Source organism: Arachis ipaensis, chromosome B2 (assembly GCF_059453495.1).
Source record: "Arachis ipaensis isolate K30076 ecotype BB chromosome B2, ASM5945349v1, whole genome shotgun sequence".
Taxonomy (NCBI): domain Eukaryota; kingdom Viridiplantae; phylum Streptophyta; class Magnoliopsida; order Fabales; family Fabaceae; genus Arachis; species Arachis ipaensis.
The window spans coordinates 121,755,670-121,896,827 of NC_142437.1; the positions used below are offsets into that span (position 1 = coordinate 121,755,670).

Below are 141,158 nucleotides of genomic sequence, written 5' to 3' on the forward strand. Positions count from 1 at the left end.
TCTTTCAAGAGCACACTGCTCGGATGGGTGTCAATATTTGTGATGCCTTGGTTTAGTGGGAGTTTATTTTATGCTATATGTCCTATGACAGATATTGAGTTATTTTTCTACAGAATTAAGTTGATGGTTTATTTCATGTTATGTGAAATGTTCATTTTACAATATTTGTATTGTATTTGATCTCAATAAAGTTGGACCAGCTGGAAATAGACATGCATGAGATCACTTGGCATGTAATTTCCATATTACTCATCCAAAATTGATCTATGTCGTTGAGTATATTAGGATGGTGATTGGCGTGGTTTAGTCACGGCATTTAATGTGATAAAAGCTGCGGTAGTTCCATATCTAATGTATGAGACGGACCAGATTGTTAAAGTAATGAGAGAAATAGCAATCAGATGCGCGCATAAAGTTTATAAAGATGTGATTATGTCAAGAAATAATATATGTATAGCCCAAGTGGGAGATTGTTAGGAAATTATTTGATTTCCTAACTTATTTGTGGGCAATACATATATTAATTATAATCACAAATTATGCTATTTCAAATTAAATGACTTATATAATGATGATCTCATTTATTGTTATAAATGCTAAATTGAATAAGTCATTATTACTTTTGATTTGGAATTAAATGAGAATAAAACCGGATATTATCTTTTGTTCATTAGATAATTATCTTTTTGGATTTTAGATATATTATCTTTTGGGCTTTAGATACTATTTTATTTGGGCTTAAGGGTTTAATGGGTGCCATGCTCAAATATAAATAGACCTTCAGGGTTTCGGTCCCCAATATACCAAAGCCGCCTTTGTTGCTCTTTCCCCGTCAAAAGAGTTGCACTTCAGCCTCCTAGGAATACAGAAGACTTTGGTTGAGGAAGATCGAAAGAACCACAAGATCCAAACTCTTCCGATCGTATGATTCATGTTTATGAATTCAGGTACGCTTCCGCATTATGATATGTTATATTTTTGATGATTCAATATGGATGATCTGGAATATTGAAATTAATTTATTCCAACAAATTAAATTATTTTTTTTTACAAATAATCAACTAACAAAATAATAGATTTACAAAGATTAAGAAATTTGAATTGTTATTATAGAAAAGAATTCTTCATTTTCTTTTTTAACTCTCCACCATAGCATGCACAGTACACATGGATCTTTTAAGTCGCTATATCGTAGGGGTCGCGACAGATACTCGGTTGCCACGGTTGCCAAATGATAAGCTACACTCCATAATGTTGTCTTCGTCCTCTACTTGTGCCAATGAATCCTTGACACCTGGCGCCGATTACTTTTTTTCTTTTGCATTATTTTCTTTTTTTTTTTTTGGTTTCCCACGGTATCCCCCAGCCCGACAGGCCAAAGACTAATCCGTCGCGGTACTGAGCTCCATTTAAGGGTTTGCCGCTGGCCAATGAGTTGCTGCATGCACAAGGCGGGATTCGAACCCCCGACACTTGCTTAAGCGGACTAGTGAGCTAACCACTAGACCAACCCAACTTGGTTTCTTTTGCATTATTTTCTTTTCCTATAACAATTCCACAGTCCTTGTTTTTTTTTTTTGGTCAAGGTCCAGGCCAATAGAAAAGCCCAAACCACAACAAACCAAAACGAATTATCCGACCCGGCGATGGGAGAGCTCTCCTTCAGCAACCAGCAGCTGTAGCTCCTTATGTCTTCCCTTTTGTCCCATTCCCTGTTGATTACAAGTAGTGATTTCTTTTAATATTAAGACAAGACAGCCTTTGAATTATTCGACTATAACCAGCGTAGTGGCAATCATATGATAATTGGATCTTTATATATCTTTATGTGTGGTCATCGGCGCGATCCATTAGAAAGGGAAGACGATGCTGAATCCGCAGGTGAGGCACATCACGGAAGAATGCAGACCCACTGCCTCAGATCAATCGTAGTCAGGGATGGAATAAGGCTCCACTGGTAGAGAAGAGCAACCACCCGAAACAAGGAAACCTCGAAGACCCAATCTGTCCAACAACGAAGAACAGGACACAAACCCTACATGATTCCTCAATTTCATCAATGAAAAGCTCCAACCTGATATCTGACAAGAAAGAGTACTGAACAGGATCCGTCAAGCCGTTGGTTGCTCTTTCGAACGGCGCCGTTCCCTCCCCTGAACAGTCCTTGTTTGCGGTTGGCTGAGTGTGTGCATAGCTTTTAATTCACATTCGGTCCTTATAAATACGGCCCACATTACCAAATAAACGAGTGTTCTAAAAACTCTTAAATTGCTCAACAACGCAGCAACGCTTATGGGCCACCTCATTAAATTCTAGATGATCCAGATGGCCCATCAATCTATTTTCAAATCTCAAATGTGTCCTCTTATTTTGTTCATTAAGGATGAAAATTTACTAATTTAGAAATGAAAAAAGAAATAATAATTATAATACAAAGATCTCCCTTGTTTTCACCTCCATTTTCCATCCGAGTGTGGTTAGCGTTAAACACAATGGGCCTATGATATTAATGTGTTGGGTATTAAATGGGAAGCCATTAGTTGTTGGAACAGTTGTTGCTTTCTTAGTGCACGTTTTTAATTATTTTTTGCTTGTTTGTGTATGTTTTGTTCATGGGGTCCGAAATTCCAATACATGTGGGATACAATTATACATTTATACCACTTACGAGGCATACAATTATATCACGACATGTCGGTTCCAATGTTGTTTTCACTCGTGTTATTGTATCTATATCTATACACCACATATTTCTATAGAACTAAGGAAACTACACATAACAAAGCCCAAATTCATAGTGATTATGTGGGTCCAGAGCTCCCTATCTTTTGCATGCCCCCGGCCCCCACATCTCCTTATCTTTTGCCAAAGAATTGAAGTGGTAATTAGTGATCAATTGAGTTGCTGGTCCCATTAAAATACATTGTCGTTGGATTGAATATTTTCGCAGTGAGCATGTGTTGGCTTGGGACTCCCGGCGGCAGTCGCATAGATGAAAATATGGCTAGCAAGTAGAACACGACTCAACAAATTGATCAAAACCCCACATAAAATAATTTTATATAATATAATAGTTAAATAATTTAGTTATATATATATATATATATATATATATATATTAAATTATTTAACGGTTTTTATTCTATATAAAAATATTTTTATTTGAGAAGTCATCCGAATTATGAATAAACATTAGTTTTTAATAAGATTTCAACTAACATAAGAAGAGTTGTCTGTCTAACATGTGGATTGAGGAAGTTCTATTTGTTGAGGAGGCAATTAATTAATTAATTATCATATAGAATATCATGGTGGTGTGACCTAAGCTAAAGGATTGTGCCACGTGGAGGGTCCAGATGTGGCGATGATGTGGTCCGCAAAAAGGAAAGGAAAAATTGTGGGAGGGAGATTGCGATGTGTGTGGGAGTGTCGTTGTTAACTTGTTTTGTGCTGTGCGACAAGGGAATAAGCGTCCGTCCCCCATTGCAAAAAAATCGCGTTTAAAGCCAAAACAGAAAGTTCGCATACGTTTCCCCGAAATTTCTCAGATTCCGTACTTTTCATCCTTTCGCACTTCTTTTTCTCTTTCTCTCACCCCTCTCATTCTTTTGCACCGTCGGCACGGTCTATTTGGCTGCTGAGAAAACCAAGCAAAATTATCACAAACTGCAGATTTTTTCCTTTTCGTTACGCACTCTCTTTTCTTTTTCTTTGTTCTTTTCCGCATCTTTCTTTTGGCTTCACTGAGTTTGCGAGATCAAACTCAACTGCTGAGTGCTGAGTTTTACGTGGCTGTGAAAATCTACTGCCTGCTGCGTGCTGTTTGTTATTATTTTCTTTCACCTTCTCACAGGGAGGTTAACGTTCGGTTTGAGGAATTGGAACAATGCACGGCAGAGAGAAGCGGTGTTTGGATTCGGCTTCAGCTGACGAAGGACAACCTGATCGGAAGCGACCTGCTTTGGCTAGGTATTACTGACTTCGTTTTCTGACATTTTTCACTACTCTTCAGCTTCGCTGAGCTGGATTGGTTTTCTTCTTCGAAATTATTGTTATTCACTTGCAATGTTTGCATGCAAATGATAGAGAAATTTGTACACTGTATGTTTGTCACCTTATCTGCTTTCAATTTTATATCATACTGCTTTTCTGTTAATGAAAAAAGAAGTTGATGGAAAAAACGGTTGTTTATGCGAGAATATCAAAATTTATTTGAAATATGCTTCTAAAGAGCTAAAACGAAGACTGAGAGCAGAAAAAAAAAAAAATATTGAATAAAGTAGCCTTGAGTCACACTATCTTCATCTGTTAACCTTAATTTGTCTTACACTGACCGATGAATGCATTTATCTTCATTTGCAGTGTAATTGTTGAAGCTCTGAAGGTTGACAGTCTGCAGAAGCTTTGTTCATCACTGGAGCCTATTCTTCGCAGAGTTGTAAGAAAATTCACTTCACTGTAACTGTGGTATTAACTCAATATTAGAATCTGACAACTCTGATATTTTACTTTTTTTTTTTAAGGACAAGATTGAAATTTTTTATTTTTAGTTTTATTATTTTTTTTTAGGACAAGACTGAGTTACATCTCTCTCTCTCTCTCTCTCTCTCTCTCTCTCTCTCTCTCTCTCTCTCTCTCTCTCTCTCTCTCTCTAAATATGTCTTAATGTTGTTAAATAAGATTTCATAGAACTCTGTAAATGAACTGAATTCTGCTCCTTGGCTTAAAAATTGTTTGACCAAGGCTCTCTCTCTGATAAGTAAAGTAAACGTGTCTTCTTATTTTTCTTGCTTGTTGCTTATTAGGTTAGTGAAGAAGTTGAGCGTGCTTTGGCAAAACTAGGCCCTGCCAAGCTTACTGGAAGGTACTTTTTTGTTCCTCAGCTTGTTATTATAGAATGATTTTATTAGGTGCATTTGCATAATAGATTTTATTGTGTAAACTAATCATGCATGACCATTTTAAATTTAACCCTTTTATTTTCTTTCACTGCTTTCATGGCAAGAAATCCTACAACATTATTGCTATAGAATGATTATATTAGACACATTATGCCATTGTAGATCCAAACATAAAATTCAAAATTTAGTGACCCTTATTTTCATGATGATTTCATTGATTTGTATGTTTGTCAAGGTTGACTGAAATATGTCTGATATTTATACTTTGGTTCTCCCTAATAAATTCAGGTCTTCTCCAAAGCGCATTGAAGGCCGAGATGGCAAAAATTTACAGTTGCACTTCAAAACTAGGTTATCCCTTCCTCTCTTTACTGGTGGAAAAGTGGAGGGCGAGCAAGGGTCTGCCGCCATACATATTGTTTTAATTGATGCAAACACAGGCCAGATTGTCACATCAGGCCCAGAGTCATGTGCCAAACTAGATGTTATTGTGCTTGAAGGTGATTTCAATAATGAGGATGATGATAATTGGACTGAAGAAGACTTTGAGAGTCATGTTGTGAAAGAGAGGGAAGGAAAAAGGCCTCTTCTTGCTGGCGATCTGCAAGTTACACTGAAGGATGGTATAGGAACACTGGGTGAGCTCTCATTTACAGATAATTCTAGCTGGATAAGAAGTAGGAAATTCAGGCTGGGGCTGAAAGTTGCCTCCGGTTGCTGCGAGAGGATGCGTATTCGTGAAGCCAAAACTGAAGCTTTCACTGTTAAGGATCATCGTGGGGAATGTAAGTCCGTAATGCCCTTATATTAATTATATCTTCCTCTATTCTCATAGTAATTAAACGTCTGTGAAATTACAGTATACAAGAAACACTACCCTCCCGCCTTGACTGATGAGGTATGGAGACTGGAGAAGATTGGCAAGGATGGTTCCTTTCACAAAAGGCTAAATAAAGCTGGAATATACACCGTTGAAGACTTCCTAAGACTTGTGGTCAGGGACCCTCAGAGATTACGCAATGTAAGGATAAGACTTTTGTCCATTTAGTTTGTTGCCTAGTACTGCAACCTTTTGATTGAATGTTGAGATCCTTTGAATTTGTGTTAATTCAATGATTTATAATTATCTGTCAAATTTTTCTGTTGGTTGATTATCCTTCTTTTTGTAGATTCTTGGGAGTGGCATGTCAAATAAGATGTGGGATATTCTTGTTGAGCATGCAAAGACTTGTGTTCTCAGTGGAAATCTTTATGTATACTATCCTGACGAAGCAAGAAATGTGGGTGTTGTTTTCAATAACATCTATGAGCTAAGTGGCTTAATTGCCAATGACCAATATTATCCAGCTGATTCTCTTTCGGAGAGCCAAAAGGTAAATAAATCTCCATGGAAAATTTTGCATTTATTGTTCACTATGGACCACTCCTTGTGGGGTTTCTTTCATGATTTAATGGTCCTTGATGCCATACAATAAAAGCTCGGTTTTTCTTTGGAACTTTGTGTTAATATAAACTCCTTACTCAAGCATAGCATCTATAATTAATGTTTCTGCATGTCTGAATAAAACAGGTACATGTTTGGCTTAATACAACTCTTATATGTAGCATGTATATAGACTTTTATTGTGACAAAACAAGATTTTTTTGGGGAAAAAAAATGCGGCCCCTTTATATCATTTTTTATAAAAAAACCAAAAAATGGAAAATTAAGAATTTAAAAATAAACATTGTGAGGAAATAATATGATCAAATTTCTGAAAATACTGGTGGTCTATGTAGGTCTATGTTGACACATTGGTGAAGAGGGCATACGAAAATTGGATGCATGTTATTGAGTATGACGGGAAGTCTCTGCTAAATTACAACCATAATAAGAGTTTGGACACATCTCATCCTCAAGCTCAAATAAGCTCTCATGAATATTCAAACTCCTTCCAACAGATTTCAGTCCCAAGTTTACCAGTTCCAGTAAACACAGGGCAGCCTTCAGTGGATTCAGGAGTAACAGTTGGAGGTATTTATTTGTTATCTCCCTCTTTTTATCCATCATGCATTTTTCAGTTCTGTTTTGTTCTATTAGGCTGCATTTGATAAGACAAGACACTGAAAACAAGACACAAAAGACAGAAACATAAAATTTTGTGTTCTTATATTCTGTTTGGTGATAAACTAGAACATATTATAAAAATATAATTTATTCTCATTTTTTTTCATCCAAAAAATTTGAGAAGAAAAATATAATAGTAAAAATATATAATTATAAAAAATTAACAAGAATAATGAAAGAAAAAATAAAAAATAAGTGGTGTCTTTTGTTAGTGTCTTTGTGTCCTTCCTGTCAGGATGGACACAAAATACACTAATTCAGTGTCTCTAGATACAATGTCTCTATTCATGTCTTATCTATCAAACACGATTTTGTATCTCTGTTCTCGATCTCAGTGTTCCGTCCCTGTAAACAAACGTAGCCTTATGGAAAAAATTATTTACTTTTGTCATATAAGGTACACCAATCTCTCCATATTTCTCTGTCAAAACCAACTTAAGGTGAACAGATTCTAGCCTTTCCCTCCCAACTTTCTTCTCCCATCATTCAACCAATGAAGTAAGCAAACAATGTTTAGACTAGATTGTTGGGCATCAAATAGATATTATAGCTTTCGTAGTGTCTTGCACAGCAAAAACTACAACCCACGTGGTGAATGATTCTGTTTAAGAACCAAATGACCTATTTAGCAAGCTTCTTTTATTCTTCAGTGTAGGCTTTTTTACTCCTGATATGTTTTACCTTTGAAACAAATGGGGAATCCTTAAGAATCTTTTGGTTGCTGACTCGTGAATATTTCCAGGTTATCATGACGGTACAGCTACCAGATTTCCGATACATACGCAAAATGTTAATTCTTGTGTTCAATTTGATAATAATGCATGCCCGCTACAAAATCAGTTGAATGCTTCACACCAAGATCAACTTCATAGAGATGACAGTATGGTGACACATGGTCTGTTACAATCAGCCACTCACGGCTTTCAGGCTGCCAGCAGTTCAAATCCTAGTAGAGGAATTGAGGAATTGTTTCCAGAGGAAGAGATTCGTATTAGAAGTCATGAGATGCTGGAAAATGAAGATATGCAGCATCTGCTCCGTATCTTTAATATGGGAGGCCAAACTCATGGTTCCCTTAATGCCCATGAAGATGGTTTTTCATATTCATCTGCATACATGGCCGCAAACCCAATGAGCTACAATTGTGATGATGAGCGAGGCTGTTCTTCTGGAAAAGCTGTTGTTGGCTGGCTCAAGCTTAAGGCAGCTTTGAGATGGGGCATTTTTGTTAGGAAGAAGGCTGCTGAGAGACGGGCACAGCTTGTTGAGTTGGATGACTCATAGAATATGCTGTTGGAGGCATACATATTTCACCTGTTATGATCTACTAAACTATTCTGGCTTTAGCGTCTAAGAGTGTGTTTGTGAGTTGAAAGGAAAGGGATGGAAGAAAAGGATTTGAAGAAAAAAATATTCTCCATTTTACCCTTCAAGCTCTTCACTTCCATAACCCCAACTCATAAACACACCCAAGTCTTTGTTGCTAACATGCAGAGTTGCCATCGTGCTGAAGTTTCGTAGCATGACCGAAGGCATGTTACTATTTGGTGCAGGGTTAATTTAAAAGCTTCCACTTTGCCTCAATCGATAAAATTCTCTGCCTTTGTAGGAATGTTGGTCTGCAAAGTCTGCAACTACTCTCATGTAACTGTTTTACTTGTGATGTTTTCCACTCAACATTCCTTCCTGCAAGTTGCGCAGAGACGACAGTTTCGTGCCGACTGCGGAATCTAAGGAAAGTAGGATTTACCAGAATGTATTAAATTCTGTGCAGTAACTTAGATGTTGTGTAGTTGGCCCCCTGGCCTCGTAGTTGGAATCAATTTGTACTTGTAGCTTGAGTGTTTCAGCAGTTGTATGTGTCAGCGTAACTTGTCGGGAGGTAATAGCATTGTAATGATGCTGATAATCATATGTAGTGAGAGAAAGATGCTTCATCCGACTTTTGTATAGTGGATGTACTTATAGATAAATAAATCAATAATTTTAGCTGCGGAATTAAATAATACTGTTAGTCTGTTACATGGAAGAATTTCCTTCATGGGGTTGGTCATGTTTTCTTTCTTTAATATTGGTTTTGTTCATCCGGAAAAAAAAGGAGAAAAGAGAAACTCAGTTTTCATAATCACAAAGCACTAGGAAAAAAAACATTTATTTTCGAGCTTTAAGTTTAACACATTATCTATTTTAAATATCTCATATCATCTAATAAAATTATCAATTTTAAAATCTCATAAGAGTAATATAAGTTGAGTAAAAATTCACCTACAATAGTCTTCATGTAAAATTGATATTTAAAAACTTAGATAATTTGACAAATTGACTAAATCATCATTTAAAGATTCTCAACTATTAATTGTATATAAAATAGAAATGACTTTAAAATTTTAAATTACATTAATAAATATATTAAGATGTGACACGTAGTACGGTAGTACCATACTTGGACAGTTGTACTTCATCCTGAGAATGAGAATTCAATTAGATATTATTCTGCATCTGAGACTTCATCCTCATCTTCCTCCAAAATGTAGACCAGGGCACGCTTTCTCGCAGCAAATACACAAGCCACGCCTCTTGATGCTGCCAGCAAGACATATCAACGAACAGGGAACAGTTACCCACATTAACACACCATAACCAGCTTGAGTATAGGAAAATTCAACTATAAGGAGGGAAAGAGAACATATGTTTTCAAGGGCCTGACTATTATTAGAAATACGTTGTATGCTTCCTACATTTAAATTCTTGTGACCTAAACATGAATATATTTCACAGGTTGATTGTTCTCGCATGAATTCTAATGCATTTAAGTCACACATACACAAAGAAGAGAGTACTCACCACTAACTGCCAAGGGAGCAGTTACAGAATGCGGAATGGTGCGGGCTTTCTCGTCCCCTATGTTCAAGTGGGCCACAGAATCCTAGGTGCACACAATTACAAAAAAGGGTTGGTGGAATTTGGAAGTTAGAAGAAACTAAAAGTTGAGAGCAACTCATGGTACTTTCATTATATACATGTATTTGTTAGTACAGAGATCATTAATTTACGTTATCAATCGTGAAGACAATGGGCATGGTGTGACTTACCTTCAATTCTTGCAATGTCCAGTTGTCTGTACAAGCAGATCTTGATATAGAGACATATGGTAGATCACTTGCGTGCATAATCATCATACAGCCACCTACAGCGCTTTCTGATCTCTTTGTAGCTCTGTTTAGTAGCATGACAATTTGACTATCCTGTTTCAAACATCACATTTAGATTAAAAAGTCTGGAAAAAATAAAAGAAACCGAGTATAGAAAGTTGTATGAAATATTTATAATTTTATCGTTGTTACCTTATACAAAGACAGATCCACACATTGATAATCAGCAGGAATATATAACAGCACAGCTTCCAAAGAACTATAGCCGTTCTTTAGACGGTGTGAGTCGTACATAAATCCTCTGACAATGCATACACAATTTGCAATATCTGAGAAAGACTCGTTCGGTACTTGGAGAGATACATAATCAATATATTGCTTTTGACAGGTGTAATGTGACAAAGAAGCTTTAGAGGAATCCTACAGAACGAAAACAAGTAATGAAGATAAGAATACAGCACTTCTGTCAAATTAGAGAACTGAGATGAAATTCAAATACAAATACAAATATAACATAAAAAGCCCCAACAATTGGGACTGATGTATTGAAGATTAGATAAATACCTCATAATATGATACTGAAGTGGGAATTCTCATGGATGAAGGTGCTTTTGATAGAGAAGGAAGAGGACACAACGGCATAAAATCCTCGCATAATATTTTTCTTGAGACCGTAATAAAAGGCATTTCAAAAGCCTCTCTGAAGCTGTAATAGTCACAATGAGAATCTATAAAATCCACCGAAATAATTGGAACTGTGAAGAATATTTATGGATTAGAGGACATGACTTGATTCTCTGCAGAGAAATTATTGACATTTATTTTTTTTTTTATTTTTAAGTGAAGGCAATTTCTAAACAAGAAGCTGCACCTTCCTCACTAGTGCTATTTTCAGGTGCGATCCATTCAAGCTCAGCATGTAAATTGGATCAAACAATGATACTCAAATGGCAATTCTCCACGTCATACAACTAAGAATAAATTCACAATGGTTTCATTCTGGTGGAAGCATAATTACACAGAGAAAGAAAGCAGATAGTTTTGTTCACATTTTCTCAGCATTTTTGTTATCTTGTTCACCACATCATCAAAGAATGAAAACAAGAAGAGGGCAAAGCAACTTATCCAAACTGGTGGCTTGAACGGAAGAAGATAATACCTTATTTCCATCTGCTGGAATTCTTTTGCCAATGTTCTTCTTAGATATTCAGTGTCAGAAAATCCTCCAAACTGAACTAATTCCCGACTTCTTTGCATTGTTTCCCTGAAAAGTTTTATTCTATTAAATCTAAAATGCAACTAACATCAGGAAGTCATGTCAACTTAAACTATTATAAAAACAAGGACACTCAAGACCATCTAATATCTTACTATTTACATTGCTCACTGAAAATTTGTGTACATACTATCAGACAAAGGCATTTCTCCTCACTTTATTATAGTTTATGTGGTGCTCAGCTTTCAGCTTTGACTTATTAAATTTAATTTCATTTTTTCTGACCAGAAATGACAAAAAGATTGGCAAGCTTCCGTTCATTTGCAAAGCTCTTTCGCATGTCAAATGACATTATTTATTTACTAAGGGGGGGGGGGGGTTGTAGGAAGGGCTGAAAATCATTCTTCTCGAAAAAAAATGTTCTTGTAACTGAAATTTTCTTTAAAACATATACAATTTCAAGAAAAATTTCAATTGCCAAGTATCAATTACATTCAAAGTCCCATAATACGTTAATAACTGTACAAGCCATAGTTGAGCCAAAAGGATAAATAAATATGTAATATCACGCACAGTGGAAATTTACATCTAATAGATTTGAAAAAAAAAACCCCGAGTATGGGGTAGATAACAAACTTACACATCAATTTCGATATCATAGTCTGCATCTGATATTTCCAACAATTGTTTAACTGGATCTTGTTCATATAAAAACTTCAGGAATATAACAATAAGTTCGCTGCCAACACCAAAAGAAAAATCAGATAAATAACATCTTTAAGCCCAAAGCATTGGATGCTGGAGACATAAGCATGAAAATGCAAAACTAAAATTAATTAAGCACATTGTACAAATAATCCATTGTCTCCCTAGCGGGATCTTCATGCTTATGTTTTGCATTTTCATGTTTATATATCAATATTCTGGATATGTGATCCTCTAAAAATTTATGTCTAATGCACCAAAATTTATGTGTTGTATACTAAACTTTATGTGTTGTACGTATTTTGTTGGTTGAGTGAAAATATTTTAAACACGTGGTCCTTCAAATACTTTATTGTTGGCACCAAAATTTTTGTGTTATGCATCAAAATTTATGTGTTATGCATCAAAATTTGTGTAATATACGTATTTTATTGGTTGGATGTCAATATTTTAGTTATGTATTTTTAAAATTTTTTATGTTATATAATTCTGACATCACATAATATTCTAAGTTTATTGGTTATATTATGAACAAAATATTTTTTCTTATAACATTTCTTAATTTGATAAGTTAAGAATTAATTTGTTATAAATTTAAATTTTGTTTAATAATTTATCATTAATAAATAGGTTGTTATATACATAAAAAAATATTCAAATCGCCAATAATTATTTAATTGGACGAACGAGATAACTATTCGACGAAGTGAAGTTGGTTGAACGAAATATATTGTTGTATGTTTGTTGTTTGAATAGGTGCTTTTCTAGTAAGGATGGGCAAAAACTTTGAAGTATGGCAAGAGAGAAATAAAGCATGAGGGAAAGAGCACAAGGCCAAAGTTCAAGAAAGTTATTAGCAAGCAGGAAGCTACAGTAGTATAAATATCATTCTCAATTTAGATTCAATCTATTCCTAGAAATTAGAATAGTATTGGCTCCAATAAAATGTCCAATATGTTTTGTATAATAATATATTCGGTAGAATCAAGAAATGGTAGTAGAACGGCTACAGTTTAAAGCCTGCATGTGCCACATCAAGTATGAACTATGAAGTATGCTACCAATTATTAACAACATTATATTATAAGATAAGAAGAAGCAGCCGGCTATAGTAACTTACCTCCAGAACTATACTTGTCCTATGCATACAAGGCTCCTGATATAAATAACCTAATAACCCCCGATATCTAATAAAACCACAACTCATCAAAACATTCAAGGAGATAAATATATATTCCAACAGAGAATATAATTAAGAAAAGAGGAGGTTTGAATTGAAGAGGGAGAATGGCTAAGATTAACAGCAGCATTAGCTCCATTCTGATTTCCTCTTTTCTTCTCATGATGCTGCTTACACCAATGGTGGCAGGTCAACCAACACCATCTCCACGTACGTAATATCAATTATTATAACCTTAGCTTGCATGCATTTACCTTAATTACATTATTATTGGTGTTGATTGATATTAATATTGCAGGAGTGCCATTATGCAAGGTTATTCATGGCGTTCAACAAGGGGAAACATGCGCTAGCCTCACCCAAGACTTCAGCATAGACATGCCCCATTTCCTTCAAATTAACCCTAATATCAACTGTAATACTATCTTTGTGGGTCAGTGGGTCTGCGTCAACGGTAAACTGGTTTAATTTGAGTTCTGTGCAATAATGCACGCATGCTCTAATAAGAATCCAACTACTACATCCAAGTTTACAATAAAAAATGTACGAATAAACATGGAGAAAACTAACAACATAAATGTTTCTTCATAATTAGTATTATTTCATAAATATTTGATTATTGGAATGTATGCACAGATTTTGCGAGAGAAGCTAAGTTAATTTTCTTCTCCTATACATGTTGAAATAATACAAATCTGCTTCACTTAACTCTGCGTGGTCAAAGCTTGAGGCTAATAGTAGCTAGCTACTTTAAGATCTTTTAATTCATTCTTTTAAACAAACACAAACGTGCAATGGACAAATTACATTTCTCTGAAATCAACTCCAATATCATCAGCCTCGCTCACACATATTCAGCCATGCATTACAATATACTCGAAATTGTGGATATACAATTCATTCCTCCATATAAAAAATACATACTTTTACAATTACGATATTTCCTCGATGCACACACCAGACAGTGAATATGGATTTTAATAAAAAAAATTAAAACTCAACCAAATTTTCATCATGTACTTTGGTGAAGTTTATTTTTAAAATAAATATGCCATGTACTTTGATTCGATCGAGTTTGTGGAGATGTAATCACTTCACAAGAAGATAAATTCTAACTCCTTAGACTTAGAAGATTTTTTGAATGTTTTTTAGAGGAAAATCACACCTATAAAAGAGACTTGTAATCGTTGGACAGTTTCAATTCAACTGAACTATTTTAGTGTCATTTAGATTTACGCCATGTAAAAATTAAATAAAAAATCCCTACTTAACGTTATTTTTATAAAATTGTTATATTAGGTAGCGTTTGGTGGAGAGACAGAGACAGAAAGACTGAGAGACTGAGACTAAGAGACAGAGATTGAAAAAAATCCCAGTATTCTGTTTGGTGCAAAGTGGGAGACAGAAATTGAAACAAGAATGAAACTCTAATTTAATTTGTACAAAGGGTAAGATTGGAATTAACTAATTGAAATGGGGATATTTTACGTATAAAATGTTATTAAAGTTTCAGTCTCCATCTCTAAAAATTTTAGTCCCTGTGTCCCTACTTTTTGGAGGTACTGAAATACTGAAATTTTAGGGACAGAGACAGAAATTTTAGTACCAGTCTCTGAACCAACAAACATGATACTGAATCTCAGTCTCTCAGTCTCTGTCTTAGTATCTCAAAACAAACGCTACCTAAAATTTTATCCTAACTCTAAATTCTCAAATAAAACCCTAATTTTAATAAAATTAAACTATAACCCCACCTAATCTAACCTAACCACCGCCACTCCCTAACCCAAACTTAGCTCCATCCCTTCAGAGGAAAAAAAAAGAGAAAGAAAGAAAGAAAGAAAGAAACGAAGGAAAGAAAAAGGGAAATGGGGAAGGGAAAATCAGAGAGGAAGAGAGCGCCGGAGAGGAGCCGCCGCCGCACTACTGTCGCGCTGCTCAGGATCGTGTCCCGCTCGCTGTCGCGCCGCGCTCAGTGTCGTCCTTGCCGTCGCATCCGTGTCGTCGTCACGCACAAGAGAAGGAGAAGGGGAGCGACGGGGATAAAAGGAAGGGATGACGCCGTGACTGGGCTCGCCGCCGTTGCGTCGCAGGAGCTTCCAGTTTTGTTGCCGCCGTTCACGCTGTCACCTCCAGCCCGCGCCGTCGCCGTTCGCGAAGAGGGAAAGAGAGAGAGAGAGAGAGAGAGCTCGGCGTGCTCAGCCACCGCCGAGAAGCTCCGCTGCCGCCACTGAGATTCACCATCGGTAAGGATTTTTGAATTTGGTTTACCTTCGTTTGAGATTCCGAAAATCTTATTGTCTCTGCGTGTTGGTTTTAGTCACCGTCGAAGAAGCTTCAGCTGCCGCCGTCGATTGTTACTGGGGAACAACCGCCGTGCCTCTGGTCGCCGGAATCACGGACTGGAGAGAAGGGGGCTGCCTCTCCTATTGCTGCTGCTTCGTTCTTTCATCGTAAGCGGTCTCCGTTTCCAGTTCCATTGAATTCATTTCTGTTTTCGATTCCATTGAGTTTGAATTCTCTATTTTGCTGTAACCATAGTCACTGTTGCTGGAATTACGAACGCCGCCCTCGGTGCTGATTGGATTAACCACCATAGCTATTCTGCATCACCTTCACTTTTCATTATTTTTGTCAGGTCCCGTTCTTGCCGGTGTTGGCCATTGGATTTGCAACAGCTCCAACTTTTATTTCCCTCTTGATTCGATGAGTTTTTCTTGTTTTGGAACTCTAGTCGTTAGCGATTCGTTATAGTTTATTGAGGATTTTGCAATGTTATTTGCTATTTGATTGAGTTTCGGTTATTTCTTATTGCGATTAGAGTAATTATGGTTGCTGCAAAAGTGGTTTGGAACTGCGGTTGTGGTTGCCGCTGTGATGAGCCGGGGGGAAAAAGGGATTCAATGCATTTAATTATGCAGATTGCGAATAATTGAGGTATGATTTTTCTTAAAATCTATTTTATATTACAGAGTTGTGATAAATAGATATTGATGTAAAAAGATATACTTCTGTGATTATATTTGTCTTGTGGATGTGATGGTTTGTTGGACTGGTTTAGTGGGTACTTGATTGCGTGAGTGGCGTATGGTTGTTGATAAAAACCGGTTTGAAATGTTATTTACTTGATTATTATGAAAGGTGGATTTTCGTGATTTTGGAGGTTACTTGGTAATATAAATGAATCGATTTTGGGAATAATTTGAGATATGAAAATAAATTGATTTTGGGAGCGGTTTGATTTTAAGTTGGTCTGAGTTTATAAATAATTTAATATTTGAGTTGGTTTGATTTTAAAAAGAGTTTTATTGTTAGAATTGGTTTGATTTGAAAATAATTTGATATTGGAACTGGTTCAATTCTGAAAAATGTTTGAGATTTGAAAATGGTTGGGAAAAGATTTGAGAAATATTTAGATGGGACCCGAAAAGGGTGGCAGTGTCCGAGTTTTAGAGATGTTGCCAAAATTTTATAAAATTGGAAGTTTTATTTGAAGTAATTAATTAAAAAGATTTGTTTTTAAACATGATATGTTTTAAGATTGATTTATTTATCAAAGAAAGAATTATGTTTTGAATTGGGATTGTTAATGAATGGAATGGAAAGAGGATGATGAGCATTTTCTTTGAAATATGGTTTTTGAATGAATTTGGAAATGAGATTTGGATTGATGAATGATTATGATGTTGAGAATGTTAAGAAATGTTGAGATATGAACTTTGAATTATTCATATGGCTTATGAATTTAAATTATCTGAGATACGAGGTTTCCTGGGTAAAGTACCATGGCTTGCCACCACGTGTACCAGGTTGAAAACTCGATACTCTGTTGACCCTATGACGTAAGTGTGACCGGGTACTATATAAATTCCTGGAAATGTTACCCCCATTGAGCAATATTGATTATTTGAGAAAAAGTTATGCATAGACTCTTGGGGATGCACGTCGGGGGATAGTCTAAGGACAATTCAGACTTGTCGGGCTGGCTGGATAACCGACAGATGAGCCTCATCAGCCATAGGACAGGCATGCATCATATGCATTTGTATGCTTTGCTTGGGTTTGAACTTGTTTTGGTTTGCCTAATTGCTAAACTGTTCTTAACCGCTACTTAAACTATTTGCTGTAACTGCTACCTACTTGTGCCTTCCTTGTCTGTCTTGCCTGTGTTTGTCTTGGCGTGCTACATTTGAGAATGAACTTTGGTGCTGAATTAATGATTGTGTTGTTTGATTGCGTGGTTGGTTTCTGATTAATATTTTCTTATAAGAAAGGAAAGGTTTCGGATTTCGGAAAGATTAAACATTATTTTTTTGAAAAGGTTTTGAACGATTACCTACTGGTTTTTAAAGGATTCATAAAGCAATGATAATCACTGAGTTTGAAAATAATTTTCTTATTAAATATCTTCTTATGACAACTTTGAAATTCTGTGGTGAGACCATGTGGTTAGGTTCTCACCCCCTACAGCTTTACCTTTTCAGGAACTGGATGAAGAAGTATTATGGAGAGTTATAATGCATTTGGTTTATATACGTTGTTGTATTAATTAGATTATTTTCTTCCCTCACCTTTGTTATCACAAGTTTATAAGAGGGATAGGAGTCGTATGTTTTATATGTATATTATATTATGAGTTATTATGTAAGGAGTCTTATATATGAATCTATGCCTACTTGTATTTTTTTTAAGATAAAGTATTTATTTCTGGTTTTCAAAGAAATCAGCGATACAGTGTCGAGTCACAGGCTCCTATTTTAGTATTTAGTATGTAAAGTAGTCGTAATACTTCTTGCTATCAGAGTGGCACAGCCGGAAGCGTGACTTCTGATAGTGAGGGTGTTACATTTTTTTATTTTAATAAATAAAATAATTATAATAATTATTGAAATAAATAATTTAAAAAATATTTACTAAAATAAATGTAAACGAGATAATTTTATATGTAAACGAGATATATATAATTTTTCAATTTTCGTATATCTCGTTTACATGTATTTGTAAATATAAAAATATATTTTATGAAAATAATAAAAAATATTAATAATATTAATAATCCAAATTTTTAGCATATAATTAGTACTTAAAAAGGTTGGTAAAAGAGATTAAAATGGATATATTTGATCAATTAGTACTAAAAAAGATTATATAACAAATTTTAGATTAAATTATAGATCAAATTGGATTGATTTAAATTTGAAAAATAAAAAATTCGTACTATGTTCAAGTTTCATGATGAGAATAAATACGGTAATTGTGCTCACTTCTACAAATTGAAAGATGGGAAGCGTGAAGTTGATGGATAAATAAAATAGAGAATGAATGAGAGATAATCGTTTTAATTGTGTGTTAGGGAGATAAAAAAAACAGAGGAATAGTGGGAGAGATAACCGTTTGCCAATGGTTAGGAGAGTTTGATAAGGATAAATAAAACAGAGAAGTTTGCCATATGAGAGTTTGATAGGAATAAATAAAACAGAGAGGTTTGCCAATTGTCAGGAGAAGTTGATAGAAATAAATAAAATAGAGAAAGAGTGGGAGATAACTGTTTCAATTCTCCTATCAATTTTTTTTTCTGTTTTATTTATCCTGCATCAACTTCCAATCTTTTAAATATATTCCTATGCAATAAATGAAATTTAAATATATTTCAAATTTTTATATACTCTCGTACAACAAATAAAATTTAAAATATAATTATATTTAAATTATATTTCAAATTTCTACGTACAACAAACAAAATTTAAAATATATATAATTTGAATTTAAAAATTAATATTCAAGAGAGTAGGTGAAAAATTTAAAATTTTTTGTATCAATAGTAGGTAATTTAATAATGCACTTATGGGCTTTCACGTAAATGTGTTGATGTGTTTATTTTTAATAGAGAGTTCATCTTCTTTCCTATCATTTAAAATAGATGGTTTATATTCTTTATTATTTAAAATCGTTCATCTTCTTTATTATTTGAAACGTTCTATTTTTAAGAATTTTATCCAATTTAAATTATTAATATTTTTTATTATTTTAAAAAATGATAACATATCTTGTTTACAGAAAAATATTTTTTAAATTATTTATTTCAATAATTATTATAATTATTTTATTTATTAAAATAATTATTTTGCCTGAGGTGGATTCCCATTTTCCACAAGTCTCAGGTTTTCAAAGGGAATCTTATTAAATAATGTTTGAAAATGATGCCATGTGTTTGCCTATAAATAAGAACTTGATATGAAGTATTCGTACAGGAAAAAAAAAGTAGTAAACAAATCACCTCTCTTTCTCTTCTTACGAATACTTCTCTTTTATGTTGCAATCAAATACTCTTCTCTTTATATTTCTACTACAATTCTTTCTCTTCTTTTATTTTATAAGTATTTTAAATTCTATTTTCTATTACTCTTTACATATAATATTAATAGCATTATTAATTATCTTTATTATATTGAGATTGTAACAATAAACAAATGCGATTCTCCCTCTCTTTATTTTTAATACTTCTTTCTATCTTTGTATAAATATACACAATACAACATATAATTTTATTATATATATATAAATTATTATTGAGCTAATTATTTTATACTAGAGTCTTTTACTTATACATCTTTATTATATATATATATCTTTTATTTTACAACACGTTATCAGCACGAGACTCTGATCAAATTTTTAGAAAGACTCAGGTAACAAATTTTCATTATGTCGAAACTCTCTCATCTTGAATTCAATGCTCTTGATATATCTGGAAACAATTATTTATCATGGATATTAGATGCTGAAATCCATCTTGATTCAATGGATCTTGGAGATACCATTAAGACTGAAAATAATGCATCCCAGAAGGATAAAGCTAAAGCCATGATTTTTCTCCGTCGTCACCTTGACGAGGGATTGAAAAATGAATATCTCACATTAAAAGATCCTGCAGATCTTTGGAAAGACCTTGAAGAAAGGTACAATCATCAGAAAACGGTGATACTTCCTCAAGCCCGGTATGAATGGACGCATTTGCGTTTACAAGATTTTAAATCTATAAACGAATATAATTCTGCAATGTTTCGAATCACCTCATGAATGAAATTGTGTGGGGAAAAAATAACTGATCATGATATGTTGAAGAAAACTTTCTCAACCTTCCATGCCTCGAATGTGCTCCTGCAGCAGCAGTATCGAAAGAAAGGGTTTAAAAAATATTCTGAGTTAATTTCTTGCCTTCTTGTTGCCGAACGCAACAATGAGTTGTTATTAAAAAATCATGAAGCGCGCCCAGCTGGCGCCGCCCCATTTCCTGAAGTAAATGCGGCAAATCATTACCCCAGAAGAGGTAAATGGCAAGCTTTTAATAACAAGAAAAATTATGGAAGGAAAAAGAATTATGTTCAAAAGAGAGGATCTCACCAGAAGTGGGACAAAGAAAGGAATATCGGGCAGAATAAATCAACCGAGGAGAAGTGTTTCCGCTGTGGTGGAAAGGGCCATTGGTCACGTACCTGTCGTACCCCAAGGCATCTAGTCGATCTTTACCAGGCATCTTTGAAAAAGAACGACAAAGGAAAGGAAACAAATTTTGTTTCAAATGATGTTGAGAACTCCACCACTCATTATGATGTATCTGATTTCTTTGAGGATCCTGAAGGAAATATTGGTCATTTGATCAATGATGGAATAGTTTAATATGTGGGATGGTGAAGTATATATGTAAATAAATAATGTAAAGAACTTATTGTTAAGTTGTATTTTCTATGTATTTAAGTTTCAAATGTGATGTACATAAATAATGAAATATTAATATTTATGAATTTTGAAATTATTAATTGTGTCAAATTTTAAAATAAAATTTCAGTATATGACATTATTTTATGTACAGTGTTTCTTAGAAAAATAATTCTGATCAAGTATTTAATTTAACTGTGCATACTATTCATTTAATTATTATTTGTTTTTGAAGAGAATGGCAAGGATATGTAATGAAGATGTATGCCTTGCGGATAGTGCAAGTTCGCACACTATTCTCAAAAGTGATATATATTTTACCCATCTTGTGCCAAAAGAGGAATATGTTAACACTATTATTAGCTCAGGCAATGTGATAGAAGGCTCCGGAAGAGCTATAATTTTGTTTCCTGGAGGAATAAAATTTATAATAAATAATGCACTGTTATCTACCAAGTCTCGAAGAAACTTGTTGAGCTTTAAAGATATTCGCCGAAATGGATATCATATTGAGACTATGAATGAGGAAAATCATGAGTATTTATGTATTACAACTCATGATTCAAATAAGAAAATTATATTAGAAAAATTACCCTCTCTTTCATCTGGGTTGTATTATACTAAGATTAGTGCAATTGAATCACATGCCACTGTAAACCAGAAGTTTACTAGCCCAAATGAATTCATAACTTGGCACGACCGTTTGGGTCATCCGGGAACAACCATGATGAGGAGAATTATTGAAAACTCTCATGGACATTCACTAAAGAACCAGAAGATTCTTAAATCTAGTGAATTTTGTTGTGCTGCATGTTCTCAAGGGAAGTTAATTTTAAGGCCATCACCGGTAAAGATTGGATTTGAGTCCCCTGAATTCCTAGAAAGGATTCAAGGTGATATATGTGGACCTATTCATCCACCATGTGGATCTTTTAGATATTTTATGGTCCTAATAGACGTATCTTCAAGATGGTCACATGTGTGCTTATTATCTTCTCGCAACCTGGCGTTTGCGAGATTACTGGCTCAAATTATTCGATTAAAAGCACAATTTCCAAAAAATCTAATTAAAGCAATTCGTCTTGATAATGCTGGTGAATTTACTTCCCAAGCTTTTGATGCTTATTGTATGGCTAATGGAATAAGTGTTGAACATCCAGTAGCTTATGTTCACACACAGAATGGGTTAGCAGAATCACTTATTAAGCGTCTCCAATTAATTGCTAGACCCTTGCTTATGAGAACAAATCTCCCAACCTCGGTTTGGGGGCATGCAGTTTTACATGCTGCAGCACTTATTCGTTTGAGGCCAACGAGTTACCATCAGTTCTCTCCTATGCAATTAGCTTTTGGCCAGCAGCCAAATGTTTCCCATTTAAGAATATTTGGGTGTGCGATATATGTTCCCATTGCGCCACCTAATCGCACCAAAATGGGACCCCAAAGAAAATTGGGGATATATGTTGGATATGATTCTCCCTCTATAGTGAGGTATCTTGAGATACAAACTGGTGATGTGTTTAAAGCCCGGTTTGCAGATTGTCATTTTGATGAATCAAAATTTCCAACATTAGGGGGAGAGAATAAGTTTCCTGAAAAGAAACTTAATTGGAATGCATCATCGTTGATGCATTTAGATCCTCGATCAGCGCAATGTGAATTAGAAGTTCAAAAGATTATACATTTGCAAAGAATAGCAAATGAATTGCCTGATGCATTTTCCGATACAAAGAGGATAACCAAATCTTATATACCAGCGGAAAATGCCCCAATTCGAATTGATGTCCCAGTAGGACAAGTAGCTACTGAAGCGAATTCACGCCAGAAGCGTGGCAGGGCGGAAAATGTCCCAATTCGAATTGATGTCCCAGTTGGACAAACTGCCACTGAAGCAAATACACGCCAGAAGCGTGGCAGGCCTGTCGGTTCCAAAGATAAAAATCCTCGAAAGAGAAAAGAGGTAAATACGATTCCTGTTGAAAAAGACATAGTAAAGACACCTGCAGTTGTCCAAAATTCTGATATAACGCCAGAAGACGTTCAGGTACCTGAAAATTGTGAAAATGACGAGATCTCGATAAATTATGTCTTTACAGGAGAGAAATGGGACCGAAATAAGACAATTGTCAATGAAATATTTGCATATAATGTGGCGTTAAATATCATGCATGAAAGTAAGGATCTTGAGCCAGGATCAGTCGAAGAATGTCGACAAAGGAATGATTGGCCAAAATGGGAAGCAACCATGAAGGCTGAATTAGACTCACTTGCAAAACGTGAAGTCTTTGGACCTGTAGTCCGTACACCAGAAGATGTAAAACCTGTTGGATATAAGTGGGTATTTGTGAGAAAACGAAATGAGAAAAATGAAGTTGTGCGCTATAAAGCCCGACTTGTGGCACAAGGTTTTTCACAAAGGCCCGACATAGATTATGAAGAAACGTATTCCCCTGTAGTGGATGCGATAACATTGCGTTATTTGGTCAGTTTATCTGCATATCATAAACTGCATATGCATTTAATGGATGTGGTAACAGCCTATTTGTACGGCTCATTAGATCGGGATATCTATATGAAAGTCCCTGAAGGACTAAAGATATCCAAACCATCCAATGAATATTCGCAAGGGTTATACTCAGTCAAATTACAAAGATCTTTATATGGTCTAAAGCAATCTGGACGAATGTGGTATAATCGTCTTACTGAGTATCTGGCCAAAAACAGATTCAAGAATGATGATATCTGCCCGTGTGTTTTCATAAAGAAATCTGTATCTGGATTCATTATAATTGCTGTGTACGTTGATGATTTAAATATTATTGGGACTCCTGAAGAGATTCCAACAATTATAAAAACTCTAAAAGAAGAGTTTGAGATGAAAGATCTTGGAAAGACTAAGTTTTGTCTCGGCCTGCAGATCGAGCATATAAAAGGTGGGATCTTTATTCATCAAACAACATACACAGAAAGGATCTTGAAAAGATTTTATATGGATAAGTCACATCCATTAAGTACACCAATGATCGTAAGATCCTTGGATATGAAAAAGGATCAATTTCGTCCTAAAGAAGAAAATGAAGATATCCTTGGTCCTGAAGTACCATATCTTAGTGCCATTGGAGCGCTAATGTATCTTGCTAATAATACGCGACCTGACATATCATTCGCGGTGAATTTACTAGCAAGGTATAGTTCCTCTCCAACCAGAAGACATTGGAGTGGAATCAAACAAATTTTTCGATATCTTCATGGAACGGTTGATATGGGATTGTTTTATCCCTATGGATCCAAGTCACAACTAGTTGGCTATGCAGATGCCGGATACTTGTTTGATCCACATAAAGGGAGATCTCAAACAGGATACCTGTTCACATATGGTGGTACAGCTATATCTTGGAGGTCCACGAAACAGACGATTGCTGCAACATCCTCTAATCATGCTGAAATACTAGCGATTCATGAAGCTAGTCGCGAGTGTTTTTGGCTGAGGAGTCTGATTCAATATATTCTATCATCATGTGGACTGATTGATCATAAGATAGCTCCAACTGTCCTGTTTGAAGATAATGCAGCATGCATTGCTCAACTTAAGGGTGGATACATCAAAGGTGATAGAACAAAGCATATTTCTCCCAAATTCTTCTTCACTCATGACCTTCAAAATCAAGGGACAATTGATGTCCAACAGATCCGTTCAAGTGACAATCTGGCAGATTTATTTACAAAGTCACTCCCAAAATCCTCCTTTGAAAGATTGGTACATGAGATTGGAATGCGCCGATTTCGAGACATTAAATGATGTCGGCAAGAGGGGGAGACTGTACTCTTTTTCCCTTGGTCAGGTTTTTTTTCCCATTGGGTTTTTCTTGACAAGGTTTTTAATGAGGCAGTCCCCATCACTAAAGGATATTGTACTCTTTTTCCTTCACTAAGGTTTTTTTTCCCACTGGGTTTTTCTTTAGTAAGGTTTTAACGAGGCAATAATCCTAAATGGTCATCCAAGGGGGAGTGTTGTGATAAGATTGCCTGAGGTGGATTCCCATTTTCCACAAGTCTCAGGTTTTCAAAGGGAATCTTATTAAATAATGTTTGAAAATGATGCCATGTGTTTGCCTATAAATAAGAACTTGATATGAAGTATTCGTACAGGAAAAAAAAAAGTAGTAGACAAATCACCTCTCTTTCTCTTCTTATGAATACTTCTCTTTTATGTTGCAATCAAATACTCTTCTCTTTATATTTCTACTACAATTCTTTCTCTTCTTTTATTTTATAAGTATTTTAAATTCTATTTTCTATTACTCTTTACATATAATATTAATAGTATTATTAATCATCTTTATTATATTGAGATTGTAACAATAAACAAATGCGATTCTCCCTCTCTTTATTTTTAATACTTCTTTCTATCTTTGTATATATATACACAATACAACATATAATTTTATTATATATATATAAATTATTATTGAGCTAATTATTTTATACTAGAGTCTTCTACTTATACATCTTTATTATATATATATATCTTTTATGGGAAATTATAAGGTACAGATATTAATGTACAGATATTCTATTTTAATCATAAATATAAGGACACGTAATTTTTCTTTAGTGCAATGAGAAGTAGTTTGACAAAGTATTAAATGGCTCAAAGTTTTACACGAGCCAATTATCATTGCTAGCTTGTAGACTTACACATAACATAATAATCATAGTACTTAAATAACATTAAATAGTACTTGAGAGCCAACAAATCATTGCCATGCTATTTGTTATATTAAAATTTTTTGCTTTGATATAACTTAAATAATTGTTTTAAAGATTATTTTTGAGGAAAAAAAATATTTGTTTTATCTCAGGATTTAACAAAAAATTTAGTTTTTTATCTTCATAAGATAAATAAATTCAAATATTCAATTTTAATTTAAATATTTTAAATAATTTTAATTTTCTTATTTAAATATGCATAGCATATTTTTGTCATACATTTAACAAATACTAAATTTATGTCATGGTAAAAAAAATTACAAAAAAGTATGAGTTTTTATGCCAATAGTGATAATAAAAAATTAATTAAAATTATAATCTATATCTAGAGATGAAAACACAAAAATCAATGTTATAATTTTTAAGTGATATTTGAATGTATAATTTTATTTGGCACAAAATTATTAATTAAATATTTATTATGAAAATAATAATTTTTTTGAAATAATATGGCTTCATTTTGTAATGATCAATTATGTTTATATTTTTTAATAGTTGAATTGCTCCTTTAGTATTAATCAATATTAAAGGAGATAAATATTTTTTGGTTGAAACTTATAGTTAACAGTGCATTGTAAATGATATTTTTTTATAAAATAGTGTTACAAAATGTTATTTTTTCAAGTATTCTCAAACTAAATAATTATTCAAATCACTAAAAGATTTAAGAATATTAGATATTATTATTGCGTCAAGTCTTCTCAAACTAAGCTTGATCACTAAAATTGGTTTGTTTACAAAGACAGAACATAGAAACAGGGACACAGAGACATAAAATTATATTTGACAGATAAGATATGGACAGAAGTAATGTGTCTAAAGATAATGAATTAGTGTATTTTGTGTTCATCCTAACAGAAAAAACACGAAGACACTTACAATGGACACAACTTATTTTTTATTTTTTTTATTATTTTTATTAATTTTTTATAATTATATTTTTTATTATTATATTTTTTGTCTCAAAATTTTTTTAATAAAAAAAATGAGAATAAATTAAATTTTATAATTTGTTATAGTTTATCATCAAATAGAATACAACACAAAAATTTGTGTTTCTGTCATTTATGTCTTATTCTCAATATCTTGTATTATCCTATTTTTAGAAACAAATGCAGCCTAATAGACCAGGTATAAAAATTCAATAATTTTATCTATGAACTACACATACAAAATCCAAAATTTAACTTCAAGACATTATCAAATGTAACAATTTATAAAAATTGTGTTTAGTAATCAAAAGAATTCAAAAAAATCATAAAAGTGTGTTGTTCAAAAAATATTCTAATTAAATATTTATCATTTTAGTTCTAATATTTTATTCTTTATTTTATAAAATCTCTTCTAATTTCATAAGAGAATTTTCTTAGTTATTTTAAAAATATTTCAATTTGTGATTCTTTTGACTAAAATAATTGACATGGTATTTTAGTGTTTTAAAACTTCAATTCAAATTTCTAATTTATAATTCAATAAAAAATCATGATATTTTTGTCTTTTTAAATTAAAATTTAATACACTGATAGTGTAAAATATTTTATATAGTCGTTCAATTACATTCTTTCTTTTTAATGACCATTCATACTATTAATATGAAACGTAGTTATTTTATTTGGCATATCATTATATAATTGGATACATGTGTAAAATTATTTTATAATGACAGTATCAAAATAAAATTATTTAAATTTATGCTAAATGACGTTTTAATCTCCTAAAACAAACTCTATCTTTATTTTAGTATTCTTAAAAGTTGAATTTTATAATTTCTAATATAATTAAATAACCTTAATTTTAAAAGGTTAATTTTAATGTTTGTAAGATTAATCTTAAAATATTATTTTACTTATTTTAGAATTAAATAAAAAGTTATTTTAATATTTTTAAAGTTAAATTTAAATTCATAATTGCTAATATAATAAATCAACCTCAGTTAATTATATAAGGATTATTTAGTATTTTTTAAATTAATGCTTAAAAGGATATCTTAGTCCTTTAAAAATAAACTAAAAGGTATTTTAGTTTTTTAAAATCAATCTTCAAAAATTGTTTTGTTCTTTTAAAAATTAATTATAAAATTATTTTAATCTTTTTAAAAATTAAAATTTAAAATTTTTATAGATATATTTTTGAAATAATGTGTTTGATGTATGTGGTATTTTCATATTGTCTGTTTCTTGTATTAATTTTTCAACTAATTTTTTTCTATTTTCATTTAAATCTTATATAAGAGAAAACAAAATTTTTACAATTTTAACTTGTATTTGCAATTAAATATATTCTAAAAAGTGAAAAAAATTAATTATTTTTAACATATTCTTTTATCTTTTTTTTTTCCTAGTTTAATAAACTTGCTTTACATTATTATTGTTTTCTGCTTCTAATCCAACTTTATATTTTTTTTCCATTTTCTTAATAAAATCTAAAATTTATACCCCGAATCCAAGGGCCACTTGCTATATACCTATATTGGAGCCAAATCAAATAGATGCTAACTCAAAGAGCTAGATGAAGAATAGCCAAGCCAGCCAAAAAACATTCAATACATATGTAATAAAATAAGATTAAAAAGTGGGTTAATACTCAAATTAGTCCCTGAAAGATCACTCGATCTTCATTTTCGTCCCCGAATGTTTTTTTTAATCAAATTAATCCCCGAAAGATTTAAATGGAAACCACGTTCGTCCTTCCATTAGGTCACTGACGTCGCCGTTAGAAACTGCTGACGTGGAGTGTGACTTGGCTGCCCACCCTAACACCTGGCATGGTGTGTGTATTGCTGACCAGATATGTTTAGTGTGTTGCATCAATTTGGTCCCCAAGTGTGAGATTAAAAAACCCTAATTCCCAACCTTCGAAGAACATGGTTCCGTTGATTGAGCGTTGTCGCAGACCCAGGTGTTGTGCTTGCAGGAGGAAGTTGGTCTCGGCGCCATGATGGGAAGCGGAAGTGGAGGGGCCGGTCGTGGGTTTCCATCGCCGTCACAGAGTAGTTATACATCGAGCTCGTCCATGCGAAGAAGAAGACAAAACCATGAAGAAACCTGTTTCTGCGGTTTGAAAACCTTGATTAAGAAATCAGGGACATCAAAGAACCCAGACCGGTTGTTCCATACCTGTGCAAGATATCGGGTGAGTTTAATTTTGTATGAATCATAGCATGATGTTGGCTTCTACTCTTGTTCTGGGCTTTACACTGTTGTTCAATTTTTCCAGAAAGGGAACCATTGCAATTTTTTTAAATGGGTGGAAGAAAATGAAGATGTAGCTGTTGCAGAGGGTTCCAGGGGTGTCCCAGAAATGGAAGGAGAACTGGACATTGACTATGAAGATTGGAAGATTAAGTTAGCATGGAGAATAGGTAGTTTAGAAGCAGAAGTTAGAGCACACAGAATGTTATTGTGCTTCATGTTCACTATTGTGATGCTAGTCATCTTAGTAGGAGTGTTAGTTTGCATCTCAGATATGTACAAGTAGGGCTGGTTTTGTTGTTTCCAGTACCCTTGCTAAAGTATTGTAATCTGAAACCAGAGTTTATCAATGGCTATTTGGTTTTTGGATAACCTGTGGTGAAAAGATAAAATGTAAAGAAGCAAATGGCAAACCAGACACATAACAAGATAATAAAGTTTCTTAAATTTCTTAATATGAAGTTTCATAACAAAAGGTAGTAGAATTCCTAAAAGTGATTCAACAGAAACACTTCATACCAAGGCATAACATGCACCCAAAATAGAGTCATTACAAAACATTGATGCTAGATATTGTTTAACAGAAACATAAACATGTCTTTCTTAGTCTAAAGCCTAGAACAAAAAAAAAAGGTTGCATATGTTTAGATGGATGTGCTTCAGATGGCGTCGTCTTTCTTCCTAGGCCGTTTGAACCCTGGAGTCGGGACGAAGGTCATAAAACTTGCAAGCTTCTTGGTTGTGGCAGCACTAGATCCTCTAATTGTTCCAGCAGAAATTGGAGCTTTTGCTATTGGGGGAGCAGGTTGGGGAGAGGCAGCTCTTTTCCCTTTTCCCTTACAAACTTGAAGCTTTGGTGGTCTTCCCCTCATTTTAGCCTGCATGACATGGTAAACACCAAACTGAGAAACTAAACAGCTGTAGTGAAATGAAATTGAAGTTAAAGCAGTAAAGCAAACCGGTGTTGTTTCAGTGGTTGCATTTGACCGCTTTGGTGGTGGGGAAACAGACAGAGGGAGTGGATTATGCAGAGTTGCACTATCAGCATCAGTTGGGAGCTCGTTTGGTACATCAGAAGGGAGCTCATTTGGTACATCTGTGTTCGGGTTAGTTAAAGCCAGTTGCAGCTGCATTAAACGTGATTCTTCTTCAGCATCAGCCTGTTTCTTCTTCTGGCATGTTCTCTTGTTGTGTCCAACCTCACTACAGAACATGCATCGGATGGGGTTATATTTTCTCTTCATTCTTGTCTTGGACCCAGATCCTCCCTCATCTTTGTCTTTTCTTCTGTTCTTTGTCGGTCTACCTGGTTTGGGCTTAATTGGAGGGGGAACTGGGGCAGGACGACCTGTTTTTTCCCATAACTCTTGGCCCTTGACTGGATTAACATGGAAAGCATACGTTTTTCGGTATGATTCCATGCTTAACCACTCATGGCAGTAATCCTCAGCCCTCTTATCATTCTTATCTTGTATACAGGATATGGCATGCATACAAGGCATACCTGTGGCAGCAGTTAATATCTCAGACATAGTTTTGCAGTGTAAGAAAAGTACACTTCAGAATCTTAATCTTAATATAGGGTGAGAATTTATACCTGTCAATTGCCAGAATCTGCATGTGCAAGTTCGATTTCCTAAGTCAACAACCATTGTTGTTGGCCAGCCGTGAACCTCGTATAACTCCTCATTCTGATCACCACTCCATTGTGGGCTCCAATGCTGAGAAAGCTTTGTCATTGCCTCCAGCCTGCTCTGTTGCACTGGAGGCAGAAGACCTTGGTAGTTGGCCAGTTTCTCCCTATTGTCAATCATGGATTTCATTATGATCCTCCTAACCTCCTCCGCCAGTGTAAGGATAGGCTTACCCCTATCATGTTTGGTCCTTGCATTAAATGATTCACAGGCGTTGTTACAGATAGTGTCCATTTTAGGCCCTTCACGAAAATGAGATTTCGTCCATGCTTCTCTCGGCCACTTATCCAGATAAGCCCAGGCTCGTTCATTCAACACCTTCACCCTCTTCATATTTCTTTCAAACTCAGTAACGGTTCTAGACCTAGCACATTCCCACAGCAGCTCCTTCAATTGTATACTGCCCCACTGTTTAGAAAAATTCCTCCACAGATGCCAGACGCAAAATCTGTGGTGAACTCGTGGCATCACATCCTGCATGGCTGGGATCAATCCCTGCAACATAACATTTCGTCAACAACAGTTTGCAGTGAATCAGCAATGAAATTGCATGTTCATTAAATCAAACAAGTCCAACTACGTATTTCATTAAATCAAACTAGTCCCTAAAAGAAATTAAAGCAGTCAAATAAGTCCTTAAAATTCATTTCGTGAAGCAAAAAGGTCCTTACCTTCTGCATATCCGAAATGAAGGCCCAACCATTTTCTCTGTATTCACCGATATCATTCTGCAACATCTCAAGAAACCAGTGCCAGTTATCTCTGTTCTCAACATCCACAAACGCATAAGCTATGACGAAAACATGATTGTTAGCGTCCTGGGCACAAGCGGTCAGCAGCTGCCCTCCATGCAAGCTCTTCAAAAAGGCGCCATCCAAGCCAATTAACGGTCTACACCCGGCCTTGAATCCTTTCTTACACGCCTCCAGACATACATAGAACCTTTGAAATTGTGGAGGACCCTCAGGCATGGGAATGACTCCAACCTGAACTGTTGAACCTGGGTTGGTGGTCCAGAGTTGGTTAGCATAATCCCAGATCAGTCCGTATTGTTCAACTTCATCCCCTTCCACTACTTTTCTTGCTGCCTTTAAGGCCCTAGTAATGCAGGTCCTATTAAGCTTAACGTTGCACTTCCTGACAAACCAGTCATATACCTCTCTATGCTTCATAGTTGGGTGCTTTCTAAGCTTAGGAACCAGCTTACCTAATGTCCACTCTTGTGTTGCAGCCCTGTTCTTTCTCTTTCTAGGACAACTATGTTCATCAACTAGTGTCTTAATCTGCCATACCCCATTCTGCTTATTACATGCACAATAAACAACCCATGGACATCCCTCTGTTTTACATACAGCCCTCACTCTCACATTATCATTTTTAATGAAATTGATATTCCTACCCCATTGTATGGTATAATCTCTAGTGGCATTCATGAAGTGTTGTTTGGACTTAAAGATCATGCTAACCTCAAGCTTCAGAGTTCCAAATTTTGCCTTTTCATTGTATGGTGTATAAACAGTAGGCTCCTCCTCATCAGAGTCCAGGACCTTATCCATATCTTCCGAGTGCCAGGAGTCACAGTCGGATTCAGTCTCACTACACTTTCTGGTGGGGGCAGAAATGGGCTTCTTAGTGGGCTTTTCACTGGGCTCAGAATTGGGCTTTTCCTTGGGCTTCTCTGCTTGCTGGGAAGACCTTGTCTTGGGCTTAGCATAGTCCATGTTCTTGTGGTGAGGACTGGGTCCAGCAGAGTTGGGAGTGGCTTTGGCTTTATTTTTGGGAGTGGGATGCAGAGGCTTTGTTGACTCCCTCTGTGAGTGGCTCATTGTGGGCTGGGATGCAACTTTCCTTGCTTGCATTGCAGGCTGTGTGCTGGGCAGCTTCAAGAAGGGTGCATTGGTTGGCAAGATGACATCATCTTCCTCACTCATGCATTCCACCACGTGTGGCTCTGAAACTCCATGTTCATCACATTGTGATTCCTCCTACAGGTCTTACACAGTTTCAGCAAGTCTTTATCAGTCTCCAACTTCCTCAGCCCTTTCTCAAGCGACAGCCAAGGAACCTTCCACCAACATAAACCCCCCCCAGCATATCCCAGTTGCTTATAGTATCCTTTAACAAAAAATACATCCAATGTATCCCCATCCACCCCCACCAACACTTCCGTATTATCTGGTTCGTATATTCTACTTCCTTTCTCATCATTTCTAAAGCTTCCACCATGATGAAAAATGAACGTCATCGGAGGACCCTCCATCTTAGAAGTGCAAGGATCGCCAAACCTTATACAAAAATTAACAAGGAACATGAAAAACACTAAATCATCACCAACACAGACCCTAAACCACTAACCATTACTCCATTAACACAAGCCATACTTAACACTTTTCCTAAGCCAAAAATACAGACTCTTTCCTAATTTACGCATTCACCTGTTCATAAACCCAACCCTGGAATAAAACCCTACACCCTATTCACTAACAGATTGTTAACGATCACTCAATCAAATAATGCGGAAACTACGGTTTTACACACTTTTACCAGAGGATTTTGGCAACATACAAAAAAGGTTACCTCTTTCTTCGAACGCAGAAACAACACTCTGTTCTTCCCTTCAGGTTTCCCACCGGGCTCCAGAGCAGACGCACCAACAATGCTCCACGCCGACTCCAACGGTTGCGTTCAATGGGGCAGTCTTCTTCGTCTTCCTGTTGCTTGCTTAGGGGGCAGAGAAACAGAGACTCAAGCTTACTTTGAAGAAGAACAACTGAGGTTAAACACCAAAGACACAGTGAAAAACGTTTCACTATCCCCTCAAAACGCAAGCGTTTCATTGCGACACGCTGGAGTGACCAAACGGCGTCGTTTGGTTGGGGTGGGCAGCCAAGTCACACTCCACGTCAGCAGTTTCTAACGGCGACGTCAGTGACCTAACGGAAGGACGAACGTGGTTTCCATTTAAATCTTTCGGGGATTAATTTGATTAAAAAAAATATTCGGGGACGAAAATGAAGATCGGGTGATCTTTCAGGGACTAATTTGAGTATTAACCCATTAAAAAATAGAATATCTGTAAATGTTGATCTGTACCGTAGTGCGACCCATCTTTTATTTTACAACATTATTTTCTATATGTTAAGAGGTATTTTGTTTTTTAAATCTGGAATCATGTGCAGTAAAAATAAAAATTACTAAAAAAATTAATAAAGGAAAAATAGAAAATGTTACTACTATGGGACATGCCAGTGTCGCATCTAATGGATTAAATAATTTAGACAGTAAAATATGGGTGAAAATTCACATAACGATAACGAATTCTCCAAAGAAACCATACTTATCAGAGCAGCTTCCAGGCTTCCACTCCCTGATTGCAGACTGCCGTCTCGGCCTCTCCTGGTCTCTGTTTGCCCGTGCTCGCAGCTGTTTCGATCTCCTCGTGCTTCTAGGTACAAGATGTATTTGTTAAATTTCTTTTTCTGTTTTTTCTTTTCGATTCGGCGGAGATTCAGGTCCTCGGCGGATAAAGGGGTCCTCGTAACCCGTCGCGGGGACGGGGGCGGATTATGGAGACAGGGGGCGGGGGCATGTCCCGGCCTCCATGGGGACCCGTTGCCAACCCCTGATCAGCTTTCTCCATACTGTTTTTTGGTTTTATCGGAAAAAGAAAATAAATTGGGAGGCTGTTATTCCCTCACTGCAACTCAGCCTCGTAACGGGTCCCTCTAATTCTTCTTCTTATCAATTTATTATGTGTCATATGGTAATTGAATTGTGCAGCAGCAGCAGCAGCAGTAGTATATATGTATTCATATATCGTTATTTATGTGTTTCAGATGCTCCTATGACTGAAAAGATGGCAACAGCGTCTTTGACCAAGTTGGTTAGATGCGTTATTCTTGATTTGGATGGCACCCTCCTTAACACAGGTCGCTTTTCTCATTTCTCAGCTTACATGCTTAATTCTTTGTGTCTCGTGTTTGTCAAGATTCAATTTTGTTACTTGTTTGATAATAACACAGGTGACTGTGATTTGAGTATTCAATGACAGATGGCATTGTGGGAAACGTATTAAAGGTTCTACTAAGTAGGTATGGAAAGCAATGGGATGGAAGGGAAGCTCATAAAATTTTGGGGAAGACACCTTTCGAAGCTGCTGCTGCTGTTGTCGAGGATTATCAACTTCCCTGCTCAACTATTGAATTTATTTCCCAAATTTCGCCTTTGTTCTCCGATCAGTAATTTTCTATTACAATATATTGTTCTTTTTATATGTCAATCAAATTTTGAATGTGAAGTGCCGCAAGTTTCGAGTTACCATTGAATAATTAACTATAGCTGCCTCCATTACCCCTAAAACCTCTGGCTGCATTTTCTCGGGAATTTTTCATTAGATTCATCCACTTTATGAAATTCATGAATACTTATGAAGTCAATCGTTCGAGAAATTCATCCTGATTTGGTGGACTTGATTCAATTGAAAATTTGATGTATTGGACATATCAATAACTTTTTTTTCTTTCCCTAATAGATACACTTATTTGGTTGAACAATTGAACTCTCGCCGAATTGGCTGAAGGAAATATTCTCTTACATTTGCACTTTTCTCATCTTAGGTGGTGCAACATTAAAGCCCTTCCTGGTGCCAATCGTTTGCTTAAACATCTAAAGAATCATGGAGTTCCAATGGCATTAGCATCAAACTCTCCAAAGGAGAGCATTGAAGCCAAAATATCTTATCATGATGGTTGGTTTATTTAAGTATCACTAGCTTCTTGTGCTCCTTTGCTCGTGGTTGTGTGTTATTATACAAATGAACTTGTTTGTGTGTAGGATGGAAAAGCTCTTTCTCTGTCATAATTGGTGGTGATGAAGTCAGAACAGGGAAGCCTTCTCCTGACATGTGAGATGCTACAATGTGGTCTTAGCTTTGGAGACTGAGGCTTGCTTGTCCATATAAGAAAGATCTTTGTGCTTTTTCCTTCCTCTTCCATTTCTAATTATTTTATATTGTGCCTAATATCATCAGGTTCCTTGAAGCCGCTGAGAGATTAAGCATGGAGCCTTCTAGCTGTCTTGTTATTGAAGATTCTCTGTAAGTTCTTCAATTTCTGTTTTCTTACCAGGTATTGATTGTATCTGGTATACAGTTTCTGTGGTAGCTCCAAGTCTTTGATGGTTACACGTTCTATTTTGGTCACCTCTCATCTCCCTAAATATATTATTCCCTTTGGTTATATTTATAATATACGAAGATAATGTTACTACCTTTCCCCTCTTCCCAGTGAGTCAAGTAGGTTTCTGTAGCCTAGTGCTCACAGTTTTATGTTCTACGTATATTTAACTTTCAAATACATCACGTATTGGCTGCGTAGAACTGTTGTGTGATAACTTAGCCAGCCAAAGTTATATGATCTTTTTGCTTTTTTAAGGATGATGGCTAGTTGTTAAGGATTAAAAGCATACTTTTATCAGATTCCTGTAATTTCTCTGTGCTTAGGTAATTTGGTGAAGGATTGTAGTGCATATTTGAGAGAGAGAAAGAGAGAGAACCTGTTTAGAACCCTTTTTTTTACGTCCTGGCTAAATTCCTTCACAATATTCTTTTGTATATTATTTGCTCTCAGGTTGAATTCTCATGTAAATTATGGTTTATGATTTAAACTTACTTTTGATCACATTTCCTTCCACTCTAATTGATTTGGATCTTACACATCTTTATCTGAAAAAACTGCCTCCCAGGGATCTCTATATCTTTCTAACTATGATGCTCTGAACTGAGCCTTGGACTTACCCAGTTAGCCTCATATGTCCAGTATACATTTATTCTTCTGTTGTAATTTAACTGATTATCTTAGACAGCTCACTCCATAATAGTTGAAAACTGGTTGCCTATTTCCGGCGAGGTTTCTACTTTGGATGCTTGCATGAATGATGATTTTTCAAGCCAGATTGTATTCTTAATAGATGCTGCCTTTCCTCCATACCCTTTTTCTGAACAAATGTTTATCTGGCTACATCAGTCCTGGTGTTACTGCAGGTAAGGCTGCTGAGATGCAAGTGGTTGCTGTACCATCACTTCCAAAACAGTCGCATCTGTATACTGCAGCAGATGAAGTCATCAATTCCCTACTTGATTTGCGACCTGAAAAGTGGGGTCTACCACCATTTGAAGATTGTAATCCCCTAATACCTTAAGTTTGTATTCTTTGTGTATATTGTATTTCATTTTTCAGTATCTCATTCATAAAGAGCTAGTATTGTAAATTCTTGCAGGGGTTGATGGAACTTTGCCATTAGATCCTTGGTATATTGGGGGTCCTGTCATCAAGGGATTTGGTCGTGGCTCAAAGGTTCTCGGGATCCCTACAGGTTTGTGAGAACTTATTTTACAATTAGTGTCTAGTGGCAATGTATGTGCCCTTCTTCTGCTATAAATGCAAAATAAGATTGAAGTGTACATTTCATCTTGTATTGACTGTTGTACTGTGATATTTACCTGAAATGAAGATAAGGTTGATAAACAAAGAGCTTTGCTACCCAGCAAAAAGTAATTTAATATTAAATTTGATGAACGGATGTAATGCAATATTATTCATTGGGTGTAAATGATGCCATAATGCCACTTCATTAGATTTTTCGTACTATTATTTTGCTTTTTATAATAAGAAGCATCTTTTTATAAGCAAGAGTAGTTCAAACTTCTGGTATGAACCAAAAGAATAAGTGTTTCTATGAGATAACAATCCTGTTTTGTGGTTTCCTCATTTGCTGTAGTATAGGTTCAGATGTGGTATTGATTTTGTAATTTGCCTTTGAATATATCTCATCTGCAGATGAATTCTGGTCTAGTACTAATAGTAGTGAGTAAACCATTTTCTTGCAGCTAATTTATCAACGAAGGGCTATTCAGATCTCCTTGCAGAGCATCCCTCGGGGGTTTATTTTGGTTGGGCTGGATTATCATCCAGAGGTGTTTTTAAAATGGTCATGAGCATTGGTTGGAATCCATATTTCGACAACAAAGAAAAGACTATAGTAAGTGTTCTGATATGATCATTCATATGCAGTAAAAGAATTATTTGCCTCATAAGTTTCTTGATGATACCTTTCTATCAACACAGGAGCCTTGGATACTTTACAAGTTTGATGAGGATTTCTATGGGGAAGAACTTCGGCTCATTATAGTTGGTTACATTCGTCCCGAGGTATTAGCTGAATGAGTATTTCTTGTGTTACTTGTGTTGCATATACTTTTTTTTAAGCTTCACTAAAACCTGGCATTGTGTGCATATATAGGCCAATTTTCCATCCCTTGAAAGCTTAATAGCTAAGATTCATGAAGACGGTGAAATTGCTGAGAAGGCTCTTGAACTTCCCTTGTATTCAAGTTACAAGAATGACCCATATTTAAGAAGCTCTTAGCAATATTTATTTTACTAATCTCATTAAGGAAACCTCCTGAATTTGGTTTGCTATTATTGTTTCGAGATTGGAAGCCTCTTCTTCCGTCCAAAAACAGTTTGCCACGTATTGATTCAACAAAGGATCGTACAATCAACTGATAATTAAGGAAGGTACTGTAAATTCATGTAAGATGCATGCACAGTGCGTACTAAAATAAACTATGAAGATGCTTTCCAATGTCCTTTTGCCACCCTAAATAGAACTAGACTTGTATGCATTTTGATTCAGGAAAGGCAATTACGGTTGAATGCCAATGTATTTCCAACCAAGAATAATAGGCAAGTTCTTTTTCTTTAGTGTATAGAACTTGGCTTTAATGGGAAATTGCTTTAAAATATTCTCGTCATAATAATTTTAATAAAGTTTGAATATTGGTAGTAATGACTAATGAGAAAAAAAAGTTCAGTTTAGGGGATAATTTTTTCATTTAACATTAAATTTTTTTAATTTTAAATTCTAAATCCTAAACTTTATATCTTACAACGTAAATTTATTAAAAATAAAAGTAAACAAATAATTTTATAATATAAAAAATTAACTAATATTGATTATTTAAAAATTGATTTCTTATATTTTTTGAAAAAGAATCATTAGAAGTTTAGAACTAAAGAAAAAAAGAATATTGAGGAATAATTTTTTAAAGATAAAATGCTTTTAAATAGATTTTTATTCGACCATAAAATTTAAAACAAACTGTAGAAATAAATAAAAATAACAAACTAGCTATATGTGATAGTATATTGCTTCTTTTAGAGAATAAATATAGATAACTAATTTTTAATTAGTTAAAATTTAAGATTTATTGTGATAAGAATGAGAAATGAGTTGGATGCCCATTTAATTCTTGGGCGGCTCAGTTTCTCAAGGAAAGAATATTTGATTTTCAATTAATGAAGTGTGGAAAATTAAGATTTTGTATGTGTATAAATAGAGGCAATAATAATAATAATCTCCCCTCTGAATATTGTCTTCTTCTCTTTCCATATGTTGCTAATATATAATAGTAGTGAATATATAAATTACTTCTATTATTATAGTAAGATAATTATATTGTAGTAAATATTAATATTTGAGTCTTCTATTTATACATCTTTATTTTATATTTAGTATATTTTTTATTTATTTTACAACACGTTATCAGCACGAAATTCTAATAAAATTTTAGGAAGACTTCAGGTAACAAATTTTTATTATGTCAAAGCTTTTTCATCTTGAATATAATGTTTTTGATATATCTGGAAATAATTATTTATCATGGATACTAGATGCTAAAATCCATCTTGATTTAATGTATCTTGAAGATACCATTAAGGCTGAAAATAATACATCCCAGAAGGATAAAAGCCAAATCCATGATTTTCCTTCGTCATCATCTTGAAGTATGATTGAAAAATGAATATCCTACATTAAAAGATCATGCAGATCTGTGGAAAGACCTTAAAAAAAGAATAATCATGAAAAGACGGTGATACTTCCTCACGCCCGATATGTTAGAGAAAATTTTCTCGACCTTCCATGCCTCGAATGTGCTCCTGCAACAGCAGTATCGCGAAAAAGAATTAAAAATTTTTTTTTGAGCTCTTGCTTTCTTGTTGCTGAACGCAACAATGAGTTGTTCTTAAGAAATCATGAAGCGCGTCCAGCTGGCGCCGCCCCATTTCCTGAAGCAAATGCGACAAATTATAACCCCAGAAGAGGTAAATGGCAAGATTTTGATAACAAGAAAAATTATGGAAGGAAAAGAAATTATGTTCACAAGAAAAGATCTCACTAGAAGTGGGATAAAGAAAGAAACAATGGGCAAAGTAAATCAATTAAGGATAAATGCTTCCGTTGTGGTGGAAAGGGCCATTGGTCACGTATCTGTCGTACCCCAAGGCACCTAGTTGATCTTTATCAAGCATCCTTGAAAAAGGATGACAAAGAAAAGGAAACAAATTTTGTTTCAAATTATGAAAATTCCACCACTCATCATGATGTATCTAATTTCTTTGAGAATTTTGAAGGAAATATTGGCCATTTGATTAATGATGGAATAGTTTAATATGTGTGTTTGTTAAGTATTCATGTGAATAATTTTTTACTGTACATGTACTTTTACTCATTTTATTATTATCATTATTTGTTTTTGAAGAAAAATGGCAAGGACGTATTCTGAAGATATTTGCCTTGCGGATAGTGCAAGTTCGCACACTATTCTTAAAAGTACTATATATTTTATCCATCTTGTGCCAAAAGAAGAATATGTTAATACTATTATTGGCTCGGGTAATGTGATAGAAGGCTCCGGAAGAGCTATAATTTTGTTTCCTGGAGGAACAAAATTCATAATAAATAATGCACTATTGTCTACCAAGTCTCTGAGAAACTTGTTAAGTTTCAAAGATATTCGCTGAAATGGATATCATATTGAAACAATGAATGAGGGAAATCATGAGTATTTATGTATCACAACTCTTGATTTAAATAAAAAGGTTATATTAGAAAAGTTACTCTCACTTTCATCTGTATTGTATTATACCAAGATTAGTGCAATTGAATCACATGCCATTGTAAACCAGAAGTTTACTAGCCCAAATGAATTCATAACTTGGCATGATAGATTGGGTCATCCGGGAACAACCATGATGAGGAGAATCATTGAAAACTCTCATGGACATTCACTAAAGAACCAGAAAATTCTTAAATCTAGTGAATTTTATTGTGCTGCATGTTCTCAAGGGAAGTTAATTTTAAGGCCATCACCAGTAAAGATTGGATTTGAGTCCCCTTAATTCCTAGAAAGAATTCAAGGTGATATATGTGGACCTATTCATCCACCATGTGGATCTTTTAGATATTTTATGGTCCTAATAGACGCATCTTCGAGATGGTCACATGTGTGCTTATTGTCTTCTCGCAACTTGGCGTTTGCGAGATTACTGGCTCAAATTATTCGATTAAAAGCATAATTTCCAGAAAATCCAATCAAAGTAATTCATCTTGATAATGCTGGTGAATTTACTTCTCAAGCTTTTGATGCTTATTGTATGGCTAATGGAATAAGTGTTGAACATCCAGTAGCTTATGTTCACACACAAAATGGGTTAGCATAATCACTTATTAAACGCCTCCAGTTAATTGCTAGACTCTTACTTATGAGAAAAAATCTCCCAACTTCGGTTTGGGGGCATGCTATTTTACATGCCGCAGCACTTATTCGTTTAAGGCCAACGAGCTACCATCAATTCTCCCCTATGCAATTAGCTTTTGGCCAGCAGGCAAATGTTTCCCATTTAAGAATATTTAGATGTGCGATATATGTTCTCATTGCACCACCTAATCGCACCAAAATGGGACCCCAGAGAAAATTGGGATATATGTTGGATATGATTCTCCCTCTATAGTGAGGTATCTTGAGATACAAACTGGAGATGTATTTAAAGCCCGGTTTGCGGATTGTTATTTTGATGAATCAAAATTTCCAACATTAGGGGGAGAGAATAAGCTTCCTGAAAAGGAACTTAATTAGAATGCATCATCGTTGATGCATTTAGATCCTCGATCAGGGCAATGTGAACTACAAGTTCAAAAGATTATATATTTGCAAAGAATAGCAAATAAATTACCTTATGCATTTTTCGATACAAAGAGAATTACCAAATCTTATATACCAGCGGAAAATGCCCCAATTCGAATTGATGTCCCAGTAGGACAAGTAGCCACTGAAGCAAGCGTGGCAGGCTTGTCGGTTCCAAAGATAAAAATCCTCGAAAGAGAAAAGAGGTAAATACTATTCCTGTTGAAAAAGCCACAGTAAAGACACCTGCAGTTGTCCAAAATTCTGATATAATTTTAACGCCAGAAGACGTTCAGGTACCTGAAAATTGTGAAAATGATGAGATCTCGATAAATTATGTCTTTACAGGAGAGAAATGGGACCGAAATAAGACAATTGTCAATGAAATATATTTGCATATAACATGGCATTAAACATCATGCATGAAAGCCAAGATCAGTCGAAGAATGTCGGCAAAGGAATGATTGGCCAAAATGGAAAGAAGCCATGAAGGCTGAATTAGACTCACTTACAAAACGTGAAGTCTTTGGACCTGTAGTCCGTACACCAGAAGATGTAAAATCTGTTGGATACAGGTGGGTATTTGTGAGAAAACGAAATGAGAAAAATGAAGTTGTGCACTACAAAATCCGACTTGTGGCACAAGGTTTTTCACAAAGGCCCGGTATAGATTATGAAGAAATGTATTCCCCTGTAGTGGATGCGATAACATTGTGTTGTTTGGTCAGTTTATCTGCATATCATAAACTGTATATGCATTTAATGGATGTGGTAACAGCCTATTTATACGACTCATTAGATTGGGATATCTATATGAAAGTCCCTGAAGGACTAAAGATATCTAAACCATCTAATGAATATTCACAAGGGTTATACTCAGTTAAATTGCAAAGATCTTTATACGGTCTAAAGCAATCTGGACGAATGTGGTATAATCGTCTTACCGAGTATCTGGCCAAAAATGAATTTAAGAATGATGATATCTGTCCATGTATTTTCATAAAGAAATCTGCATCTGGATTCATTATAATTGCTGTGTACGTTGATGATTTAAATATCATTGGGACTCCTGAAGAGATTCCAACAATTATAAAAACTCTTAAAGAAGAGTTTGAGATGAAAGATCTTGGAAAGACTAAGTTTTGTCTCGGCCTGGAGATCGAGTATATAAAAAGTGGGATCTTTATTTATCAAACAACATACACAGAAAAGATCTTGAAGAGATTTTATATGGATAAGTCACATTCCTTAAGTACCCCAATGATCGTAAGATCTTTGGATGTGAAAAATGATCAATTCCGTCCTAAAGAAGAGAATGAAGATATCCTTGGTCCTGAAGTACCATATCTTAGTGTCATTGGAGCGCTAATGTATCTTGCTAATAATACATGACCCGATATATCATTTGCTGTGAATTTACTAGCAAGGTATAGTTCCTCTCCAACCAGAAGACATTGGAGTGGAATCAAGCAAATCTTTCGATATCTTCATGGGACGGTTGATATGAGATTGTTTTATCCCTATGGATCCAAGTCACAATTAGTTGGCTATGCAGATGTTGGATACTTGTCTGATCCATATAAAGGGAGATCTCAAACTGGATATATGTTCACATATGGAGGTACAGCTATATCATGGAGGTCCACGACACAGACGATAGCAGTAACCTCCTCTAATCATGCTGAAATACTGGCGATTCACGAAGCTAGTCGCGAGTGTTTTTGGCTGAGGAGTCTGATTCAATATATTCTGTCATCATGTGGACTGATTGATCATAAGATAACTCAAACTGTCCTGTTTAAAGATAATACAACATGCATTGCTCAATTTAAAGGCGGATACATCAAAGGTGATAGAACAAAGCATATTTCTCTCAAATTCTTCTTCACTCATGATCTTCAAAATCAAGGGACAATTGATATCCAACAGATCCGCTCAAGTGATAATCCGGCAGATTTATTTACAAAGTCACTCCCAAAATCCTCCTTTGAAAGATTGGTACATGAGATTGGGATGCGCCGATTTCGAGACATTAAATGATGTTGGCATGAGGGGGAGATTGTACTCTTTTTTCCTTGGTCATGTTTTTTCCCATTGGGTTTTTCTTGACAAGATTTTTAATGAGGCAGTCCCATCACAAAGGATATTGTACTCTTTTTCCTTCACTAAAGTTTTTTTTCCACTGAGTTTTCTTTAGTAAGGTTTTAATGAGGCATATTCCTAAATAGTCATCCAAGGGGAGTATTGTAATAAGAATGAGAAATGAGTTGGATACCCATTTAATTCTTGGGCGGCTCAGTTTCTCAAGGAAAGAATATTTGATTTTCAATTAATGAAGTGTGGAAAATCAAGATTTTGTATGTGTATAAATAGAGGCTTAAGCCATAACACATCAATAATAATAATAATCTCCCCTCTTTCTATATATTGTCTTCTTCTCTTTCCATACGTTACTAATATATAATAGTAGTGAATATATAAATTACTTCTATTATTATAGTAAGATAATTATATTGTAGTAAATATTAATACTAGAGTTTTCTATTTATACATCTTTATTTTATATTTAGTATATTTTTTTATTTATTTTACAACAAGATTAAGATTTAGATTAAAATGAAAAATTTAGGATTTACATTTTAAAAAATTATTAATATTAACCAAAAAAACGTTTGCACTTAGTTGACCCTTTTTCTTAAAAATTATGTTGAAAAAGAAAACTTTTAATCTTTAATTTTTTTTAATCGTTTAGAAAAGAGAAAGAACAGAGCAGAAAGCATGACAAAGAGGAGAGGGAGTTTTGGCGGTTGTAATTGCCACAGAAGAGGCGCTGAGCAGAGCCATGGGAGCAGAAGAGGAGCTTCAAGTAGCAAGCCCCATCCAACACTCCGTTTCCACCGACTACTCGTGGCCCCGCTTTCGCTTCGATCTCCCTCCTCACCGAACCTACCACTTCCATAATCAGTTCGTCACTCCCTCTAACCCTAACAACTTCCTCAAAGCCGTCAAATGGTAACTAGCTAACTAACAAACTCACCTTCTTCATACTCTCTTTCATGCCTCGCATTCATCTTTTCTCCCTCTCTTTCTTTCAGGTCGCCCGATGGTTCCTGTTTCCTCACCACTTCCGACGACAACACTCTCCGCATCTTCACTCTGTAAAATAACTTCCCCTCTTCCTCCATTATCATCTATTTATTCCGTAAAATGCACCGAAATCGCTTTTGCTTTCTATCTTTCAGACCGGACCCTGAAGCCGCCACTCTGGTTGATGCTTCACAATCTGATGACGGTATGCTCCCTGCAACGATGACGTATTCTTGCTGTTTTGAATGCTTTTGCATGCAAGCGTAGTAGTCAAATCATTTTGTTGTTGTTGGTGGTGGTTGTAGATTCCTTTGCGGCGAGTCTAGTTATGAGTGAAGGAGAGCCTATACATGATTTTTGTTGGTATCCTTACATGTCTGCATCAGGTTCCTTCCTAAACTCCAGAACTTTTTTTATATCTTGAATGATTATTGATTATCATGCTTATTGGTCTATATGAACGAAGATTTGGCAATAAAATTTGCATATGTTTCAGATCCTGTGACCAATGTTTTTGCAACTACTACTCGCGACCATCCTATTCATCTATGGGATGCTACTTTGGGACAGGTACTGCTTCTTCACTCATGAGCTTAATTTGCAAACTAGGAAGCTCGTCTACTCCATTTGTTTTGCTTGATGCCAAAATCTTCAAATTAAACCTCTATTGTGCCGATAAATTTATTTATTCATTTTAAAGAAAAAGAAGCGTGTCAAATTGATCACGAGTGTACTGTGGTTATGAGATTCATACCAAGTGTCAGTTCCAGCTTATGTTGAGCAGTGGTTACACATTCTGTTTTCTATAGTGCTATTATTGGAGTTTCTGATCCTTTTTCTTTTTCTTTTGTTGGGTTAAACATGCAGCTACGTTGCACGTATCGAGCTTATGATAACATGGATGAGATTACTGCGGCATTTTCAGTTGCTTTTAATCCTGCCGGGACTAAGTAAGTAACATGTTTCTTTTGAGGACCAGTAGTTTACATATTACGTAATGCATTTTTCCTTTGACAACTTGTGCTTCATTTTTTTAAATATATCTGAAAGAGACCTTATATATCATCCACGAAAGTCACCCCCCTCTCTCTCTCTCTCTCTCTCTCTTAAAAAGAGACTTTCTTCAGGACAATTAAACATGTTATCACCCCTTAGGTTTATTTAATTAAAATGTCATGGACCAATGCTTCGGATTTCTGCCTGTTTTATCTAAAGTCAATATCCCATCCATGATGTTGTTTTTCACAATGTGGTAGAGCTTTTTACTCTGATTGTGGTGATCAGTGTGATGAATTAAATTATGACTTTTATTATTAGATGATGAACCTAAATCTATTGTTTATTTTGTAGGATATTTGCTGGATACAACAAATGTATCAGGATGTTTGATCTACATCGTCCTGGCAGAGATTTTGAATTGTATTCAACAGCAAAAGATAAAAAAGAAGGCCAAACAGGTATTTTTTCAAATTAGGTATATTAATTAGATTTTAATCTTTTATTTAGAGAAAAAATATGGTAATCATTGTGCAATAATGAGAACATACTCCAACCCAAATATATGCATATAATTCATCCTAAACCCTAAATTTTTACCATGCAGGTATCATATCTGCAATGGCCTTCTCTCCATCTCATACTGGAATGCTTGCTTTGGGTTCATACAGTCAAACTACTGGCATTTATAGGGAAGATAACATGGAACTCTTGTACGTTTTGCATGGTCAAGAAGGTGGGATTACGCATGTAAGTCACCTTTGCTTGTAATTAATTGGTTCTGAATATGAAACAAAGAAGAAAGTCTAAAATTCCCCCTCCTTCAGGTCCAGTTTTCCAGAGACGGAAATTATCTATATAGTGGAGGTCGGAAGGTAAGATTTTCATATTTCCTTCTCTACCTAGGTTGTTTTCAACTTGATGAATAATGTTTTCTTTGGTTAATTTACTTAAATATCTCTGATGTAGCTCCCCTTCCTTATTTTATGGTTGCATTTACCACTGTTTCTTGTCATATATTTTATATATATGATTATTCACCAATATCAGATATTCAAATTTCTTGAAGGACCCTTACATACTATGCTGGGATGTGCGCAAAGCTGTTGACTGTGTCTTCAAGTAATATTCTCTTGGTTCTCTTTCCTGTGTTTTATTTATATGTGAATTGAAAATATTAAGTATAATGGTATGGAGTGTAGATGCTAATGAACAAAACTGAAGCAAAGTCTTACCTACTCTCAAGTTGCAAGTGCTTCCCTGAAAACAAAGGACTTGTTGAAATTGTCAAGACCTGCCCACTATTAGACATTTAAAGGATCAGATAATATGAGGGACATACTCTGCTTGGCTACAATGTAGTTAAATTTGTGAAATCCATAGCTAATATAGCTGCAGTATTTCTTAACTCATGATGACCCACTTTTTTGCCTGTATAAATTGCCATTCATATGAAATCTTGATTGACAGACTCCAAGCACCTTGTTTCCTGTGATCTTTAGATTCCCACCCCCAAGGAATTAATGTACTATTTACTCCACGCCTATACATGTTCAATGCTGAGATGCATGTATGCACCATGTTACTAGGTTATACAGATCATCAGAAAGCACCAATCAGCGGATACTTTTTGATATTGACCCTTCTGGTCAGCATCTTGGTACAGGCGGCCAGGTTTCTTTCTAAACCATTCCTATTTTCTATCAATGACAGTCAATTAATATTTGGCTTATGGTTCTAAATGATAATCCCTTCAGGATGGCTTAGTACATATATACGATCTTCAAACTGGGCAGTGGGTATCAGGCTTCCAGGCTGCATTAGGTACTTAATTCTTGTACTCTTCAAAGATGATGGTTGGGCTTTGATAACTCATCTTTTACGCTTATCTGACCTATCAGTTTTCTTGAAGTATGCTGCCTTATTTGGATCACATCTGCAATGCATATGCTCAGTGATGTTTCATTCATGCTAAAATTAGGTCTTGCTTCCTCTTCCCCCATTACTTGAAGTTCAGAGTTAAAACTATGTAATGGGCGAAACCATCTCAATTGTTTACCCATTGTGGGTTTTTCACATAGCTTGTCGGGTTCCACCATTTTGATAATATCTGTTTCCTCATGTTCCCTTTAGTTCAGCTTCTAATTTTATTTTTATTTTTGTTGTGATTTGTGAACCTTGTATTTTGACTCTGGATTGATTGTTACATGCATCAAAATATCAGTGGCGTTATGGCAGTGAACTGAATTTTCTTTAATGAGAGATAATCAATTAGTCATGGTGGTTTAATTGCATGATCTGATTTTTTGTGCTTACCCCAATTTATCCTAATTCCATGTTCTATTTGTCTATTTCCTGATTTTCGCATAGGCTGCATTCTTCCCCATCTTCCTTTCCTCTGTTTGCAGATAATCTAATAATTGCAAGCCCCATATCATGTAACGACTAATGAGACATAATTTTGAATCTCTGTATTCATTCATTCTTTTAAAGTCCCAACGTATTTGGTAGTTATCAAAAGTGGGGAATGCAAGTCCCGTAACATTGTTTTTCAAGCAACACAATGATATACTATTAGGAGCTACCAGCTAGTTGGCCGCAGGTGTTCTTTGTGCACATTTTTTCATTCTCATAACTGTTTATAAGCTCCCCCCCCCCCCCCCCCTTTTTTTTTTTGCAGACACAGTTAATGGCTTCTCTTTCCATCCATTTCTGCCCCATGCCGTGTCTTCCTCAGGTCACCGAAGATTTGTAATTCCTGATGACGACAATGAAGACTTGAGTTTGAGTGGTATTTTGATCCTGACACTTGTTTTTTCCTCTGTTGATTCTTCTATTTTTTACACGGTTTTCATTCAATATTTGAATTATGGAATTGATAAGTTTAACAGTTGCACTGATATACTTTTAGATTTCATGGAATTCTGAGATTCAATATATATAGAGGCTTATTTGCCAATTTCATTGCCCTTCATTGATAATTTTGAGTATGTTTAATGTCTAATGTAGGTCATGAAAACTGCGTCTCGATGTGGAGTTTTGGTTTGAAGGAGGATGGCAATTTCATGGATCAGACTGAAAGTGAAAACTTGGACTCAAATTCTTAATCCGCATTGTACCAATGAGGAAAACGAGACCCCTTTGGTTTTGGGGAGCCAATGATAAAAATGGTTCATGGTCTGATTCATTAGACAAAAGCCTGATCCAATCAAAGTTTTGCGTACATAATTTTTTACAAATATAAATTTTAAGTTGACTTAAGATGGACCCTGTTTGTGGTCGGTATTTCATGTGCCATTGCTTTCAAAGTTCTAGGCACGAGTCAAACTTGAAACCCCACGGCAGGCGTCAGCGCGTTCGTCTTCCTTTTCATGACGGTGGACTTGGCGACCAATAAAAGAAAGAAAGAAAACCTGGTCAAAGTGGGCAGCCACCTGGCCTCAGCTATATATGGCATTTGAAAGTACTTTGGAGCCCTTTTGTAATAACCATGAGTACCGTCACGCGTAAACAGTAAACCACAGGCAGTTTTGTTTAGCTTGGTGGTTGGATAATTTCCTAGGTGAGTATTGACCAATTTTAATCCCTGATCACAAGGGTTACAAAAGAAAAAGTAAGTTTTATCCAAATTTTTTTGCTGAAATTTACATATGAATTCGTTCGGATAAAGCTTATATAATAGGATAGAAATTCTGGCATCTCCACTGTGGTGAAGCAGCACCGATCGCTAATTAAAAAATGCAAATAATGCAAAGGGGAACAAAGTAATTATGTGAAAGAATATATGCTCTTGGTTGGATTTTTATTTATTTTCTTTATTCGAATCGTCGGTGGATATTGATTGACAAAAACTATTAGGCAGAGTGAATGTATTCGCAAAGATTACAAGTAAGGAAATATCTTTATGGTCATAAAATATAAGATTCTTATCTAGGCATCCTCATAAAGGTGATTGGTTGGCTTCTTAATGATCACAAAATGGCAAAGGAATCCAAGGCAAAGTAAAATGCCATTCCGCCACCTAATCCCTCGAATTAAAGGTGCCAAGGAATCCGATGCAAAAGAAGAAATATTCCGCTGCGTGCCTAATCCCTGAATTATAATTTTATAAGAATTGCAATACAAAAATACAATTATACACGGTATTGAATAACATAAGGCAAAAATGTGAGCATTAAACCGAAAGTACTGTAACAGTGTAACCTATAAAATGGTAATATGGTAATATTTTTTGTTTGAAAAAGATTGTACATATAGATAAATAGGGTTGTATGTATATATAATGTACTATTTTATATTAGAGGATAAATGTTTACTTCAAATTGAACAGAGTGATATTCAAATTATTTCTCTAGTTTTTATTAGCTTATTACTAACGATATTTCGTAAAGCATCTTTCTCTAAGCTTTTAGATTGGATTTTTTTTTTTCTTTTCTTTTCAAATTAGAACTGTACACAGTTTGAGGAATTAGTTTGATGCCAGGCTTCATCTTGAAGTTTAATTTTGTTACATATATTCGATTATATATTAATAATTTAATACACAAAAAAAAAACATTTTTCCCCTAAAAGATAAAGAAAAAGAATATGACTACTTATGTCAATATATGGAAGTTAATAACTATTTTTTTAGCTCAATAATACACTCTTAAGTACTTTATGATAGTAACATACATATGCAACAAGATTAATATATTATTACATTTAATTATTTTGTATACAATGTCACATTTAAGTTGTTTGTATGCTAAACTCGCTTTCGGCATGTGATTCAAGAAACTTTGCTCTCGCTAAGTTTTCTTTATTGTTTTCATTTAATTTTATCCACTTCACCACCTTCCCACTTTGCTTAATTGCTTTCCACACCTGTCCAGAGAAGATGTCGCTGCCATGTTTCATCATCAATGATTGATTCCCATACATACATTCATTCATACAGCTGTTGACTTAGCATCGGCACTTCAACATTTGTTTTACTCTTACTCCTTAATGCTATGTTTGTTTGAGGTGAAAATGGGAGGAAGGAAAAGGAAGGGAAAGAAATTGGAAGGAAAATAGTTATTCCCTTGTTTGATTGAGGAGAGAAATGGGAGAGGAAGGAAAATGGATGGAAAAATATTGGTGGGGTCCACCATTTTTTTTCCTTCCAACAATGGAGAGAAAATGGAGAGAAAATTAATTCTCTCTCTCTACTTCCAATATTACCCCTTTACTTTTTTCAATATATTTTATAATAAAAGGATAAAATTGTCTTTTTATACTATTTCTTTCCTTCTTATTTTCCTTTCATCCAAACACATCTAAAGAAAATAAAAATCCACTCAATTTCTTTCTTTTCCTTTCTTTCCTTTCTATTTCTTTTCTCTCTATTTCTTTCCTTCCAACCAAACATAGCCTAAGCAATTAACACAAATTAGAAATTACCCCGAAATAAAAACATGTAACAGCCAAAGCAAACAAGCAAAAGCCGCCAGCCGCCTACTTGGAATACAACGTCAAACTCAAAAACACCAAAGACTTTCTCAAATGGGTCCCACTATCCAGTTAGTTTAACCACTTTCCACCGTTGATCAAGGACCTTTCACACGTGTCATCGCAGACAGAGTATAATATAGTGGGGTGTGATCCACTACGGTGAGGGTCCAGGTCATCCCTACGTCCACGTACTCATGAACGTGGTCAGGAAGCAACCGACAAAGCCGACTCGAGCCGACCATGAACCACGTCATCAACCCACTTGTGTCGCCCAAAGCTTTCCCACTTCGCCACGTGTCCCGTCACAACGGCTAGTTTTCCACACTCTCTCTCTCTCCAATTTTTAACCGCCATTTCCAGAGAGATATAGAAAGAGATTAAAAAAAAAAGAGAGTAGACATTTTCTCCGAAATTTCGCCAATTTTCCACGCGTTTCTACTGTGCACAGGCAATTGCTTTAATAAAAAAAAATTCAAAAGCTTTTTCATTTTTTCATTTTCTTTTTTCAAATTAGTTGGTTCATATATAAGGAGCAGGACTCATTTGTTCCCCCAAAATACGAAGAATCTTAATAAGGCAAGTGAGAAGAGAGTAGTTGAGTTTGATCAAAGGCAGAAAATTTCAACAGTAACACAAAAGAGAATTCCATTTTCCCCAATTTTCTCGGTTTCTTTCCTAATTGGAAACCCTCGTATATCTAGGTACGTTTCCTGTCTCATTTCTTCCCTATTTTTTTCCTGAGTTTGTTGAAACTGGCACGTAGCGTTCCCGCTTTTTGGATTTTTTCAAAAATTTGTTTCAAAATTCTGTAATTAAATACTTCATTCGGTGCTGTGACTTCGTGGCCTGTTTCTGATCCTTAAGGTTTTGGGTATTTGCAGGTTAGAGAAGGAAAGTTCGAAGTTTTAGCGCTGTTAAGTTTATTATTTTGGGGATTACTAGGGTTCATTGGAAGACATGGCGATAGGGTTTGAGGGCTATAATTTTACAAGAACACGATCACTTGGAAGGAAGAGGGTTGTTTCTAGCAATGTAGAAGGTTCTCCTCTTGATTCAGAAACTGATATGGCTCCATTGAAGAGAGTGTGTAGTGGGAGGTTCAACTTCAACTCTGAAAGGTCTCTCCTTGAAGCCCTTCCTCTTGATATTCTGGTGAGTTTCAATTCTGATGGTGTAATAGTAATTCTAAAAATTGTGTTTATTTTTTAATTATTATTTTCAAGTTCACTGATTTGAATGAAATGCAGAATTCTGAATTTTTTGTAACCCCTAATTGTGTCAATTGCAGATTAGGGTGCTGTGTGGTGTGGACCATGAGGATTTGGAGCAGCTTCTGCATGTCTCGAAAACGATTAGCGAAGCAGTGAGTATCAAGTACCATTTCTAAGTGTTTCTAAATTTAGTTTAGGGTTCTAATTTGGTAACTGATGGTGGATTTTTATTCTATTGCAGGCTGAAGTTGCAAAGAGGTTCCACTTTGAGTACAGTACTCCAAAGAAGAAAACTTTTGATTCCTTTCATTCTTCCATTAATTTTAATGATGCAAAAGGGTTTGAGGAAATTGCAACTCCAAAGGCACCATTGAGGAAATCCAAGTCAAGGCTGAATAGTGGGAAGCTGGCTTCAATTTCAGTGGCCTTGTTTGCATCAGATGATGAACAGTATTAAGTCAAGGGAAAAGAGAACAAAGTGATGATATGATCACAGCTTTTCCCTTTGTTGTGTAAATAGATTGTGTCTGTTGTTTGTATATTGAATTAGTATATTACTGCTAGATTAGGAAGGGATTTGAGCTGATTTCACACGTCTTAAGAATCTTAACAAGTCCTTATCTTCAAAATCTTCATTGAAGATTGCTATGGGCTTGTTCTGTAATCTTTCTGTAAATCTCTATAGGAAAAAATAGAAAATGAGAGAAGATTCTAGTGATTTTGTTTGGAGGGAAATTTAGACCCTTCTAATCTGATAAGTTTGAGTGTGTGCTGTTTAATGCTGCATACTCTTTGTGCTCTGTTGAATAAAATGATTAAAGCTTCCACTTCTATGATTAAATCTATTTCTCAATATTATTTTATTTCCCTTTCTTCCATTATCTCTTGTAATGATTTATTTCGATACTGTTCCAAAGCTTAAAGGATACACAAAATATTTATAATTCTGTGAATCAATTTCTGGTTGGATATAGAAATCATCATTTGCTTTTATTAAAAGTGACATAATAATTGATACTTGTTTTAAGCCGTCTCTGGATAAATACTTGTTTTAGCTTTTCATATATTTTGCTTAGCGGCGCACATGTTTTTTTCGCTTCTGCGGGCAGATTAGAACTTATAAATCGACTATAATAATTAGGAATCTTTTGATTTTTTTATTCAATTGTCGGACAAAATCGACAATAAATATTCCTTCATATGTTTATACAGTAACAACTGAAAGGATAATTGATTAAAAAGTAAAATACAACTGAAGGGATTATTGGATTTGTATTAAGTATTATCACTTGGATAATTATTGGATGTCGATACTAATCCATTCCAATTAGTGTAAAATTTATAGTGGAACTTTTTGGCTTTATCAAAGTTGTTCTATAGAATTTGTCAACTGATGGTACTACTTTGAAGGTAACAATTTCTGTCTTATCGTCTGTCTCGGTTTTGAGCCCTTTTTTTTTTAATTAGAATTTAACTAATGAAAAAAGTTGATATAAATTTTAGTTCTTTTTATTATTCTAGTCTTCATTGTCACTCATATCATGTTATTATCTTCTTTCTTTCTTTCTTTTTTTTTTTTTTTTTACACGGTGTCTTTCAACTTAAAATATTAAAAACTAATCAAATTCTATTTAAAAGTTTATTATTGGCAAATAAGTTGTTACATGTACAAAATAAAATTCAAACTTTTAATATATATTTTTTTTTTTTGGTTTTTCACGGTATCCTCCAACTCGACAGGTCAAGGACTAATCCGTCCTGCGGTACTGAGCTCCATTTAAGAGTTTGCCGTTGGCTAATGAGTTGCTGCATGTACAAGGCAAAATTCGAACCTCCAACACTTACTTAAGCGGATTAGTGAGCTAACCACTAAACCAATCCAACTTGGTTCAAACTTTTAATATTTATTTAATTAAACTAGTAAACTAATTACTAAACCAACTCTGTCATGGAACTATTATTGTCAACAAACTTTCATAAAATATTTACCCGTGAGCTTGGTACAGCCCAGTTTGGTAAACATTATCTAAATTCTAAACTTAGGATTTTAACAGTAAAACTATGCAAGTCCAAAAAAAAAAGTAATAAAATCTCACCGGACATGTGTGCCAATCTGCAATGGAAAAATGTTACGAAGAGAAACAGAAAAAAGAAGCTCTTTTCTTCTTTATAAGTGGGCCTTCCACATAGTTGGATCTTGTTTTTTGTTAAGAGGAGTTTATCATTTTAACCTCTAAAAAATTAATAACAAAAAAAAACCTCTAAAAGTTTCTGACAAAAAAACGTGTATTTAATTTTTTGATAAAATGATTTTTAAAATTAAAAAATATTTGGTTCTCTAATAATGATGTTAATTTGATAAAATGCATCAAATATAGGGAGATATAGTTAAAAAAGAAGATTCTAAATATCATATTTCGACATATTTTTTTACAAATTAAATGAGATATTTTCATAATTTAAATTTAGTAATTTAGTATTCAGTATATTTTTTTTTCGTGAATAGAAAAAAAAATTCAAAAGCAACTTGAAAAAGTAGGTTTAGATTGAGATATTTTATCAGTTTTTTATTTAATTTTAAATAATTTTTCAAATATTTCAACAAAAAAATTAGATAAAATGTATAAGATATTTGCAACTTATAAAAAAATGTATTCTGTCAAATTAAAATTATCTTTATATGTCAAAATATATATTTTTTAGATGATTATTTTATGAAAACTGTATTTTTTAAAAGTTAAAATGATAATTTACAATTTTTTACTGGAGAAGTACCGGAAGTGGATCATCTTCAGTGGAAAAAAAGTAAAAAATTGGATGGTATCGAGTAAAAAATTTTATCCTTCATTACTTTCTCTCTCTCATTTATTTTTGGTCCCACTTGTAGAATTAAAGATAATAGATCATATTTTATTCTCTTCAATGACCAAAAAAATGGAGAGGATCCATTTCCAGAAGTACCTGCCTGATCTACTGGAAGTCTGGAAGTGCTTTGTTTTCTTTGTTTTCGGGTTACTTATAACCTCTATGGCTTATAATAAAAAAATAAAATATATTTTTTATAACATTTATATCAATTATTTTAAAGAGTAAAGTAATAATTTAGTCTCTAATATTTAAATTGAGTCTAATTTCGTTTCTACAGTTTGAAATGTTTTATTTTTATTCTAAATTGTTTATTTAGTCCTATTTAAGTTTTTAGTTAAAATTATTTTTTTTCTTTTAAAAATATTATTTTTTTCTATGTTATTATTATTTTTTATTATTTTATCATTTTTATTCTCAAATCATTACAAAAGTCACTATAAACATTACAATTACGAATTTTTATCATTTTCTTCAAAAAAAAAGATTTTTTTAAAAAATTATTTTTAATCAAAAGACTAAAATAAAATAAATAAAAAATTTAAAATAAAAATAAAAAACAAATTAAAACTAAAATAATTTTTTACTCTATTTTAAAACATTATCTTATACGGCCTTATCAATTTCTTTTGTTTTTTCTCTCACTTTTCTAATTTTCTTCTCTTCCTCCTCTAAAATGAGTAAAATCTAATCCCCCCATAATTTCCAACTCCAAAATCAACGCGACCATTGCCTCTACCTCACCACAACTTCTCTCTCCCAATTTTTAAAACTTTTATTTTTTAAAAATATAAATTTTAAAAAAGATAAAATTTATAATACTTTTATTATGGTGTTTAAATTGTTTAATTTATTTTTAAAATAAAAAATAAAATATTTAAAATTTATTAAATATTATGTATTTGTCTTTTTTAGTAAGTTAGATACAATATCAAAAGTATTATAGTATTTATTTTTAAAAAATATTTTTTTAAAAATAATATCTATATTTAGTAAATTAAATTAAAAATGACTTTTAACAAATACAAGCAACAACACATTCATTTGATAAAATAGTTTTTAAAATTTAGAAAATACTATAATAGACAATAATATAAAAGTTAGAGTAACTACCCAAATCAGTTCTTAAGAAATTTAAAAACAGATATTTTAGTCCCTAAAAAAAATTAATACACAAATCAATCCCAAGATTTTATTTCGACAGACAAATCAGTCCAAAGTTCATTTTTTGACAAAGTAATTATCCAGATCAGTCTCTAAAAATTTTAAAAGTGGATATGTCCTAAAAAAATTAATACACAAATTAATTTTAATATTTTTTTTTCATTAGACATAATAGTCCTCCATCTAAATAAAAATAAAATAAAATTATTATTATTATTATTATTATTAATTGCACAATAATATAGTACCATAATTTTTTATACTTTTTTTAAAAAAAATGATAAATTTATTCATTAGATTCTTATGTATGTATTTATAATATAAACAGTATATATATATAAAAGGGATTACTCTACAAAAAATTTAAGGTTAAAACAATTTGATATTTTTGTATTTAATACAATCAAAAGATGTCATATTTTAAAAAGGCTTTTTTATATAATTAAATATTTTAAAAACATTAATTCCGCATAGATTAGAATTTTGTTTGAAATACGCATTGCCAACTCAAGGGCGTGGCCCACGAAATGGAGTTGCCCATCAACACACTCCCGGTGCCCGCAAAATGGAGGCGATAGCTGCAGGGTCCAACTCACCTGCGGCGGACACGAAATGGGGGGACAGCCATTTAGTGTCTGCCATCCACAAAATAGGAAAACCAGGGGCGGCGGTCACGAATTGGTGCACTTCATATGTACTACTGTCCACGAATTGGGAGCATAATTTGCCTATATAAACGTCCAGCCAAAATTTTTAAAAGAATATGAGATTTCAATAACATAACTCTGCAAACAACACATTAGTTGAATCAAGCAAAGTATGATCATCAAGCTTACACAATACTTTCATCTTTGAGATTTTTGGAAAAGATGGCAGGTACCGTAAAGTTTTTCAAGATAAGTCAAGGGGGAAAATTCGTATTTACATGTACTCGTTTGGATCCTGAAAATCAGGTATTTATTTCTGTGTATTTGGTTATTTTTCTTATATTGCTTCCATTAATTATGACTTCATTATGTTGAGTGGGTTTTAGTACTTTGTTCCCTGCAAATAATCCTACTTAAATTAAACATATTCAGTTATCAAAATATTGATGAGTGAAGAGACTACATGTAAACATTAGGAATATATTACATTTGTTCTATCTTCTACTAGAATATTATTTGACATTTTAGCATTTGGAAAACTTGAAATTGTCACTGGGAAGTGATAGGAATAAAACTGTGGAAATGTTAGTTCAGAGAGAGGGAAGGTTCAAGAACAGAGGAAAGTTTACAGAGGAAGCCCTAGGTCAAAAGCAAGTTACTTCTGACTAAGGCAAGAAAAAATGAGACTTACAAGAGCAAAAAACTCAAAACTCTAATTACTCCATCTACTATATATACTTCCTTAACTAAATCTGCTAACTAACCGTTCACCACTATTAACAGCTGTATAACAAACTTTTCCAAAACTGCAAAGTGTGTAACTAACTTGCTAATTAATCTGACTCCTCATGTGATAGCCCCTCTCAAGCTGGAATTGGCAAAATCAACCATTCCAAGCTTGCTATGACATCTCTCAAAAATGCTTGGAGCTAGAGCCTTTGTAAATATGTCTGCAGTTTGGTTTGCAGTGGAGATTGGGAGTAATTTGATAACCTTTTCTTGCCATTTATCTCTCACTATATGACAATCTATCTCAATGTGCTTTGTTCTCTCATGGAAGACTGGGTTTGCTGCAATGTGTAATGCTGATTGGTTGTCGCAATATATGGCTATTGACTTCTCCAACTTCACTTTCAAGTCTTGCAAGATGTAGGTCAGCCACTGAGCTTCCCTAGTTGCCATTGCTAATGCCCTGTACTCTGCTTCGCATGATGAACTTGCAACTGTATTTTGTTTCTTACTCTTCCAAGATACAATTGAAGTTCCCAAAAAAAAAAAAACAATACCCAGATATTGATCTTCTACTATCCGAACATGTCCCCCAATCACTGTCTGAGTATCCCGCTGGCTCTAAGTCTGAATGAGCTGAGAACATCAACCCAAGTGCTGGTGCTCCCTTGAGATACCTTAATACTCTAATGGCAGCTTCAAAGTGTTTATCTGTGGCACAATCCAAGAATTGACTGAGTTTTCCAACTGCATATCCAATCTCCGGTCTGGTGTTGGTCAAGTACAACAGTTTTCCAACTAACTTCCTGTATTCTGAAGTTGAGCTTAATGGAGTTCCAGAATTCTTTGACAATGGCACTGTGTAGTCCATAGGTGTCGAAACTGTTTTGGCTTCGAGTAACCCATACTCTTTGAGAAGGTCGATGCAATATTTTCTCTGACATACAGTGATGCCCCTCCTGCATCGAGCCACCTCCAACCCCAAGAAGAATTTAAGCTCTTCCAGGTCCTTGATTCTGAATAGCTCATGCAAGTGATGCTTGATGAATTCAATCTCCCTTAAATCTGTCCCTGTTACAATCAAATCGTCAACATAAACTAAAATAACAGTGAATCCTCCTTTTGAATCTTTAGTGAACAGGCTGTAATCATTTCTGGATTGTTGGAAGCCAATTGCTCTTAGAGCATCACACAACTTTGAATTCCACTGCCTGCTTGCCTGTTTTAGGCCATAAAGAGATCTGTCCAACCTACACACCATGTTTGGTGAAGAAACATTCAACCCGGGTGGAGGTTTCATGTAAACTTCCTCCAAAAGATCACCATGTAAGAAGGCCGTATTTACATCTAGTTGATGTAAGTGCCAGTTCTGCACAGCTGCAATGGATAGCACAATCCGCAATGTACTCATCTTCACTACTGGACTATAGGTTTCGAAATAATCAACACCAGCAGTTTGTGTAAAGCCCTGTGCCACCAACCTGGCTTTGTACCTGTCAATGCTACCATCAGAATTCATTTTGAGCTTGAACACCCATTTGCAGCCTACCGCCTTTTTTCCATTAGGTAGAGAAGTCAAAGTCCAAGTCTTATTTTCTTTCAATGCAGAGAGTTCAGCCTCAATTGCCGCTTGCCAACATGGATCACTGATGGCCTCAGCATAGCATTGTGGTTCTTTAATAGGATTTGGCAATAGAGGGTTTGTAGAGTGTTGAATTTGTATATTATGAAATTGAGACTGTGACTCACAAAAGAGAATAGTTGACTCTTCAAAAAAATTTTCAAAAACTTTAGGATAAAAATCTTGTAAAATTCCAGGATTGAATTGAAGATTATTGATGTAGTTGTGATTTATATCCGATGCAGTGGTCATACAATGATAGTCTGCTAAATATGATGGTTTTCTCCTGATCCTATTTGATTGTCTAATGTCTAAGTGTTGATGTGTTTGTGCTGGTGCATTGTATATGATCGAGCTGTCATTTCCAATGGTTTCATGAGATGCTGATGGATAATTGTGTTCTGGTCGTACCACAGAACTTGATAGATGCAGGTCTTGTCTAGTTGAATGAACTAAAGAGCCATGTGATGTATGTGATGAATCATTGAATGAATTAGATGAATGCAAGTATGTTCCATTTGAGTGGTTTAAAGGGGCTTGTGGTGTATGTGAGGGCTCAATGAATGGATCCTCAAAATTACTCCCAATCTCCACTGCAAACCAAACTGCAGACATATTTGCAAAGGCTCTAGCTCCAAGCATTTTTGAGAGATGTCATAGCAAGCTTGGAATGGTTGATTTTGCCAATTCCAGCTTGAGAGGGGCTATCACATGAGGAGTCAGATTAATTAGCAAGTTAGTTACACACTTTGCAAGATATTGATCTGATTCACCAGATTCGCGAGCGTTTGAACGTCAATTGGCGAAAATGACGATGCTGAGTTGCCTGAGGATGCTGAGTCGCGATCCATGGTTTGAATCTTCAAGGATTCTGGTTCTGCTCAATGCTCCTTCCAATTTTCGCTGTTGATTCCTTCTTTCTCCCTTCCACGCTCACCGCACCATGTGGAAATGTTAGTTCAGAGAGAGGGAAGGTTCAAGAACAGAGGAAAGTTTACAGAGGAAGCCCTAGGTCAAAAGCAAGTTACTTCTGACTAAGGCAAGGAAAAATGAGACTTACAAGAGCAAAAAACTCAAAACTCTAATTACTCCATCTACTATATATACTTCCTTAACTAAATCTGCTAACTAACCGTTCACCACTATTAACAGCTGTATAACAAACTTTTCCAAAACTGCAAAGTGTGTAACTAACTTGCTAATTAATCTGACTCCTCATGTGATAAAAACACACAATTCCCTACTTGTAAGAATTAGAGGAGCAACAATATCTACTCACAACAAGTATTAACACCAACACAATAATACCCAATAGCAGCGAAAAAAGCACATAAACCAGAAATTATAAACAAGCTAACACACCAAGATTTTTAACGTGGAAAACCTCCTCAATGAGAGAAGTAAAAACCACGAGTCACCAAGACCATGATATAGCTTCACTATGATGAAAAATAGGGTACAAGAGAGTCACAAATTACTGCACAAAACGTGCATACAACAAGCCAAACAATCCAAGCTTCAAAGCTTTCAAAACAAGAACAAGAAGATGAAAATACCACAAAAATAGAGTTATTGTGCGTGGCCAATATCTCCAGCTACAGATGTCGAATTGAAGATCCGAACGGTGAAATTAAAGAACCAGATGTATAAAACACTCTGTCCAAATTTGAGCTCGATCCAACGGTTAACGAATCTGAAGTGATCAATTTAAAGAGACAGCTTTATGTATGTGCGAAAATAACTTTCTCTCTTCTCTTCTCTCTAGTGTTTGGTGTTCTCTTGCAAAATGACCTCTCTCTCACTCAACCCTAACTCACCTCAGCTACTTCAACTATTCATGGGTTTGGATACTAACATTTGGGCTTTTTCTCCACATAGGAAGGGAGCCCAAAAACCCAACAAATCTCCCCCTCACGACTATGTGGAGGTAACCGCCAATCCGGCGATTAAGCAACAAACTTCAAACTTCCATCTTAGTAATGCCTTGGCCATCATATCAGAATCATTCTCATCAGTATGAACCTTTTCAAGTTCCAACAACTCAGCATCCAAAATATCACGTATCCAATGATACCTCACATCAATATGTTTGGATCAAGAATGAAAGGTAGAGTTTTTACCAAGATGTATAGCACTTTGACTATCACAAAACAACACATACCTCTCTTGAGCAGACTCGAGTTCCTTCAAGAATTTCTTCATCCAAAGCATCTCCTTGCACGCTTCGGTAATGGCAATAAACTCGGCTTCAGTAGTAGACAAAGCAACACATTTTTGTAATCTTGATTGCCAAGACACAGCTCCACCTGCAAAGTTGATCAAGAAGCCTGAAATGGACCTTCTAGAGTCAATATCTCCTGCCATGTCTGAGTCAGTGTAACCAACTAGAATAGACTTATCACTTCCATAACACAACTTCATGTTAGAAGTACCACGAAGATATCTCATTATCCATTTTACAGCATTCCAATGCTCTCTTCCTGGGTTTGAAACAAAACGGCTAACACAACCAACAGCATGAGCTATATCCGGTCTTGTGCACACCATAGCATACATTAAACTACCAACGGCTGATGCATATGGAACCTTTTCCATGTCTTTCTTCTCTTCATCACTTGATGGACTTTGCTTGCAACTCAATTTGAAATGTGTAGCAAGAGGAGTACTAACGGCCTTTGCTTTCTCCATTTGGAACCTGTGTAACATTGTCTCTATGTATTTCTCCTGTGACAACCAAAGTTTCTTCTTCTTTCTATCACGCTCGATTCTTATGCCAAGAATCTCCTTTGCTGGCCCAAGGTCCTTCATTGCAAATGACATTGCAAGTTGCTTCTTCAACATATCAATCCTAGAAGCATTCTGACCAACAATAAGCATGTCATCAACATATATCAAAAGGATAATAAAATCATTACTAGCAAACTGTTTAACAAATACACAATGGTCAGAAGTAGTCTTCTTGTAGCCTTGTTCTGCCATAACAGACTCGAACTTCTTGTACCATTGTCTTGGAGCTTGCTTCAAGCCATACAAGCTCTTCTTCAATTTGCAAACATGATCCTCTTTGCCTTTTACCATGAAACCTTCAGGTTGTTCCATGTAAATTTCATCCTTAAGATCACCATGAAGGAAAGCAGTTTTCACATCCATCTGCTTTATCTCTAAATTAAGACTTGCAGCCAAACTCAAAATAGTCCTAATAGAAGATCTTCTCACAACCGGTGAAAAAATTTCATTATAATCAACTCCCTTTTTCTGCCTGTAGCCCTTGACCACCAATCTAGCCTTGTACCTTGGATACTGAGAATTTTCTTCATGCTTCAACCTATAAACCCACCTGTTCTGCAAAGCTTTCTTCTCTTTTGGCAACTTCACAAGCTCAAATGTTTGATTATCATGCAAGGATTTTATTTCATCTTGCATTGCATCAAACCATTTCTTATTGTCGTCACCTTCCATAGCTTCCTCATAACATTCAGGTTCTCCCCCATCAGTCAAGGTCACATATCCATCAGTAAATGTTACATACTCACTAGAAGGATACCTCGTTGAAGGTCGTCGCTCTCTAGTAGACCTCCTAGGATGGAAACCTGGTGGATCTTCAGGTAACTCAGGTTGATTATCAGCATCATCATCAACTGGAACATCAATCGGATCTCCCATCTCCTGGTCATCAGGAACCAAAGGCTCATTTTGCTGCATATGCACCTGATCTTGATTCTCTGCTAGTTCTGACGAAGGAGGTGGCTGAACTGGATCTACATCAGTCAAGTCACTGCTCTCTTGTGATTGACTCTTCTCTGCCTTATCAATATCTTCAATAGTCTGGTCTTCAACAAACTCTACATCACGGCTTCTTACAAGCTTCTTTTCAACTGGATCATAAAGCCTGTAACCAAACTCATCTTGACCATATCCAATAAAAATGCACTGCCTTGTCTTCACATCCAACTTGGACCTCTCATCCTTTGGAACATGAACAAATGCTTTGCATCCAAAGACTCTCAAATGACCATATGAGACATCTTTGCCCGACCAAACATGATCCGGAACATCATTATCCAAAGCAATTGTAGGACTCAGATTAATCACATGAGCCGCTGTAAGTAGCGCTTCACCCCAAAAGACTTTAGGTAGCTTAGCTTCAGTAAGCATACACCTAACTCTTTCAATCAGTGTTCTATTCATCCTTTCTGCCAAACCATTCAACTGAGGTGTTTTAGGAGGTGTCTTTTCATGCCTAATGCCTTGCTTCTTGCAATACACGTCAAATGGTCCACAATACTCACCACCATTATCAGTGCGAATACATTTAAGCTTTTTACCTGTTTGCCTCTCAACCAAAGCTTGGAATTGTTTGAACTTTTCCAAAGCTTGGTTCTTTGTTTTCAAAGCATAAGTCCAAAGCTTTCTTGAATGATCATCAATAAAAGTAATAAAGTAAATAGCTCCACTAAAGGACCGTACCTTCAAAGGACCACAAATATCGGAATGCACCAATTCCAAGAAGTCTGATTTTCTTGAAGGTTGATACTTCTTGAAGGATAATCTTCTTTGTTTGCCAGCCATGCAATGAGAACATTTCTCCAACTCTGCATTCTTCAAACCTGAAAGAGCATCCTTTCGAGCTAAATAGCTAAGTCCTTTTTCACTAATATGACCAAGTCTTCTGTGCCACAAGCTACAAACTTCCTTACTTTCAATCGCATTCACACTACCTTTTGCAATCATGGCATGCATCACATACAAACTTGAAGTACCTTTTTCTCGAGCCACCACTAAGTTGCCTTTAGTAAGCTTCCATTGTCCAAAACCGAAAGTGTTTACAAAGCCTTCATTATCAAGCCTTTTAACTGAAACCAAATTCAAGCGAACATCTGGAGCGTGTCTAACATCTTTGAGTAGTAGCTTCATTCCCATATTGGTCTCAAGACAAACATCTCCTACACCAATAACCTTGGCCAAGCCATCATTACCCATCTTAAGTACTCCAAAATTACATGGAGTATAAGAAGTGAAGAACTCCTTCTTCGGTGTAACATGTATTGAGGCGCCACTATCAATTACCCAGCTGAACTCATCATCAGAAACAAGATTGACCTTGTACTCTTAATCAGCAATATCAACAGTAAGAAGATCATCTGAAATAGAAGATACACGATCATTACCACTATCATCCTTCTTTTCTTGCTTACCTTTATTTTCCTTTTTTCAAAGATAGCAATATTTTTGAACGTGACCCATTTTGTGACAATAGTGACACTCAACATTCTTGTATCTTCCCTTGGATTTGCTCCTGCTTTTACCTCTACCCCTTTGAACTCTATTCTGATTTCTCCCTCTGGTTTCAGTGACTAACATTTCAGAGTGTGACAAAGAATTCTGCGTCTTCCTTCTCATCTCTTCATTTAAAATGCCACCTTTAACAAGTTGCATGCTCACTTTACCATTTGGAGCAGAATTAGTAAGAGAGATACGAAATGTCTCCCAAGAATCTGGTAGAGTATTTAGCAACCACAATCCTTGAACCTCATCTTCAAACTTGATTCCCATGCTTGACAACTGATCCAGAACCCCTTGAAATTCATTCAGGTGATCTAATACTTGTGACCCCTCCTTGTATCTCAAATTCATCAACATATTCAACAAGTACAATTTATTATTGCCAGACTTGGAAGCATACAATGATTCAATTTGATTCCACAAAGTCCTAGCATGAGTCTCATTAGCAATGTGATTATAAACATTATCATCTACCCATTGCCTAATAAAACCACAAACTTGTTGGTGTTCAAACTCCCATTCTTCATCTGTTTTAGATTCTGGTTTTTGTGTAGAAAATACGGGTAAATGTAGATTTTTGACAAACAACAAATATTTTATTTTTCCCTTCCATAGATGGTAATTAGTGCCATTCAAACTTATCATCCTAGTAGAATTATTTGCCTCCATCTTTCAAGCAAGTTATAACCAAATACCCAAAACTGAGCTCTGATGCCAATTGATAGGAATAAAACACACAATTCCCTACTTGCAAGAATTAGAGGAGCAACAATATCTACTCACAACAAGTATTAACACCAATACAATAATACCCAATAGCAGCGAAAAAATCACATAAACCAGAAATTATAAACAAGCTAACACACCAAGATTTTTAACGTGGAAAACCTCCTCAATGAGAGAAGTAAAAACCACGAGTCACCAAGACCAGGATATAGCTTCACTATGATAAAAAATAGGGTACAAGAGAGTCACAAATTACTGCACAAAACGTGCATACAACAAGCCAAACAATCCAAGCTTCAAAGCTTTCAAAACAAGAACAAGAAGATGAAAATACCACAAAAATAGAGTTATTGTGCGTGGCCAATATCTCCAGCTACAGATGTCGAATTGAAGATCCGAACGGTGAAATTAAAGAACCAGATGTGTAGAACACTCTGTCCAAATTTGAGCTCGATCCAACGGTTAACGAATCTGCAGTGACCAATTTAAAGAGACAGCTTTATGTATGTGCGAAAATAACTTTCTCTCTTCTCTTCTCTCTAGTGTTTGGTGTTCTCTTGCAAAATGACCTCTCTCTCACTCAACCCTAACTCACCTCAGCCACTTCAACTATTCATGGGATTGGATACTAACATTTGGGCTTTTTCTCCACATAGGAAGGGAGCCCAAAAACCCAACAGGAAGAATTGGAGGCCAACCAATGGTGAGGAAACAGAGGGGGAAAAAAACGCACCCCATTTCTAATAGTTGAGGAAGGACCTTCTGAAGATAGTGAGCAGGACTAGACCAAGCTTTAACTCTAAGATTGACAATGTTACTTGTGTTATTATTGAACATCTGAAGTATGTCACTTGGGAGCTCTCTTACCACATGTACACGATTTCCAAGTGTTTCTATGAAGAAATCTTCATCAAAAATGTCACCAAAGTTGCTGCCAGACATCAAAAGAAAAATATCAACACATAAACAAGTTCAGAAGTATTCATATGGACTAGAAAATAACTGCCATTAACTTGGATTACATAACATGATAAACAAAATATCTATGAGAACTTTTATGTAATTATTTATAGAATTAAAATCTACGTAAACGTGTTCCAGATATGCGGGCACATAACTGAGATTGCAGTATTGCACTTTAGATGTGTTAATTATGCACAGCGAGGGATTGATTTTCTCTTTTCTTCTTTTTTAGTAAGAAAAACAAATCGTCAAGAAGATAGTAGACATATAATGACACAAGGTGTAAAATCATCCAATCAAAAAGTGTTTCTTTAAATGCTGTAGGATATCCCTTGGTGACCAATGTGTTAAGACTTTCAATTCAACTTTTGTGGTAGAAGCTTTGCATATGTAGTAATATTGTAATAAGTTTACATAACGTCCAAAGTTCAGAATATTAAAATGGATTGCCTTAAGAATGAATGGTACTACAACTCATTTCGGTACAAGAAGTTTGTCTACTTATACAATTTTCTACATGACCAAGGTCAATTAATTATTTCATCTTAAGTATGTGTTTTAATGGTTTTCACAGTTACTTTTATATGGGAAGAGTAGACCAATTTATAGATAGATATGAAATACAGAGAACGAAGGTCATAAGTAAGAAAGAATCTGCTTTAAAAAAATACAAGGATGCTCTAACTAATACTTAGTCTCATAAAGGATTCAGATGTGAAAGATTTTCCATTACTAAAGGTTGGTTTTGTTTGGATAGTTCCTTCCAAGGCAAACATTTTTCAATCCTCAAATTTGAAGTCCATGTCAATGATTTTATTTAAAGGGCAATCAAAGAACAAGATGATCTTCCATCTACCCTATGTCACCAGTATTATTTGCAAGTTAAAGGTAGACATATAGGAAGCAGAATGAGAAAACATGGAAAATTATCAAACTAGATTCGTGGACGCCAGAAACGAAGCTCCACAATTCGTGGTCGCCGCCAGCTAATTGGCCCATTTCGCGGCCGGTGGGCTAGACATGCCCCACTTCGTGTGCGCCGGCCATGAGGTGCTTCATCTCCTTGATGGCAGCCACGAAATTGCAAAGGCTGCAGCTGTCCCCTCCATTTCGCGGGCGCCGGAGTTGAGGGGCAACTTCATTTCGTGGGCGACGCCCTTGAGTTGGCGATGCGTATTTCAGACAAAATTCTAATCCATGCGTATTCCTGGAATTAATGTTTTTTAAATATTTAATTATATAAAAAAGCCTTTTAAAAAATGTGTTTGTATTAAAAGAAAATATTTTAATTTAGATTTCAAAGCATCATTATTCACGTTATTTCTTTCTAATGAAAATAGTGTATTAATATGCTAATGTCATCGTCTACATGCATAAAGTTAAGTTAATAATAATAATAAAGGTCGATATATAGTAAAAGTAAAATAGACGGAAATTGTTATGTCTGACAGAGAAAAACGTTGGGAATTGATCTGTGTATTAATTTTTTTGGAGACTAGAATGTTCGCTTTTAAAATCTTTGAAGACTGATCTGGGTAATTACTCTGCCGAAAAATGAACTGGAAACTGATTTGTCTGCCGAAATAAAATCTTGGGAATTGATCTGTGTATTAATTTTTTTGGGGACTAAAATGTCTGCTTTTAAAATTATTGGGGACTGATTTGGATAATTACTTTAAAATTTAAATTTGGATATTAATTAATAGATGAGGTTATATTAAACTTTTTAATTTTAACAATTTTTTTTTGAAGTGCATAGAGCTCAATACCGCCAGGTGGAGCATTAGAAAATAAATAAATAAATAAACCAGATACACAACACGTCAAAAACCTCAACGAATCTTGTGACCCCGAGTCATCTTCGGTATTGCCATCAACAACTACAAGGTGCATCCCCAATCCATTCATCAGAAAAACCAAAAGACCTGCTTATAATGTCCACCACATCTGATGCATGATTTTTGAATATTCTGGCATTCCTTTCTTGCCAAGTTTTCCAAATAAATGCAAAGAACCCAATAAACCACCGCTTTCGCTCCATCTTTCTCCCTGAGGCGTTAGTCCAGCTTTCAAAGTGTTGCTTTAGAGAACCTGGCACTATCCAAACCCTCACAAGAGCAAATAGCCAAGCACACCACACCTGCCAAGTGAACTCACAACCAAGAAATAGATGAAATGCAGACTTTACAGACTTGTAACATAAAACACACATATCATTATTCCGGTCAAGGACCCCTAATCTACACAGGCGGTCTTTAGTCGTCGCCCTGCCAACCAACACAAACCAAGCAAATAACTCAATCCTTGGTGGGATGAACCCCCTCCAAATAGTGCTAGTGAAGCTATAGCTCTGGATCTCCCCCGGAAGAGTTTCCGCTTGCAGCACCTGCACAAAAGAGTTAGTCGAAAAAATACCTGATCTATCAAACTTCCACACCACACTATCCTCTCTCTCATGTATTGGCCTCACTGACTGTAACCTCTCATGAAGTTGCCTTACAAGCTCCAACTCCCATTGGAATAACTCTCTTCTCCATTGAAAAGTCCAAACCCACTCTATCCCATCCCAAAACCCCCCAATCCCCTATAACAGATCCATTAAGGTTTGAAACCGAGAAAAGTCTTGAGAACTCATCCTTCAATGCTCCACTAGGTAACCATCTATCCTCCCAGAACCGGATTCTTCTGCCATTTCCTAGCTCCATGGACAGGCCGCTGATCATCTTCTCCCTCACCTGTGACTCCGAGATTTGTAATAGACAAATATCCTTCCATGGACCCCCTCTCGTAGGCACACGCTGGACACTAAGCATCTCAGACGGATTCATGTGATTACACGAGCAAACTACTTTCTTCCATAAGTGATAGTCCTCCTTTGAAAACCTCCACCACCACTTGAACAATAAAGCTGCATTCCGAGCCACCACATTCCCAACCCCCAACCCACCTTTCTTTTTGGAAGCCATCACTAGATCCCATTTCACGAGCGGCATTCCATGCCTCCCATCCTCCTTACTCCACAAGAACCGTCTTTGTAGTGAAATCAGCTTCTCCGCCACTGCCTTAGGCATCTTGTATAAGCTGAGATAGTAGATAGGTAGACTATTGAGAACAGACTTAATGAGAACCAGCTTACCCACTTTATTGAGTGTCTTTGCTTTCCACAGACTAAGCTTTTCTTCCACCTTATCAACAACTGGTTTCCATGTCTTCACAAGCCTCGGGTTCGCTCCCAGAGAGATGCCCAAGTACCTGACTGGTAGTGATGCCTCCTTACAGTCCAGCAAACTACACATCTTCCTTGTCCATCGTTGCTCACAGTTGACTGGAATAAAGCTCGATTTCTCAAAGTTAATACTCAACCCAGACATCACCTCGAAGCACCGCAATAGCCGTTTGTAGTTTCTGATAGTGGCCTCCTCAGGAGGACATAACAGGATAGTATCATCGGCAAACTGCAAGTGGGACAGCTCAATGTCATCCCGGCCAACCAAAAGAGGCGCTATACGTCCATTCCTCACCGCCTCACCAATCATTCTATGAAGGACGTCAACAACCAGTACAAACAGAAAGGGAGACAGAGGGTCGCCTTGTCGAAGACCCCTTTCCATTTTGAACGGCTTAGAAGGGGACCCGTTTATCAGAATCGACATTGATGTAGAGCAGACACATTCCTTAATCCATTCTCTCCACTTAAGTCCGAATCCCATCTTATGCAACACAATATCTACAAAACTCCACTTCACTCTATCATAAGCCTTCTGAAAATCCAGCTTAATAATTGCTGAACTCTTTTTTCTTGACTTCAGCCAGTGCACAGTTTTGCAAGCAATCAGGGCCCCATCATGAATTTTTCTGCCATTCACAAAGGCACTCTGAGTCTCCCCTACTAAACCAGGCATAACCTTCCGCATCCTCCGAACCAACACCTTAGAGATGACTTTATACACACAACCGACCATACTAATTGCCCGGAGATCTTTTATTTCTTTCACGCTGACAAACTTCCGCGCCAACGCCACCCAGGTAATATTTGAATCCCGAGGTAGAGTAGCTGACTGAAAAAATCCCATCACAGCTTCAGTGAACTCCCTTCCTACTTCTTCCCAACACTTCTTGATGAAATTCATATTATACCCATCACTGCCCGGTGCCTTCGTTGACCCACAGTCCCAGACTGCATCTTTTATCTCTTCAACCGAGGGCAACGACTCTAGCTCTGTTGCCTCTACGTTACTTAACTATTTTACCAGCCCATCACGGAATCCTATAATAGGCGATGTCTCCTGATGATACAAGCGCTTATAGAAATCGCGAATGGCAACTTTGATCCTGGCTTGATTCCTTACTAACCTTCCATTAATCATTAAGGCATCAATTCGATTGTTCCTCCTCCGTGCTGAAGCTAGATTGTGGAAGTACCGAGTGTTCCTGTCCATCTCCTTTGCATGCCTAGAACGTGGTAACTGCTTCCAATGTAATTCTTTCTGCATATACCATATTTTACAAGAGCTTACAAGCGCCTTCCTCCTTGCTTCCATGGTTCCGTCATACACTCCATTGCTCACCAAGTCGTCCACCTTCTTAATCTCCTCCTCAAACCGTGTAATTCTTCCATCCATGTTTCCAAAATTATCTCTATGCCATCTGCCAAGCGGAACCATTAGGGCCTTCAGCTTGTCTATGAACTGTACATCACCGATTCTCCTCCATTCCTCCCTGACCGTCTGCAGGAATCCCTCATGAGTAAACCAGGAGTCCAGGCTTCGAAAAGGTCTCGGTCCCACCCTCACCCGCGTGACATCCACAATCAGAGGGCAGTGGTCTGACAAACCTCTAGGACCTCCTTTAAGCCTTATATCAGGAAACTCTTCTACCCACTCCAGGCTAACCAGTACCCTATCAATGTGACTACACGACTGGCCTCTGAACCATGTGAACATACGATCAGATAGGGCAAGGTCTACTAGCTCCATCTCCTGCATTCATGCTTTAAATTCTACTGCAGACACTGGTAAGGTAGAAGCTCCTTTCCGTTCTTCCACTTGACTTATCTCGTTGAAGTCCCCCATATAACAAAAAAGTACTTGGTATAACCCAGATAAGAAGCTTAACTCCTCCCACACAGCAAGCTTGTCTTCCCTTGTGTGCGCACCGTACACTAAACAGAAAGCACAACAGAAGCCATTTTTCACCAGTACACCTTCCACACACAGGCACCTATCTCCTTTATAACAGTTGTTCATCGTAAATACCAACTCATCCCACATCAATAGTAAACCTCCTGACGCACCTACTGCACCAACAACCTCCCATTTAACTGCATCATGTCCCCATAGTTGTACTACATCAAATTTAGTCAGAGCTGTTTTCTTAGTCTCTATCAAGCCTAGCATATTCAGATTAAATTTTCTCCTAAGGTTCTTTACCATACTCACCTTACCAACTCCTGCTACCCCCCTAACATTCCAAGAGCTAAAAATCATTTTAACGCATTAATACACACCTTTTTTCGGTTTTTCGGACGACTCCTTCTTGCCTTCTCCTTCTGTTTAGCCAGCTTTTTCTTCTGAGCTATCGCCTCATTCTGCGCTTGAAGGATTGCCATAATGTCATCCTCCTCATTATACTGCACTACCCCAGACTCCACTGCAAGCTCCCAAGCTTCCTTATTTTCTTGAAGCTAACTTTGAAAACTTTCTCTTAGGTTTAGAACTCGTTTGAAAAGTTTCAAAAGCTACTTATTTAGGTTTTTGACTTATGAGAAGTCGCATTAATGTTATTGTTTGGTACATTTTTTTAAATATGCTTTTAACTTTTCGAAAAATTGTTTAAGAGCTTTTGAAAAAGTAAAAAAATTTGACTTCTCTCCTCCAAAACTATTTTTCACTCATATTTATTAAAACAACTTTAAAAAAAGTATTTCTATGATAAAAATCCAAAAAAAAAACTTAATTATGTTGTTTATCCAAACCGACCCTTAATTTAGTAAAACTTTTACTTTTTAAAATTAGTTTATAAAAATAAACTTTTAAAAGTTAGCTTTTCAAAAGTTGTAATATCTGTGTTTGGTAAATGAAATTAAAAATAGCTTTTAATAAGTACAAGCAACAAGTGCATTTGGTAAAATATTTTTTAAAATTTAAAAATACTATAATAGGCATTAATGTAAGAGTTAAATTTAGATATTAATAATGTATAAGGTTATATAAGATTTTTAATTTTGATAAGCACGAGCCAATTTTAAAAAGCTTTCTCTTAAGTACTTTAAAAAACATCTCTAACTTTTAAAAACTGTAAGTACAAGTATATAATTTTTTTTTATTTACCAAACATAAGATGAAGTGTGCCTTTAAAAATCACAAACACCTCTTCAAAAAATTTTATTAAATTCTTTCAAAAATACATTAACTTTTAAAAACTATAAGTATAAACAGACAAATTTTTTAATTTACTAAATATAAAATAAAATGTTTGTACTAAAAAAAAAACAAATACTTTTTTAAAAATTTTTACCAAATCAAACCTACATATGATATGTTAAACAGTAAAGTTTGGGCTTAGGCCCTCTCTTTGATTCAAAAATATTAAACGGAGGTCACTTTGGAATTTGGAATTAGCGAATAGTCAACTATTGAATTAGCAGCATCGCTTAAAGCTTGGTCTAGTAGTAATTATGTTTGTCTTATTAGAAGGTACACAAAATTCAAATTTTAGGGCAATTCACATAAATAAAATATTGGAAAAAAGTGTTACGCAAATACAACAATACGAAAAATCAGACGCAAATACAATAAACCTATTTGTATGTAATCCACGACACCTTAACGCGGAACCTGAATACACGTAATCCACTAGACCCTGTCGTGGATTACGTTCAAACGCTGAAACACATAAACCGTTACACCCGTAGCGATTTATAAAGAGATAGGCCCAAAGTGTATTCCGCGAGACCCTATAGCGGATTATGAAGGGTTTAGCAGCTTGGAAGATGCCTATATATACCCAGCAAATTGTGTTGAGTGTCATTTTCATTCATTTATAACTTAAGAATGGAGACTGAAGAGAGCTTTTTGGTATTGGTGCACTCTTCTGGAAAAATAAAGAAGAGTAAGAATCACGGTGTGAAGTTTACCGATAGAGAACCACTGAGTGTTTTCATCAGGTCATCTAATATATTGTTAGATCTGAAGACTAGTATATTGCAGAAGTTGGGCGCGCGTGGCACAAAGTGGGTGAAGAAGCTATTCTACAAGATTCTTATTGCGGTTGTGTCAACCGGTGTGAAATATGAAACATTCGTGATACAATCGGATGAAGATATGCAGGTGTTGTTTCATTGTCATCGGAGTTTCCCGGAAGTTAGGATACATGCGAGTTATTTGCGAAGTTGGAACATGGCATCAATAGTTCTGGGGCATCGACGTTGAACCCTCAATCGACCCCGATGGGGGTGCCTCTACCTCGATGCCCGTCGTTGCACCTGAGTGTTTGTTGGAGTACCAGCCAGCTGGTCCAGTTGGAGTATTTACCTCAGCTCATCCATCTCCAGATGTTGGACGTGAGGGAGAACCGGATCGGGTTGAAAATGCGATGCTAGAGGATGATTCGGATGAAGAGCCTGCTGACATTGGAAGGGACAGCAATGATGATATTCCGACAAGGTATGGCAGGACATGTCAGCCACCATCAAGTTCCGACACACATGAGCAACCTGCACACTTTTCTACCCTAAACTTGGAAGCCGTCGGCCAAGCTTCGGAGTCTGTTCCAACCTTTGGGGGTCAAGATTTGCACGAGGGAAATGCTGTAGTTGAATTTCAAGTTGGCTAATCTTTCCAAAGTAAGGAGGAAGATGTTCTTACTATAAAGGATTACAGCATTCGCCGTGGTGTTGAGTACAGAGCGATAAAGTCGGATCATCTTAAGTACCATGGGAGATGCAAGGAGTTCAGTAAAAGTTGCACGTGGATGACATCAGCCTTCGAGCGCGAAAGGGCACCTGGGAGGTTCGACGGTACAACGGACCACACACATGCTTGGCTACATCGATATCAAGCGACCACCGACAGCTTGATTATCACGTCATCTATGCAAAGATCTTTCCTCTGGTTCGAGCTAATGCAGCGGTATCGATAAAGGTGTTGCAAGAAGCTACCGAAGCAACGTACGGGTTCAGGCCAACTTACAGGAAGACGTGGTTGGCAAAACAGAAGACAGTAGCATAGATATACGGGGACTGGGAAGAGTCCTATGCCGAAATACCTCGTTGGATCCTTGGTTTGCAGTCTACCATGGAGGAGACCATTGCCTTGATGAAGACGTCTCCAGTTCGAGTCGGTGATGAAGTTGACCATTCCACCGTGTACTTTCATCGTCTTTTCTGGATATTTTCTCCTTGTGTTGAAGCCTTCCGACATTGCAAGCCATTGATCAGTATAGACGGTACTCGTCTGTATGGCAAGTATGGCGGGACTTTGCTCCTAGTGATCACCCAAGATGGGAACTCCAACATCTTGCCTATTGCTTTCAGTCTCGTGGAAGGGGAAAATGCCGAGTCGTGGTCTTTCTTCCTAACCAACCTTCGCCAACATGTGACTCCGCAACAGGGGATACTGGTCATCTCGGATAGGCACAACGGCATCAAGGCTGCATTAGAGTCACCTAACAGTGGGTGGTTACCCCCTCATGCGTATCAAGCATTTTGTATTCGGCATGTTGCAGCTAACTTCTCACTCAGTTTCAAGGGTACGGATGCAAAGCGTTTGCTTGTGAATGCTGCTTATACAAAGACTGAGGCAGAGTTTCGTTATTGGTTTGATATAATATGGACTGAGAATCCGACAATGTGTGATTGGGCGAACATAATAGACTACGATAAGTGGACTCAGCACCAGGATGGTGGCAGACGATTCGGTCACATGACGACCAATATATCTAAGTGTGTTAATTCTGTTCTGAAGGGTACAAGGAATCTTCTAGTTACCGCCCTGGTGAAGTCCACATATGGTCGGCTAGCGGAGTTGTTTGTGATTCGTGGTCAAATGGTGGAGGCTCAGTTGGCCAGCGGTGCCAAGTTTTGCCAGTCTTTTATGAAGGCGATGGAGCGCAACTTGAGAGACTTTAGGTGCTTCACTGTTACGCTATTCGATAGACACCAGTCTGAGTATACTATTGCCGACACGACACCGATCGGGAGCTTCTCGCTTGGGACGTACCGAGTATCCCTTCAGGATTGTACATGCGACTGTGGATACTTTCAGGCTCTCCATTATCCATGTTGCCATGCGATTGCATGTTGTGCCCAGTCATGGCTTGACTGGTCTGTCTATGTCGACGAAGTCTACACTATGCAAAAGGTGTTCAGGGTGTACCAGATGGATTTTATGCCTCCAATTCCAGAGGGATTTTGGCCACCTTATGATGGTCTGACTGTTATTCCGGATCCTACCCCGAGGCGTTGTCATGATGGACAGCCGAGGTCTACCAGAATCCGGAACAACATGGATGAGGCCAACCCTAACCGATCGAAGCGATACGGCCTCTGCAGACAGCCTGGACACACGCGTAGATCTTGCCCTCAGAGAGGCTCCACCGTAGCTGGTGGTTCATAGGACTTGTAGTGTTTGTGCTTTTAGTTTTTGAATTTTGTTTTGTCATGTAGCGATTTATGTTTTTGGGTGCTAGTATTAATGCCTTGTGGCTATTATATTTTTTATGGCTTCATATATTTTATGACGGTTATGACTTGTTACTTATGACTTTATATTTGTATGGCTTCATATATTTTGCATCATGATTTCTTACTATCCGCTAAGTCCTCAGATGAGATGTGATCCGGTGAAGCAACGCCGAGGTCGTCTGACCCGCCGGTCTCTATGTACCAGGGGGACCTCATCACCACCCTCATCATCGTCACTGTCTGAGTCATCGTCCCCTCCCTGGGGATTTGCATCTGGTGTGATAGCATGCGACTTAGATAGACCGGCCTATGATGATCTGGGCCCCGCGAAAGCAGACGGGGGTGTCCCACCCAGCGCAAACGTGTCGTCGATCGGTCCAGAGGGAGGCTTGTTCAGGTCGACATCTACCCGTGCCTGGGGTCCAACAAGCGGAGACCTGCGCCTAGCCAGCTCATCCTCCTGCATGATCATGTTGATCTCATCTAGAAAATGTTACCCTCCAAACTCTGCATCGAGGCCCTCACTACCGAGCAAGTCCGACAACATCTGACCAGGGCTAATATACGGCTGATGCTCCTGCAAACTATCGTCACACGTAGGGACCCCAGCGAAGTAGTCTCCGAATTCGCAACTAGGAATGTCAGCACCCCCTGATCCCCCTACTCCCCCGACCCCACCTCCACCGCCATGACCATCATCGGGTCCCCCGTCATCCCCGTCACCACCTCCCCCTGGACCCTCGTCCCTCCCACCGCCGTCACCATCCAATCCGCCACTGCCAGGTTGGGCACGGCCTCGTCCACGACTTCTGACTCCACCTCGCCTCCCAAGTCCCCTTCCCTCCATGACAATAATGGCCTCCTCCAGCCATATCCACTCACGCTGGCTAGATCGAGTCCCAACACGCTGCCTCCTAGCGACCCTACAGTTGTCCGGAACATCAGGTAGCTGGTCCATGTCCGGGCGTCGTCCGGGGCCTCGCTCAATCGCCTGAGTTGGTATCGCAGCTGCCCTAGGGTCAACTAGGATGAGCTCTGGCGATAAAAACCTCCTGCCGTGCTGATACTACCAATCAAGGTACTCATGAGAAAGTCCTGTATCAGGTACGATGTCAAACTGTAGCATGTGTTGCGCCCTATCTGACCAGTGAATGTGCTAACTCTGCAGTGTTAATGGAAACCAACGATCTCCACCCCTCCCATCCTTTGACATCAGAAAATCTATGTTCAGGACAGCACGTGGCCGACCCTGAACCCCACCAAACTAAGGAAGAACCTGATCTACCAGATGCCACTCAATGATAGCAAAATAGATCAATGCTGTCGTAACCCTCCACAAAGTCATATGGCGTGGCTCCAAGATCTCGGGATATACCACCTGCACGACCTCTACCAGGCTATATGGCATCCATAAAAACTGCGCATTCAAGTTCAAATTGTTAGTCCACATAAACTAAAAAAGATTCAAATACAACATGAACAAGAAAATACTCACATCCCCCGACTAGAGCAAATCAATCCTCAGTCTCCAATTCGCGACACGAGGCCCCTTGTCGCTCAAGCTCGGTTGATAACCTCCCCATCGGATAACCACAACATTTAGTTAACAATAATTGTAAATGCTAAATGAATGGGAAATAGTTCGCATGGCTAAATGGAGACTACCTCGAGGCCAACGGCCAATGAAAAACATCATATCCGTCCGGCCGAAATCCAGGGAACCTCCAAAAGATCCACGACTGGAAGAGCTGCAGTGGACCAGCCAACTTGACGACTTTTTTGTTCGCCACACGGCACATGCATCTGTATAGCCATGACAACGCAGCGGAACCCCAACTGTACTGACCCATGTCCTCCAACCTAGCGACATAAGGCAGCCATCGGATGTGGAGGTGGGTACCTGACTTGTCCCCAAACAGCTGTGTCGATATGAGCATCATGATGTACGCACGGGCGTACCTCATAACCGTCTCGTCATTTGCCCCCTGTGGAAGCTCACTGAATGTCTCCTCAAACCATGTGCACCTCACTGTGAACTTATCGATGCAGTTCGCAGGAGGCAACACCCCGAGCAGCTCTTCAAACCACACCCATGGTGGTCGGCCACCCTCTATATACCGCGGAAAGTCTGCCAGGCAGCCGCTAACATACTGACCGCCGATTGGGAGACCAAGGTGGTACGTTACATCCTGTAGGGTTATTGTGCACTCCCCAAACGACATGTAGAATGTATGTGTCTCAGGGCGCCATCTCTCTACGAAGGCGCTGACCAACAGCTCGTCCAATCGAAACCAACTCTCGTTCAATCTTGCAAGATGGTACAGACCAGCCATCTGCAAGTAAGGAATGATCCTATCATCCAACATCATACCGTGCTGCCGTCTCATGCTGCTAATGCATCGATGGGGCTGCTTAAGAATAGAAGATGATTTCTCACATTCGTCACAAAAAAACCTCTCAATGCATCAAAATTTCTAGTTACCACAACATTGCATGCCATCACTTTGCAAACATTTTTACAATGAATTGCTATCAATCTTTTATAGATAGAAATGCTAACCACTACATTACTCACGATCCAATTCTTCGTACTAACAAAAAAATTACTAATATGAGATTAAAACATGTTCTTTTTTATTAACAAATATAAAAAACAGTAGTTAACCATGTTCATTACTCTACACCTAACCCTATTCTATAGTTAATGACTCACTAAGACTGAAATGAACTAAATTCAAATATCTGTTTCTGGATTTATTTTAAAAATCCCACACTAACAGTTCTAACTAACTACTAATTCATTTAAAAACAAATTAAATATTAAAAAACACTAACCTCGAGGTGGACGGCTCCAGCAATATGCGCGACTCCATCAAGTCGATATAGACGATTCGGGTCGTCCTCCATGCATGCAGAGTCGGTCCAAACCGAGTTGCTTCCAGAGAATCTCAAAACTGGGTGGTGGGGTTGGGAGTGGGGTATGAGGTTTCTGGGTTCGAATCAAGTAACTTCGATTTATTTATATAACGAAGAAGCAAGTAAATCGAAACAAGTCAGTTCGATTTACAAAACCATGAAATCAAAACAAGTGGATTCGATTTACGTGGGTTTTGAATTCTGTGGGCTAAATCGAATCGTGTTAATTCGATTTACATGTTTTCTTAAATCGAATTCACTAAATTCGATTTATTCATTATCTTATCACGAACGTAATTCGAATTGAGTTGATTCGATTTGCATTCAAATTTTTTTCTCACTTAATTCAAATCATTTAAATTCGGTTTATTACGTGTTTGGCTAAATCGAATTTACTCAATTCGATTTATATAGAAATTACATTAGAACTTTGACGTTACAATTTTTGATTTGGGACATTCAGAACATTTTCAAATGCAGTTGGTTTAACCAAGTCATTTGCCCTATATATTATTAAAGTTAGAATGTATATATTAATATTTTAAATCAGTTAATGGTAGGAACATACGTTATTATATTATTAGAATAAATATTTATTATAAAATATATTAAATATAAATTATTCAAATTATACATAAAATTATTTTTAAATTAGAAAACCAAATTATTATATCATTATCAGTAATTAATAATTTTTTTTAATTTTAAAACATTATAAATAAATACATAGATTCTGATTAAATAAATATATTAGTCTATTAAATATAATCTTTTAAATTAAATTTTTAGAATAAAATAATATTTCAAGTTTTTTCTTCGAAATCCATTGTATGTTTTAGATAATTTGATATTTTGTTTCTTGACATATTAAATATGATTTTATTTAGATATTTCTTATTATTATATTATTAATTAATAATTTATGTTCTAATCTTAAAATATTATACTAATAGAAGAAATATATATGTATATTAATATATAATTATAATAAAAAATATTTATATATTATTAAAATTAGAATGCGTGCATTAGTATTTTAAATTAATGAATGGCAGGAATATATATATGATTATATTATTAAGAGAAAAATAATATTTTAATTAATTTATTTTTAATTGTACTAAACATATAAATCATATAAATTATATTACAACTATATATAATTATTTATTCTTAAATTAAAAAATTAAATTATTATATGATTAATTAATAATTTATTTTTCAATCATAAAAGCATGATAATTAAATGCATAAATTCAGGTTAAGGGATAAATATGTTAATCTCTTAAATAAAATTTTTAAATTAGATTTTGATAATAAAATAATATTTTTAGTTATTTTTGTTGAAAAACTTGTGATTAATTTATAATATTTTTTTCAGGTATGATTTTATTTTAATGTTCTTTATTTTTTTTTTTTGCGTATACATAGGTGTTCTAAGAGTGTATAACTATTAGGAAAAAATATTTTAAATAATATTAAATATTTTAAAGTTTATTTTATACAAAATTATAAATAGAATAATTTTTTATAATGACTATAACTAAGAAGTATAGAATAAAATAATTATTAAATATAACGTATATTAATTAAATTATTACCATTAATGAAAGAATTAGTGTAAATAGATACATTATTAATATATAATTATAAGATAAATAATATTATAATTTAATACTAATTAAACTGATCATTAGATTTATTATTGTAATGAATACATGAAAAAAAAAATCAAATATCGTTTGTATTTTTTCAAATTATATGACACTTTTAACCTATTAGTATATAACAATTAAATCCCTTAAAATAATAATAATTAGAATTTAATCAATTCGTATGTACATGTGCGATGCAAAATATAATTAGAACTTAATAATTGAAATTATAATTTCTTAATAAAAAAACATTCATTTGAATGTTAAGAGAAAAAATATTTTAAATAATAGTAAACATAAATGAATATAATATATAAACGAGTAAAGTATCATTTTTGTCCCTAATATTTGAAGTAAGTCCTAAAGTTATTCCGAACGTTTCAATCATCTTATTTAACTTTCTAACGTTTTAAAATTGGCTCAATATTGTCCGGCCGGGATCTGTTAACAGAATTGACGGCGGGACAAAATTAAGACGATTTTAAAACATTAGAAACTTAAATAGAATGAAAACGTTGGGGACAAAAACGATACATAGAAATAAATTTTAATTTTATCCTTCAATAATATTAATTTTTTACTGTACATAATATTTAATTATTTTTAATTACATCTAAGTAAATTACACGTAATCACATTATTTTCATTCTAAATAAATTTTTTTATATTTTTATATTAACTTATAACTTTTTTAAGTGTAAAATTATAAAAAAATAAATTTATTTAAAATGAGAATAATGTGATTAAGTGTAATTTATTTAGATGTGGTTAAAAAATAATTGAATATTATGTACAGTAAAAAATTGATATTATTGAAGGATAAAACTAAAATTTATTTCTATGTATGATTTTTGTCCTCAACATTTTTGTCCTATTTAAGTTCATAACGTTTCAAAATTGTCTCAATTTTGTCTCGCCATCAATTCTGTTAATGGATTCCTAACGGCAGGATAACATTGAGCCGATTTTAAAATGTTAGAGACTTAAATAGGACGATTAAAACGTTAGGGACAACTTTGAGACTTACCCAAACGTTAAGGATAAAAACAATACTTTACTCTATATAAATTTATTATATAATGAAATATAAAAACCATGTATATTAATATATTAGTATACAAATGATAAGAAATATATATTATTATTAAAGTTAAACATATATAATAATATATAAACGGTAAAAATTATATATGATTAAATTCATGATGTGTGCTTTAACGTTTTGAATCAATTAATAGAAGAAAAATATATTATGATATTATTAAGAAAAGATAATATTTCAATTTATTATTAATTACATACATTAAATGTGATTTATACTACAATTATACATATGGATGGCTAATTAATAATTAATAAATTTAAACAATAAATTTTGATATCTATCTTGATATCTATCTATATGAGGATAAATTTGGTCAATTTGAGTCAAATCAATCATGTTAAAAGAGAATGATTCTAAAATAAAAATATTTAAATTGCTTTAAATAAAAATTAAATTAGATATTTTAATTTTAGTCAACTTTTTTATTCTCAATAAATTTTTAAAACAAAATAATTTTTTTAAAAGAAATTAATTTATCATGTAATAAATTTTTTATTAAAAACTACCAAAAAATCAATTTTTTTGACAAAAAAGATTTTTAAAAAATAAAAATTTATTCAAGATCAAAGTATCTAATTTAAAATTTGTTAAAAATCAAATTAAATATTTATTAATCTAAAATAGTGATATAAAAAGAATAGATATGATAATTTCTAATTTAATAATGTCATTATAAATTATGTAGACATATAATATAAAATAATTATGTGTGAACATATGTAAAATGATACTATCAAAAACAAAAATGACAAAACCATTGCACTATGTATAATGATAAAGATTCATATGTAATTTTTTATATTAAATTAATAATTAAAATTTATTAATAATTTTACTAAATTATTATCTAATAATTTTTAATTATTAATTTTATATAAAAATATATGTATATAAATTTCTACCAAGTTAACGAACATCATGTATTACAATATATTACATAAAGTAATATCTAATAATTTTAATATATATAAACAGTCTAAGCAATAATTAATGCTGGTAATAATGTATAGCACCAAAATTCATATAAATTTACGATTTTTCCCCTTTCTTTTGTCTTTTTTTTTTTTTTTTTACCAAAAATATGAAGCTCGAACTCACAACCTCTTAATTGAGTATGAGGAGACTATGCCATTTGAGCTATTACTCATTGGCCCTTTCTTTTGTCTTTAAAAAGCACTAAAACAGTTAAAAATATACAGGACCTAAGAATAAAAAAACGCTTTTATACACGTATAGTATCACGGTAATAAACTAATAATGGATAGAGTTAGCTAATGTAATAATTGTATATCAAATTATTAATTAAAAAAAAAGTTATTATAAAAAATGTATAAACTCTAGCTTTAAATACAAATATTATGTATTTATTAAATAAATAAAAATGCTATTTGTAGGTTTGTATTCTAAAATTATTTATTAAAATTAGTTATTATATATTTGTATATAAATATATATAATTAAATTTATTCTTAATATATATTTTATATTCTAATATATATTCTATACTAATAATTAATTTTAATATATATATATATATATATATATATATATAACATAATTATAAAATAAAATATTTAAAATTTTATATTAATAATAATTTTAACTTGTGCTTCTAGACATATATATTAGTTAAATCTTTTTATAAATATCAAAGAAACTTTACATAAGTAACTATTTTGATAAAACACTCATTATTACGTCATATACTATATTTATATAAAAACTTCTTTTTATTCTTAAGTTTTGTGTTTATTTAGGCGTCTATTAAATCGATAAAAAAAAATTTTTAATAAAAAATATCTTTTTTTATTTTTAGTGTGTTTGATAAATTTTTAATAATAAAAGTAAAAGTACTAAAAAAATAAAAATAATAACTTTTCTTTAAAAATTATAATTAATTTTTTTTCTTAAAAAAATATAATTTTCACATAATAAATGAACAAAAAAATACTTTTATCTTATTTTACCCAAACATAATTGATAGATAAAAAAATATTTTTACATAAGATATCCAAATATAAAATCATTTTTACTTTTGTAAAAGATCTTTTAAAAAAATATCATTTAAAAAAAAAATCTTTTCCGAGAATATTGCCCAAACAAGTCTAAATTTGTATATCTATAACTGTTTTAGCGCTTTTTAAAGACAAAATGAAAAAAAAAATCTTAAATTGATATAAATGGGTAATGCTAGAAAAATTAAAAAGTCTAAATTTATTTTATTTAATATTAATTCTAATAATAATTAATAAATAAAATAAGGTAAATTTTGGTTTTTTTATTTATTTTTTACCAAATATTTTGATATTAGATATTACTTTATGTAATATTATATTGTAATACATGATTTTGGTTAAGTTATAGAGAGTACAATGGTTTAGACCTTTAGTTACAACTTACAACACTGGCCACCTATAAATTCAGGATGAAATGAAATTCTGAATGCAGAAACAACACTCACTGATGGCGCCATTTTTTATTCTACTTTCAACTCTTGTCACCTTTCTTATTCTTCAACCAGTTTCTTCATACGAGGCTAAACCATCATCATCTCCCCTTCAAAATTTCCTCCAATGCCTTTCAAACCATTCAAATTCTGCACTCAACAATATCTACACTCCAAACAGCAACAACGCATTCTTAACCATCTTGAATACTCACACACACAACCACAGATTCACTGCAGCAACTGCACCAAAACCTCTCGCCATTTTAGTAGCACGTGACGAGTCTCACGTCCAAGGCACAATCCTATGCGCCAAGCTTCATGGCATTCAGATCAGAATCCGAAGCGGTGGCCACGACACCGAAGGCCTTTCCTATGTCTCCGACGTGCCCTTTCTTATTCTTGACATGTTCGCGTTTGATTCAGTTCTTGTGGACATTGGTACCCAAACTGCATGGGTTCAATCCGGTGCAACCCTTGGTGCAGTTTACTATAACATTGCCAAACACAGCAATCTTCATGGTTTCCCTGCCGGTGTGTGCCCCACCGTCGGAGCCGGTGGACATTTCAGTGGTGGCGGCTACGGAAACTTGATGCGGAAACATGGCCTATCTGTCGATAACATCATCGATGCAAAGCTTGTTGATGTCAATGGTAGAATCCTTGACAGAAAATCAATGGGGGAGGATCTGTTTTGGGCTATAAGAGGAGGCGGCGGCGGCAGTTTCGGCGTTATCCTCTCTTGGCAGATCAGGTTGGTTCCTGTGACTCCGAAAGTCACTGTCTTCAGAGTGAAAAGGGATATACAAAACGGTGCAACGGATGTTGTTTACAAATGGCAAGTGATTTCATCAAAGCTTCATGAAGATCTATTCGTAAGAGCAATGTTTGAGGTTGTGAACAGAACAAATTCAAAGACTGTTGAGGTTACATTCGTTGGCATGTTCTTGGGACAAACTGAACCACTAATCCGTTTGTTGAATCAGAGTTTCCCTGAATTGGGTTTGGTCCAAAGTGATTGCAATGAAATGCCATGGATCAATTCAACTCTTTATTGGTTTAATTCTCCAATTGGAACCCCAATTGAAGCTTTGGTGAATGCTCCAAGAGGGCCTGCACCAGGCTACTTCAAAACAATGTCTGATTATGTGAAGCAGCCAATTCCAAAGGAATCTTTGGAATCTATATGGAATCTCATGATAAAAGTTGAGCATGTGAAGATGGAATGGAATCCCTATGGTGGGAAAATGTATGAGATTCCACCAACACAAACACCATTTCCTCACAGATCAGGGAACTTGTTCTTGATTGAGTACTTGACATCTTGGGCTGAAGACGGGATTGACGCAACTAATGTTTACTTGAACATTTCAAGATCTTTCTATGAATATATGACACCGTATGTTTCGCATTCTCCAAGGGAGGCATTTCTTAATTATAGGGATCTTAATATTGGTGCCAATAATCCGAGTAATGTGACAAGAATGGACATTGCTCAAATTTATGGAAGAAAATATTTTCGAGATAATTTGGAAAGATTAGTCTACGTTAAATCCAAGGTTGATCCTGATAACTTCTTCAGACATGAACAGAGTATACCACCGCTACTGCTCCATTGATCAACAGGGCCTGCCTCAAGTCATTTGCTTTTCTAGCCATGGATATAAAAATTTTTTCCATCATGGTCTTTCTCGAAAAAAGTAGAAATATATTAGAATATATTTATAAAAATTTTGATTATTATGATGTGAAAATTTGATTATTGTGTTGATCAATTATTTCAATATAACATACACAAAACACATAAAATAAAAATAAATATACAGTGCTCATCTATTATATCTATTATTCTATTATATATTACTAATTTTACAATCACAATTTGCCACATATCACTCTCTCATTGTAATTAAAATCAAATCTTTCCCTCAAAAATTAAGAACTCTCCCCTCTTCTCTCTTTCTTTTTCTATTTTTCTTATTCCTTCACTTACTCTATCTCCCTTATATATCATTATCAATGACTAATTACAAATTTGACAATCAAAATATACATGACATTCTTTAATTGCATTCAAATTAAATTAAATTAAAATTAAAATATAGCTATATTATATATTATATTTATATATTACTAACTAATTTAATAACTAAAATGTGTCACGTGACACTCTCTTATTAAAATTTAGAGAAAATATTTTTCTCAAAAATTAGTAAACATTCTTCTTATATTCTCTTATCTACCTCCCGTTTTTTTTTTCTATTTCTCTCTCTCCTTCTCATTCTATATATATAATTTATAATTCATATTTTATATTAGTAATTTGATAAATCAAAATGTGTTACCAGATATTTTTCATTATAATTAAAATAAATTTTTTTAACTTCTAAAATTAACAAACTCCATCTCTTATTTTTCTTCTTTATCTTTCTCTCTCTTTTCTTTTATTCTCTGTTTTTTTTCTACCTTTCTGTTCTACAAAAAAATAAAATTAATAATATAATATAATTTAAATAAAAAATATTATTATATGCATATTATTTTATTTTATTTTAAAATTTTATGGCTTATCTTATTAATCTATATTTTTACTTCTTTTTCTTCAAATAATTATTATATATAATTTAGAGAAAATACTAATGTTGTGATTAAAAGTTAGAATCAAGATTCAATTGTTTTAAAACAAAAATAATTTTGAGTTAATTTTATAACTATTAATATAATTTTTTTATACTAATATCTAATTAGATTTTTATATATATAAAAAATATTATTTTTAAATAACAAGCATAAAAATTAATGATTTTTATTTGTGCAATAAATTTAATACCTAATCAAATATAAAAGTATACACGTTAAATTCTTTGAAATTTTAGATAATGAATATTAAAATTAATTATTAGTAAAAAAATTAAACTCTTTCATATGAAAATAATAAATAAAAAACTTATTATTTAATTTTATTTTTATTTATAGAGACACTGGTCTTCTTAGTCAACGGAGACTACTTTTGTCTCTTACGACCATTTTATAAATGTAATTTAATGCTATAAATTTTATGTCATAATCTATAATATCAGGATCCACGTAATTTTAAAACATTTATATTTCCGTAATAGTTTTACGGGTAAAAATATTAATTATATAAGATTTTGAAGCTTTTTTCAATTCATTTAAGGCATTTAATAGTTTAGACAAGAAAAATGTTATATAGTGATTGTTTGGAATTTTGGATTGTCAAAAGACGCTAATTAATGATACTTTCTGAAATTCACAGAAAGATTTGTATAATAATTACTTCCTAAAAACTTGTCCCAAAAAAGCAATTAAAAACTGTATATCTAGTATTTATATTATTTTTTAGAAAAAAATCTAAATTTATCTTATTTAATATTTATTATTTCTAATAATAATTAATAAATATTAAATAAAATAAATTTTAATTATTTTAATTAATTTTTTTATTATGAAATATTTCTACCAAATTAATGGGAACCGCTCTCTTCTCACAGAACTCTCTGACCTTTACATTATTGTGTGGTTGAAGTTGAACGTTTCACTTTTTTTAATTTTATTTTAGAATAAAAGAAAAACAGGTTCTAATTTTTTATGGCAGATAAATAATTTTTTAATTAATTAAAAATATAAAAATGTACCTTATTTTCGAAACATGAAATATTTAAATTTTTTTTAAAATATTAATTTGTCTTTATCTATTTTGAATGTAAAAACTTAAATATCTCGTATTTAAAAAATTGAACACAATTTTATATTTTTAATTAATTAAAAATTTATGTATTTTTAAATTAAAAAATTATAAATTTATTTATTATTTTTTATTTTATTGAGTCAATATTTATTATGGTTAAAATAAAAAGAACGGTCAAAACTTTTGGTATTTTGACTATTTTCTATTTTTACTGTAAATTTTTTTAAAAAAATAAATATACTTTTATATAGTAACAATTATAACAAGAAATCGAATGGCTTTTTATTATTTTTTGTACTAAAGATAGATTTTTCATTGTAAACTATATAGACCGATAAACAATGACTTATATATTGATTTAGATAGACGAGGACGAAATGCAAGATAATTGTTTAAAGTAACTATTGATATACACTTAAGAAGAAGAAAATAAACATATGGAGTATTGTTTCTTGTTTACTTTAATTTGACGGTGAAAATTTAGATGTAGTTAATTTTATATAAAATTAATAATTAAAAATTATTAGATAAAAATTTAGTCAAATTAATTAAATTATTTAATGGTTCTCAATTATCAATTTTACATAAAATTAATTATACTTAATTTTTTTTATCTAATTTAAAACATGAATTTAATGTATATATAAAACCACGCCAAGACCAAATTTAATGGAATTGAGAGAAACTTTGATGACATAGAAGACGATTATTTAATTTTCAAGATATTTCATTCCTTACATAGCTATTACTATTTTTATTAAAAATGACGATTATAAATTAAAACTTTTCATTAAAAATATAAAAAGTAAGTTTTAAATACATTTATTATATATTTGTTTAAAATAAATTAAAACTTTTCATTAATAATAATAATTTTAATATGTGCCTTTTAAGTTTTAATATACATGTTAATTATACTCATATTATATTAGGTCATTTTACATAAACAAATTTATTTGAGGATCAAAATTACACCAATAAATTTATATAAATCAAAACAATTAAATTCGATTTATATATTTTTAATGTGGATTTAATTTACACTATAATAAAAACACACGGTAAATTAAACCAATTTGATTTGATTTACTACTTATACAGATTAAATTATTGACATTTTTTATTTTTAAATTATATATTTTAAAGTTAACATTATTATCCCTTATTTGGTTTTAAATAAAATATAAAAAAATCAAAACGAATAAGAATAAAAATTCAATTTTTGTGTTTTAGTTTAAATTCTAAAATTTTTTTATTTTTATAAACTTAGGAATTTAAAATAAAATAATAACAAATTTTTAAAAATTTATTAAAAATTATTTTTTGACTCATTAATATCTAAAAAATAATTATTAGGATTTTTTATATTGAAAAAAATTAATATAAATTAAAATTTAACTTTTTAAGACGGCATAAGAGTTGAAATTTAAAATTTTTTAGAGTAAAAAATAAAAAATAATTATATAATATAAAATAATTAACTATATTTGTATAATATGTAATTTAAGAAATAATTAAAATATTATATCAATTAAATTTAGAGGTGAAGCCTCATATAAGGAAAGAGGACAATAGTCCTTCCTAATAAATCTCAATTTTCTCTTATTAATTAGATAAAAAATGTAATTTAGTCTTTTCTATATTATAAAATTAAATTTTGTTCTTTTTTAAAGTTTATTTTAGTTTAGCCCCTGATTAAATTATTATTTAATTTGTGAAATTAAAATAAGTATGAAATTTATTACTTTAATGACATTTCTAACTCAAATTTAAATTCTTTAGAGCATAAATTTAATAGTTGTTTATTATCCTTTTTGTACAAAAAGATAGATTTTTTATGAGAGTTTATTAGGTAGACAATGATTTTTGTGAATAATATAAACAATAGATTCTAAAATTAGCCTAATAAAATAAAAATATACTATACTTTTAAATTATTCACCTAAATATTAATATTAGAATAACTATCTACACACCTAATAAATTAAACATTCAATATATTCATTATTCACATTATTTAATATTTTTATTATCTACCTATTTTTTTTTTTTTATTATAAACTTTATAGTCCAATAAACAATCACTTGTATATTGACTTAGATAAGGACAAAACGCAAGAAAATAGTTTAAAGTAACTATTAAAATAGCTTAAGAAGAAGAAACATATGGAGTATCTGTGTTTCTTATTTCCTTTGAAACACGAATTTAATGTATATATAAAACCAGACGAATACCAAATTTAATGGAATTGAAAGAAACTTTGACGACGTAGAGAACGATTATGAGCAATTGTGGACAAACCTACAACCCGATAGACGAAAATGTTTGATAAAAAAAATTAGTCAAAAATAATAAGAATTTATTTCATTTAATATTAATTAATTATTATAATAATTAATAAAATAATTTTTTTAATATTAATTATAATCTTAAAAAATTCTAATAAAATATTTTTAGAATATTATTTTTTATATTTATCAGAAGTAAATTAATTTGTAATTAAAATTTACATTGAAATGTATAGATAAATGAAATCGGCCACTTTAGGTATAAAGTATTATTTAAATAAAAAATTAATAAAAATTTGCTACGTGTATAATTATTTTGAGAGAATAATTATAAATAATATAAAATTTAAATTGAATTAGGAATAAGCATTAAAATAATAAATATCATATTTAATTTTAAATTTTAGGATTTGACTAATATATATCCTGAATATAGATGTTAATGTTACAAATTAAAAAAATATTTATGATTATTTTTAAGTTTTTATAACATTTATTTTTTTAATTTACTTTCCAAACACTAATAGAAATAATATAAACTATGTTATATAAATATTTAATTATATATTATCATATTAAAAAAATTAATTTTTAAATTTACTATTTGAAATGTCATTGAATAGATAAATTTAGTTGAATAACTTATAAACTTTACATATTTAAAATATTAAAATTAAACTCTTTTATCTGTTGGATCCAAGACCAACTGATTTTTGTAATAAATTTAATTTTTCAAGCTATCCATTCGTTATGTATTCCTATTGTATATATGAGTCAAATGACATACATAATGCATGAAAGACTTTTTCGATGACTAATTGACCAACAAAGAATCTGGACAATTAACTACAATAACACTAATCAATCATTAAAATTATTTACTAATGTATTTTAATATATATTTTATATTAATAATAATTTTAGGTGTTTGTTACGGTACCACAATAAATTCATACGTATTGATACATTTAAAATATGGACAAATAATAATAATCCACATGGAATTTATTTTCCACATCAACATTTAGTTTTTATTTTTTTAAATATATATTATATCACCACTTTTACTAATACACCTATTTAATTAAATTTATTTAATTTTATAAAAAATCTTAAACATCCTTCTTTTATTTGATTAGACAAAAATATCCTTTTAAATTATCGAAATGTTAGAATTCAATTAATCCTAATTTTATAATTTCAAATAATTTAAATAATAAAACAAAAACATATTAAAAAAACAAAAAATCAAAATTTCTTCATCTTCTCCAATTTCTCTAATGATTCGTGCCCCCTCTAAGCAAAACATATCAAAGAAACAAAAAATCGATCGTTCTTCATCTTCTCCAATTACCCTTCTGAAGCAAAGCAGTAAAAGTCTAAAAGTCTCAAACCAAAATCCTAATTTATTTGCCGCCGCCCATTGTCGAAGAACACTTGCCGGGCAAACAAGTGTACCAGCAGCTGGCCGTTTCCTAGGTTCTGCAATAGGTTTTACATTCTTTATTTTCAAGCTTTTCCACATCAACAGTAACACGATCATCTTCATCATCCAAATTCAAAGCTTCAGTTTTATGATTGAATGCATCGTCTGTTTTAGATTTTGAGAGCAGTAACCTCTGCATTAGGATGAGGGCAATCATTGAAACTGTCTTGCCAAGGCCCTGTTAGAACAAGGGTTTGGTGTTCAATTAAAAGCAATAAGATGTAAAACATCGGGGGCCATTGACTAGATACATAAAAGATGACATGATCATCAGCCAAAATACCCCAAGGCAATGCAAACTTCTGGCTAGGGTTTTGGTTTAGGATTTTCTATGCTTTGTTTTAGAGGGGTAATTAGAGAAGATGAAGAATGATTGATTTTTTGTTTCTTTGATATGTTTTGCTTAGAGGGGACACGAATTATTAGAGAAATTGGAGAAGATGAAGAAATTTTGATTTTTTGTTTTTTTAATATGTTTTTGTTTTGTTGTTTAAATTATTTGAAACTATAAAATTATGATTAATTGAATTCTAAAATTTCGTTAATTTAAAAGGATATTTTTGACTAATAAAAAAATAATGTTTAAGACTTTTTATAAAATTAAATAAAAAATATTTTTTATTTTTATTTAATTAAAAGGGTATATTAACAAAAGTAGTGATATAATATATATTTAAAAAAATAAAAATTAAATATTGATGTGGAAAATAAATTCCACGTGAATTATTATTATTTGTCCATATTTTAAACGTATCTATGAATTTATGGTCAGAGAGTAGCAAACACCATAATTTTAATATACCCTTAACATTTTTAAATTTATTTTGTGTGTTATATATACTGAATGCAACGCTAACAATGCAGCAAGTAACAAACACCACTTTCATTTCATAACAACAATGGTGACATCATCATCATCCTTGTCGTTTCTTCTCCTTTCAACTCTGCTAGCACCCACCATTGTTCTTCTTCTTCAATCTTCCGTTTTACATGCAAACTCAGATGCTTACTTTCACACTTGCCTCTCAAACAAGAGATGGAAAAATCCATCAGCTCCTGTTAGCGTGACCGGAGCGCTATACACCAGAGACAACTCATCCTTTTCCGACATCCTCAGCCTCCACACCCGCAACAAGAGGTTCAACAGACCATACACGCCCAAACCCATCGCCATCATAACCCCTTTTCACGAATCGCACATTCAGGCGGCGGTTGTATGCTCCAAAGCCAGCAACTTTCAGCTCAGAATCCGAAGCGGCGGCCATGACTACGAAGGCTACTCCTACGTATCAGATGTTCCCTTCGTTCTTCTCGACATGTACACTTTTAAATCCATTCACGTCAACATTCAAAATGCCACCGCTTTGGTTGAAGCCGGCGCATCACTTGGCCAGCTTTATTACAAAGTCGCGCAGAACAGCAACGTTCACGGCGTTCCTGGCGGAATCTGTCCGTCCGTCGGCACCGGCGGCCACTTCGGCGGCGGTGGCTATGGCATCCTCATGAGAAAATACGGCCTCGCCGTAGACAATATAATTGATGCAAAAATCGTGGATGTAAATGGTAATATCCTTGACAGAAAATCAATGGGGGAGGATCTGTTCTGGGCCATAAGAGGAGGTGGAGGTGCCAGTTTCGGTGTGATTGTCTCGTGGACGATGAAGCTGGTGGAAGTTCCTCCTGTGGTGACGGTGTTCAGGTTGAACAGGACCTTGGAACAAGGCGGCTCGGATCTTGTTTACAAGTGGCAACATGTTGCACCGAAGCTCCACAGGGATATTTTCATCAGACTCCAGATCGAGGTGCGTCAAAAGACGGTTCGAGTTTCCTTCGTCTGCGAGTTCCTGGGACGAGTCGATAGACTTCTGAGTTTGATGAAAAAAAGTTTTCCAGAACTGGGATTAACCAAAAGTGATTGCTTTGAATTGCCTTGGGTCAACAGCACTCTTTTCTTTGCAGAATATCCAATCGGAACAGTAGCAGAAGCGTTGCTATACGAATCATCAAGACCTGCTGACTCCTATTTTAAGGCCAAATCAGATTATGTGCAGAAAGTTATTTCAAAAGAGGGTTTGCAATCTGTATGGAAAAAGTTCATCGAGAGTGAGGTAATGATCATGGAATGGAACCCCTATGGTGGAAGAATGTGGGACATTCCAGCTTCGGCTACTCCGTTTCCTCATAGATCAGGGAACTTGTTCCAGATTCAGTACATGTTAACTTGGTATCAAGATGGAGAGGATGCCATTAATCATAACTTGAATATTTTAAGGTCCATGTATAAGATTATGACTCCTTTTGTTTCGAAATCGCCAAGACAGGCTTACCTTAACTACAGGGACAGAGATATTGGAGCCAATCCAAGCAATGGAACAACCAATGTTGACGCCGCTCGAATTTATGGAGCCAAGTTTTTTAGAGAGAATTTTGATAAACTGGTGCAGGTCAAAACCAAAGTTGACCCTGAGAACTTCTTTAGATATGAACAGAGTATACCACCTCACAAATATTAACTAAATTTGAATTGATATTTTACCACCTCAGAGTATACCACCGCTGCTCCATTGATCAACAGGGCCTGTCTCAAGTCATTTGCTTTTCTAGTCATGGATATAATAAATTTTTTCCATCATGATCTTTCTTGAAAAAGTAGAAATATATTAAAAGTGATGATAATTAAATTTATATTTATAATTGTGATATGAATAGAATTATAAAATTACAATGGTTGCCGATTTTTTTTTTATTAAAATTTTGATTATTGTGATGTGAAAATTTTGATTATTCTGTTGATCAATTATTTCGATATAACATACACAAATTAAAACACATAAAATATACAAAAATATATGGTGCTCACCTATTATATCTATTGTTCTATTATATATTACTAATTTTACAACAAAAATTTGTCATATGTCACTTTTTCATCTACTTATAATATACTAAAATTGGATTTTCCTCCAATTAATGAAGGTGAGGTGTCGAGCTCTCATGACTCCGTTTTTCCTCCAAAATGAACTTTTCTATTCTCTATTCTATATTATTTTATAAAAAATATTTTTATTATAATTAATATTTAATCAATAATACATAATTATACTAATTTAGAAACATATCTTTATTATAATTATATCAAATCAATATTTATGCATTATTAAACTACTTATCAATTATCAATTGAAAATATTTTTAATTATTTTAATAATAATAATAATAATGATATGATAATTGCACCGGTCGTAGTAATCATGATAAGAATATTTGAATCTAATCATAAAATGATCAAATTTTATGATATTAATAACGCACGTTAATTTTAAATATTTTTATTTATTTTAATTATATTAATTTTAAAAATATTAATATAATTCTAATTCTTATTTATTATCCAATAATAATAATAATAATAATAATAATAATAATAATAATAATAATAATAATAATAACTTGAAAAATCCGTATATAAACTATTTCAATTACATGTGTATTATTATTAAAATTCTATATGTTCCTAAATATAAGTCTTGAAAAACACGACATGGCACGGGCTATTAGTGTAGAGTTGTTTAGGTTTGTTTAGGAAGATATAATAGAATTTATATTTCTAAATTTTAAGACATATATTTATATTTCAATCTGTGTATATCAGGTATAATATTCTTATTCATTGTCGGAGTTTCTCTGATTATGATAGAAGATAATGATTCTAATCATATTATGAAAAATTATATAATTTTAACAAAATTAATATATGATGTGTAATTACTGTATATAATAAAAAATTATCTTAATAATAAATAATTTATATATTTATTTTTGTTTTACTAAAGTCTATATATAGTGTTTTTCTGTGGTACATGAATCTAAATTTGAGAGTCAACTCATAATTTTATATTTATTATTTTTCTTTTACTACTTCATAGAATAAGAATGTATTCTTCGTTTTTCATCAAAGTTGATCCTTTTAAGGTACAATTTATAATTTTGATACACTATTAGTGTAAAGTAGTTTTACACAAATATTCAACGACGTAATATCATATCATAAAAAATAACTATCTTTTATATTGATTGCATTCACCTAAATGACAATCCAAAAAAATAGACATAATTAAACAATTATATAAAATATTTTATACTATCAATAATTAAAATTAGACTCTAATTTATATCTAAAAATATAAGATAAAATTATATATTAAATTAACTTAGTAAAAACAAAATATTATTGTAACATTATTTAATTAATAGATTTATTTAGTTAAAGGTTATATCTCTGTGTTTTTTTCAATTCCACTTTAATATTTACCAGTAAATAGAAGAATTTTGTATTGGATATCTATTTTGATAATTAGTTCTCAAACATAAATTAAAATAAAAATCAATTAAAATATTAACGCATTTTGTACTTTTATCTATCTAAGTAACTAATTCTATCATTATTATAATTATTATTATTATTTGGAATTAATTTTTTGTCTTTCTTTTATTAAATAATTAAATAATCTATAAAATATATAATGAGGATATGAGAAATTTAGTATAGAATTTTTTTTAAAATATCATTTATTGTATATAATTCATAAAAAAATATATTTCACTTTTATTATTGATTAGAAGATAACCTATTTATATTTTGATTAATTTCATTTATTATTATTATTACATTTAATTTACAGAAAGATAAATTAATAATCATATTATTATTTATCAATATATTAATATTAATAATGATTACATAAAAATTATTTAATATTTGATATTTTTATATTATTTATTTTTTATATATTTTGATATATTTATAAATATTTTTTATTATTTTTATATGCTATATGTTTACCTCTACTATTTAAAATTTCTGAATCCGTCACTACTTTTGAGCGTGTTTCTTAATTTATTTTTTTATAATTCATTGAATACAATTTATTACAGTAAATTAATTATATCAACTAATGGATTTAATTAGATATTTAAATATCACACGATTTATTATAATTCATATCAATCAAATAATTGTAATTTATTATATCAATTATTTTAATTCATTAATTTATAAGGTACATAATAGCATAGATGATTTGTTACTTATAATGATTAATGATTAAATACAGTAAATACAGATTAATTTAGTTAAAAAAATTATTGTCTCATATGTTTTTCTATTTATTTTTTTAATTTATTAAATCCAATCAATTGTAATAAATTAATTATATCAACTAATTAATTCAATTAATTATTTTCTAATTTATTTTTTTAAATTTAATAAATCAAATAAAATCAATTATACTAATTATTTGTATCAACTAACTGATTTGATTAATTCTTAAAAATATTTTTATTTAATTTATTTTATGTATTTAAATACATGAATTATGACTGATTAGTTATTTAATTTTATTACGATAAATATCAAATTCTATTCCGAATATTAAAATATAAAATTTTATTCCTTCTATTTTTATTTTACCACTATAAAAGACCATATATGCTAAAAGAAAATATCATTTATTTATCAATTACTCTTTTATTAGATAGCTTTTACAACAATTTTTTTCTTTCTATGAGGCGTCGTCGCAAGAAGGCAACTATCGTGGACGCAAACCACTACACACTCTTCAACTCTCGTGCTCATCATTCAGAGTAATATATGATACGTTATTCATGAAGCATTTATAGACCATGATGTTATCATGTATGCATAAATAAAAAAAATTCCGTAATTAAACTTAAGTCATTTACTTATTTGTGTGGTATATTATAGTGTGAAATTACTTTCAATTTGTGTTGTGCAATGATATTATGGTTTAATTTAAGATTTTGTTTTAGAACTGTGTTATGATTTTATCTCATCATTTTCTCTTAGATATCAAATTGATGTATTTTTATTTATTATTATTGAAACGGATGTGATATAAAATTTGTAAAAAATAAAAATAAAACTCTCACACTCAATTTATTTTATTGTAGTCTTTTATCTCTTTTTATTTTCTTCTTATTTATTTTATTTTATTTTTAAATATCATATAATTTATTATAATTTATACCAATTAATTAATTATAATTCATTATATCAGTTAGTTTAATTCATTAATTTATAATATGTATGATAAAATAGATTATTTGTTACTTATACGTTTATTCTTCTAAAATCTAAATCTGAATAATTATATTTTTAGTTTTAGTTATGAACAAAATATTATTAATAATAAATAATAATTAACCACTCATACTTTTAATCAAAGTGGTTGGATGATTTTTATATTTATTAATATTAATTGTTGATTTTTTCGTCAATAAAGTGTATTATAATTTTATGTTAGTTCATAATTGATTAATGATTAATATTCATGAAACTATGTTATTCTAAATTTTATATTTTACAAATATTTTATTTAAATATATTTTAAACATAAAAATATATTATTTTTAATAATATCATACTTTTACTTTTTTTAATTATTCTAAATAAATTTTATCAAATACTAATTAAAGCTATCCTTCCATTTGCTTTTACTAATTTATTATCTAATTATTATATAAAATTAAAATCATATTAATGAATTTAATATTAAAGTTAATTTGGCTTTTTATTTAGACTATTTTTTGATTTTTTTTTAGTCTAATTAACTAAAACTATTCAATTATAAATAATCACTTCTATCTTATTTTATATTATTAAATAATTAAAATTACTAAAATTTAATAATACAATTCTGTTTTATATTTTTATATTTAGTTCAATCCATCTAAGATATATAATAATCATTTTAGTTTTTGTATTTTATAATGTAATACTACATACATTAATAGTAAAATAACATAGTAAATTTTCATGTTTTAATATTAAATATAAAATTAATACATACAAAAGTTTTTAAGCTTTTAAATCAATACGAATCATTGTAAATAATACTTATTTATGACATAAACAAAGAAATACAGAATCTTAAATTTTGCATATAAAAATTTAGGACTATATTATATGTACAAATGTAATTACATAGTATTATTTTTTTTTTTAATGGTGTAGACCAACAACTCTAATTTTATTTCATGGTCAAATTAAAAAAAAAAGTCATAATTTTAAAGGTAGTAAAAAAAAAATTAATCAAAAAAGTAGTTAACTTATATTATTCTATTAATTTATTTAATATATTAAATTATTTTTATTTATATTAAGATTAATTTTAAATATTTTAAAATAAAAATATAATTAATTATAATTTGCATCTTAAATTATGTTGAGTACATGATATTCTATTGTGCTGGTAAAAGTAAAAATGAAATAACAAATATAATTTTATCTCTTAATTCAGTATATTTATTTATATTTTATACTTTTTTTATGATTAATTTTGTACGGTGTTGGTATATTAAATAAAAATACCTGTTATAATGATAAAAAATAAAATAAAATTTCAATCAATAATTTTATATTCTTTACTTTTTTTTTAGTTTTATTTTGAATTTTAATTTATTACTAAAAGGTAGTGAAATTCTATTGATACTGAAATAAAATTGCAAAAAGGTCCATCGGGTAGAATAAGTAAAATAATGTAATATCCATATTACAACATCCAAATGAAACAACATAGGATTTAAAATGTTTATCTTTCTCTTTCTCGCCGTCTATTATATTATCGATTCTATTATATAAAAATTGATTTTTTTACATTTAATGATAGAGTCAACGTAACATGTTTTTGAGAATGTTTCTTAATTTATTTTGTTTAATTCATTAAATACAATTCATTATGATGCATTAATTATATCAACTAATTGATTTGATTAGATATTTAAGTATCACACAATTTAAAATTATGTATATTGATTTGATTTTTATGATATATAAATTTAAGGAATAAATTAAAATAATATAATTTATTACTTATTTAATTTGAATACAACAAATATAAAATTAATTTAGTCAAAAGTTTATTATTTTCTAATTTTCTACACATAAAAATGACAAAATAAAATTGTAAAAATAATCTTTTTATCGATTTTGCTATTTTAATTTTATTTTATTTGCTTTTTTATGTGTAATTTTATTTTACATTAACTTTGTGTATTTAATAACAAAATATACTCATATTAATTCTATCATATAATAATATATTTTTCTCCTATATTAATCAAAGAATTTCAATATTTATCAACTACATCTAATAGAATGACTGAGAAGTGAGAATTACGATAACTTAAACTCAAGTTCAAAATGCTGAAACGAAGGAAAGAAAACAGTGGATATATGATTAGAGAAAAATATATTAAAATTGGATTTTTCCTCCGACTAATAAAAGTGAAGTGTCAATTCCTCATGAATTCATTTTTCCTCTAAAATGAAATCACTATTTTCTCTTCTAAATTTATTTTAGAAAAATATCTTTATTATAATTATATTACAATTAACATTTAACGAATAATGCATGATTATACTAATTTAGAAAAATATCTTTATTATAATTATATAAAATCAATATTTAATACATTATCAACTAATAAAAGTGAAGTGTCAATTTCTCGTGAATTCATTTTCCTTCCAAAATGAAAGCACTATTCTCTCTTCTAAATTTATTTTAGAAAAATATCTTTATTATAATTATATTACAATATTACAATTATATTACAAGTAGCATTTAATGAATAATGCATAATTATAGTAATTTAAAAAAATAAAATAAAGTCCAGTAATTTATCTTTCGACTACATACGTATGTAGAATAACTTTTAAGAAGGAATCACGTATAGTAAATACGGTCGATAATTGTAAAACTGTATACTAACATTGATATAATATTATTTTAGGTATATATTTTGCAGGTATCAAAGAAAAGTATTGAGTTATTTTTTAGTGGGTTTAAATTGTTTATTGTTTATTAGAGAATTTTGTGCATTAGGATTCTCTAATAATTTATTATTTATTTTGAGCTGATTTTGATATGTTCTTACTTGACAATAAAACAACATATAAAAATTTGTTGGTGGGTCTAAGTATTACTAGGTTATTTATGGTCACATTGAGTATATATGTTTGATTTATTAAAAAAAGTAAATTACTAAAACTAATTAATAACTATTTTAGAGTTAATACATTTAATATTAGATTAAGAAAAAACAAACAATACATAATATGTTACATTTTTATTAATCAAATTATTATAATTCAAATTAATCTTAACAAAAAAATTTAAAATTATAATTTCAATCTTATCACGTGTATGGCACGGGCTATTACACTTGTTCTAACTAAAATTAAGAGCTCTCCTCTCTTCTTTTTTTCTTTCTCTATCTCTCTTATTCCTTCACTTACTCTATCTTTCTTATATATCATTATCAATGACTAATTACAAATTTGACAATCAAAATATACATGACATTCTCTAATTGCATTCAAATTAAATTAAATTAAAATGTAGCTATATTATATTTATATATTACTAACTAATTTAATAACTAAAATGTGTCACATGACACTCTCTTATTAAAATTTAGAGAAAATATTTTTCTAAAAAATTAGTAAACATTCTTCTTATATTTTCTTATCTACCTCCCTCTTTTTTTCTATTTCTCTCTCTCTCCTTCTCATTATATATATATAATTTATAATTTATATTTTATATTAGTAATTTGATAAATCAAGTGTCACCAGATAATTTTTTATTATAATTAAAATAATTTTTTTAACTTTTAAAATTAACAAACTCTCTCTCTCTTATTCTTCTTCTTTATCTTTCTCTCTCTTTTCTCTTATTCTCTATTTTTTTTCTACCTTTCTATTCTAAAAAAAATAAAATTAACAATATAATATAATTTAAATAAAAAATATTATTATATGCATATTATTTTATTTAATTTTAAATTTTTATTGCTTATCTTTCTAACCTATATTTTCACTTATTTTTCTTCAAATATTTATTATATATAATTTAGAAAAAATACTAATGTTGTGATTAAAAGTTATAATCAAGATTCAATTGTTTTAAAACAAAAATAAATTTGAGTTAATTTTATAACTATTAATATAATTTTTTTATGATAAGATCTAATTATATTTTTATATATATAGAAAAAATATTATTTTTAAATAGCAAGCATAAAAATTAATTATTTCTATTTGTATAACAAATTTAATACCTAATCAAATATAAAAGTATATACGTTAAATCCTTTAAAATTTTAGATAACAAATGTTAAAATTAATTATTAGTAAAAAATTAAACTCTTTTATATGAAAATAATAATTAAAAACTTATTATTTAATTTTGTTTTTATTTACAAAGACCCTGGTTTTCTTAATTAGTCGACGGAGATTTTTATTCCTTATGACCATTTTGTAAATATAGTTTAATGTTATAAATTTTATGGCATAATCTATAATATCATGATTGATATAATTTTAAAAAATTTATATTTCTATAGTAGTATTACGGATAAAAATACTAGTTATATAAGATTTTGAAACTTTTTTTTCAATCCATTTAAGACATTTAATATTTTAGACAAGAAAAAATGTTATATAGTGTTTGTTTGGAATTTTGGATTGTCAAAAGACGCTAATTAATGATACTTTCTGAAATTCCCAGAAAGATTTGTATAATAATTACTTACTAAAAACTGGTCCGAAAAAAGCAATTAAAAACTGTATATCTAGTATTTATATTATTTTTTAGAAAAAAATCTAAATTTATATTATTTAATATTTATTATTTTTAAAAATAATTAATAAATATTAAATAAAATAATTTTTAATTATTTTTAATTAATTTTTTTATTATCAAATATTTCTACCAAATTAATGAGATAGAACCGCTCTCTTCTCACAGAGCTCTCAGACCTTTACATTATTGTGTGGCTGAAGTTGACAGTTTCACATTTTTATTTTATTTTAAAATAAAAAAAATAGGTTTTAATTTTTTATCTGAAACAAATAAATTTTTGATTAATTAAAAATATAAAAATATATCTTATTTTTAAAATGTGAAACATTTAAATTTTTTAAAAAAATTAATTTGTTTTTATCTATTTTAAAGGTAAAAATTTAAATGTCTCATATTTAAAAAATTAAAAATTTATTTATTATTTTTTATTTTATTGAGTTAATATTTATTATGGTTAAAATAAAAAGAACGGTCAAAGCGTTTGGTATTTTGACTATTTTCTATTTCTACCGTAAACTTAACAAAAAAAATATTAAATATACTTTTATATATTAACAATTATAACAAGAAATCGAATGGCTTTTTATTATTTTTTTCTGTACTAAAGATAGATTTTTTATTGTAAACTATATAGACCGATAAACAATGACTTTTATATTGATTTAGATAGATGAGGACGAAATGCAAGAAAATTGTTCAAAGTAATTATTGATATAGACTTGGGAAGAAGAAAAGAAACATATGGAGTATCGTTTCTTATTTACTTTAATTTAAAGGTGAAAATTCAAATGCAGTTAATTTTATATAAAATTAATAATTAAAAATTATTAAATAAAATTAAATTAAATTAAATTAATTAATTATACTTAAATTTTTATGTAATTTAAAATACACTACAATAATTTTTTAAGATAGCGACGGTTATTTTGCGGCGGTTGTGTGAAACCGTTGCGAAACGACAACCTGCGGCACATATAGCGGCGGTTAGGGGTGGGGCTGCAATCAGGCCGACATTTAGCGGCAGTTTTCTTGAACCGCCGCTATATTTCAATTAGGTTTGCATTTCGCGGCGTCTTTTCGAAAACCGCCGCTATATGTACCCGGGTGAGTTATTGTTTTACATTTTGCGGCGGTTTTGTTTAAACCGCCGCAAAATGCGTATTACCACATATTGCAATGTTTTCTTTAGTAATAACCATCTGGGTATAATCTAGTTAAGTAAACACTACTATCTTAAGCTACATATGTTTAAATCATTGTTATATCAATTTATATATGGTCCAAAAGTATATAAAGAGTACAATGAAAAGTACATTTAATAATATCCATAATAAATATAATAAATAAAAATAATAATAATTATAAATATTTTTTATAAATTATTAAAAATAATAATTAAAAATATTTTCTACAAATCATTAAAAATTCAAAATTTTATAATTTTACCAAAATTATCATTTTAAATTTTAAATTTTTTATTTTAATGATTTGTTGAGCATTTATTAAAATAAAAAATTTAAAATTTTTATTAATAACAATCTTAACCTGTATTCTTAGATATAAGAATTCATAATAACAAAATTCAAAATTAATTAATATTTTACCAAAATTAAATACTAAATAGAATAAAAATATTTTTATATAAAACCTGTAACATCTCAAGTTGTTTTGAAACATTTTACATATACCCTTTAATTTTATCAAAATACCTAAACTACCCTTTACCCCTTTTCTAAACCCTAACCCTCTCCTAACACACACACACATACCCTGCTGAGAATGAAAGAAAGAAAAATAGCGAGAGAAAACAGAGAGGGAGAAGAAAGGAAGAAGAGGGGGAGAAGGGGGTGACACCGGTGAGGCTGGACGTCGCCGTCGTTGCCGCGGATCAGGTAGGGAGAGGGAGAAGGAGTTCGAAACAGGAAATGGGGGAAGGAGAAAGGAAGAGGCGCGATAGAGGAGGTGCTGTCCCTAGAGACCGTCCCTGCCGCTGGAAGGGGAGCTTCGTTGTTGCTGTCGCGGCTGCAGGTATGGGGCTTCGAAGAGAGAGAGAGGAGCTCTTAGAGAGAGAGAAACACAATGGTTAGAGAGAGGAGAGTCTCGCAAGGAAAGGGAGCTGGTACACCTCCGCCGTTGTCGCAAGCTGCACCACCGTGCCTCTGGTCACTGGGGATCGTGCTGACGTCGCCGGAAGCCGCTGTTGGAACCTCTGCAAGTTTGTCCTAGCTCAGCTTTGCTTCTGCCTGTTCTGTCCTTGCCTGTCGGGGGTCACCGGAGCTGCTGATGCTCCATCCTCTTATTTCCTTTGGTAAGACTAAACTTGTTCTACCTTGTCTTGCCATAAAGCTCTATTATTGACTCTGTCCTATCATGTTTGGTGTCCCTTTTGTCTTTGCTTAGTTTTAAGCCACCGTAGGCTATTAGATTCGCTGCCATTGTTATTGTGGTTGCTCTATGTTATTGATAATAGGGCTGTTGTTGAGGTTGCTGCAGTGAGAAATCGAAGTTGTTGCTACTACCTCGGTCCAAATTTCGTGCTCTTTCATTCCGTTCTACTTCAACCTTCCTTGGCACTCTGGTTTGGTTTCTTCGGTCCCTTGGGACCAATTTGTGAGTAGGCTTTACATTTATAACCGTTAATTTTTTTTTTGTTTATGCTATTCTGAGTTTCTAATTACATTTATAAAACTATTGTTGAAGAACTTTGATTTGATTAGAATAATTAATTTATTATAATTGAAAAAAAATATTTTTATGAAGTTCATATCTTAGAAATTTTACATGAGACTATATATATATTTGATGAAGTTTTATATTATTTTAGAACATTTGATTTTACTCGAATATATACTTTTGAAGCATTGAAGTATTTGTTAGTACTTATTGACTTTGAAATTGTGAAATGTGTTTGAAATTACTTATGATTGAAGAAGTTATGATTAGAAAGGATTTCTTATGAGAAAGTATTATTTGATTTGATTCAATACCGTATGTATTTGAAAGATCAAAGATTTATTATATTTGAATTTATATGTTTTGAATTGGTTTGGGAGGCTTGTATTAGAAAACCGTAGTTAACGGCAGTTATGACATTAACTTAGATGCATCTAACTCAGACTCCAGCTAGCAGGGGTGTTGCTAGCCTAACGTGTAGGCCACACGTTAGATCTGATATTCCGTTAGAACACACAAGAGGAAAGGGCTACCCATAGAGGTGGAGCCGCCCAAGTGTGGACTTTTGATTTGATTTCTGTATGAGAACTCCCTTATTGATTCACTTATTTATATAAATTATTATCTTCTAACTAAAATTCTATTTATATGGTCTCATGTGAATTATAGATGTACTGTCTAGTCACTGAGTTGCAAAACTCACTCCGTTTTTCTAAAAATATTTTTCAGGAATAAATATTTGATTATGTGAGTCTTTCTATTCAAGAGTAATGATCTGCAATGGGTATCTATTCATTGTTGAGTTCTTAGACGTCATCTGCTCCATATGTCACAGGCATGATCCACCCATATTTATTTTATTTTTGTTTGTTAAAAATATGTAATTATTTATTTTCGACATTGTAAATTTATTTAAAATATTTGTAATTTTCTTATTCAACTTATATTTGAGTCGGTTAGGCTTGCTTGGTGATTATTTCCTGAGCGCCGATCATGGCTCATTTTGGGCCGTGACAAAACCAATTAATGATCTGCATATTATCATGGTTAATAAATTCAATAATGCTAACTGACTAACAAATATAATATTTTTGGCAAATATTTCACTAATTTTAAATATTAAAGACTAAATTCTAAATCTTAATAAATATTTTTAGAAAATGTTAGATTTTTAATAATTTATAAAAAATATTTATAATTATTATTTTTGTTATTTGTTATTGAATGTATTCTTTATTGAATTTATTATGGATATAATTAAATGTACTCTTTATATACGCTTGGATCATATATAAATAGATGTAAATTAATTCGATCTACTATGGTCTAAAATTAATTTGAAATAGACCGATTTGAATTACTAGGGACGTCCTAGCATGCATAATTTGAATCACCCTAAGTTGAACTCCCCTAAGATTACATGCAAGCATAATTTGAATTTGACAAATTTGAATTACAAGCATCACTACTAATTCGAATAGGACTAATTCGAATTAGTGTTGGTTTGTCTCATTCGAATGGGACTGATTCGAATTACATAAGAATGTGCTTTTGGGATATCCTGGTAATGTTTTTCAATTTGGTAGAATTGTGTAATTTGGTCGTTCAATTAGTTTAATTGTGCATTTTGCCCAATATATAAGGTACCTTTTATAACTATGATCATATATAAAGTATACAACAAAAAATTGTGTTGCAATCAAATATGTTCGTATGATATACATAATTATTAGCGCTATATATCGAAGAGTCACTTGGCTTGGTGGCAGCATGACATTGTTAAAGCTTTTCTTTCTTCCAGGTTCAATGTTCGAGCCCTGCCTTCTTCATTTGTGGAAGGCTTTACATAGTTGATCCACACGTTGTGGGTCTATTGGTGGAAGCGTGGGTTTAATTGGACCACTGGATAGTCCGGCGCGGGTTTAATTGGACCACCGGACGGTCCGGTCCGATTCCAATAACTATGAACGAAAATACTGAAATTTGGCGGCGGTTTAGAACCACCGCAAAATCCATTCACATTTTGCGGCGGTTATTCCAGCGGTTGACTAAAACCGCCGCTATCCGTTTTGCCGCGCCCTATCTTCCGGCGTTTCATGAAACTGCCGCGAAATATTTTGCGGCGGTTCAAAACCGCCGCTAAACGGCTCCAGGAACCGCCGCTAAATGGCGTTTTTGTTGTAGTGATATGAATTTAATGTATATATAAAACCAAAGCGAAGACCAAATTTAATGGAATTGAGAAAAACTTTGATGACATAGAAGATGATTATTTAATTTTCAAGATATTCATTTGTTACCTATTATTATTTTTATTAAAATTGAAATTTTGTTATCATATGTCTTAAAATTATAAATTAAAATTTTTTATTAAAAATATAAAATAAATTTTAAATACATTTATTTTATATTTATCTAAAATAAATTAAAAATTTATTCAGAAACAAACACGAATGATAGCGACGGCTAATTAGCGGCTGTTTATCAAATCGCAATAAATTGGCAAGATAACGGCCAATAGGATAGCGATTTGGGCTCTGCTACAAAAAGATCCAAGATAACGGCGGTTAGCTTTTCAACGGCTGCAAATCAAACCAAGACGAGAGCCAGTTCTAAGTGTCCCGTCACTCGCTGAAGTCTGAATCACTCCCCCTTTTCCAGCCCTAGCTTCTCTTTGACCCCCACGCAGCACCACCATCGATCATCACCCCCCAGCGTCTCCGTCAGAACCACATAACCACCACCACCTTTTTCGTTGAACAACCACCGCGAAAACCCTTTCTCTCTTTCTCTTCTCCTGTCTCCTGCCTTCTCTGTCTTGCCGCCGGCTACCATCCAGCGCCGCTGCGACCATATTCTTCCCCTCTTTACAACCTCGCACTGTGGGCCTGTGGCTCTCTAGCTCGCCCATGCCTCTCTCATTCCCAGTCGTAGAATCAGAACAGAGCAACTCTAGTATTAATTCGACTCAGGTTCTCATATCAACTTTTCTTCTCTATTTTAGTTAATTTAGGATTAGTTATATGTTGATTCTAGTGTTAATTTGATTTGTTTAGAATTATTTGCTGCAGTTAGTTGAGTTTAGGTTAGAATTAGGATTTTCTGATTAGAATTAGTGTTAGTTTATACATAGTTAGACATACTGTTAAGAGCTTCTTGAGTTTGAATTTCAATTTGTTTGGATTGATTGACTGATGCTTTGCTAAGTAACTGCGAAATGCTGCTGACTTTTTATATCATTGGTGCTTTGGCTTCTATCTTTGACTTTTCTTTGGCCCAAATGGAATAAAAAGCAATCAACAAAATGTTGGGCTGAAAGCAAAATTAAGAGCCCAAGAAAAAGCAAAGAAAGAAGCCAAAGAAATCAAATCGGGCCAAGCATATCAATACCCGATCCAAGCCCGATCTGGTTTCAGAAAAACAAATCCCTCTCTTTTGCTTAACCAAAAGCAACGTTCATCTCTCTTTTGTCCTAGTCAAATCAGAGTTTCAGAAAAGTAAGAAAGAGAAAGAGAGAGAGCTTCTTCACCAAGCTAGTCACCAAAGAAGCAAGAGAGAGAAGGATTAAGTTTGAAAGGCAGATATCAAATCACCCAGTTCAAACCCAATCAAGCTTAGTTTAAAGGTAAATCATTTCCTCATACATGCAACTCGGCTTCATCTCTTCTTCCCAACTCTCTGCTCTATCCGAAATGGGATACAAGGGAAAGAGGATTTCTATTCTTCTCTGCTATGTATCTACGGTCTTAAACATGACTTGGGGACCAAGTTGGTTTTCAATGGCTAAGATCAAGTTGACCATGAGAAGATTTCTATGGTTACTGCTTTATGGCTTTCGGTCAAGATGAAGAAGTCAGAAGCAAAGTTTCTACTCTAAGGTTTAATGTGAAAAAGGTGAATCTGTGGTTGGTGAAGCTCAAGGCTCAAGGTGTTGACCTTGGAAGAAGAACCAAACAACATGCAAGGAGATAAAAGAAGACCTTCTGCTCATTCAGAAGCAAGGAGAGAAAACCAGAGTTTGAGAGTTGTGTTCTGCAAAGAAGTTCCTCTACTTGGATAATACTTTCTTTCAAAGAAGCATTCGGCCAATACTGAAGAACTGTATCTGAGGTTTGCAAATCTGGTTTTGCACATAGCAAAGAGGCTGCTGATGAAGTCAATCTCCTTCATGTTTTACTGATTGTAATGTACTTTTCTAAGTTTATCTTTCTGTAATTTCTTGTGAGAAAAGGCATTGTGAGAAAGTTTAAGAAAAAGCCATGAGTGGAAAAAGGCTGAGAGATATACTTGAGAGAAAAGCCTAGAGTTATTTTCTTATTTCTTTAGGTTGATTAAGTGTCTTGTATCTTGTACCTGTAAGGTATCCCTTTCTTAGTTGGGTTAGCACTAAGAGGAATAGTTAGGTATTAGCATAGCCAATGTCAAGTTAGGTTAGAACTTGAGTGTGAAAGGATTGGGTCAATCCTGTGAAATTGGTGTATGTAATACTGTTAACTATAGTGAAATTCTTCCATAGTTGTGGAGAAGACTGGATGTAGGTTGCATAGTACAAGGCAACCGAACCAGGATACATGCTGATGTTAGTTTTTCTCTTCTCTGCTGAGTTCTGTTTTCTGATATTCATGAGACAAAAATAAATTGTCTCATAAATTTCCGCTGCTGAGTTCAAACAGAATCAGAATTGCAAATTTATTTTAAAAGGGTCATAACAGCAACTAAAAAGGAAGACATAGATTTAACCCCCTTCTCTAAGCCTACCACAACCTTCAGAGGTAGATGTTCCACTTTTTGTTTTATGCAATTCTAAACAGGCGGCTGAGTTGCTAACGATCTATCTAGTTTGCATTTTGGTTATAGAAAATGAGTCATTTGTATGATGCATTTTGGGTAATTACTATTTTAGATTACTGATCATGGTTGTTATTCTACACAACGTGGAGGTTCACCTGTTGCATTACTAAAAATCACAAGAGGCTAAGGTGCTATTCAAGTTAATGGTAAGGCCTATCGCAAGAATGTCCTTCTGCCTGCTGCTAAAGCTGGAAAGAATGTCCAACAAAACACAGATACTTCATCACTACCTTCATCATTATATTTCGGTTTTGATTTGTACATTTATTCCAAATTGATAAGGTTACACATTTCCGCCTTTATGATTGGCAAGATGGCATAAATTAATTCATCCAATTTTGGCAAACAAAAATTTTCCCTTTAACATGTGTTCTTATTATTCTTATTGCCAACTCATGGCATAAATTTTGGTAATTTTTTTCCCCTAAAAATTACTCTACAGTTTGTTTGGATGGGAGTGCACCAGCTTACCATCTTGATAGGGGATTCAGCGAAGGGATTCACTTGATGAGACAAATTGAGAAGTATGTACTTTCTTCTTGATGCCCATCTTCATCTATATCATACTGATTTCTTAAAAATGAGGTGCATTAATTTATTTCAATTTTAGGTATGCTGATTTTATTCTTCTAGGATGTCTAATTTCTTATATTATACACCCTTCATGTATTTTCGCTCCAGGCACAAATATCCATATCATCTTCTCCCTAAAGCATTATGTTTCTGTTTTGCGTTTTAGCTGACTCAAATGTGTTTCTGTGTTGCAAAACTTTGCACATGATTCATACTCACACTTATGTTCACAAACTCAATATTAAGATTTAAATAGCAAGAATTTTTCTGGGCATTTGTTGTAAGAAAGTTTGACTTATAGAATATGCTTATAATCAAAGTATTTTTTACTATGTAAGTGGCTTAGGATTTTTTAGATGAATGTTCATGTTCACAAAAAAATATTGAAATTCTGCTATATTAGTTTATTTTTCAATGGAATATATTTCATTGAAAAATAAAAAGGTCATAATTTCAGCCTCTGCATTATAACTTTAATTTTCTGGATGTTTTCTTTTTCAATGGTTCTCAATCAAGAAGAACGGCAACAACTATCAGATGAAAATCCTCAAAAGTAAGTCTTTGCTCTTTAGATGAAAATGCTTACCATTTTTTTTAATTAATGTGGATTTGGATTCTGAATTAATTTCCAATCCCATACTAATAGGTTTGTATTTTCTAACTTATTTGTATACTTTTGAAGATATATATATTTGTGCTTTACTTATCTTCAAAAATTGCACATGAATGCAAAGAAGAGGGAAAGTGAAGAAGAACTAACAACACTCAAGAAAGATGCTATCGATGAAAAAATATCACCTTTAAACTTTGCCCAGAAAATAAAGAAGTTTAAGAAGCAAAAAATACAAGAGGAGTCTTAAACATCACATTGGAGTTTAAGTTTGTGCCAACAATTTTGTTCCCGGGTACATTTCTGTTTTTTATTGTTAACAAAAGGATTTTGCTTTGAATGCCTAATCTATACTTCATTAGCTTTTTCCTCAATTTTCAAACAATTGAGAAAGTACAGCTTAACATACATGATGGTTTTATTAACTTGTATTATGCATAAGTAACGACTGATATGTTGTTTTGCGGCGGTTTAATATTGTTGCAAATCTATCAAAAAATCGCCGCTACTCAGCATGTTTCTTGTAGTGATATTCATTAATAATAATTTTAATATGTGCCTTTTAATACACATGTTAATTATACTCATATTATATTGGTTCATTTTACACAAACAAATTTATTTGAGGATCAAAATTACATGGACAAATTTATATAAATTAAAACAATTAAATTCGATTTATATATTTTTAATGTGGATTCGATTTACACCATAATGGAAGCACACATTAAATTGAATTAACTTGATTCGATTTACTATTCATACAGCATATACATGTAAATCGAATCTAATTGATTTGATTTACTATTTATACTGATCAGATTATTGATATTTTTTATTTTTAAATTATATATATTTTAAAGTTAACATTGAAAAAATGCCAATTAGGATTATCCCCTATTTGGTTTTAAATAAAATATAAAAAAAAATCAACTTTTGTGTTTTAGTTTAAATTTTAAAAGATTTATATTTTTATAAACTTAGAAATTTAAAACGAAATAATAACAAATTTTTAAAAATTTATTAAAAATTATTCTTTGACTCATTAGTATCTAAAAAATAATTATTGGGACTTTTGATATTGAAAAAATTAATATAAATTAAAATTTAGCCTTCTAAAATGACATAAGAGTTAAAATTTAAATTTTTTTAGCGTAAAAAATAATAAATAATTATACAATATAAAATAATTAATTATATTTATATAATATATATTTTAAAAAATAATTAAAATATTATATCAATTAAATTTAGAGGTGAAGCCTCGTATAAGGAAAGGGGACAGTAGCCCTTTCTAAATCTCAATTTTTTTTATTAATTAGATAAAAATTTTAATTTAGTCTCCTAAAATATTTAATTTAATTTTTTTATTATAAAATTAATTTTTATTCTTCTTTAAAGTTTATTTTAGTTTAGCCCCTGATTAAATTATTATTTAATTTATGAAAATAAGTATAAAATTTATTACTTTAATGACATTTCTAACTCAAATTTAAATTCTTTAGAGCATAAATTTAATAGTTGTTTATTATCCTTTTTGTACAAAAGAGAGATTTTTCATTATAAACTTTATAGTCCAATAAACAATGACATGTATATTGACTTAAATAGATAAGGACAAATCGCAAGAAAATAGTTTAAAGTAACTATTAAAATAGCTTAAGAAGAAGAAACATATGGAGTATCTGTGTTTCTTATTTTCTTTGAAACACGAATTTAAGGACAAAATACCTTAATAAATTAGTCACCAAAAAAATACTTTAACAAACTAAATACACATTAATATTATCTAAATATTTTAAATAAAAAATATAACGTCAAAGTTTCAAATCACATTTCTATATAAATCGAATTGATTAAATTCGATTTAATAAAATACATAGTAAATTGAATTCAATGGATTCGAATTAGGTAAAAAACGTTGTTGAATGAAAATCGAATCAAGTGGATTCGAATTAAGTGCATGGTTAAAATGCAAATAAATTGAATGGATTAACTTCGTCTCCCATAATTCGGATCTAATGGAATTCAAAGTTTATTTAAAAATTATCTTTGGCTTGTTGGTGGACCTTTAAAGGATCGGTTTTCGAGACTCTTCTCTGTTTCAAACCAAGGGAGATCTGTTGTAGGGAACTGTAGGTTTTGGGATGGGATTGAGTGGATTTGGAACTTTCAATAGAGGAGAGAGCTCTTTCAATGGGAGTTGGAACTTTTGAGTCAATTGCATGAAGCCCTGAGACCTGTAAATCTAGTGCATAACAGAGATGATAGAGTGGTGTGAAAATTTGATAGGCAAGGTATTTTTTCAACTAACTCATGTGTGTAGGTGATACAGGAGAAATTGCTCCCAGGGGAGGTAACCAGTTTCAGTTTTACTAGGACTATTTGGAAAGGCTTGGTTCCACAAAGAGTGGAGCTGTTTGCTTGGTTTGTGCTGATAGGCCGAGTGAATACAAAGGAAAGGCTAAGTCGGTTTGGTATTATCACTCAGGAAGATTGTGCATGTGTGTTATGTAATAATGATATGGAACATATACATCACTTGTTTCTAGGCTGTACTTTTGCTTGGCAGGTGTGGAGTGCTTGGATTTCAGCTTTGGCCTACAATGGACTTGTCCGGGTTCAATGAAAAAGCACTTTCTAAGTTGGACAGAAGAACCGATGAGTAAGGAAATTTAAAAGCAGATGTTGAGGTGCTTCTGTGCGATTCTCTAGAACATTTGACTGGAAAGGAATAGAAGGATATTCCAGAATACAAGCAAAGGCGTTGAAGAAATTATCAACATGACCGTCATTAATGCTAAAGAGTGGAGTAGTGTGGATCCCTTTGGTTGTTGATAGCTATGCTGAAGATGACTTGGGGATCGTATTCGTGTTGTTTGTAGTTATGTTGGTTGTTGTTGACTAGTTCTGTTTGCTCTATCTTATTGTGTTGAGCTCTTTTTTTCAAAAAAAAAATACCTTTTAAAAACTAATTTAATAAATTATTTTTCAAAACAAAAACTTTATAGCCAAAGTCCATACAAATGGAATCCATTAGATTCAAATTATGGGAGACGAAACAAACATATAAATCGAAGCCAATTCATTCGATTTATTTGTATTTTAACCATGCACTTAATTCGAATCCACTTGATTCGATTTTTATTAATAACATTTTTCACCTAATTTAAATTCATTGGATTCGATTTATATAGAAACATGCTTTAGAACTTTAACGTTGTATTTTTTAATTTAGAACATTCAGATAATATTAATGTATATATGATTTATTGATGTATTTTGCCCCGAATTTAATGTATATATAAAACCACACGAATACCAAATTAATGGAATTGAAAAAACTTTGACGACGATTATGAGCAGTTGTGGACAAACCTACAATGCGATAGACGAAAATGTTCGATAAAAAAACTTACTCAAAAATAATAAAAATTTATTTTATTTAATATTTATTAATTATTATAATAATTAATAAATATTAAATAAAATATTTTTTTAACATTAATTATAATTCTTAAAAAATTATAATAAAATACTTTTAGAATATTATTCTTTATATTTATTAGAAGTAAATTAATTTGTAATTAAAATTTGTATTGAAATGGATAGATAAACGAAATCGACCACTTTAGGCATAAAGTATTACTTAAATAAAAAATTAATAAAATTTAAATTAAATTAAGAATAAACATTAAAATAATAAATATCATATTTAATTTTAAATTATTATTTATGATATATAATCCTACAAAATACTAATATAAATTTTAAATATTTATGATTATTTTTAAGTTTTTATAACATTTATTTTTTTAATTTACTTTCCAAACACTAATAGAAATAATGTAAACTACGGTATATAAATATGTAAATAAAAAAGTTACAATTATGTCTAATGTTTTGTAGAGTTGTAATCTAATAAGTTTTTTTTTAAATGTTTTATTTATGTAAATTGTCTTTTTTTTTTTTTGGTTTTCTACGGTATCCCTTAGCCTAACAAGCCAAAGACTAATCCATCGCGATACTAAATTTTATTTAAAATATTTATTAAAAATAAACTTTTTTATCTGTTGGATCCAAGACCAACCGATTTTTGTAATAAATTTAATTTTCAATCTATCCATTCATTTTTATTTTTTTTTGACAGAGGCTATCCATTCGTTATGTATTCCTATTGTATATATAAGTCAAAAGACATAATGCATGAAAGGACAATTTTTAAATGTGACTAGCTTTTTCCATGACTAATTGACCACCAAAGAATCTGAACAATTAACTACAATAACACTAATCAATCATTAAAATATATAAATATATATTAATTTATTTTTAATAAATATTTATATTCTAATATACACTTAACATTTTTAAATTTATTTTCTGTTATATATACTGAATGCAACGCTAACAATGCGGCAAGTAACAAACACCACTTTCATTTCATAACAATAATGGTGACATCATCATCATCATCATTGTCATTTCTTCTCCTTTCAACTCTGCTAGCACCCACCATTGTTCTTCTTCTTCAATCTTCCGTTTTACATGCAAACCCAGATGCTTACTTTCACACTTGTCTCTCAAACAAGAGATGGAAAAACCCATCAGCTCCTGTTAGCGTGACCGGAGCACTATACACCAGAGACAACTCATCCTTTTTGGACATCCTCAGCCTCCACACCCGCAACAAGAGGTTCAACAGACCATACACACCCAAACCCATCGCCATCATAACCCCTTTTCACGAATCGCACATTCAGGCGGCGGTTGTATGCTCCAAAGCCAGCAACTTTCAGCTCAGAATCCGAAGCGGCGGCCATGACTACGAAGGCTACTCCTACGTATCAGATGTTCCCTTCGTTCTTCTCGACATGTACACTTTTAAATCCATTCACGTCAATATTCAAAATGCCACCGCTTTGGTTGAGGCCGGCGCATCACTTGGCCAGCTTTATTACAAAGTCGCGCGGAACAGCCACGTTCACGGCGTTCCTGGCGGAATCTGTCCGTCCGTCGGCACCGGCGGCCACTTCGGCGGCGGTGGCTATGGCAACCTCATGAGAAAATACGGCCTCGCCGTAGACAATATAATTGATGCAAAAATCGTGGATGTAAATGGTAATATCCTTGACAGAAAATCAATGGGGGAGGATCTGTTCTGGGCAATAAGAGGAGGTGGAGGTGCCAGTTTCGGTGTGATTGTCTCGTGGACGATGAAGCTGGTGGAAGTACCTCCAGTGGTGACGGTGTTCAGGTTGAACAGGACCTTGGAACAAGGCGGCTCGGATCTTGTTTACAAGTGGCAACATGTTGCACCGAAGCTCCACAGGGATATTTTCATCAGACTCCAGATCGAGGTGCGTCAAAAGACGGTTCGAGTTTCCTTCGTCTGCGAGTTCCTGGGACGAGTCGATAGACTTCTGAGTTTGATGAAAAAAAGTTTTCCAGAACTGGGATTAACCAAAAGTGATTGCTTTGAAATGCCTTGGGTCAACAGCACTCTCTTCTTTGCAGAATGGCCAATGGGAACAGTAGCAGAAGCGTTGCTATACGAACCAAAAAGACCTGCTGACTCCTATTTTAAGGCCAAATCAGATTATGTGCAGAAAGTAATTTCAAAAGAGGGTTTGCAATCTGTATGGAAACAGTTCATCGAGAGTGAGATAATGATCATGGAATGGAACCCCTATGGTGGAAGAATGTGGGACATTCCAGCTTCGGCTACTCCGTTTCCTCATAGATCAGGGAACTTGTTCCAGATTCAGTACATGATAACTTGGTATCAAGATGGAGAAGATACCATTAATCATAACTTGAATATTTTAAGGTCCATGTATAAGGTTATGACTCCATTCGTTTCGAAATCGCCAAGACAGGCTTACCTTAACTATAGGGACAGAGATATTGGAGCCAATCCAAGCAATGGAACAACCAACGTTGACGCCGCTCGAATTTATGGAGCCAAGTTTTTCAGAGAGAATTTTGATAAACTGGTGCAGGTCAAAACCAAAGTTGACCCTGAGAACTTCTTTAGATATGAACAGAGTATACCACCTCACAAATATTAACTGAATTTGAATGGATATTTTACTTGGATTAATATGTATTAGGGAAAATTCAGCTGTTCATAGTTGATAGTCGTTAAATAAAGTTTGATTAAATTAATATCAAACGACTACCGGTTATTAATTTTATATGAAATTGAGTTTCCATTTGCATTCATAATAAATTTAAACAATAGTATATATATCAACAAAATCATTCAAAAGAATTAAGTCTTTACAAATAATTAAAGTCTCTTCATTTTAATCCTTTATCCACAAAAATCATTAATTCAGTGAGTTGGATCATCAAAATGTTGAGTCACTTAAATTTTATACTTTATTTTTGTTAGGGAAATTTTGTATTTTCTTTTTATTGGTTATACACACACCCACATATACTATACAAACAAACAACAACAATAACAACAAATTAAAACTTTCTCCCACTAAGTAGGATCGGCTACATGAATCAAACGATGTTATTGTGCTCTATCATGTATCATGTCTACAGAAAGACTATTTACATATAAATCTTGTTTGACCACCTCATAGATGATTTTCTTAGGTCTTTTTCTACCTTTCACCCCTTGTCTATCTTCCATCTCATCCACCCTCCTGACTGGGTGTTCTGTCGGTCTTCTTCTCACATGTCCAAACCACTTGAGACGCGATTCAACCATCTTTTCCACAATGGGTGCTACTCCAACTCTCTCTCAGTCTCCCTTATATCTTCGTTCCTTATTTTATCCAATCGCGTATGACCACTCATCCATTTCAGCATCTTCATCTTTGCCACACTCAACTTATGTTCGTGCTTTCCTTTGGCCGCCCAACACTCCATACCATAAAGGATAGCCGGTCTTATAGCAGTGCGATAGAATTTACCTTTACACTATGTTTGTTTGAGAGGAAAATGGAAGGAAAGAAAAGGGAGGAAAGAAAATGGGAAGAAAAATGATTATTTTCTTTTGTTTGGTTGAGAAGAAAAATTAGAGAGGAAAAAAATGGAGAGAAAACTAATGTTTCTCTCTCTACTTCCAATACTACCCCTTCACTTTTTTAATATATTTTATAATATAGGGGTAAAATTGTCTTTTTATAACATTTCTTTCCTTCTTATTTTCCTTCCATCCAAACACATCTAAAGAAAATAAAAATCCACCCAATCTCTTTCCTTTCTTTTCTTTTCTTTCTATTTCCTTCCTCTCTATATCTTTCCTTCCAACCAAACATAGCCTTAAGTTTTAAAGGCCCTTTTTTGTCGCATATAAAACCAGATGCACTACGCCATTTTGACCAACCTATCTGGATCCTATGATTTTTTTTACAACGGTTAATTCGATACATAACATAACAGTAATTTTTTTACAACGGTTAACTAAAACCATTACAAAAAGAAATTCAGCAGCAATTATTACGACGATTTTGGGCATTGCAATTATGTTAAAATTTCGCGGCGGTTTGATCCAACGCCACTACCAAAATAAAAATATTGTGGTGGTTAGTGCGACTGAAGAGCGTGCTACCATATTGGAGGCCACTCAGAAAGACGCCTAAAACGTCTTTTTTTAAAGATGTTTCTATGTTGTGTTTTAATTGGTTTCTGTATAATTTATTCGGTGTTCCTTATCACATATTATTAAATTCCTCAAAAGATTTTCTTTCCAAAAACAATAAAAAATATTTAATTTGGACTAAAACAAAAAAGGTAATAGATTAACTATTAAATTTTTTTTAAAAGATTATTTACATAAAAAAATATATCACATTCATCAATATATATATATATAACAAGCTTAAGCCTTTTAAAATTTTATAAATAAAAAAATAATTAATTTATATTCGTACAATATATAAAATAATTACTATATTATTATTATATTATAGATTAAGATTCACTAATTTAAATTTTCTTTTTATTTTTAATATAAGCATTAGAAATAAATAAAATTTTTATAACTAAATGTAGTGTAACAAAATATATATAATATTAATTAGTTCTTAAAAAATTTTAAAAAAATAGTTTCTTTCATTTTAGTAAAATAACTATTTATTAAAATAGACAAATTAATTATTTTTTTTCATATACAGTTTTTTTAAGAAATAAAAGTAATTAATTAGGACATTGGTTAAGATAATTAAAGTCACTATTTCATTAAATTTTTAATTTAAAGACAAATTCTAGTTAATTTTTGTATAGAAATTTCGAATTTGAAAATATTGATAAAAATTATGTTGAATTTTGATTTATTTGATTCTCATTTAAATTAATCACTACATAAGTTAAAGTTCTGTTTTGAAATTATATTCAAGCTTTAATCTGATTTTTAAAGTTTCAATTTACTTAGTTTGATTTTTTAACTTAGGTATCCGTGACTCATATTAGGGTTTTAAGTGTTTAGTTGAAAAAAAAATAAGGTAAAAAAAATTTCAATTGTCACATCAAATAGTCGCTAGAATGTATAATGTAGCAGTCGTTAGTCCATCTCAGCATGTCGTTAACAATTTTGTGAGACAGTGACAAAAATAAGATTAGGAACCAATGTGAGTCATAACTATTAAGTTGGGAGACTAAATTAAGTAAATCGAAATTTTTGAAATTAGATTGAAACATAGTTGTTAGAACCGAACCAGTGATCGAACCGGTCAAGCTACTGGTTCACTGGTTTATTGGTTCAACCGATAAATCACTAGTTGAACTGATAAAACCGATCTCACGTAATTATAAAATATAAAATAGTTAAAAACTTAAAATTAAAATTTGAAATACATATCTTCACTAACATTTTATGAAGAATCAAGTCTCAACTTCTAAAAATAACTAATATAAAAAGACCATAAAATTTTAATACTATAATAGTATCTTATTTTGACACAATAAAAAATAATTAATTCACAAAGCCTATCATCTAACTATAATATCAGTAGATTTTAACACTAACACCAAAACAAATAACTTTAATCACAATACTAGCAATAAAATAGATCAAGTAAATTAATAAATTTTTAGTGAAATTTATATTTATATTAATAATGGTATATAATTAAAATATAATTAATTTTAAAAATAGAAAAAACAAAAATTAAATTAAATTAGATATTTATGTATACTATATAATTAGTATTTGTCAAATACAATACTTAGAAGTGCAATGGCTAAGTGGCAAGTAGAGGTTGCTTTTGCTCCAAGGTTCTTTGTTCGAGACCTTGTGGAGACATTTTAAAAAATTTTTCAAACAGACCAGTTTGGTTAGACCGGTTTGCACCAATTTTTATCGGTTCACACCGATTTTATTCCTTAAACGGTCCAAGGAGTAAACCTAGTCTGGTTCCGATTCTAGTACGGTTCATTAGTTTTTCGGTCGAACCAACCGATCCAGTTCAGTTTTTACAACTATGGATTGAAATATAAACATAATTTCAGAAACCAATAAGTATTATAAGATGATCAGATTGGATCGAATCGGATCCACACTCTAATCAGATAGAAGTAAATATGTTTAAAAAAGTAAACAAAAAAAATTATTGACTTTTTTTATAAAAATAAAATTTTTTAATATTTTTTATTTTATGGATATATTTGATATCTGATCCAAACATAAAAAGTGCGAATATCGAATTTGATCTAATAAGTTTAGTGCGGATTGGATCGAAATTTCAGCCATATCCCACTATAAACACCCCTAGCAATAATAACTAAAAAATTATAATGATTGTATTTTTAAATAAGAGAAAGTGCAAAAAAAAAAAAAGTACTAAATACAAGAACATTTAATTAAATATTAAAAAAATTTTTACTTTAAAACAGTTGGACTTTTTTTGCTTTTATATATATATATATATATATAATGTAATAATAATAATAATAATATGATAATTGTTTTATATATCACACAAATATAAACGTTTTTTTCTATAATCTTAAGAAAGGTTTTGTAAATCCCTAACCTTGTTATCGATTTTTGTAGTGTTAGCCCTCATATTATCAATTTGATTCATATATAATTCGGATGATAAATTATTTGGTGACGTACTTCCTTTTCTACTGTGATATACTTGTTTTTTTTATATTATTATTATTATTATTATTATTATTATTATTATTATTATTATTATTATTATTATGTACATTAAAAAATAACAGGCCAAATTATTGCCATAACATAATAGAAGTATGGAAGTTTATCATTCTTCTCTAATGGAGAAAACAAAATTCTTTTCAATAGTTTATTTAACGTTTAGTAGAATAAAAATAAATTTTATTAGAATAAATTTTAGTACGAGTTTAATATTTTTATTCATCATAAAATATTTATAGAATTACTCGTAGATAAATTTTAGAAAAAAGAAAAAAATCATGATTTTTAATTTTATTTTAAATAAACTTTATTTTTAATTTTATTTTTTAATAATATTAATTTTTTATCGAATATATTTATTTAATTATTTTTTAATCATATATAATTAAAAATAAACGGTGTTTTCATGGTTTAAAATAATTATATATGATTAAAATAATGAATTACCGTATATAATGAATGTGATATATTTTTTTTATGTAAATAATCTTTTAAAAAAATCTAATAGTTAATCTATTACCTTTTTTGTTTTAGTCTAAATTCAATATTTTTTATTGTTTTTGGAAAGAAAATCTTTTGAGGAATTTAATAATATGTGATGAGGAACACCGAATAAATTATACAGAAACCAATTAAAACACAACATAAAAACATCTTTAAAAAAAGACGTTTTACGCGTCTTTATCTGAGTGGCCTCATTTGTTTCCGCTTAGCGCCAGTTTCGTCCCAATCATCACAAATGAATTTATTTAAATTAATAGATTTTCATGAATATATTTATTCCATATCATCGATCGTTAATAAAAAGTATTAATAAAATAACAAATAAACAAAAATTAATAAATTTATAATATTTGAAAGATTAATTTAATTCATAAAATTAAAAATATCAAAATTTTATAGAGACTTATTTTTTTTATATCTCTAAATAATATAATTGATTATATTATTTTTAGAATTGATTATATAATTGATTATAATTCTTAGAACAACGTATCTATAATGAAATAATTTTGGATTATTATTTTTTATAATTACAAGAGAACTAATTTATAATTGAAATTTGTGTAGATGAAATGAAATTAGTTTAAGTTTAGACAGAGAATATATATTATGACGAAAAATTAATAAAATTTTGCTATTTGTATAGTTATTTTGATGAAATAATTACACATAATATAAAATTAAAATCGAATTAAAACTAAGCAGTGACACATCTTACATTTAGTTTTAAATTAATATTTATGACATATGATCCTATAAATATTAATGTGGTATTTTATTGGACCTAAAATAAAATTGAATTGTAAATTAATATTGGAGTTGCTTTTAGTATAATAAAAAAAATTTATTTTTTATTATTATTATTTTAAATTTTAGAATTTGACTAATATGTGCCACAAGAACACACGTTAACGTTACAAATTAAAAAAAAAAATTATGATTGCTTTTATGTTTTATGACATCTATTTTTTAATTTAATTTCATACACTAACAAAAATAATAATAAATTTACATAAATATCTAATTATATATTACCATATTATAAAAATTAATTTTTGAATTGACCATTTAAAATATCTTTTGAATAGATAAATTTAATTGAATAGCATTATAAATTTTTCATATTTAAAATACGATAATATATATTGTATGACCAAGTTATTTTGGTAACTAATTATAACTAAATTGGTCCAGTAGTTTAAGTATTAATAACAAAATATTTTAATTAAAAAAATAAAAAAAATAAAAGACATAAGATAATAAAAAACTTAATTAGATTTGATTAAAAAATAAAAATTTATATGTAGTTATTTTTATATAAAATTCTTAATTGAAATCGTTAAATAACAATTTAATCAAATATATTAAATTATTTAACGATTTTTAATTAACAATTTTACATCAAGAAAAATTGTATATTTATTTTTATCTAAAAATATAACTTATTCAATATTTATCTAACATATTTTTTAAATATTAAAATTAAGGGGAATACTCCCACAAAGATGCTCTAAACATCTTTTTTAAAAGTCGTTGAGATGTCATAATATAATTAGTAGTATTTTTTAGACCTAGTTAAATTTAGATGGTTTACATATTCGGTCTGAATTCGGTCTGAATTTATAATTTAGATCAGATTTATATAAACTGGTCAGATCTTTGTTTTTTTTTCCTTCAAAACACGATGTCGTTTAGCATTCCTTCCTGAGCTCTCCCCTTCTCCTCCCTCAGTGTCAGTGTCACTCTGTCACTGAAGCTCTCTATCATCTCTCTCACTGTGGCTCACTGCTCTCGCCTCCAGTCTCTCTCATTATCTCCCGTGTCGCATTCAAGCTTCTCGTCGTTCTCTCGGTTCCAATCTCTCTCACCGTCTCCGGTCTCGCACTTAGTCGCTCCGCTTTCCTGCTCTCGTCGTCGCCAGCGACAGAAACAATAGGTCCTGTTGCCGATCGTCGGATTTGTCGCTATCATCTTCTTGGTTCGACTCTCGGCGTCAGTTTCCTCCTCGCCGTTAGCTTCTTCTCCGCCGTCAACCTCCTTTGCGCAACCAGAAGCTGGTCCCACCCAACCTAGAAGATCTGCATTGATCTTCTTCTTCCTCGAGCCAAAGGCGCTGGTTGCTGGTTCCGTTGATCGGTTCTTCTCCCTTATCGCAGATGCTATCCATCTTCTACTCTCTTGCAGCTCCTCGTGCCCCAAATGGTCGTCTTAGGTCCCATTCCTCCTTTTCGTATCGCCACTTCTCCTTCTCTTGCTTAGTTTAGTTCGTCTTCTTCCCACAATTCTGTCCGTGTTGGTGCTCCGGCGACGCAGCGATTTGGATGAGGGACCCGACGATGCGATGAGAGAACTCCGTTTTCCAATATGCGACTTGTCTCCTCGCCGTTTTCCATCCAGCTTCTGCCTCCATTAGCCTGCTTCCTCGCCTTTGCCTGGATCTTCGCCGGCGGTGATGCTGTTTTGTCCGAGGTCCATCACTATTTTTGGAGTCTAGTTAACACTCAGTTTCTCAGGGGCATCATAATTAATTCCAATTGTGTAATGATTTTTTTTTTGTTAGATATAATGGATTAATTTTAGCTCACTTCATTGGTTTTTTTAAGCATAAACGATCCGAGCCCAATTGTGTTTGTCCAAAAAATTGTTGTTTATGAAAGTAAAAAAAACGCTTAAAATAATCAAATTATTCACAAATTTGATTTTTTCATAATAATCGGTTTGAATGAACCAAAATATAAGTGATGACACTTATCAAATTTTCATGTATAGTCTTTAAAAAAAGTTATTTTGGGTGTATATATGTAAGTGGTCTCCTGAAATTACTCTCTCTTATCCGTTGGATCCAAGACCAACGGAATTTTGTATTAAGTTTAATTTTGTAGCTACCCATTTGTTACGTATTCCTATTGCGCGAGTCAAAGACATAACGCATTAAAGGAAAATTCTTAAATGTACCTAGATTTTTCCGATGACTAATTGACCAGCAAAGAATCTGAAGAATTGAATGCAATAACACTTACATTATTATATATGCCGAATGCAACGCTAACAACATAGCAAGTAACAAACACGGAAACACCAATGGCAACATCATCATCACCGTTGCCATTTTCTCTCCTTTCAACTCTGCTAGCACTCACCATTGTTCTTCTTCTTCTTCTTCAGTCTCCTGTTTCACATGCAAATCCAGATGCTTACTTTCACGCTTGTCTCTCAAACAACAGATGGAAAAACCCATTAGCTCCTGTTAGCGTCACCGGAGCACTTTACACTAGGGACAACTCATCCTTCTCTTACATCCTCAACCTCCACATTCGTAACAAGAGGTTCAATAGACCAAACACACCCGAACCCATTGCCATCATAACCGCTTTCCATGAATCTCACGTTCAGGCAGCGGTTATATGCTCCAAAGCCAGCAAATTTCAGCTCAGAATCCGAAGCGGCGGCCATGACTACGAAGGCTTCTCCTTTATATCAGATGTTCCCTTCGTTCTTCTCGACCTGTACACTCTTAAATCTATTCACGTCAACATCCGAAACGGCACCGCTTTGATTGAGGCTGGTGCAACACTTGGCCAACTTTATTATAAAGTCGCACGGAACAGCCATGTTCATGCCATCGCTGCCGGAGTCTGTCCTTCTGTAGGCACCGGCGGCCACTTCAGCGGCGGTGGCTACGGCAACCTCATGAGAAAATATGGCCTCTCCGTGGACAACATCATCGACGCAAAAATCGTGGATGTAAATGGTAATATCCTTGACAGAAAATCAATGGGGGAGGATCTATTCTGGGCCATTAGAGGAGGTGGAGGTGCCAGTTTCGGTGTGATTCTCTCATGGACGATGAAGCTGGTGGAGGTTCCTCCATTGGTGACGGTGTTCAAGGTGAATAGGACCTTGGAGCAAGGCGTCACGGACCTTGTTTACAAGTGGCAACATGTTGCACCAAAGATCGACAGGGATCTCTTCATCAGACTCCAGCACGAGGTGCATCACAAGAGGGTTCAAGTTACCTTCATCGCCGAGTTCTTGGGACGAACCGATAGACTCTTGAGTTTGATGAAAAAAAGTTTTCCTGAACTGGGATTAACCGAAAGTGATTGCGTTGAAATGCCTTGGGTGAACAGCACTCTTTTCTATTCAGAATACCCAATCGGAACCCCAGCAGAAGCGTTGTTATTCGAAGCAAAAGACCCTGCTCAGTCTTATTCCAAGAGCAAGTCAGATTTTGTGAAGAACGTTATTTCGAAAAAGGGGTTGCAATCTATATGGAACAAGCTCATCGAGAGTGAGGTAATTATTATGCAATGGAGCCCCTATGGTGGAAGAATGTGGGAGATTCCAACTTGGGCTACTCCGTTTCCTCATAGAGCAGGAAACTTGTTCAAGATTTCGTACTACATAACTTGGTTACAAGATGAGGAACGTGTCGCTAATCATAACTTGAATTTGTTAAGGTCCATGTATAAGTTTATGACTCCTTTTGTTTCCAAATCGCCAAGGGAGGCTTTCTTTAACTACAGGGATAGAGATATTGGAGCCTGTCCAAGCAATGGAACAACCAACGTCGATGCCGCTCGAATTTACGGAGCCAAGTTTTTTAGAGAAAATTTTGATAGACTGGTGCAGGTCAAAACCAGAGTTGACCCGGAGAACTTCTTTAGATATGAACAGAGTATACCACCTCATAAAGGTTAATTGGAATTACATTAATATTTTGCTTGGATTGATATGTATACATAATAAATTTAAAGAATGATGTATATGTATCAAGAAAGTAATTTAAAGAATACAATTTTTACAAATAATTTAAGTCTCTTCATTTTAATCTTTTTTTTTTCGGAAGAGTAAACTTTTATTTAAAGAAATTTTCAAAGAATATTTATATATCTTTGAAAGTATTTTTTGGTTTATTTTATTTATTTTATTTAAATACATTAATTAATTAATTAATCATATTAATGATTTGATTTGACTAAAATAAATAATTTGATTTTATTTTAATTTACATTAATTTTTCATCTTATATATTTAGAGTCATAATTAATTTTTTATTTAATTTAATTGAAAAAAATATTAAATTATACCATATTTTGTTTGATAAAATTAATTTTAGTTAATCAGTTATATTAATTGTTTGATTTGACTGGAATAAATAAATTAATTTTATTTTAATTTGTATTTTTTTATTTATTTTGATTAATTATTTTTAAAAATGGTTTAATTGTTACATAATATATTTATAAGATATTTTTTATTTATTTAAGTTATTGTATTTAACCCAACAATTATAATTAATTTGTTATATCAATTATTTAATTTAATTAATTCAAATATATGTTATTTGATTCAATTTATTGTGAAGTTAATGTTCGAATCATTATTTATTAAAATTTTTTCTTTATTTTTTTTTTTGATATTCAATATTTTAATTTTAAATTTTTTTATTTTTATTCATTGTTTATATTTTTTTTATTTTAATATCAAATACAATAATTTATTATCTAATAGGTATATGCACATCATCAATTAATTATATGATTATGAATATTTCTTCAATTTATTAAAAATTTTATGTTCTTTTTTTTATTTTACCTATATCTAAATTTCATAAACTTTTTACTATAAAAAGTCATATATGTTAAAAGAGAATCTCATTTTTTATCGATTATTCTTCTATTCAATAATATATTTTTTTCTCTTATGATTCATTATTTTTAGCCTTTGATTTTTTTTATAAACTATAAAATATTATTATTTGTTATTGTACTCAATCTCTTTTATTTCTTTTATTTTGTTCCTATTTTTTTATTATTAATTTTATTATCTTTTTCATAAAAGTTAATTTATCATAATTATTCACATGTTGAGTCTTCTTAATGTTTAAATTATATTCCTTATGTACTTATTTTTATTTCTAATTTGAGAGATTATGTGATGAAATAACATCGATAAAGACTGTTGTAGGTGCATCTTTTTCTTGGTCTTTTTAGCTTATCTTCCATTTCGTAGGGATCATGAATACTTATATACTGTGATACTTATGCATAAAGGGTAAGTATAAATTATATCCTATTTTCTCTTAGTAAATTGTTATTATCTATCTTGAAATAAACAAATATTTTAAATTATTTTGAGTCAATAAATCTGTCATTGTTGTGACAATATATTGTATATGAATAATGCTATATGTACATCAAAATTAGTCACTAAAGTCAGTCACCAGTATAAAATACATGTTAAAAACTTAGAATACAAATACACATTAAAAATAAATTAAACCACACATGTATTTATATATAAATAGCATTTTTGATTGTATATTTATCCTATTTTTAGTAATTTTGGTAGGTGTTTAAAATAAAAAAATAGTTCTAAGTATATTTAACAAAAATAATTTTCTATAATAATTTTTTTTGTTATGATAATAAAAAAGATAATTTAACGATAAATTTTATTTCTTATTAAATTACACTTGCTTCAATTGGTTTTAACATAAGCGTAATAAAAATTTTTATAAATTATGACAGGATTCAAACTCCGACCTTTGTTTAAGGGGATTAGTGAGTTAATCACTAGAGATTCAAGTTAGTGATAATAACTGTATTTTTATTCAGATGTCAATGATGGTTTTTTTTTTTTTTTTGTCGTCATGGATGTCAATGGTATTTGGTATACGTGTAATTTTCAGGTTTTTGGTGGGTTGCTCGGCCTTTTTTGGGCTTGGGTTGGATCAAAGGTTAAGTACAAGATATTGTTTGTCTTGATAATTGATTTCGATCCATATTTTTTTATCCAACTTATCCAAAAACTATAAAAGATATAAGACCACAAGCCAAAAATAAAAAAATAACGCTCTAAGACCCAACAAAGATAATTAAGAAAGAAAGAAGGCACCAGGCACGTGGTAAAGATTAGGGATGTTTAGAGAACAGTCTGTATTCTATTTCTAGTGTTTGACTTAGTTTATAGTTTATACCCAACAACCTCACATTCTTCTAGAAATCATGAGCTTATTATTCCACTCAATTAATTTTTATTACGATATGCATAATGTGTATCATTTCAGCAGCCAGGCCCCATAAAATAGTTGTCGTTACTCGTTAGTATTATTGCTTAGTACCTAATACTAATTCATCCTTGTTTGCCTAGGCGGCGAAAATTCTTCAGTTTATAGCAACCTCCACCTAATAAGCTCTTCTCTCTATCTCTTTTTTTTCTTTCTTTTTTTTTTAAAAAAAATCCATTGGGTGATATCCATTAATCACTGAATAAAAATTAAACTGACATTTATAAATTCTTTTGAAGAAATAAATGAAAGATTTGCAGACGAAAAACTTACTAATATCGCTTTTGTTGTTGCATATGTAGGATTTAAGCTACATGAGAAAAGAAAACAACATCAGAACGAGTCTAGGAGAAAACAGAAACCAATGTTATTTTGCATACATTAAAAAAAATGAAGAAGAATAATGATATTTGTCGATTAAATTGATCTAAAGATATGAATAATTTTGTTTAGTAGATGAGTATTTAGAGGCATAGGTAGTAATATAGAAACAAATCTAGCTGTTGTTTGTCATTTTTCAGAATAAAATTTGCCAAAGAGCACGTTGATCGTGCAATATTGTACGCAAGGTGAGGTAATATTGTTGTTAATTGTTATTCAAGAAAAATACTAAAGAGATATTAAAAAAATAAAAAATATTATTTATATACTAAAATTAGTTACTATATATTTATATATAAATATATATAATTTAATTTATTTTTAATATATATTTTATATTTTAATATATATCTATTATGATAGTTAGTTTAATTATTAATTTTAGTATATATCTAATATAAATATAAAAAAAAGTACAATAATAATACCGTAAAGTCTTATTATTTTAATTTTGGTGTGAAAATTGATGTAAAAATAAAATATAATCAATATAAATTTAAAATAAAAATTTATATACAATTATTTTTATATAAAATTAATAATTAAAATTTATAAATAATTTAATAAATTTAATTAAATTATTATTTAACTTTTAAATATTAATTTCATATAAAAACAAACGGATATCAATTTTTGCCTTTAATATAAACGGAAAGTTAAGTTAATAATGACGACCACCACCAACAAAATGTGACATCCAAAGAAAAGCATGTGCAATTTTTTCAGATTTTTGGTCAGGGTCACAGTTATCCTATCCCATCTTCAACCGAATGGCTTAAACTGTTAAACAAAACATTTTATGTTTGTATGCGTTATTACTTATTACCAATCGACGAGGATGAAAAACAAACGGAGTAACACGTCATTTTATGCGTGCCGCCGTTATTCTGCTAATCTGCTTCCAGCACATCACAAACGACTTCAATAAGGGAAAAACTAGCTGCTAAGTCCTACCCTTCCTCGGCGGCCATATAATAAGTGACCTTATAATAAAATAAGAGCAATGTTAGGGGACCAGCAACATTTGTGATTGGTAGCCATCAACTAATTATCAATGATGATTTGATGATGTGAGATTGGTGTGAGATTTCATCCAATGGCTCACCTTTTTCTATTGGTTACATACTGACTAAAATACAATAAAATTGCTGGTCCCTAGACTTTTTCATAAAATAATATAATTTAAAAAATGATGTGAATAAAAATCAAATTATTTTAACGTCTAGATTTTTTTAATTCAGAACTTGTTTAGATATCGACCAATCACTTAATAAAAGAAAATAATATTTTTGCATGGGCGATTCGATAAAATGGAATAATTTTTTTTTTTTTGCGAAATATAATTGAACAATGAAATTATAAAATATAAAACAGTATTACTATTTGATTATCCTTAATTCACTATTTTTTAATTTAGTAAATAAAATTAAATTTGACTCACCCTTAAAATTTTTCTTACTTTTTTAATTTTTTTTACAAATGAGTCAAAAGTCAGAACGTGACTGAAAAAAAAAAAGAGAAGAAGAAAAGAAAAGGCGAAAGCCTAGAAGAGACGCAGTTCCAATTTTTGTGCTTGGTAGCTTCCTCTGGTTCTTTCCCTCCCTCGTTCTCTTTGACGGTTGACCCCATTCTCTCTCACACATTCTTGTAATTACGTACCCGTCAGAACATCCCCCTCTCGCTTTTCAACTTCCCGGAATTTTGGAATCCCCGATCTTCGCTGCTCCAAACAACCACAATGCGCACTTTCACTTTCTTCCAGCGTCTTTCTAAAGCTTTCCATGGCTACGACTCCCACTTCAAGCTTGTACTCCTCTGCACCACCGTTAGGTACCTCTCCATCTACTTCCTTCCATTTTCCTTTTCCCTCTTCTCTTGCTTATTCCTATTACCACTTGACGTTTTCATTTCTATTATCATGGATTCAACGTTTCTTCTCTTCCAAGGTAGATCCACATATACTCACCAAAGCCGGATTTTAATTTAAACATAATCAATTTTGCTAATTATTCTCTGATCCGTTGTCCTACTCCCATCCTCTGCACCAAACCATGCTCTCTTATTGAGATTCCTTGCAATTATAAATTGGAAAATAAACTAAAACATTGAGTGAATAGATCTAACAAGCAAGAATTATGTAGTTGAGATGTGTCAGATTCAGATCACAAATTATAAAATATGAAGAGTTGAATACTGAAGAGTGTATTTGTTGTATATGATGCAGCGGTGGTGGACTTTTGGCATACGGCGAGGCGGTAGCTCAATCGGAAGCGGCGGTAGTGAAGGAGGAGAAGAAGAAGGTGGTGGTGCTGGGGACAGGTTGGGCAGGGACGAGCTTCTTGAAGAATCTGGAGAATCCCAGATATGAGGTCCACGTGGTGTCTCCTCGCAACTATTTTGCCTTCACGCCTTTGCTTCCTAGTGTCACGTGCGGCACCGTCGAGGCCCGTAGCATCGTTGAACCCGTTCGCAACATCTTTAGGAAGGTAATAACTTGTTAATTAAGTTTAGGTGGAAACTCAAGTATAGCCTACTTTACATTGTTGATAACTGAGAGTCATTAGATAATTTGACTAAATTTTTATCTAACGATTGTTAATTATCAACTTTACGTGAAGTCGACTGCACCTGATTTTTCACCTTTAATTTTAATAAGTTTTTATACACGACTAATATAAAATTCAGGTATATACTTTTTCTGATTATGTGCGAATATCATTATTATGATTGTATTTAAGATACTACTATTATTCCATTTCACTAATTCAGTCCTATTGGGAGCAAATTTGTTTAGAATAGCTAATGGCTGTCAACGGTTTTGATTGGCCAACTCATCTTACATTCTTATGTTAAACCGAGGAATCTCGCTAGGGAGCCAATGGAGTATTTGTACAATGGGCTATTTATTTAGCTCAATATGAGTTAAAAAATGAACATCTAGAGTAAAATACTACTAATTTCTCAAACACATTACACTTATACTATCTAGAATAATCATCCGGGTATCAGGATAATAAACATCTGATATCCTACTGAATCGAACATCCCTAAACCCTCATTGTACACATTGTATAAATACTCCATTGGCTCCCTATACTTCTTCTAAACCGAGCACTAGAGTCTTGAGAAAAGTACATACGCGTATATACATATTTGCTATATAAGTTTATACACATTGTTTTAACTTTCTAGAGTTATTACTATTATTATTATAAAATTATGAATACAAAGCGCTTTGGTCTTATGTTAGGGTCTTGTCACTGTAATTTGACTTCACTCTTGTATTAGGACAATGTTTGTGTGATGATGATATTTATTATTAGAATAAGGTGGAAAGTCCAATTCAATTGTTTCCATATGAAATTGATAATTGAAAACTGTTAAAAACAATTTAATCAAATATGTCAAATCATCGATTATCACCTTGGAATAAATTTACACATATTCTGATAATTAGGTTACTGGTATAGAAACCTGCTTAATGCCAGCTTTTTCACGTTTTCCTCCTAGCAGAAAAATGTGAAAGTAGACTTCAGTGAAGCAGAATGTCTCAAGATTGACGCAGCAAACAGGAAAGTTTACTGTCGATCAAGTATAAGCAATAATTCGAATGAAAAAGATGAATTTGTTGTGGACTATGACTTCCTGATCATAGCCGTGGGAGCAAATGTAAACACATTCAATACTCCCGGGGTGGTGGAGAATTGCCATTTCTTGAAGGTTGGTCCCTTTCTAACCTCGTACTGAAAGCCATTAAGTCCCATGGCTCTTACGTATAAAATGTGACTGGATTCTGTTTATGCATGTGTTTTTTTTTTTATTATTTTATATTTTAATATTTTCATGGATGTGGGTTACACTGTGCAGGAAGTTGAAGATGCACAGAAGATCAGAAGAACAGTTATTGACTGCTTTGAGAGGGCAAGCTTGCCTAGTGTAAGTGAGGAAGAGAAGAAGAGAATCCTTCATTTTGCTATTGTCGGAGGTGGTCCGACCGGGGTGGAGTTTGCAGCCTCTCTTCATGACTTCGTCAATGAAGACTTGGTTAAATTATATCCCGGTATAAAAGATTTGGTTAAGATTACGCTTCTGGAGGCAGGGGAACATATTTTGAGCATGTGAGCATCTAACTCTCATTATTCCTTTGCTTTCATTATTAGCAAATTGATGAACAATGCCTTACCATCCAATTTGCGTTTTATGAGTAGGCATCCGAAGTATTGAACTAAATCATGGATTTTTATATATGTGGGTGGTGGTTTTGTTTGTTTAAAATTTGGTAATAACTTATGTGATTTTAGTAACATAATGACATGGTTCAATAGAAGGTGTTGTAGTGTACCTGATATGCACATGTTAGACCCAAAGAAACCAGCTAATAGTGTTGAGTAGGATGTGAAATCATTGGGTTGAAAAGTTGACAAGCCGAAGTGTTTAAGAGGGAACAATTGGAAACATATATAACATTCTGCTTACAATCTTGTGTTTTACATAGTAAAAATCTTGGAAGCACAACACAACTACAAGAATTTAAGATAGTTATTTGAACTTTGAAGAGATAGACAATGAGAATGGTTCTTGTTCCTTAATAATGGTAGGTTTATTTCATATAAAGTAGGCAATGCTCATAAAAGTTATGAAGTTGTTGTTGCATTCATTGTTAAATACCTAATCTGACCATAAAACTCTCATCAAAGGTGATGTGTGTTTTTGCTCATTTTTCAGGTTTGACAAAAGAATCACTTCTTTTGCTGAGGACAAGTTCCGAAGAGATGGCATCGATGTGAAAACTGGATCCATGGTTGTGAAGGTATCTGATAAAGAAATTTCGACTAAAGAAATGAAAAATGGAGGAGAAATCACTACAATGCCATATGGAATGGCTGTCTGGTCAACTGGCATTGGGACTCGTCCATTTATTAGAGATTTTATGACACAAATTGGCCAGGTTTGTGTTTGGGAAATTTGACATTACATTTATTCTGATTTATGATTTTTACCTTGTCTCTTGAAGCTTATATGTTTTAGTACTATTCACTTGACACGTACCATTCTAAGCAGATTAACAGGCGTGCTGTTGCTACCGATGAATGGTTGAGAGTTGAGGGAACCAACAATGTGTATGCACTTGGAGATTGTGCTACAATAAACCAGCGAAAAGTCATGGTATCTCATACTATTTCTCCATAATTTATTCATTCACTTTAGCACTACTAATAGTATGTATATTGCCATTTGCCTATTCCATTGATATGGACTGAGTAATTGGATTCAATTATACTAGGTTTACATTTGGCATTTCTTCACAGTTTTGTTGTTCTCTCCATCATTAGTGTAAGTGTGTAACACAGCTACATAATTTTGATGAAATAGTAAAATCTCTATTTTTCTTTTGTAGAGTGATAGACATAGTAAGTCTTTATTAAAACTCATCTTGCTGAATAAATTTGTGCTGTATTTGTTCTTTTTAAAGTTAAGTGAATCTGTCAATGCATTCTAAATTAAGATGCACTCACTCAATATCTGGGACTTGTGTTTTAGTATGAGAAAGACAATTATTTGAATTTCAAATAATCTTTTTTTTCTTTAATAGTGAATTTCGTTCTCGGCATTGTAGGAAGATATTGCGGCAATCTTTAAGAAGGCGGACAAAGACAACTCAGGAACCCTCACGGTCAAAGAATTTCAAGAGGTATTGGATGATATCTGTGAGAGATACCCTCAGGTAGAACTGTATCTGAAGACTAGACAAATGAATGATATTGCTGATCTGTTGAAAGAAGCCAAGGGAGATGTTGCAAAGGAATCTATTGAGCTGAGTATCGAAGAACTAAAAACTGCACTTTCTAAAGTGGATTCTCAAATGAAGTTTCTTCCTGCTACAGCACAGGTGCATGGCATGTTAATTAGTTGCCTGTAGGCTTTCTATCTGATGATGTCTCCTCGGTGACATGACTTATGTTTCTTTTGGCACGCTCGTATTAGGTTGCATCTCAGCAAGGCACCTACCTTGCCAAGTGCTTTAATCGGATGGAAGAGTGTGAAAAGAATCCAGAGGGTCCTATCAGGTTCAGGGGAGAAGGACGCCATAGGTTCAAACCCTTCAGGTATCATATTAGCTTACTTGCTCTTAGTTCTTTTATCATTCTCTTTATGTTTATACATTGATGAATATGATCAAAGGGTCTCCATAGTTGAAGGATTTACTTATTAGTGCATGGTTGATTGTGCCTCAAGGTACAAGCATTTAGGTCAATTTGCTCCTCTGGGAGGAGAGCAGGCAGCTGCACAGCTTCCTGGTGATTGGGTTTCAATTGGTCATAGCACTCAATGGCTTTGGTATTCTGTCTATGCAAGGTATTGTTGTGTGTTCCTTTTGGTCTCATTATTATATCCTTAAAACTGCTCTTAAGACATTCTGAATACTGAATTATTAATGCTTTTGTTTGCCTTGAACAGCAAGCAAGTTAGCTGGCGCACACGGGCATTAGTTGTATCAGACTGGACAAGGCGTTTTATTTTTGGAAGGGACTCAAGTCAAATCTGAGAGCATCGTCATAAATCTTTAAGTCAAAACTGTAATGGCAATATTGCAGGGCTGTTCAATCTTGAGTTTACTTTGATGTAGGAAAATTGGTGTGTTCAATTCCTGATTCTTTGAATAAATGCACTAGCAGTTCCCATGTCACAGGCACAGCTGCTCTTTTCTCTCATCATGCTTTTTACCACTCGCAGCATTAGTGGGTCTCCGAGTTTTGCTGTTGTATTTCGGAGATGCTTGGTGACTTTAGCCTTTCAAAGGCCTTAGGCCTTATCATTCATGCGATGAATAAAGACTATAGTTATGTTATGTATTCCCATTTGTTGAGTTTGTTGCTCAAGGAAATAACAATCAAGTTAACGGAGACACAGATGAGTTCTCTGTCTGGAATGAATTATTTTGTTTCTCATATCTTGTGTGTTAATCCATAAATGAATCGTCAAAAAAGGCATTAGTCAGCAAACGTACTTGCTTTGTTGAGGATTTGAATTTCATCCCTTCGAATTGTCTGAAATTTACGTTAAAACAAATACAAAAAATAGGCTGCTTCTATAGCATAATAGATTGATGCGGCGTGCTTTGGCAATAACAATTTAATCAACCGTTTACGTCTTACGATAACATGTTTTCAAGAATTGACAGTTGAAAAGCTGATTTTGAAGGATGACATATTCTAGTTTTAAATACCTTTGCGTTCCAATATGAAATCCCAAGTCTTTATATCATTCTTCTACTTTTGTTTCACAGTTGGAATATTTTCTTACCGCTTCAGTGATTAATTTTTCGTTACATCGTAGATATCTTAATAAATGGAGTAGCTGGTCCAAAATTTTAAAGTATTTTCATGCTCAAGATGAGCTTTAAACCTTAGATACTTGGTTAAAGAAGAATAAACATCTACCGTTCAACCACCAAAAAATACTTTCTGATAGAAAAGAAAAAATAAAGAAATTTTAAATATTACTCGATCGAATTGATTATTTAGGTTTTTTTTTTTTTTTTTGAATTGGATGTTAATCCTTAATAATAGATTGATTTTGTACATCTAAATTAGATTCTCCGATGCAGTGATGATGTCCATAAACTATAGCCAGAAGCTAGTTTGACTTTCAGATTCAATCTAACAGTAAAATCCGCTGATAACTGAATAAAGAAGTTACCCTGTGTCCCCTTTGGTATATATAAATCAGCCTGTCAAATATCACACATGATATGCAGTGCCTTAATTAATGTAAATACGACGTCGCTATAGCTTCAATAAATTGGTTCCTACAATTTTAAGCGGTGGGTGTTACTGTTACCTAGCTAGTTAAAATATGGTGATGCTTTTGTGCATTGGTGAGAGAATACAATCCCCCTTGGGCTTTTGGCTTCGCCGACATAATAAACATCCCCCGTAAACCATGAAATATGTTGGGTCATGTTCATATACAGATGGAGCTTTAATTTGTCCACTTTCAGTGTATGTGAGGCCAATTTTCATGAAAAAGTGGTTGTTAATCAATAGGGTCTTATCATTATCACAGTCACAGACAGTGGGATTTATTTGTTAATAACATGAAGGGTCAATGCACTGAAAGAATATTGATGGTGGCAGAAACTAAGAGGATGTTACAAATTCGTTGGACTATACCGTTTGTCATAGAATCCAGTTTGTTGTGTAACCTATGTGCATATTAATCAACCACATTATGGGAATCTCAAAGGAATATTTCACCACATATGGGAAAACTTTTCTTCATGTGTATTAAATACTTTACCGTAATGGAAAATTATTTGGAACAAAGAAATGGAACACAAACTTAGAGGCCAAGAAAAGGTGAGGTATTAGTACTTTGTAGAGATACTCTCACGTTTAGACATAAAAGTACAAAAAATATTAAGTAATTTAGATAATTGACTATTCAATGGCCAATAATTATGGTTAGTTTTAACTTTCAGAAAAAAATTTTAAGTGTATCAAGTATATTAGTGTTCTAATTTTAATTATAAAAAATATATATAATATCTATTAATTTTTTGGTGACTATATAATATCTATTAATTAAAATTAACTGTTAAGATTATTGAAATATATATTTGAAAATTTTCTTAATTTTGAAATATTTAGACAATTTATAGCAGTTCAGTTTGATCACATGCTAAAATAAAATTTATATAAAAAAATTTATTGTTAGTAGTAGAATTATGTTTATATATTATTTTTATTCTTAAATAAAAAAATTATATGTCGCTGGCTGGTTAAAAATATTATATTTCTTTTGAGATGTCTTATACCTTAATTTATAATATAAAGAGTTCTTTTAAATATATCTAAAACTGATATCCTAATACTTTTACCTATTGATCTCAATTATATTGATAATTTTTCTATAATATAATTGCTTTCAATAACAATTTTTCTGCAGCAGTTTAATTTTCATAAAATAAATAAAAGTAAAAAGTAAAACATATATAGAATAAACGTAGGTCAATACGCATGAGCAGCAGTACTGTTTCAGAGGTGAAGATAGAAAGGGATGAATGGCTAATTATATCAGGGGGGCCAATTAATCCTACAGCTGAAAATGGACACGTGTTGAACCCGGACTAAGCCACAATATAACTCTTAGGCAAAAGTATAGATTAGACATGACATAGATTATTGAAAAGAAGGGGACGGTTCGGCATAAGTATTAGAATTTAGAACATGGCCTTCTTAAAATTTGGGGAACAAATGGGTACGGGTCTACTTCAGTTGAAAGTGATCAACAACCCTTTACAATTACTTTTTTTTTTTTTTTTTATCTTCAATTTTACCTTTTGGGATCAACAATTTTATAATAATACATTTGTACTGAGTAGTACTATTTATTTCGAAAGGGTACTGGTTGTATTGGTGTATTTCATTTAAGGACTTGATCCATCCAATGAGTCATTTCATTTCATATCTTATCTTTTGCACCAAACTGAAGGCTTTGGAGCCTCAATTAGAGAGGCTTGATCTTATAATATCTATAATCACCATGATTGCCAACCAACATTATTGATGAGTTGGTATTAGTTAGACTTGCAATCCAATTAGCTTTGATCAACCATTCAACCTTATCCCACAATGTTGGTGAAGTTTTTTTTTTCCCTCCAATTTTGTGTTACCTAACTCTTACTCAAACCCTATACATTCTAAATAGTGATTGAATTAAAGAGAGAAGGGGCACCACTAGTTTTGCTAAATAGTGATTTAAATCATTTTTAAAGACTAAGTTACAAGAATGATTTGATAGGAATATATTGACCAACGTTATAGTGGAGGCACCAACTTGCAAACGTTAGCAGTATTTACATATTGCTACCAATTATGATTTTATATTAGCCGCAGATCCTTGATAGCACTAAGAAATTTACCCTAAATAATTGATAATCTTGGGATTACACAGTGGATCTTTACATCTTATATGGGGAAATATAATAGAATTCCAAAGAAGGTTGGGTGCATGTGCTTTCTTTAACCTAACCCTACCCAATAAATGAAGAGTGAAGTCCCCACCATCACCACCCCCACATGAATCCACAATGTATATGCTATATGCGACAGTTCCCATGGCCAGGTAGCTTTTTTTTTTAATTCAATGGGTGGAACTTCACCTTTCTGTGCCCTAATTTTTTAGTGCAACATATGAGATGAAATTTTAGCTGCCCAATTTTATAAGAACTTATTTGGGTGAACTTATAAAAAAAAGATCTTTTTTTTAGTTATATTTTTTTAAAAAATTTTATTTTAGGTATCTCATGTAAAAAATCTTTTTATTTATCAATTATGTTTGGGTATATAACAATATAAAAGTACTTTTTTGTTTATTTATTACATGAAAAATATCTTTCTTTAAGAGAAAAAGATCTTTTTAAAAAAATGTAAATTAAGCTTCTCAAAAAATATGTTTTTTTTTTATTTTTCTAGTACTTTTACTTTTATTACTAGAAATTTACTAAATACGCTAAAAAAAGATCTTTTTTCATTAAAAAAAATATATTTTTTATCGAAATAATGACGCTCAAACAAGCACTAACACTTTGTATTCAATGGAGGTAAAGAATACTTATGTATGTTCATGCTCGGGATTGAAGTGAAGAATATTCAACAAATTTTCTTTTTAATTTCTCTTTTTGTCATATTTAACAAGTCAATTATATTGCGTATACACAAAAATTTAATTATTTATAAAAAATATATATTTGTTAGAATAAATTAATTTTCATAACCCAGATTATTCACATTGAATCACCAAAAATATATTATAATGCGAAAACGTACCTTTACTCATAAAAGTCAGAAATTGTCGGAAGAGTCTGGATCTTGTGGTTCTTTCGATCTTCCTCAACCAAAGCCTTCTGTATTCCTAGGAGGCTGAATTGCAACTCTTTTGATGGGAAAAGAGCAACAAATGCGGCTTTGGTATATTGGGGACCGAAACCCTGTAGGTCTATTTATATTTGAGCATGGCACCCATTAAACCCTTAAACCCAAATAAAATAGTATCTAAAGCCCAAAAGATAATATATTTAAGATCCAAAAAGATAATTATCTAAGGAACAAAAGATAATATCTGGTTTTATTCTCATTTAATTCCAAATCAAAAGTAATAATAACTTATTCAATTTAACATTTATAACAATAAATGAGATCATCATTATATAAGTCATTTAATTTGAAATAGCATAATTTGTGATTACAATTAATATATGTATTGCCCACAAACAATTAGGAAATTAAAATAATTTCCTAACAATCTCCCACTTGGGCTATACATATATTCTTTTTTGACATAATCACACCTTATAAACTTTATGCGCGCATCTGAATGCTATTTCTCTCATTACTTTAACAATCTGGTCCGTCTCATACATTAGATATAGAACTACCGCAGCTTTTATCACATTAAATGTCGTGACTAAACCACACCAATCACCATCCTAATATACTTAACGACATAGATCAAATTTGGATGAGTAATATGGAAATTACATGCCAAGTGATCTCATGCATGTCTATTTCCAGCTGGTCCAACTTTATTGAGATCAAACACAATACAAATATTACAAAATGAACATTTCACATAACATGAAATAAACCATCAACTTAATTCTGCAGAAAAATAACTCAATATCTGTCATAGGACATATAGCATAAACTCCCACTAAACCAAGGCATCACAAATATTGACACCCATCCGAGCAGTGTGCTCATGAAAAACTTTAGGGGTCAATCCCTTGGTAATGGGTCTGCTAGCATATACTCTGTTCCTATATGTCTTATGGAAATCTGTTTTTCTTAAACTTTCTCCTTGACAACTAAGAACTTGATGTCTGTATGCTTCGATTTTGTCAAGCTCTTATTGTTATTGGATTATAGTACTGCTGACTTATTGTCATATAATATCTTTAATGGTCTTTCAATGTCATCTACTATA

General features: G+C 32.4%; 9 protein-coding genes and 4 pseudogenes across 10 annotated transcripts; 10 read left to right on the plus strand and 3 right to left on the minus strand.

Moving 5' to 3' along the window:
* The first annotated feature begins 3,397 nt into the window (after positions 1-3,397).
* LOC107626227 (calmodulin-binding protein 60 B) lies at positions 3,398-9,011 on the plus strand. Its single transcript, XM_016329058.3, has 8 exons — positions 3,398-3,969; positions 4,363-4,438; positions 4,806-4,864; positions 5,190-5,686; positions 5,762-5,922; positions 6,071-6,274; positions 6,681-6,915; positions 7,751-9,011. Exons 1-8 carry the CDS (start codon positions 3,887-3,889, stop codon positions 8,290-8,292), a joined length of 1,857 nt encoding a protein of 618 aa, XP_016184544.1. The 5' UTR covers positions 3,398-3,886; the 3' UTR covers positions 8,293-9,011.
* A 315-nt stretch (positions 9,012-9,326) lies between these two features.
* On the minus strand, positions 9,327-11,449 carry LOC110269327 (anaphase-promoting complex subunit 4-like). The gene is made up of 6 exons (XM_088505329.1): positions 11,320-11,449; positions 10,725-10,866; positions 10,353-10,580; positions 10,101-10,253; positions 9,853-9,934; positions 9,327-9,591 (listed from the first exon to the last, which is right to left on the minus strand). Exons 1-6 carry the CDS (start codon positions 11,415-11,417, stop codon positions 9,497-9,499), a joined length of 798 nt encoding a protein of 265 aa, XP_088361455.1. The 5' UTR covers positions 11,418-11,449; the 3' UTR covers positions 9,327-9,496.
* An 18,151-nt stretch (positions 11,450-29,600) lies between these two features.
* LOC107611305 (uncharacterized) lies at positions 29,601-30,185 on the minus strand. The gene is made up of 2 exons (XM_021109651.2): positions 29,901-30,185; positions 29,601-29,819 (listed from the first exon to the last, which is right to left on the minus strand). Exons 1-2 carry the CDS (start codon positions 30,183-30,185, stop codon positions 29,601-29,603), a joined length of 504 nt encoding a protein of 167 aa, XP_020965310.2.
* A 315-nt stretch (positions 30,186-30,500) lies between these two features.
* Positions 30,501-32,566, minus strand: LOC107611306 (uncharacterized). Its single transcript, XM_088506241.1, has 2 exons — positions 31,307-32,566; positions 30,501-31,130 (listed from the first exon to the last, which is right to left on the minus strand). The coding sequence occupies exons 1-2, from the start codon at positions 32,564-32,566 to the stop codon at positions 30,501-30,503; spliced, it is 1,890 nt and encodes a 629-aa protein (XP_088362367.1).
* Positions 32,567-33,844: 1,278 nt separating this feature from the next.
* On the plus strand, positions 33,845-38,279 carry FMN/FHY (riboflavin kinase/FMN hydrolase). The gene is made up of 11 exons (XM_016329060.3): positions 33,845-34,084; positions 34,472-34,564; positions 34,687-34,873; positions 35,252-35,382; positions 35,469-35,538; positions 35,665-35,730; positions 36,659-36,813; positions 36,912-37,007; positions 37,522-37,673; positions 37,760-37,843; positions 37,935-38,279. The coding sequence occupies exons 1-11, from the start codon at positions 33,871-33,873 to the stop codon at positions 38,058-38,060; spliced, it is 1,374 nt and encodes a 457-aa protein (XP_016184546.2). The 5' UTR covers positions 33,845-33,870; the 3' UTR covers positions 38,061-38,279.
* LOC107626229 (Transducin/WD40 repeat-like superfamily protein) lies at positions 38,157-48,967 on the plus strand. Its single transcript, XM_088504161.1, has 16 exons — positions 38,157-38,212; positions 38,331-38,380; positions 44,414-44,673; positions 44,757-44,819; positions 44,904-44,953; positions 45,054-45,134; positions 45,245-45,318; positions 45,616-45,698; positions 46,099-46,205; positions 46,352-46,494; positions 46,572-46,619; positions 46,814-46,866; positions 47,334-47,418; positions 47,502-47,568; positions 48,425-48,535; positions 48,754-48,967. The coding sequence occupies exons 3-16, from the start codon at positions 44,504-44,506 to the stop codon at positions 48,849-48,851; spliced, it is 1,233 nt and encodes a 410-aa protein (XP_088360287.1). The 5' UTR covers positions 38,157-38,212; positions 38,331-38,380; positions 44,414-44,503; the 3' UTR covers positions 48,852-48,967.
* A 2,620-nt stretch (positions 48,968-51,587) lies between these two features.
* On the plus strand, positions 51,588-53,271 carry LOC107626230 (F-box protein At1g61340). Its single transcript, XM_016329065.3, has 4 exons — positions 51,588-51,920; positions 52,101-52,371; positions 52,508-52,582; positions 52,672-53,271. The coding sequence occupies exons 2-4, from the start codon at positions 52,177-52,179 to the stop codon at positions 52,885-52,887; spliced, it is 486 nt and encodes a 161-aa protein (XP_016184551.1). The 5' UTR covers positions 51,588-51,920; positions 52,101-52,176; the 3' UTR covers positions 52,888-53,271.
* A 21,451-nt stretch (positions 53,272-74,722) lies between these two features.
* On the plus strand, positions 74,723-76,042 carry LOC107627983 (uncharacterized). Its single transcript, XM_016330788.1, has one exon. The coding sequence runs from the start codon at positions 74,723-74,725 to the stop codon at positions 76,040-76,042; it is 1,320 nt and encodes a 439-aa protein (XP_016186274.1).
* An 8,207-nt stretch (positions 76,043-84,249) lies between these two features.
* LOC107627984 (berberine bridge enzyme-like 4 pseudogene) lies at positions 84,250-85,851 on the plus strand (annotated as a pseudogene).
* A 6,752-nt stretch (positions 85,852-92,603) lies between these two features.
* On the plus strand, positions 92,604-94,288 carry LOC107627985 (berberine bridge enzyme-like 17 pseudogene; annotated as a pseudogene).
* Positions 94,289-115,520: 21,232 nt separating this feature from the next.
* LOC107628592 (berberine bridge enzyme-like 17 pseudogene) lies at positions 115,521-117,210 on the plus strand (annotated as a pseudogene). The gene has a single exon (XR_015905256.1). The product of XR_015905256.1 is annotated as a berberine bridge enzyme-like 17 pseudogene (transcript).
* A 7,583-nt stretch (positions 117,211-124,793) lies between these two features.
* Positions 124,794-126,418, plus strand: LOC107627986 (berberine bridge enzyme-like 17 pseudogene; annotated as a pseudogene).
* A 4,233-nt stretch (positions 126,419-130,651) lies between these two features.
* On the plus strand, positions 130,652-136,120 carry LOC107626231 (external alternative NAD(P)H-ubiquinone oxidoreductase B3, mitochondrial). Its single transcript, XM_016329066.3, has 10 exons — positions 130,652-131,000; positions 131,395-131,656; positions 132,684-132,890; positions 133,038-133,288; positions 133,896-134,118; positions 134,232-134,336; positions 134,788-135,060; positions 135,156-135,277; positions 135,408-135,527; positions 135,630-136,120. Exons 1-10 carry the CDS (start codon positions 130,909-130,911, stop codon positions 135,715-135,717), a joined length of 1,743 nt encoding a protein of 580 aa, XP_016184552.1. The 5' UTR covers positions 130,652-130,908; the 3' UTR covers positions 135,718-136,120.
* The last annotated feature ends 5,038 nt before the right edge of the window (positions 136,121-141,158 follow it).

Excerpts from the sequence above, each read along its gene's own strand:
- LOC107626227 (XM_016329058.3), top strand. The coding sequence starts at position 3,887 with ATGCACGGCAGAGAGAAGCGGTGTTTGGATTCGGCTTCAGCTGACGAA. Across the intron at positions 5,687-5,761 it reads TAAGGATCATCGTGGGGAAT|TATACAAGAAACACTACCCT; the intron begins GTAAGTCCGTAA and ends GTGAAATTACAG. Across the intron at positions 6,916-7,750 it reads TTCAGGAGTAACAGTTGGAG|GTTATCATGACGGTACAGCT; the intron begins GTATTTATTTGT and ends GAATATTTCCAG.
- LOC110269327 (XM_088505329.1), bottom strand. The coding sequence starts at position 11,417 with ATGCAAAGAAGTCGGGAATTAGTTCAGTTTGGAGGATTTTCTGACACT. Across the intron at positions 10,254-10,352 it reads TGGATCTGTCTTTGTATAAG|GATAGTCAAATTGTCATGCT; the intron begins GTAACAACGATA and ends TGTTTGAAACAG. Across the intron at positions 9,592-9,852 it reads TGCTCCCTTGGCAGTTAGTG|CATCAAGAGGCGTGGCTTGT; the intron begins GTGAGTACTCTC and ends TCTTGCTGGCAG.
- LOC107611305 (XM_021109651.2), bottom strand. The coding sequence starts at position 30,185 with ATGAAGAGAAAATATAACCCCATCCGATGCATGTTCTGTAGTGAGGTT. Across the intron at positions 29,820-29,900 it reads CAACCACTGAAACAACACCG|GCTAAAATGAGGGGAAGACC; the intron begins GTTTGCTTTACT and ends CATGTCATGCAG.
- LOC107611306 (XM_088506241.1), bottom strand. The coding sequence starts at position 32,566 with ATGAGTGAGGAAGATGATGTCATCTTGCCAACCAATGCACCCTTCTTG. Across the intron at positions 31,131-31,306 it reads TCATTTCGGATATGCAGAAG|GGATTGATCCCAGCCATGCA; the intron begins GTAAGGACCTTT and ends GTTATGTTGCAG.
- FMN/FHY (XM_016329060.3), top strand. The coding sequence starts at position 33,871 with ATGGGACATGCCAGTGTCGCATCTAATGGATTAAATAATTTAGACAGT. Across the intron at positions 34,085-34,471 it reads CGATCTCCTCGTGCTTCTAG|ATGCTCCTATGACTGAAAAG; the intron begins GTACAAGATGTA and ends TATGTGTTTCAG. Across the intron at positions 36,814-36,911 it reads TCTACCACCATTTGAAGATT|GGGTTGATGGAACTTTGCCA; the intron begins GTAATCCCCTAA and ends AAATTCTTGCAG.
- LOC107626229 (XM_088504161.1), top strand. The coding sequence starts at position 44,504 with ATGGGAGCAGAAGAGGAGCTTCAAGTAGCAAGCCCCATCCAACACTCC. Across the intron at positions 45,135-45,244 it reads TCCTTACATGTCTGCATCAG|ATCCTGTGACCAATGTTTTT; the intron begins GTTCCTTCCTAA and ends CATATGTTTCAG. Across the intron at positions 46,620-46,813 it reads TATATAGTGGAGGTCGGAAG|GACCCTTACATACTATGCTG; the intron begins GTAAGATTTTCA and ends AATTTCTTGAAG.
- LOC107626230 (XM_016329065.3), top strand. The coding sequence starts at position 52,177 with ATGGCGATAGGGTTTGAGGGCTATAATTTTACAAGAACACGATCACTT. Across the intron at positions 52,372-52,507 it reads CCCTTCCTCTTGATATTCTG|ATTAGGGTGCTGTGTGGTGT; the intron begins GTGAGTTTCAAT and ends TGTCAATTGCAG. Across the intron at positions 52,583-52,671 it reads CGAAAACGATTAGCGAAGCA|GCTGAAGTTGCAAAGAGGTT; the intron begins GTGAGTATCAAG and ends ATTCTATTGCAG.
- LOC107627983 (XM_016330788.1), top strand. The coding sequence starts at position 74,723 with ATGGAGGAGACCATTGCCTTGATGAAGACGTCTCCAGTTCGAGTCGGT.
- LOC107626231 (XM_016329066.3), top strand. The coding sequence starts at position 130,909 with ATGCGCACTTTCACTTTCTTCCAGCGTCTTTCTAAAGCTTTCCATGGC. Across the intron at positions 132,891-133,037 it reads AGAATTGCCATTTCTTGAAG|GAAGTTGAAGATGCACAGAA; the intron begins GTTGGTCCCTTT and ends TACACTGTGCAG. Across the intron at positions 135,278-135,407 it reads CATAGGTTCAAACCCTTCAG|GTACAAGCATTTAGGTCAAT; the intron begins GTATCATATTAG and ends TTGTGCCTCAAG.